This window comes from Vombatus ursinus, unplaced genomic scaffold (assembly GCF_900497805.2).
Source record: "Vombatus ursinus unplaced genomic scaffold, bare-nosed wombat genome assembly UNPS02014837.1, whole genome shotgun sequence".
NCBI classification, from domain to species: Eukaryota; Metazoa; Chordata; class Mammalia; order Diprotodontia; family Vombatidae; genus Vombatus; species Vombatus ursinus.
The window spans coordinates 8179339-8323517 of NW_020954615.1; the positions used below are offsets into that span (position 1 = coordinate 8179339).

Sequence of the window (144179 nt, forward strand, 5' to 3'; positions counted from 1 at the left end):
TCAGAGGATTAAAAGTCTTTGGAAACAAAAGACATTTGTGTTATTGAGATGAAAGCTATAATATAAAAAAAAGATGTTCTTTTCCAGTTGCTACTCCACACACTACCACTTAGTGGGCTTTCTCAACATAAAAAATCTCAAGAGAGACATCTTAAAGGATATTTCTACAGAGGTGAAAGACTAGGCATTTGTCTCATAAGTCAACAAGCTTCTTTCTAGCCATAAGTCTTATATTCATGTCATATTCAGAGTTGAGGATCACAAATAACATAAAGTTAGAGAAGACCAAAAATCACCCTCTAAAATGAAAAGCTAAAACTGAGTATACAATGGTCATTTACATAAATGAAGGAATTTGAACTCTATGCCTTTATCTCTGTCTCTCTCTCTCCACACACAAGCTCATGAGTGTTTGCCCATGCAAGCATGTGAGTACACACACACACACACACACACACACACACACACATACACAGAGCTGCTTTCCTAACCTGTGAGACTTTGCTTTCTCAGTTATATTTCCATTTCTCTCTTTCTGCCTTTGCAACGATGACAACCAACACCACATCTCATATCCTCTTGCCAGTGACCTGACAGATTAGGGGCTCATAAAGGAAATGGCTTGGCCAGACTTCTTCCTGGAAGGATTAAAAACAGAAAGTATACTTCCTTCTATTTCCCTCCATATTTGAAATCATTTGCACATTATTATGGTAAGCAAAACCTTGAAGGATAATAGTGCTTCAGGCTGGGTAGCTCTATTCCCAAATACAGGGAAGGTTTTGGAATCTATTCTCAGATAGGAATCTTTGACAATGCCAACTCTTGAAGCCAACTCTTTTGGGTAGCCACCACTCTGGGATGAATCTGGGCAGAACTATGTACTGAGTCTCTCTGAACCCCACACTAGTCATTGGAACTTCCACCAATGTTTTCTACTCTCTTTTATTGGATCATATAACTACTCAAGTATCAACCACTTATTAAGTGCCTTCTTTATTCAAAGTACTGGGCTAAGTGTTTGGGATACAAAGAAAAGCAAAAGACAATCCCTGTTCCCAAGGAGTTCATATTTGAATGGAGAGCAGGGATCTCTCAGTGTGCAAGGGACCATGGAATCTATCTTGCTCAACTCCCTTTTTATACAGATGCGGGGTAGTTAATGATTTGCCCAACATCATATACATCATAATAGATTGTCAAACCAGGTTCTCTGACTCCAGAGCCAGTGTTCTGTGCTAAATTTCTCCCAAATCCACAGAGATATCTATTGGACTCCCCCTTGGGATCTCTAATCTATTTTGGAGATATAGATTTAGATAAACTCTCAGAAGCAGTCCATATCAGAGATGGGATTTGAATACAGGTCTTCTGGCTCCAGAACCAGTCTTCTTCCCATGATACCATCTTGGCTTACCAGTCACAGAAACAATGAAATCTGTCTCTATTGTGGATCACTGTCAAGGCCACTCACCCCAGAAGAAATGCATGTCTTTCTAACAAAGCAGAAAAGGGAAGTCCACAAATCCATTTAGACAGAATCAGAGGTCCTTGACACAACACATCCATGAAGAGCACCCTAATGCAGTATTATCTCATCCAAAGATAACACTTCAAAAATCACTCCTCAGGGAAGAGGGAATGTGGCCAAGGAGAGCAATGAGCATGGGAACATTTCTCATGCTGGCTTTTATAAGTGCCACAGTACAATCTGGAAGTGCAGAAGTGTCCAGATTGGTGGTGGAGTTCCCCTGAGGCATAGTTGCAGCTGGGAGGGAGGTACACATATTTAGCCATTCTGAAACTGCAGAGCTTTGCCTGGGGCATACTAGTCAGGAGAGAGAGTTAAGTAGAGAGCAGCAGAGAAAGTGGCATGGTGGCAATTGGCGTCACTGTCAGCCTGTAACTCTGTCTTTCTTTCGATTCTCCCACTCAGATCTCATCCCGCTTGTTCTCTGTAGATTTATCTGACATTAATAGACATTGAATTTCTGAATTATATGAATTGTAAAATGGGAACTTATCTCAGTGCCACTCACAGAATGATGCTAATCTCTGGGCATTGCTTTCTGTTGCCAGGATTCTAGAAATGACAGACATTAAGTTGCTGGTAGTCAGTTCCTACCAGCTTCTAAGTCAAAGTGGTATACTCAGGCCATTTCAGTAATTACGAATTTATATTTTCACATTGCTAAATGATAAACACTTGTGAAACACCCATCAACCAGAGGGCACTTTGTATGCAGTTGGCTGTATTTAACATTAAAGTTCCAACGATTCACTGACAACATGCCCTAGGTTCCACAGTCTCCTTTTCCCTGGTTGCCTAGCCCTGGCCATACTCCAGATAATTGCTGATTCTGTTGCTGCCAGCAGACAGCCCTGTGCCTGGGACACAGCGTTCCTGTTAAATAATATGATGGCTCCTGTTGATGATTGATTAGAACATGATTGAAATTTCTCTTTGAAGTAACAAAAACAACAACAACAACAAGAGAACAACTCCTCTCTAAGTATCAGTGATGTGGCTGGTGGGGGCAGGGAATGGAACAATGACATGACCTTAGCCACTGAGATGTATAACAAGGACTTTTGTGTGCTCTGAGATCAAAATGATAGCTCTGAAGGCCTGGCAGCAACCTTAAAACCTTGTGGCAAGGCTACCTGTCAGGCTAGTTTCCCAGACAGCATGCTGCCCTATTTATCAAAGATATAGAATAGCAGTCTAGCCCCATTTGACACTATCATGATGATCACTTTGGTACAGGACCTTTCTGTACATCGTACCATAAGAAGGTAGGATTTGTTAGGAAAAAATCAGAAATACCAATACCCACTTACTAGAAATGCTTCAGTGCAGATAGCACCTACCTCTTAATGCAAACAGTGCATAAGTTTCCATAAAATGGGCTGAGTGTATGAGTGCTTTCATTACATGCCAAATGCATATCATAACCAAATTGAAAACATCTTATTGGTCAAGGGTTTCATGATGTTTTTCTGTCAGCAGTCTACTCTGCTCCAAAGAACCCAAAATATATATGTCACAGATTAAAGATAGGCTATTATATTAAGTCACTTAATTTGTAACCAAGTTTAAAATAAGAGCTAGAATGAAGGAATTTACAAATTTGAAGAAGAAATGTGGAAAAACTTGAAGGAGGCAAAATCTGCAATTAATACAGAACTCCAAACATGTTACCTACTAATGAAATAGATGGCAAAAGGAATACACATCTCACAAATTACTTTGCAGAGGAGATGGGCATACTTGTATTGGAATTTTGGAAATTTTCTTTTGGGTTTGAGGACATGAATCCAAATAATAATTTAACTAACTCAAATGAGTAAATTTTTCAAAGCATGTTTCTGCAACACCCATCATAAATGAATTAATTCTTCGGCAATACTTGCTTTGAGCATAAAAAAATCCAGGAATTACATACAACATAAGTTGCAGCCCTTCTCATTACAAGGATTATAAGCAGAAAGGAGGAGTTAAGTATAAATGCTCCTAAGATAGAAATGAATAACCACCAAAGTAGGAACAACTGCAGAAAATTATTGAAACCCAGTGGAAATACAATGGAAAATTGTATTAATATTTAGCCAGAAATTCACTGAAAAATGTAAATATTCTGTAACCTAGTAAAAAAAAATGAAAAGAAATATTTAAAAAGGAATCCAAAAAACAAAATCATATCAGAATTTATGTATAACTTTAAGCAACAGTGGAAATTGAGAGAGAAATACTGAAGGCAATACAAAGAGTCACAGAAATTTAAAACAATTTGACATCAATCAAAAGCTTTCTTATGTTAAGGCAGGGGGGCAAAAATTCTGATCTTTTATACGGCTCAATGAAGTTTAAAACAACAAAAAGGCAAATTGGATGAATCAGGAAAGCTGACATACCATGAACGGTAGAATAGATGTGTCAAAGAAATGACTAATGCTAGCTTCTTCTCCAAACTGTAAAAGGCAGGAACTTGTAATATCTATACTTATTGGATTGAGTATTTCAGTCTTCTACTTCCCTCTGCAGAACATAAGACAGGATTTGCCTTACTCATAAATGCATTACATGGATGCCCATGGGTTGTGATATGAAGGGTATCATTTCAGATAAGACCCATAGATTTAATGCTGATAACTGGAATTTCACCATTCAAATTGTTTATTCTCCCTTTCAATAGCTGTATGGTGTGTTGAGTTCCAGGTGCCATATTTTTGGAAGAACATTGATTAGCTAGAGATTGTCTAGAGGAGGGAAAGAAGCTGGTGTAATATCTAAAGTAAATGTCATATGAGCATTAGTATAGGGAATGGGGGATATTTAGCCTGGAGAAGAGAAAGATTAAGTCAAGATAATCATTTTTCCAGTATTTGAAGAATTGTCGTGTAGAAGACTCTCATCTTGACTTTTTCCCTAAAAGACATAACTGAAAAAGTAGAAATGGCAAAAAGCAGAACACTGACTTATGTGGAGGAAAACTTTCTAAAAGTTAGGTCTGTCCCAACACAAAATGAGTTACCTTGGAGAATGGTTTCTACCTCACTGGAGGTATTCCGGTAAATTCTAAATAATCACTAGTTGTGCATGTTATAGAGGGGATGTATTTCATGTATGAATAGAATTAGATGGCTTCTGAGATACTTCTGGCTCTAAAATTGTGTGATTCTGTTATTTTGGGACCATTGTAGAAATCTATCTTCATCTGTAAGTGCAAACGCGTAATAGGTCAAAGTGCTAAAACAAAGAAATCTGGTCCTGCCAGGAAATTCAGATGTGATGGGCAATGAAGAAATAGGAGCCCAGGCAGCCCTACAGCAACATGGAAAAAACAGGATTTTTTTTTTGAAGATGGCATCATTCATTCCATTTTATTCTACACACAATTAGAAAGGGACTATTGTGAACAGGAAGTTTTTCTGGACATTAGAGAATTGCAAAGTTTCAATAAAATGGGGTCTTTGTCACCATTGAGTTTAATAATAATAGGAGATGTGATGAGCTAACATATGCACATTTACATGATATTGGGTAAAATATAGAGTGTCCTTTGAGTCTGGAAGGAGGTTTATCTGGAACTTCTTGGTGGAGATGGCATTTGTTGGTCTTTGAATGATTAGTAGGGATCCTAGTGACAAAGAAGGGCAAGGAAGCCTTTCTAAGATTGGAATCTTTAAGAAGAAATTCCTGGATACAGGAATGTACTGGGTACCTTTGGGGGTAGAGTCATATAATTAGCTGGAACTTATTTTTAAGGGGAGGGGAGATTTTCATGGAATGATTATGAAAAGTAGGATAGATCAACTTATGGAGTGACATTTATCAGTTAAAGGAATTTGGACTTCTTTCTATAGTAGGTATTTTAATATTTGTCTCCCTCCCTCAACTTACCATTGTTACATCATGAGTTCCTTTATAGTAAGGAGAGACTTTTGCCTCTTTTTGCCTCTTTCCTAGTGCTTAGCATGGGATCTGGCATGTAGTAAATGCTCAATATATGCTTATTGACTGACTGAGAGGAAGACCAGATTTTAAGTGCTGCCTCTGACACAGTCTGTGTGATCTTAAACAAGTCATTTAGCCTGTCAGTGCCCCAGAGAACTCTCTAAGACTATAAGTCAAACACAGGATACCAATCTAAATTGTAGGATGGAATACCTTACCAGAAGCTCTCCACATTGATGATGTCACAGGTCCAATAAAACAAAAGGAAATACCAAAAAACCCAATAAAAACCATTGGTTTTTGAGCAAGGAAGTGTCTTTGAACATGCATAAGGATAATTGGTCTAGGAACAGTGTGAGAAAGGAGGAAGGAGGAGTGGAGGAAAGAAAACATAAAAGAAATGAGACTGGGTATGAGGTCAGTGCAATAGTCCAGGTGATAAGGTAGCCCAGTTATTCCAAAAATAATTACGTTGGACATAATTTCTGAACCAGAAAAACAGAAGGCAACACTGAATCTATCTGAATGATAACTCTGCTACCACTTTTGTTCTTAGGTATCCTGACAAATGTCATTGGTACCTAGGTGGCATCATGGATAAAGTGCTGAATATCGAGTTAGAAAAACCTGAATTCACCTTCAGATATTGAAATCCAGCTTCAGATATATACTAGTGGTGTGAACCTAAGAAAGTTGCTTCATCTCTGTTTCACTCTGTTTCCTCATCTGAAAAATGGGGATGTTTATATTAACATTTATTTCCTAGGATTGTAAGAATATATTATTTTACATACATACAAACAAATATGCATATATGCATACCTATCTACACATACATCATGATATATACATAATACATATATACATAATACATACATGACCTTAAATTCCTGATTTGAAGTTAGAGACCAAGGCTCCATATTTGATAAGAAGTAATCACAGTTTGGATGGTGATCTTACTGCCTTCCCACACTAAGCACAGAAGGATATGTTTCTTCCCTGTACCATCCTCCATCTTTCTTCCAAACCTGTCAAGATGGAGTCCAGCTAGCAGGAGTTAGTAGAGAGTGACAGATGATAACCATCAGTCCCCACAACTGGACTAAAACCAACTAATTTCACACTACAGTGGCTAGCAATCAAGTGGTGTTTTATGCCTTATTAATTTGTAATCAGCCCTTTCTACCCATAGGTCACTTTAAAAAAAATCTCTGATTTTGCTACACTGGGGACTAATCTTTCTCAAAGTAACTGACACCAGCATTTTATTTTTTTTTTTTGAGTTTTAAGCAAAACATCTTGGGGCTTTTCTCATAAATATTTAACATTGCACTTTAAAATTTATATATTCAATGATTTTTCATTTCTCATTTGAAAAAGACCTTTTAATTGCAGTATAATGGTGGGGGCTGTCATCATAAATATCCACAGGTCAATAGTATATTAAGGCACCTATCACACTGCTCTGTCTCTCAGCAGCAGCAGCTGTGTCTGTAAGAAATGTGAACACCTGGAATGAATTCTGGCTTGAGAGCTGATGTCAGCATGTCACTGACAGCCAGGGAAGAATGATAGTCATCACTTGGCTTGCTGAAGTAACATGAATTTCTTTTAAAAGTCCATACATTTGAAATCAACCACCCCATGATTTATGCATCACTAGAATATGTCAGCTGGTGAGAGCCTACATGGGAAAGAATATGGGATTACATCTGTTGGGTGGGAAGAAAATGGGATGGAGAACCCAAAAGCCTTTTATGGGATATTACTCATTTTTATTAATGCCTTGCTTCTACAGCAAATCTTCCTTTAAAGAATTAAAATCTCCTCAAAGATTCAGTGATGCTACCTGGTTGCTAAGTGGAATTGGTTGAGTTCTACAGAAAGGTACACTGAGGCACAATGGACATATTTCCCATTACTTTAACAGGATAATGTAGCTCCTCAGAAAAGCTGTGCTATATTTGATCCACTTAGTAGTACAGTATCCTAAAGGAAGACCTCAACATCTCCCTTCATGTGTTTACTTTTCCTAGCCTAGCAGCAGACATCTATTTAAAGCAAAATAGCTTTAATCAAACAATGTCGTAAATGGTGTCAGAGGATAAGCGGCACACATGCAAATGCACAGCACAGTCTTCTGCAGGTTTCCATACCACTACTAGGAAAGGAGGTAATTGTAGAGTTCTTGTAACATTAGGGAACATGCATAGAATTGACTCATGTAAAAAAGATGTTATGATAGATCCTTAGAAAAGTGACTAAGTGGTTTAGTGGATTAAACTATAATTGGTCACTAATCAAGGATGATACAGGAAATAAAATCAGTTATCATGTAAAAAGAAAAAAAACACAAGAGAAACATATTTATGGGGCTAAGAGCAATAGCAGCAAAAAAGAGTACAAAAAGAGAAGAGCCGTTAAGGGATATCTTTCTAAGGGCATATAAGGAGATAAAAGTAAAAGAAGAAATAAAAGAATCAATTATGGAGGAATAGGCTTACATATAAACCTCATGACACTCCCACCTCCAGGTGGGGATTTGGTGGTGAGTTTTGGTGGGGGCAATAGAATGGGAGGGCACAAGAAAGGGAAGACAGGAAAGGAATTTGTGATGTATGATAATCAAGTCAATAGTCAATAACAAAGGGAAAATAGTTCCTGCTGTCTCTCAGGACGAAGAGGAACTGCAGGAGGATAGTGAAGTAACAAAAGATGAAATTGGAACAGGGAAAAGGGAAAGGAAATTTTGATGGAGTCTTTGGAAGAACCACTATTCAGGAAAGCTACATCAGAGAGAATGAGAGATTCTGTAATGAGAGACAGGCACATTACAACGTACATAATCTTTAGTGATTTGTGGCTTAGGGAGTCCATTACCTATGAACAGCATCCTAGTTCAGCAGAAAGGGAATCAGAGGTACTGAAAGAAAATGACAATATGAGAGTAGAGACCATGGACCCTGAAGGATTTCCATTTCATGGAAAATGACAATAATGTTAATCTTAGATAGAACAAGGAGTAGTATTGAATTGCATAATAAGAGCAGAGGAAAATTCTTACCATGGAGTAACACATACATCCTCCTCATATACTTCAGGGTTTGGACTCATCTCTATGAATTCAAATCTGGCCTCAAATACTTACTAGCTATGTGACCCTAGACAACTCACCTAATCCTGTTTGCCTAGGTTTCCTCATCTGCAAAATGAGCTGGAGAAGGAAAAGACAAACCACTCTAGTATCTTTGCCAAGCAAACCCCAAATGGGGTAAGTCAGGCATGATTAACAACAAAATTTTGAAGAAGGAACTCAAAATAGTTACTTTGGAAACTTTGATTATGTGAGGAATAAAGGCATTAAAAATGAATAAATAAATATAGTGCCTATGAATCAAATTATAAGAACCTTGAAGATACAGAAAAGGAGGAGAAATAATGGTAAGAATGAGGGAAAGAAATCCTTTTATAAACAAAACTGAATAGATAATGAAGTAAACGGCATTGGTCACTCTTCTCACTATAATTTGATAGAGTTCTTGAAATACTATCAATTGAAAATAAAATATACATTAACATTGGTAAAGGATAAATAAAATTACTTTTATTTGCTGATGACATGACAGTCTACTTAGAAAATCCTAGGGAACCAGCAAACATGTTATTTGAGACAATTGACAGTTTCAGCAATGTTGTAGGCTACAAAATAAACCATTAAAATCAACTATACATGTGTGTGTGTGTGTGTATAACAATAACTAATTCTAAGAAGCAACAGTAGAAAAGAGAATGCCTTTCCAAAAGGCTACAAAAAAGCATATTCGGGAATTAGTCAACGAAAGTATTTAGAATCCCTGGAGAGATTCAAATACAGAGTACAGCTTTAAAAAAAAATGTAACTAGTTGAAGGAATATACAGTACCCATTGCTGGGCCAGGCAAATATAATAAAATGACAATATTGCTAATATAAATTGATAGCTTTAGTTATCTACCAATTAAATAATGAAAGAAATGCTTTACAGAGCTCAATAAAATTAAAAAAAACATTTATTTGGAAAAAAGTAAGAAATGGTTTGAAAATAAAGGGAAATAATAAAAAGAGGTAGGAACAAAGAAAAGAGAACTTCCTAATCTCAAATGATATTATATAGCAATAGTCATCAAAACTATATGGTAGGGGGCAAAGCCAAGATGGCAAGGTGAAAGCAGTCACTTGCTTGAGCTCTCTCTCAAAGTCCTCCAAATAACCGTAAAAATGGCTCTAAACAAATTCTACAGCAACAGAACCCACAAAAAGACAGAATGAAACAAATTTCCAGCCCAAGACAGCCTGACTGGTTGATTGGAAAAGTCTATTGCACCAAGCTGAAAGAGGAACGCAGTTCAGCATGGGCATTTTGGAACTCAAAATCTTGTGGAAGTGAATTTTGAAAACTAAAAATTAATAAATTAGTAAGTAAAAAAAAAAACTATGTGATATTAGTTAAAAATAGAGAGGTAGATAAATGGGACATGATAGAAGAGAGAAATTCAGAAACAATAAAATATATTTACCCAATGTCCAAAAAAACCAGAATGCACAAATTATTTTGGAAAGACTGCCTTAATTTCTAAAAAAAAAAAATAAGGAAAATTGATAAGTAGCCTGGAAAAATTAGGCTTAGATTTATACCCTATACAATAATCCACAATCAGTTCTAAATGGATTTATATTCTTAATATTAAAAACCATACCACTTAAAAATTAGAAGAGAAACAAATCATTTATCTATCACAGCAATGGATAAGGAGTATTTTAGCAAATAAACAAGAACTAGACACAAGTTCAAAAGATAAAAAATAAGTTTGATTATATAAAACTGAAAAGCTTTTCTCTGACAAAATTGAGGCACCTAGGATTTCAAATGTCACACACACATCCACACCCACACACACACATACAGATAAATGTCGATAGGTATATGGCCAAATTAATGAATGGTTTGCAAAAGAATAATTTAAGTTGTTAACCACTATATAAGAGAATTATCAAAATCATTAAGAATAAGAGAAATGAAAATCAAAGCAAACCTGAGAATTCATCTCACACCCTGAAAATTGGCAAAGATGGAAAAAAATGGAAAAAGCCAACATTGGAGTGGTTGTGTGGTGAAAATCATATGAGTGAAATGTTGGTAAAGCTCTGGACCAGTACAGCTATTTAAGAAAGTAATTTGTAAAAAGGCAATAAAAGTGGCTGAAATGTTCATACCCATTGACAGAGTTTCTGTTCCCTGTGCATATACCACAAGTAGGCTTTTAATACAAAAAAAATTCCTATGTACAGAATAGATAGATAGAAGATAGATAGATAGATAGATAGATAGATAGATAGATAGATAGATAGATAGATAGATAGGTAGGTAGGTAGGTAGGTAGATAGATAGATTTATAGGTAGATAGATAGATAGATAGATAGATAGATAGATAGATAGATAGATAGATAGATAGATAGATAGATAGATAGATAGATAGATAAGCATTTTTATGATAGTGAAGAATTGGGGGAAAAAAGATTGGATGACCATCAATTGAACCATAGGTAAACAACTGTCATATATGTGAATTTTACATATTACAACTGTTCTATAAGATGATGAAAATGTTGAATAGAGAGAAACATAGAAAGAATTACTTGAACTGATTTGAAGTAAACAGAACCAAAAAAAAAACTGCTCTCTGGTTCCATATCTTTTCTTTTTTCATCCTGATTATGATTATTTGTTGCTCTCTGCTATTATCTGCAAAGTTCTACTCATTAATAACCCTTCCTTAATTAACAAAAGGGGGCTAAAACTCATATATTGTATTGCAAAGGCTATGAAGCACCACATGATACACATTTTCTCAATTTAGTTATAACTATTTTATTAACCTTTTTTTCCCCTCTTGATCTGGACTTGAGTTAAGTAATCACTTTTAATTCCTGTTGATTTCTGTATTGACCTTCTGTTTCTCCAAATTATATTTTCAGAGACTGCCCCAATATTTTTCTTTTCCCATAATTGTCTTTGGATTCAGGCAATTATGTACTCTCCATTCCCTGAATACTATACAAAATGACCAAGGTGGGTGTGGGGAGAAAAAACACAGGTGAATATGGCAAGGTCAACATCTTCCACCTCTCTTTCACACTCTTATCTTTATTAAGCATGTATGACAATTACAAAATTTTTGACTTCTGGGCAAAATTCTCCGAATTACAAACACAGTGATCTTTCCAAAATGATAACAGCTTTTATTTTCAAGCATTTCATGGCTTATAAAATATTATCTTCACAATACAGAGAGATATTGCGGAAGTATTATTATGCCATTAAACTGATAAAAAAAAGTTCAGAAATTTATTTATAGTCACAAAGCTAACATGAGCAAAGGATGGGACTAGAAACTAGGATCTCCAACATTTGAGTCGAGCCACATTTCCATTTTGTTTCTACATCTCCTATATAGTAAGTGAAAAGTTAATTATATTGCTTCTTTCCTCAGCACCATATGACACATTTATAAAAAATAGGCAATGTATTAGGGCACAGAGAAATGGGGAAAATACTTCCTTACAGACCATAACATAATAAAAATAATTATTCAGGGAGAGCAAAGGACATGGTGATTTGATAATGAAATCGTAAATAGCAAGTGAATCAAAGAACAAATCACGTGAAAATAATAATTATGTGAGGTAATTATTACATGACAAATTATACAAATATAAATCATTCATCAAAAGCAGATCTAAAAGAAAAAATATATTCTGAAAATATGGAACTTGGTTGCCAAACAACATGGTTACACATGCATGAATGAACAGCTGGAAAAGGAGAATTTTAATGAAAAGGACATGCATCAAAACATTAGAAAGTCAACAAATAATCCAAAAATGTGTATAAAAGAGGAAATCTTGGAAACTATTGAATTCTGTTAAATCTGTTTAGTTAGCATATCATTTTTGCCTAGCAGATTTTGATAAATATTTCTTATTCCAGATTTGTTGTGATTTTTTCTCTTTCACATTTTTCTTTTTAAATTTGTTTTTCCTCCATCTTATGTTTATAATATCTCCTAAAGATGTTCTTGTTTGTATTTTTAATTCTGTTAGTCTTTTCAAAGCTTTGAATTTTTTATCAGTATTCTGGACTTTTAATTATAACAATGATTTTATTATTAAATAATATACTTATATACAATGTGTAATTAAATAATAATAATTAAAATTCATAAAAGTTATGGATAAAACACAGGATCAGGAGTCAGCAAGATCTGAATTCAAATATGGCCTCATGCACTTGCTATCTGTGTGATGCTGGGCAAAACGCTTATCCTTTGTTTGGCTCAGTTTCCTCATCTGTAAAATGGGTATAATAATACCTCCTAGCATCATTGTGAGGATCAAATGAAATAATATTTATAAACCATTTAGCTCAGTGCTGCCATACTGTATTCATTATACAAATATCATCATCATCATATAATGATGATGATGATGTAATAATTTGTAATTATGGCCAATAATTAAATAATTGGTCACCATCAATAAGAGTTCTTAAATAATCTAATCTCACAAGATGATATTGAATTAGCTATAAATGAACTTCCAAAAGTGGAAGATGGGAGAGAAAGTAATCTATAATATACTGTATAAACAATTGTTAAAAAAAAATAAGAAAGAAAATACTTCACACACAATTTTAGTGGGAGAAATGAAATCTTAATACCTAAACTTGGAAGGATAAAACAAAGAATGGGGATTATAGAAAAATGTTATTGATGAATATTGATTCAAAAATTTTAAGTGAAAAGCAGCAAAATCATTATGTAATTAATTAAAAATAATCAACTTACAGTTATACCAGAAATACAAAGATAATTTGACTTCAGAGAACAAATTAAGATAATTAATCATATTTGAACAAAAATGTGTGAAGCAATATATAAAAATGACAAGTCTTTGATAGTGTACTATGTATATTTATATTAGAAACTCTACAAAGCATAACCATAAAAGAATTTTTTAAAATATTAAGATAAAATAATCTACCTAAAAATAAGAGCTAGCATTATATTCAGGGTAAAATCACTACAAACTTTTCCAGTAAACAAAGATGTAAAGCAAGATTATTCATTTTTCCATGCTATATTTGACAAGGTTTTCAAAATATTAGCAGTAAGACATAAGTAAAAAGTAAAGACATAATGATACATAAAGAGGAGATAAAAGTTGCACATTTGCTGATGACATAATGGCTTGTTTATAAAGTAAGAGAATTAGGAAAGAAACTAATTGTGATAATTATTAGCTACACAAAAGTTGCAGAGTACAAAATAAAGCCACATAATTCAAGAGATTTTCCATAAGCAATGCCAAAATTCATGAGTCAAGAATAGAAGGTAAATGTTCCATTCAAAATAACTACAAAATTCATGAACTACCTGGAGGAATCTAGCAAAGCACAACTAACTTTTATATTAAAAAAGTAAAATAATTGTTAAAGAAATACAGAACTTCAATAACTGGAGGAATAATCAGTGTTCATGGCTGTGTTATTTGCCAATGTAATACAAAAGAAAATATTCTTAAAGTGAGTTTATGTACTTAGAGCTATTACCAGTGAAATTACTAAAGATGTACTGAAAAAAATAATAGAATTTATTTGGAGGAACAAAAAAATCTTACACTACTGTTGTTTGGTGGCGTTGCCAATACATCCATTTCTGGGTCACAGTTTCCTTATCTATTATTCTTTATAGAGAATATCTATTATTCTTTATAAGGAATCTATGTAGTCCATAAGAGCAGAGAGTTTGGGCTAGATGTGGTAAAGGCAGCATGGTAGAGTAGAAAGGATGCTGAATTAGGAGTCAGATGATGAGAGATTAAAATTCTTTTGTGTATGTGTGTGTGCGAGGCAATTGGGGTTAAGTGACTTGCCCAGGGTCACACAGCTAGTAAGTATCAAGTGTCTGAGGCTGGATTTGAACTCAGTTCCTCTTGAACTGGGGGTGGGGGGAGGAATGAGGAAGGTACAGCCTTCAGACCTCCAATTATATTGGAGCAGTAATCATAAAAAAAAAACATTTAATGCTGGTTCAAAATAGGGGGAAATAGTAGGTTAATGGAATAGACCAAAGTAGAATAACAAAGAATTGAACTCATTAACTTAATAATCAATAAACTCTAAAATATGTATTACTAGGAAAGAACTATTTGAGAAAAAAACTAGAAAAATAAAAAGTATATGGCAGAAATTTGATTTAACCAAATAGTGTTATACCATATCTGACAATATTTTAAAAATGGATACATTATCTAGATCCTAAATAAAATAAAGAAATTAGAGGATACCTAATGACTTTCAAAGGTATGATTATAAGGTGAATTCTGAGCCACACAGTTGGAAGAGATAATTACAAAGATTAAATATGTAATTTTGATTATATGTAATTGAAAAGCTTTGGCACAAACAATATTAATAGAAATAGATTAAGAAGATAAGTGGTAAGGTAAGAAAAAATAATCTTGGTATAAAATAACTGATCAGAATCTGCTATTGAAGTTATATAGAAAGCTAACGGCATTATATAAGACCAAGAACCATTTTGCAACACACAAATAAGCACAATATGTGAAAAAATTGTACTCAATAAAGACTTGTAAACTATTAACAACTCAATGGTAATTGTTCCAAATTACACATAATAAGATAAGTGTAAATTGAAATAACCATGAAATTTTACCTTACACCCAGAAAATTGGGGAAAATGGCAAAAAGGAAATAGTTATCTTGGAGGTGTTGTAAAATTATGAGAACACTAATACACCATTGGTGGGGGTGTAAATTAGCCTCAACATTCTGGAAAATAGTTTGGAAACATGGGAAGAAAATTATGAAAATATCCATGACCATTGACCTTAAGAATCCTCTGCTGAAAATGTCCTCTAATTGGGTAATTAGGGGGAGAAAAGAAAGGAAAGAAAGTCCTATATACCACAAAATACAGTCAAAATATCATGGAGTCTAATAAATGGAAATAAAGTTGATGGCTAAAGAATTAAGAAACTATCACATACATACTATTGAATCATAATATGTAATAAGAAATGGTGAATGTGATGGACAAAAAAAAATGGAAAAATATATGAACTGATGCAAAGTGTATAATTTGAGAGAGGAAAACAATACACACAACTACAAAATGTAATAGAATAGTAACAATAACACACTTTCAATTAAATACAGCAAAATTATCATGACCAAGTGTAGCCTCCAAAAGAGAAGAATAATAACAATTATGATATGGATGAGGATAGTAATTCTATTCCCTTCATTAGAGAAGTGGGGCATAGTGAATGTAAAACTGCATATGAGAGGTGCTTTCTATACATTGGTTAGTTTTTCTTCCTTTTTTTTCCTTTTTATTATTTATTCATTTTAAGGAATCACTGTCTGAGACATGGTAGGCTCTTAGAAACAATAACAAATGTGATTCTGGGCAAGTAGCTTTAACTTTCTGGGCTTCAGTTTCTTAATCTTGAAAATGTTAAGGTCCTACTAGATGGTTTCCATAAGGACTTCCATCTTTAAAGGCACAATCGAAAGAACCTAACAGAGAAGCAGGAATGCACACAAACACACACACACACACACACGCATTCATACATACCTATGCACATACATGACTATATCTGGCCACTGAACCCAGATGGCTCTGGAGGAGAAAGTGAGGCTGGTGACTTTGCACAGCTCTCCCTCAATCAAATACAATTAAATTGTAAGGCATGTCATCATCTCCCTGATGTCATGGTCTTCTTCAAGACTGAATATAACACACACACACACACACACTCACACGCATGCACACACATATACACATGTATATATGTATATTCATATATATGCATATGTGTATATGTATATATGCCCCATATATGTGTATATATAACATATTATATATTACACTACATGTACTATATATATATAAGCACACTATGCAATCTACATTATAAACACACACTATGCAATCTATATTATATACATACATATGTTTAAAATAATACTCATTCTTTTTTATTATTATTAACTCTTTACCGCCACTAAGGTCTCACTCTATTTCCTCACTATGGCTATGTTTGAGATTGTATGTAGCTATCAAGAGTTTCAGTCCCCTATAGTATAGGGGACTGTATAGGATGGAAATTTTTTTCCTACCCTTTTCCTCATAAAAATTCTGGGAAGTAGTGTAAACACTATCCCTTCCATTTTACAGATGATGACACAGGGGTTCAGAGTATTCAAAGTACTTGTTCAAATCTTATTGTTGGTATCTGAGGCAGTATTCAAACCTGTCTTTCTTCCGATTCCATGTGCAGAATTCTTGCCATTGCAAAATTCTGCCTCCAGAAAAGTAAAGTCCATACAGACCAGCTTTTAATCATTAAAAGATCTGATGACTAGGTATTTAGGTATTATCACCTTAACATGATAATATGGCTACCTCTCTGGAAATTAGTGATGGTTTGGATCTAAAGCTATCATGTCAAATTCCCAAGTTGTTTTGAGATCTTCAGTGAAGGCATCTTCATTTTATTTATCAGTGTCTTTTGTCTGTTCAGAATTGAAAAAAAAAATCTTTCATATTTCTGTTATTACAGCACCATGTGTCACAGCTCATTCCCTGTCACTTTAAACTCACTCTCTCATTTTAATTTGATGACTTTTGTTGATTTAGAAAAGCCTTGTATCCCTTACCAGTTCAAGAACTTGTAATGATATATTTAAAAATAAAGTTAAAACATTCATAGAAAGATACCTTGGCAAATGTCACGATCTTTTCAGAATTTATTTCCACACAGCATTCCAAGCACAAATAGTATTTAAAACAGTGTGTTTTACATTACAGAAAGCCCTTCATGATAGATGAACCTTTCAAGAAATGCATCTGTTATAACATTTCATATTCTGAACAAGACCATGGTTCATGGATTAATTCAGTGAGGTAACGATGACAAAGAAAGGATGGCATTGGAGTATGTTGAGAAGCATACAATATTTGAAGATAGGGGATATAGGCTTTGACCCTGGCTCTACCACTTTCTATGGGCAAGTTATTTTCCCTCTTTCAGAATCAATTTCCACTTCTTTGAAATAATAATAAGACTAGATGTCCTCTGAGGTCCCTTCCAGGTTTAGGCTTATGATTATATAAACCCCTGACATCCCATTCATTTTTGGCTGGTAACTTTGAGTACAGTGGTGTTTCAAGATGACGTTTATTCCATCAGCATAGTGAAAGATTTGGGGGAAGAAATGATCAATTGGTCAGCTGTGAAAGATAATGAAATAACAATGTTTTTTGCAACTGGAGAAACTGAGGAATTTCTAGAGTCTTGGGAAAGCAGAAAAGACGTTATTTAAATGACATTTATTTTTTTAAATTTATTTATTTTAGTTTTCAACATTCACTTCCACAAGATTTTGAGTTTCAAATTTTCTCCCCATCTTGTCCCTCCCTCACCCCAAGATGGCATGCATTCTGAATATCCCTTCCCCTAATCCACCCTCCCTTCTAACTCTCCCCCCCTTCTTTTATCCCCTTCTCCTTCTATTTTCTTGTAAGGCAGGATAGATTTCTATACCCCATTTCCTGTATTTCTTATTTCCCAGTTGCATGTGAAAACAATTTTTAACATTTGTTTGTAAAACCTTGGGTTGCAAATTTTCTTCCTTCTTCCCTCCCCACCCACCCCCATTGAAAAGTCAAGCAAAGCAATACTTTACACATGTGTAATTATGCAAAACACTTCCATAGTCCTGTTGTGAAAAACTAACTATATGTCTCTTAATCGTATCCCGCCCCTCATTTATTTTATTCTCTCTTTTGACCCTGTCCCTCCTAAGATGTGTTAGCTTTTGAATACACCCTCCCCCAATTTACCTTCCCCTCTATCATCCCCCTGCTCTCTTGTCCCCTTCCCCCCTATTTTCCTGTAGGGTAAGATAGATTTCCATACCAATCAAGTTTGTGTTATTCCCTCCTTAAGCCAAATCCTATGAGAATAAGATTCACTCATTCCCTCTCACCTTCCCCCATTTCCCTTCCTCTGTAAAAGTCTTTTTTGTCTGTTTTATGTGAGATAATTTACCTCATTCTACCTCTCCCTTTCTCCTTCTCCCAGTATACTCGTCTCTCACCCCTTAATTTTATTCTCTAGATATCACCCCTTCTTATTCAACTCACTCTGTGCCCTCTATCAATATATATATATACATATACATATATATATACACATACACACATATATAGTATACATATATATTGTATACATGTATATATTTTGTATACATACACACACACACACATATATATATATATGCATACATAATTTTTTCCCTCCAACTACCGTAATACTGACAAAGGTATCATGAGTTACAAATATCACCTTTCCATGTAGGAATGTAAACAGTTCAATCTTAATAAATCTCTCATGATTTCTCTTTCCTGTTTCCCTCTTCATGTTGCACTTGGGTCTTGTATTTGAAAATCAAATTTTCTATTCAGCTCTGGTCTTTTCATCAAGAATGCTTAAAAGTCCTCTATTTCACTGAATATCAATTTTTCCCCCGAAGGATTATGCCCAGTTTTGCTGGATAGGTGATTCTTGGTTGTAATCCTATCTCCTTTGCCCTCCAGAATATTATATTCCATGCACTGTGGTCCCTTAATGTAGAAGGTGCTAAATCTTCTGCTATCCTGATTGTGTTTCCACAATACTTTAATTGTTTCTTTCTGGTTGCTTGCAATATTTTCTCCTTGACCTGGGAACTCTGGAATTTGGCTACAATAGTCTTAGGAATTTTCCTTTGGGGATCTCTTTCAGTAGGTGATTGGTGGATTCTTTCAATTTCTGTTTTGCCCTCTGGTTCCAAAATATCAGGGCAGTTTTCCTTGATAATTTCTTAAAAGATGATGTCTAGGCTCTTTTTTTGATCTTGGCTTTCAGATAATCCAATAAGTTTTAAATTCTCTCTCCTGGATTTATTTTCCAGGTCAGTTGTTTTTCCAATGAGATATTTCACATTGTTTTTGATTTTTTTCATTCTTTTGAATTTGTTTTACAGTGCCTTGATTATCCATAATGTCACTAGCTTCCAATTGTTCTATTCTAATTTTTAAGGAATTGTTTTCTTCAGTGAGTTTTTGGCCTTCCTTTTCCATTTGGACAATTTTGCTTTTTAAGGCATTCTTCTCCTCATTGGCTTTTTGGACCTCTCTTCCCATTTGGGTTAGGCTATTTTTTAAGGCATTATTTTCTTCAGCATGTTTTTGGGTCACCTTTAGCAAGCTGGTGACTTGTTTTTCATGATTTTCTTGCGTCATTCTCATTTATCTTCCCAGTTTTTCCTCTAATTCTCTGACTTGTTTCTCAAACTCATTTTTGAGCTCTTTCATGGTTTGGGACTGATTCATATTTTCTTGGAGGCTTTGAATATAGGAGTTTTGACTTTGTTGTCTTCTTCTGGTTGTATGTTTGATCTTCCTTGTTACCAAAGAAGGATTCTATGGTCTGACTTTTTTGTGCCTTTGTTTGTTCATAATCCCAGCCAATTACTTGAGTTTTAAAGGCTTTGTTAAGGTAGGGGTCTGCTTCCAGTGTGGAGAATGTATTGTCCCAAGCTTTGGGGGTTTTGTGTAGCTGTTTTCAGAGATCCTTCTAGGGACTTGTAAATTTTCAATTCTTCCAAGGTGGTATAATAAGGGTTGAGGTGTTTACTCCTTTCCTGGCCTGTGTTCTGGTCTATAAGTGACCACAAGCACTCTTTCCTTCCTTGAAACTGTGAGGAGGATTTCCTCTCCACCACCACAACAAGCTCCACTATAAGCTCCACCATGCTCACACTCCTGTTCACCCCAGTATCCCTACCCAGAACTGTGATCCAGATCCAAGCACGGGCAAAGCAAGAAATTCCTGCCTCAGCACTGGCAAATAGATCCCTGCAATCCCTCTCTAATCATCCACTTGACTCCCTCTCAGTCTGTGTGTGAGAAGCTCTGGAAGCAGCTGCCACTCTGGAGTCAAGCTCGAGGAGTGGGACTGGGACCTTGCTTCTTTCTCACCACAGTCACAGACTTTTCCCACTGATATAAGTTGTCTTTGCTGTTCCTGGGGTTAAGAAGTCTGGAAACCACCACAACTGCCTGGGATTCATTTCTTTGAGGCCTGCTCTAGATTTGCTGAGACCTGTTTTTCCTGTGTGCCCATACCAAACTGCACTCCTCTCCCTGCCCAGCACAACAGAACTTTCTAATCAACCATCCAAGTTGTCTTGGGCTGGAAATTTGTTTCACTCTGTCTTTCTGTGGGTTCTGCTGCTTTAGGATTTGTTTAGAGCCATTTTTAAAGGTATTTGGAGGGATTCGAGGGGGAGCTCAAGCAAGTTGCTGCTTTCATGCCACCATCTTGGCTCTGTCCTCAGCAGTTTAAGTAGTTGACATTTATTAAAAACAATCAGAATTCCAATTTAGCTGATGCAAGTACTATTCCATTTTACAGATGAGGGAACTTAATCTCAAAGTTATTTGGTAATTTGACCATAATAATAGTAATAGTTAATAATTATATAAGGGCAACTAGGTGGCACAATGGATGGAGTGCCAAGCCTGGAGTCAGGAACACTCATTTTGTTGTGTTGGACATTTCTTAGCTGTGGGACCCTGGGCAAATCACTTAACCCTGTTTGCCTCAACTTCCTCATCTGTAAAATGAGTTGAAGAAGGAAATGCAAAGCACTCTAGTATCTTTGCCAAGAAAACCCCAAGTTGGGTCACAGAAAGTCTACAACTACTAAATAATGAAAACAAAGTCAAGAATATATATCGCTTTACTATTCCTAAAACATGTTTCATATAGCATTTCATTTGATCTTCACAATAGCCCTGTGAGGTTAGTGTTACTATTACCTATATCTTTTGCATGAGGAATTTGAGGCTGACAAAGGTTTAGTAAGTTGCTCAGAGTCATGGAATTAGATAGTGTTTGAAGCAGTAGTTGAACTTACATCTTCTTATATCCAGGTGCAGCACTCTATCCATCACATCACCATCTCTAAATGTGGGTCTTCACACACTAGATCCAAAGCTTTTCCCACTAACCTACAAAATATCAATTCCACTTCTTGGTTTTTGTATGATCTCTGGAAAACATTTGTCCTGAATACTTTTGATGTTTCTTTTAGTTAACCTCATTATTAGTCAAGGTAAAAGTACAAATGTTTATAGTAAAATACAGACACCTATAAACACACATATGTGTATATATACATACGCATATATGTGTATGTGTATATGTGTGTATGTGAATATATGTATGTATATACATACATACATACACACACATATATGATATTTCCAGTTAAAAAAATGTTACTAATGTGGCTTTTTCTTTATTGGGAAAATAAGGATCATAGGTCTAGAACTGGAAAGCCCCTTAAAGGTTATCCAGTATAAACTCCTCATTTATTAGATGAGTCACAGAGAAGTTAAGTGCTTTCCTTATAGTCATATAATTAGTATGTATGTATGTCTGTGTGTATGGTTGGATTTGATTCCAGATCATACTGATTCCAAATCTAGTGACATAGCTACTAAACCATACTGCCTCTGCATTACAAGTGACACAAAATAAAAGTGGAGTTGGCTGGGTCAGAGCCAAAAAAAATGAAAAAAAAATTTTACCAATCAGGAGCCCACCATTCACTGTGTGATCAAATGTCTATGTGCATGTGTTTGAGAGAGAGAGAGAGAGAGAGAGAGAGAGGGAGGGGGGGGGGGGGGGGGGGGGGGGGGGGGAGGGAGAGAGAGGGGATGAGAGTAGAGAGATGAAGATGATGACTGGAAATCAGGACTCCATTGAAGTACCAATTAATTTTGTAAACCTTATAGTACACTCCTAGGCCACACAAAAAATTTTTATAGATAAGGCAAAGAAGAGAAATAGTCATGTCTTTTCTTTAGTGAGTGGGGGGAGGAGGATGGAAAATCTTTCTTTGTTTCATGATTTTCCCTGTACAGTAAGAATGCATCCTTGAAGACAGACATTAATTACTTTTTGTCTTTGTAATCACAGTGTCTAAGACAGTATTTGAAGTATCAAAGACAATGAATCAATGAGGATTAAATTACATCAAATAGCTTTTTCCCAAATAATTCATCCCCATGTGGCCAGGCTGCTGCTGGTGTGCCTATCTGTGCAGAATTTGGTCCATCCTCAGAGTGAAAGCATAGTCTTTAATCAGGAACACATTTTAAGAACATATTTCTAGCTACTTCTGACTTTCAAGAGCCCCTCTGGTATTGCTTGCGAGAACACTGGTTCCATTCTTTGCTACTAGGAGGCATCAGAACAGAAACTTTTGGAATTAAAGAAATCATTGCTATGATTATCACATTATTTTCAGATTCTTGTACTTAAAAACTGGAAGATCTTTTTTTTTTTCTTTTTGGTGAGGTAATTGGGGTTAAGTGACTTGCCCAGAGTCACACAGTTAATAAGTGTTATGTGTCTGAGGCCAGATTTCAACTCAGGTCCTCCTGACTCCAGGTCCAGTGCTCTATCCACTGCACCACCTAGCTGCCCTGGAAGTTCTTAAATGACAGGAAGTTATCACTGAAAACTGCACCAACAGGGAATCAGTAAGAATTTACTCAGGAGCTACTCAATGCCAGACACTGGGTGGAATGCTGGCACTATGAAGACACAAATGACATAAGCTCTGCCTTCAAGCAACTTTCATATGAGTAGAAGAATTATCTTGCACTTACCAAAGACTATTCTCAATATATTAAATAAACAAAACAGTGGTTTTGTGGGGGCAAAAGGCCAATAGAATCTGGGAGGATGAGTAAAACCCCCCGTTGGAGGCCAATCATGAACTGAGCCTTGAAGGGGACTAGATGTCCTGAGAGGTGCCAGTGAGAAAGCAAGACATTCCAGGCATGGGGGTGGTGGTGGCAGGATAGATTGTGCAAAGACATGGAGACTGCAGATAAGAGTGTCATGTGTGAGGAAGAGAAAGACAACCAGTTGGACTGGATGGTTGGATGTCCAAAGGGGTAATTGATAACAAGTCAATTAAGTTGGTTGGAATCAGATTCTGAAAGCCTTTAAATGCCAAACAAAGGCAGTCTTGGCTTGTCCTAAAGGGAACAGGTGATGCCTATTGATTTCCAAACATCTTTTCTGTACCTACTATCAAACAATCAGCAAACAGTTATCGAGTCATCTCTTTGTACCAGGCACAGTGCAAAGTGCTGGTGATTAAAAAAAAAAAAAAAGTGAAAGTAAAGATCTGTCCTGCCTTCAAGGAGATTACAGTCTCATGGGGAGACATACAATACATATGACTTAGTAGATGGAAGGCAACAAGAAAGTGAAAGCACTCAAAGCTGATATGAGTAGTGAAGTCCTCCTGTAGAAGTTAGCATTTGAGCAGTCTTGAAGGAATTAAATATTTTAAGAGATGGAAGTGTTGAGGAAAAATATGGGGTCACAGGCAACACAGTGACACAGAGATAGGAGTTGGCACGTCTCATGCAAGGGACAGCAGTTAGTCTGTGTAGAGCCTAGACTCCAATATGCTGCCTTTCCTTGGAACTCATGTGAATCACTTTCCAATATTCCCCTAACTCTGCAATTCATCAGTATTTCATTTTCCCTCATTAAATGATAGGTTTGAAATATCTTAATGAATATTCACTGTTAAGAATGTGTTTGGATTAGTCATTGAAGCAGGTTAAACAAGAGCTGTTAACGAAGGCTTTAAACATATGTTTCCAACTAAAACGTGCTCGAGTGTTAGTGATGTCTGAAACTAGCCAGTTTCCTTCAACTAATTTTCTTTAAGGAAAAATAAGCCACAGACATTGATGTCTTATTTAGACATTTCCTTTTTTCTCCTAGGAAAAAATTCTTATATCATTTAAGAAAGAGAAACAAGTGAAAGCAAGGATTCCAATCAGTCTATCAATCAAAAAGCATTTATTAAGTGCCTATTTTATGCCAAGAACTATGCTAAACCCTGGGGAGAGAAGAAAGGAAAAGGAGTGTCCCTGTTATGCAGGAGTTTTGAATCTAATGAGAGAGATAAAATACAAACAAATACCAACAATCTATCTACAGAATAAATCAGAAATATCCAGCAGATAGAAATCTCTGTAATTAAGATAGATCAGGAAAGACTTCGTGTGGAAGGTAAGGTTTTAGCTACAACCTGAGGACCCATTGAAACCTTGTCACCTTGTTCAAATGTCCTTGTTCTCCCATTTTTTAGACAGTGACAGAGAGTCTAAATGAATTGGCCTAACTCACAAAGGCAGTAAGTGGAAGAGTTAAAATTTGAAGTCAGATCCCATAACTCCAGATCCAGACCTCTTTCTGAAAATCATGGAGCCAATACAGTAATCTTATTTTTAGACAACTGAGTTTATTTGGTCCTGGTATCTAGAAGTGTTAGTCACACTACCTTAGATAAGTCATTTCTTAGTATCTAGAATAAATCTGAGAGTTCATCTAGTCCAAACTCCTAATTTTGCAGTTGAGGAAAATGAACTCCAGAGGATGGAATTCAATTGCCCAAGGTCATACAAGTAATAAGTAGTGAAGTCAAAATTTGAACCCAGGTTTTATGACTACAAAGTCAGGACTTACATGTTTCCTTATATGTTTCTTCATGTCAAAATTTTCAAGCATTTTTTTCAAGCATCATCCTAGTGAAATAGAATACTACATTGAATGTCATTGTGCATCAAACCACTACCTGAATCATGAATATATCCTAAAGCATTCTTGACAACTATGGGGCCAACTCTGACTCCTTGATCTTCCTTTCTTCTCTTTATTAACAAGGTTTAAGACCAATGAATTCAGAACCAGGGTGAATGAAATGAATGAATGAATGAATGAATGGTGAAAGTGATAATCCCAGCCCTGCCTACAAGTCTCCCAAACTACTCTAATGCTCTCTGTGACTTCTCAATTGCTTGGCCATTATTCTTCTCCTTCCCTATGATCTCAGAAGAAGGGACTCTTTGTTAGAGCTCTCCTGTGTGCTTGACCCTTGTTTTACTTCCTTCTCACCCACTTGAGGGCCTTGATCCCTCAAATACTCTGCTTCTCATGAATCTTCCAAAAATCCCCTTTTCCTGGGTCCTTCCTCTCAAACAACAAGCATACTTCTGGCTGCCTATTCTAAATACAACAATGAATGCATGACCATCAATAGTTATAATAGCACCAGAAACCCCCTACCCTCTCACCTTTATTCTGCCACACTTGTGAACCATAGTCCAATATTTCACCTGGTTGTCACTGTGACCCATCAACAGTCACTACTCCCCACAGACTCTCATGTCTTACTTCGTTCTCTCTACTCAATTCCTTTCCATTTGGCTTACATCCCCACCACTCTCCTTAGAAGAATTCTCTGCAGTCACCAAAGAACTGTCATTTTCAGCTAAGCACTAGATGCAGGGCTGGCAAACTATGGCATGTAGGCCAAATCAGCCACCTGTGTTTGTGTAGCCTGTGAGCTAACCACTATTTACAACATTATTTCCATGGATTTGTTTTTAAGTGGCTTACAACCTTTGGTTAACCAACCTGGATCTAACTGGGGACTATCATTAACTCACAGCAAGGTCTTTACAGACACTTACTAATGTGTTCTATTTCCCAGACTTGTGTACATGTCTGGTCATGCTAGAGGCTTACACCACTTAATAATCTCACCACCCTTTTTTCTTGTCCTTACCAACCCAAGACAGCATGAGATTTGCAGCATATAATTATGACCATCAGACTAATTACCAAGGCTGCAAAAAGTGAGAGGGATCAAAGGCCACTCAGAGTTATTTGTTTTGGAGTAAATTAGTGGGCATTTAGAACGGTTACTATGTTATCAAATCCCTAGTGACCATTCTCCTCAATAGAAAGTTTGTTGCTCCCAATAGCAACAAAATACCCAGTAGCCTGAGAAATAAAACCTTTGGAAGAAAAGGCCCCAAGTTGCAGTTTCAAATGTCAACCAGGTTACAAAAAATACTGTGCCAAGGTCCAGGAACTGGTGTGTGAGTGTGTGTGTGTGTGTGTGTGTGTGTGTGTGCATGTGTATTTCTCTAACACGTGCAGATAGAAATCAGGGATATAGAGCCATAGATTTAGAAATAAAAGGATTCTTAGGTGAAGAACTTTAAGACAGGTAAATCATCTCAAGCCTTCCCAGGAGGCTGGAATCTTGGAGGGTTATGAGAATGTTTTCAGTTCTGCAACAGCACAGAAAAATGGGATTTTAGCATAGATGTAAATAATAAAAGAGAAATTCCTGATGACTGCCCCATAGAAAATGTTGGTTTGTATGTTTTAGATACCATGCTTTATACTAGTGATGTCAAACTCAGAGAGAAATGGAGGCCTAAGCACTCATAATGACCCAGGAAACCACAAATTAACATTATCTATGTTGTAAGGAATTTTTTTTAATTCCTAATTATGTTTTGATCTGATTTGGGTCAGACTCTGGTCTGAGCTTGACATTTCTGCTTTAAGCCACACGGGAGGATGCAAAACTTCCTAGTCATAACTCTACCTTTAAGTCCTCAGCCCTCATTTGGCAGATGAAGATATTGAAGATCAGTAGAGATCATGGGACCAATTCTAGTTCACAATATCAATCAGCAAGCATGCCTTTAGTGTCTATAATAGGTAAGGTACACAAATGGTAATTGAGATTGGAAACAATTTATTCATCATAGATCAAAAGCTGGAAAGAACTTCAAAAATATCACATTCATTCCCCTCATTTTATAGATGAGAAAATGAGGCCCATGGAGATAATTATTTCCCCAGGTTCTCATAGGTAATAAGTATCAGAGGTAGTATTTGAACTTGGGCCTTTGACCCCAGAGCCAATATACTCTTTTGGTTTTGCCCCATTTCTCACTGCCTCTTCTCTATGCCCATTTGTATAGTTTTGAAGTAGCCAAATCATCATTCAAAACTAGGTCTTCAAATTTCAAGAATGATATTGTTTCCACATTGGCTACACAGATCACTTTACCTTTTATAGAATAAAGTAACATGGAATAGATTGATTGCTAGATTTGCAATAAGAGATTGGTCTGTGGACTGGATTTTGGATTTCCTTGACAAAGAAACTCACAGCTAGGGAAACTCTCTTTACTAACTTAACTTAACTTAACTTAACTTAACCTCTGTTTGTCCTAATCCATTGGAGAAGGAAATGTCAAACCACTCCAGTAACTTTGCCCAGAAAACTCTTTGGAGTATGGCCCATGGGGTCCTGAAGTGTCAGCCATGACTGAAAAACAACTGTACCTACTTGGTAGCTTATAGACTTTGCTATCTTGGTGCATTAAGATATTAAATGACTTGTCCAGGGTTTGATAGAGATGTCTCAGAAACAGAAGTTGGATTTAACTCTTTCTGACCTCAGGAGACAGATCTCTATTAGCTATGCCAGATTGAACCTGACTTCAAATCCTGCCTTGGCCACTTATTATTATGTGACATTGGAAAAATCACTTAAACTCCATTTTTTTTTTCTTTTAAAAAGTGAGCCAGTTAGATTCAATGATCTCTATGGTTCCTGCTTTCTCTAAGTTTCTGATCACGGCATCTTATAATTCTACAGCATACCTACTTGATCCTAGCAGCCAACTTGTCTTTCACACGAGTGACCAAAGTCTATATTATCTGTATCCTCATATCCACAGAAGACACTGCATCCAGTGAGGATTAAATATATTTTTGTTATGGGAGAGAGTCAATACGTCTTAGGAAAACTGAATGATAATATTAGGGCAAATTCACCCTATAGGTGTCATCCCCAGCTCCTCACTCTTACCTTCCTCTCCATTCTGTTGCCAAGGCCTGCCAATATCACCTCTTTTAATATCTTTCATATAGGCTTCCTTCTCTCATCTCTCATTCCCACCAGCCTCATACAGTCCTTCAAACCTCAGGTCTGGATTATTACAATAGTTGGCTGGTTGGTCTGTCTTCCATAAGTCTTTCCTCATTCCCATTTATCATCCACTCTGCTGTCAAAGTGATCTTCCTAAAGTGCAAGTCTGACCATGTTACCCCCCTCACTTAAAAAAAACACAAACTCCAGTGACTCTCTATAAATTCAAGAATAAAAAATAAAATCTTCTAGCATTCAAAGTCATTCACAACCTGGCAACATCCTAAATTTTCAGTCTTCTCATACTTTAATCCCATTACCCATTGACACTGGCCTCCTTGCTATTCTTTGTACAAGATATTCCATCCAAATGCTAGACATTTTATGTTTTCATTTGTTTTAATCCTTTCCTTCATGTCATCTTCCTTTTTGATTCCAAACATTTTCACTGGTTGTTCCTCATTCCTGGAATGTTTTCCCTCCTCATCTCTGTCTCCTAGCTTCTCTAACATCTTTCAAGTCCTAGCTAAAACTCACCTTCTGCAAGAAACCTTCCCTCCCATTTCCAATGCCTACCCTTTGTTCATTATTTTCAAGTTTCCCTGTATATAGCTTGTCTGTATGTATTTATTTGCACATTGTCTCCCCCATGAGACTCTGAGCTCTTTGAGAGTGAGTCTTCTGCTATTCTTTATATCTCCTCGTCTTTAACATAGTGCCTGTCGTGCAGAAGGTGCTTAATAATATTTATTGATGGACTGAGTTGCTAATATTAATAATCATCATCACATGTTTTAGGATAATGCTATCTTCTAGCTGCTCAGTAGAGGTGGCTTAGATTAGTGTATAGGGAGTTTGCCTCTGGAGCCAAGAAGACTTAGGTTTAAGTCTTGATTTTGACACATGCTGATTGTGTGATCATGAGTAGGTCACCTAATCTTTCAATACCTCCAATAACTTCCTAAGCCTATAAGTAACAGGGAAGTTGATGATCTATATGGATAAGAGACGCCTCACTGGAAATTCCCTATACCAATGAAAGCACATATTCAACCAAAACAAAGGACTAAAATTAATTTAAAAATATCATTAAAAAGCACTTTCAAAGACTTCATCATACTTGCTTTCTCCTCACAACAATTACAGGAGGTACATGTTGAAAAGACTATTACCATCCCCATTTTACAGTGCTCAAAACTGATACTATGAAAGTTCAAGTGTATAAGAGTTTAAGTGACTTTCTATAGCTGTAAAATCTACTTTGTGGTGGAGTAAGGACTTAAACCTGGGTAGGAGGCAGCTAGGTGACTCAGTGGATACAGAGCTGGGCCTGGAGTCAGGAAGACCTGAGTTTAAATCTGACCTCAGTCACTTACTAGCTGTGTGACCCTCGACAAATCACTTAACCTCTGTTTGCCCTAATCCATTGGAGAAGGAAATGGCAAACCACTCCAGTAACTTTGCCAAGAAAACTCTTTGGATTATGGGCCATGTGGTCATGAAGAGTCAGTCATGACTGCAAAACAACTGACTCTTGAACCCTGGAACAGTTCTTGTGTCTTCCCATCACAGATGTGCCTCTGTTACAATCATCAGAAAAATCAAGCCACCTACATTTTTGATAATAATAATGGTTTTGTCATATACAACTTCAATCTAAAGACTGTGAATCAGAGTATTTCACTTTGGAGAAAGCAAACAGTATATTAGGGACAGAGAGGGAATTAACACAAACATGCATGATCAAGTGATTAAGAGGCATTTGCCAATAAATATGAGGCCAAAGGTTGAGAAAGCTTTCAAACAAATAAATGTAAACCATTAACCAGCATTTGAAAAGCTGTTCACATTTTCTACTAATAGACATGAAAACTAAAATAATTCTGAGCTTTCACCCTCAAACACATGAGATTGTTAAAGGTAAAAAAGGGAAGAGCAGTTAGGTTGTATAGTGGATAGAGCACTAACCCCAGAGTCAGGAGGACTAAGTTGCAATCCAACTTCACACACTTACTAGCTATGTGCCTGTAGGCAAGTTATGTAGCCCTGACTGTCTTTCAAAAAGATTCTCAAAGGTGATAAAAAGGCAGAAATAATAGACATATGCGTGTGCAGAACTGTGGAGTGCTGGGATTATCTTGGTCTCTAATATACTAACTTTTAGTTGAACTGGTCCAATGATTCCAGAATCCATTTTGATACTATGAATGATAAATGCTTAAAATGATTATACTGTTTAACTCGCCCTTACTAGTACTGGGCTTCCACCCAAGGATTTCAAAGAAAGAGATATCGCACAAAGATATTCCACATATAAAATGCCAAAATATTCAAAGCATCACTTTTTCATGATGAGGAAAGCAGAATCCAAGGGAGTACCCAAGGAATGACTGAAATTTTTGTGATATATGAATATATGGAATATCAAGTCAACAATAGTTCCTTTGTAATCTTCATAGAATTAAAAAATAGCCCATTTCATATTTTAAATTCTCCATACCTGGGCCCAACCTCCTTTTCCAGCCTTTTTGCATAATACTCCCCTTCATGCACACTGTGGTCTAGCCAAACTGGTCATCTTTCTGGTCTTCTAATACAGCACTCCATCCCATTCTTGCATGCCTTTGTACTTACTGGACCCTATGTAGGGCTTTGTATTGACTTTTTCTCATTGGCATTCCCCAAGAGGGATTCCTCAGAGTCCACACTATGCTTCAAGGTTCAATATAAAAGAGCCACATTCTGCATGAGGCCTTTCAAGATCTCTCTTTCCCCAAATGACACTCCAAATGACATTACTTTCCCTGTCCCCCAAAAGGCTGTCTTAAATCTAATTTTTATTTGGTATACATTTATATGTCTGCATATTATATCTCCCTTTATAATGTAGCCTTCTCTAGGTAAGAGTCTGTGATCACCCTTATCTTTGTTCTCACACGAATCTGGCACATAGTAGATACTTACTAAATACTTGCTGATTAATTGACTCATTGACTGGTTTTGTTTGGGTATTTTTGTTTGTTACAACAAAGGGTTCCACTAGGGGTGGTGAAATGAAAAATAACCAAGACGGTTAAAAATTCTCTCTCTCTCTGTGTCTCTGTGTCTCTGTGTCTCTCTGTCTCTGTCTCTCTCTCTCTGTGTCTCTATCTCAACTGTTTAGCTGTCTCTTAAATAAAACAGTTTTCACAAAAATTGTCATCAGACAGTGGATATTCCGGGTAAAGCATAGGTGCAGGGAAGGAATATGATCATATTCAAGCAACTAGTTGATGCCTGAAAATTCTTTACTTATCACAATGCTCACCAAGATCACAAAAGCTGATTGTTACAGATAGGAAAGTGAAAGGCACAGCTATTTAAATGAAGAGGCATTTTGCCTTGAGGATACTCATCTCATGCTAAAAGGGAATTCATTTTCCACAAATTAGCTGGCTTTTCACAAATGTGCCCCACTTCAAATAGCACTGAGTAGTTGGAAACTTCCTTTATTTAATGAATTTCTAGCCAGTGTTAACCACTACATTTACTTCCATCTTCCTGCCAGGTCATTTTCTTCATCACTTTAATGCTCTTTCCCTAGCAAAGAAAGGATTAAAATGAAGAGTTCGCTCCTTAGAGCTGTCAGGTTCTCTCAATGTTTCCATTACTACTATATCTCATAATGCATTTCTCTCTGTTTCTGAGTACCAAATGGAGAGCAGGGACCTCAGCCAACAACAAAACTAACTTTGGAAAGATTTGGCCCTGATAGTTGCCTGGAAGGGATGCTATTCATTTTGTTGCCTGACTGGAGCAGACTCCTTCAATCCAAAGTTTTCCCAAGCCCCTTCCCAATATTCAGGTTTCAGCAATATTCAGCAGTTTCAACTTTGGCAACCTACCAAGAATATGAAACCATAGCAGAAAAATTCCCAATTCACCAGCAGCATCAACCCTGCCTTCAGCCAAAGGAGTAGAGTTCCATCCAAGAGTTATCATCAATTCTGTTCTACAAGATGTACATTTATACAGGAGGAAATCAATGTTTTATTTGTGTTCTGAATGATTTCCCTCAGAAATAGAACATTATTTCTTCCTTCCAATCCCCAAATGTTTTAAAACAAATCTACTCACTTTTCTCATTTTCTTTTTCCAAGAATGTTAGAATTACCAAAGGTTGGTACTTTTCAAGATCGACTTTCAGCCTAAGCTAGTAGGTTCAGCAGAAAATGATAAAGAAAGATGCTTATCTTGAGGTTATTATAGTTTTTTTGCTTGAAAGTGATGCATCTTCAGCCCACATACCAATACTCATTACATTTTCAGGCCTTCCTGCTTAAATCGACTCCCTTCATAAACTATAAATTCCTTGAGGATATTGTGTTAAGGAATGTTTCATTATTGTGTTTTTATTCCCTGTGCTTGGCAAATAGTAGACATTTAACAAATATTATTTGCTTGTTTGATAATGGTCAAAATTATTTTGCTGCAACCACTCATGTCCTCTAAAGATACCTTGTACCTACTTTGTCCATTTCTTAAATATAACTATATGTATATGCTGTCTCTACATGGGAATGTGAGATCCTTGTTTTTACTTTGTTTTTGTATTCTTAAACTTCAATCTTAGCACAGTTCCTGGAGCTTAGTGAGTAATTATTAGTTGATTGATTGGGCTTTCAAAAAGGTATATTTTTAACTGAAGAGCTCAATAAAATAGGCTTACCAAATACTAATCTCACAATCATATCCAGAATCTAAGAGGTGGATGAGATTCCAGAGGTCTTCATTTAAGCCATTACTAAAAAAAAAAAAAATTCCCCTTCAACAAAGTCAACAAGTAGTCACTGAAACATTGCATGGCTTTCTGTGTCTGCATCTGGCCACCCACCCACTCACCAACAACTCCAAAGCTCATGGTTTCTCTGCTCACCATGCTGCTGCTGCACAATGCCACTTGCTCTCTGGAACCAACCCTTTCCACCGGAGCCTCGGTGCTGTTACTGCCAGAGCAAGTTCCTGGTGGACTGATTCTATCTTAAGTATTAAGAGGGAAACTACTAGCAAGAAGATGAATCTGGAACTTGAGACCTATTAGGATGATAGTGGGAAGCCTTATGTTCTTCTGAATGTTTGTAAAAGAGAAGTTCAAATATCAGGGAAGAATATAGGTGGAATACCTACACAGTGCAGGACTAGCTGAATTTTGTGAGCCATTAGCATAGTTGGCACTAAGTGAAAATAACAAGATGCTGAAAAAGTTACTGCTATGTCTATGTAGAGACCATTTCTGGAATATTTCTGGAGAGTGGGAGCCAAATTTCTACAATGGTTCTTTAAGTTCAGCTGGTATGTTGCTCTTCCCATTCCATCCTGGGAAAATCACACTCCCATCTTCAGGGATACTGGTGTATAGTTGAATGTTTGTTACTACTCTGACCCCATTACTTGTGAGTTTGATTTCACCACAGCCATGGGAGAAATTTTGAAAATCTCAAAGCAGACTATCATTCTCCTGTATGCCTATGCTAATAAACCTCTGCAAGTCTGAGTAGTGGAAAGAAATTGTGTCCTTAATAAAGGAAAAGACACTCTTTATCTTTTTTCACGTCATACCAGAGCTTTTCCAATGGAGTTGACAATAAGGATGCCTGGGCTACGTGCCTCTTTACTGAGCAGGGTATTAGTGTTTCTCTCTGCCAGTCCTAGGCCAATAAAGTGGGCCTATATAGTGAAAGTGTGTAAAGCTTCACCATGGTTTGTAAAAATGTGGATGAAGTCAAAAGGATGGAATCCCAGTTGAAAATTATTATTCATTCCATGAATTCCAATCTCGATCTTGGTGAGGCTTAAATTGCCTCCATTTTCCTGAATGGTAGTCATCTGAGGAGCCAATGCTTACAAGAAGAAAAAGTCATAACAAATAATATCATTAGCATGCAGATCCAGATGGTTTCCAAACTCAAGAAACAGGGCTCCAACCACAAGCCTCAGTGAATAATTTATCAAATTGGTATGTTTTGTTTCACAGAGCTGAAATTTGAGTAGGTGGAGTGGCTGATCTATGCATTCTCCATCTGTATGACAAAAGATGGTTATACTTCCATGGTAATAGTCACATCAGACAATGTATGATACCCTACCTATGTCATTCACCAAGTAACCAAATAACTCTCCTTAGTGAGTTGGAACACAGACAGCATCATTACATTCACTCTACTATTTGCGGTTCAAAGAGATGTTCGAGCTGGGAAGACTGTGGGAAGAGGAGAGTTTCATGTACATTGCTTAATGATCAGTCATTGAAAGTATCTCAAGGAAAAAAAAAGTAAACAACAAAGATATGTGGGTATTAAAAAGGAATCTGAAACTATTGTTTAGAGCCTTGTGGCTCTAATTCAAACTCTCCAACCCCATTCTCTACAACTTTGCTGAAACATTTTAAATTTATAGCAACTCAACCAAAAATCCTATCCTAAAACCAGAATTTCTCTCTCTCTCTCTCTCTCTCTCTCTCTCTCTCTCTCTCTCTCTCTCTCTCTCTCTCTCTCTCTCTCTCTCTCTCTCTCTCTCTCTCTCTCTCTCCTCTCTTTCCTCCCAGTCTTTGAATCTCTTGGCATTACAATGTTCAAGAACTTTAAGCAAGGCAACAAATATCATTCAGCCCATGCAACAGAAATCTCTGTGGTGCTAAGAGCTTCCACAGAAAGTCACCTCTTATTTGACTGCCATGACTGATGGATCATATAGTCCATTTTTAAGGACACTGCTGTTGTATAGCAAGGAGAGAGAGGCTTCCCCCCCCCCATTTTTCTTGTATTCAAGGAAAAATAGAAAAAGTAGAAAAAAGAGAAGTAGCTCCCTCCTATTGGAAGCTTCTTTTCAACTTTCTCCTCCTCCCCCATTTTAATAGTTTACCTTTTTGTTCCAAAGATCCAAATGCCCTAATTTCTCTCCCTTTACATGTATTCACCTTCAAACCTTTGATATCAAGATTTGAGAATTAAGTAAATACATTTTAAAATATAAGCATGTTCTCTCCTCACATTTCTCATCAAAAGTTAGGGGAGTTGGCAAACGACTGCATTTTAATATCAGCATCATTCCAAAGTTTTTAATCATCTCATTTTCTGCCACTGTCCAATTAAATCTCCTCAGTGTGGTTGTTCAATAAATAGCCTGTCTCATGACAAGTTTGTTTAGGGAAGTCTGTCCTTAGGAGATGAGTATTTTGAGTTGTCGGCATAAGTTTCTCTGTTTTGCTAGCCAAATTCATACTTCACCTTTGAAAAGATAAACCTCCAATGTAATCATGCAGGCCTTTATGCAGCCTAATTTTTTTGTTGCAACAAAATTATTGTAGATTGGGAAAAAAAATCATGAAGGGGTTATGCAGCTGGAGTAGGGATAGGGGAATGAGAGAAAGCATGTGAGTCTTGCTCATTGCACATACTCCACAGAAAGATTTAGTGGAGGCACAGACTGAATTCTGAATAGAATTTAGAGCCAATATGATTGAAAATAACCTGGATAAGAAGCTTGAAGAGCTAAAAGTAGGAAGGCAGTGAACCCCTTGGATAACCCATTGGGAGTGTGGAAAGTTTGTAGGCTCCCAGCTAGAGCTGTTCAAGAAGTAGAAGGACATAAATGGGCAGAAGCTAACACCAGACATCCACTTCCAGAAATGTACACAACCTAGCACTAATACAAAGTTAAATGACAAAAAAGAATATTGGAAGAATTTGTAAATAAAAAAAAGGAACCTGACTATAGAGAACTATTATGATGACAGGGAAGCTTAAGATACAGAGGTAAAAGAAGACAATGAATCAGAATAAAATCTTATAAGCAAAGCTTTCAAGATAAATGCAGCTTTGACACAAGTCCAACAAGAAGTTTTAGAAAAGGAAAAACAATTTAATTAAGGAGCTAAATGTTAAAAAAAAAACACACATGAGGGCAACAAAGGAAAGAATGGGAAATGAGGCAAGAGTTAAGGAAGACATGAGAAGATTTTAATTAACAACTTGCAAAAATTGGTAAAACAGCTTATTAAAGAAAATAACTCCTTGAAAATTAGAATTTGCCAAATGAAAGCTAATAAATCTATGAGACATCAAGAAATAATAAAATAAAGTGAGGAGACTAGAAAAAGAGAAGAAAATGTAAGCTATCTAAGAGAGTAAATAAGTGACTTAGAAAATAGACTGAGCAGAGAAAATTTTGGAATCATTGGACTAACTGAAATCCATGAACAAAATAGGAGCCTAGACATTTTTTTTCAAAATATCATAAAAAAATTATCCAGATATCTCAGAACAATAAAAGAAAATAGAAACTAAAAGAATCTAATTGTCACCTCTTTAAAAAAAAATCCTGGCAGGAATTTTATAGCCAAAATCAAGAACTCCCAGGTTAAAGAGGAAAAAAAAATACTGCTAGCAGCCAGAAATAAAGAATTCATGTAGTAAGAAGGCACAATCAAGTTAACCTATGATTTAATAGACATCTGTATTGAGGAACAGAGAAGAGTAAAGGAGCTTGGAATATGATGTTCCAGAAGGCAAAAGATCAAGACCTACAACCAAGGATGACCCACCCAGAAAAATGTGTGTTACTCATAAACAACATATAGTTTGAAACAGAACTATATGCACAAAGCTAAAATAAAGGGGTAGAGAAGAATCTATTATGCTTTAGATGAAAGAAGACAGGAAGGGTTAGTAATCATGATCTCAGACAAAGAAAAAGTAGAAATAAATCCAATAAAAAGATTATCAAGGAAGGTATAATTTTTCTAAAGCTATTAAAGGTGATGAATTAATAGAAATACTACACATATATTCACTAACTGGAATAGCATCCCAATTGTTATAAGAAAGTTAAATGAATTACAGTAGGAAATAGACAGTAAAACTAAAGTATAGGGAATCTTGATTCACCACTCTTAAATAAAGATTAACTTAACCATAAAACAAACAGGAAAGAAGTCAAGGAGATGAATAGAATCTTAGAAATATGCATATGGTAGATCTCTGGAGAAAATTGAATGGAATAGAAAGGAGTATACCTTTTTCTCAGCTGTACGTGGCACCTTCACAAAAATTGACCACATATTAGGGCATTAAAAACCCCACATACAAATAAAGAAAAGTAAAAAAACAAACAAACAAAATCTTTTACCAATAATAATATAAATAAATACTCAATAAAGATTTTTGAAGCAAAAACTATTAATTAATTAAAAATTAAATAACAATTCTAAAAATCGGTGTGTCAGAAACAATAATTTCATTAAAGATAATGACAAAGGAATAACAAACCAAAATCTGTGAAACACAGCCAAAGCAGTAATTAAAGGAAGCTTTTGTTTAATCTCTAAACTATTTCTTAATTAAACAGAAGAAAGAGCAAATGAATGAATTGTATATGTAGCTAAAAATATAAACAGATAAACTAGAAAACCAACAAAAGTAACCACTACCCATTTAAACATCACAATAGAAAGCTGGGGGGAAAATCAAAGAATAGATTAATACAATTGAAAGTTTAAAAAGAGTCAATAAATAAAACTCAGAGCTTTAGTGAAAAAAAAATAACCCATTGCCTAAATTTGACTAAGGAAAAGAAGAAATACTCTTATTCACTATTGATTGAAGAAATGCAAATTAAAACAATTCTGAGGTACTACCTCCTACCTCTTAGATTGGCTAATAGGACAGAAAAGCTAAATGATAAATGTTGGAAGGAATGTGAGAAAAATGAGACATTAAAGCTTTTTTGGTGGAGTTGTGAACTAATTCAATCATTCTATAGAGCAATTTGGAACTATGCCCAAAAGGCTATAAAACCATGCATACCATTTGACTTAGCAATACCACTACTAGGTCTATATCCCAAAAGAGATTAAAAAAAGGAAAAGGACCTATGTGAATGAAAATATTTATAGCATCTCATTTCTGCTGGCAAAGAATTAGAAATTGAGGAGATGCCCATCAATTGGGGAATGGCTGAAAAAGTTGTTGTATGTGATTATGATGGAATACTATAGTACTCTAAAAAAATGATAAGCAGGATGTCTCAGAAAAAACCTAGAAAGACTTTCATGGGCTGATGCAAAGTGAAATGTGCTGTGTACAAAGTAACAGCAATATTGCAAGATGATCACCTGTGAACAACTTAGTTATTCTCAATAATACAATGATCCAAGACAACTTTGAAAGGTTTATGATGAAAAATGCTATCCATCCCCAAAGAAATAACTGATGATATCTGAATGCAGATTGAAGCATACATTTTAAACTTTATTTTTCTTTAGTTTTTTTTTGTTTTGTTTTGTTTCTCTATGTTTTCTTTCACAACATGACTATTGTGGGCATGACTACACATATATATCTTATATCTAACTGCTTGCCTTCTCAATGGGGTGGGAGTGGGGAGGGAGCAAGGGAAAGAATTTGGAACTTATATTTATTTATAAAATTTGGAACTGAAAGTTATATAAATAAATATTAAAGAATTGCTTTTGCATATAACTGGGGAAAATAAATTGATTTAAAATAAGAGAAAGAAGAAAACCAAATTCTCAGTATAAAATGAAAAATAATGAATTGACAAACAATGAAGAACAAATACAAGCAATTTTTTGGAGATATTTTATCCAATTATATGTCAATAAACACATAATCTAAACGAAACTGATGAAGATTTGTAAATATATAAATTACCTAGATTACAGAACAGGAAGATAAAATGCTTATATTAGGAAATGCCAAAGAGGAATAAGAAAATGAACAGGCCGTAAAATAACTCCAAAAGAGAAAACAACCAGGAACTTATGGAATTACAGAAAAACTCTATCAAAAATTTAAAGAATAATCAATCCCAATAATATCTAAACTGTGTGAAAAAATAAGTTAAGAAAGGTTCCTTACAAATTCCTTCTATGACACAAATATGGTTTTGATACCTAATCCAGGGCAAGTCATTACAAAGAAATTTAACTGTTGACCAATGTCTTAATGAATATTAATACAAAAATTTAAAATAAATTATTAGGAAGGAGACTATAGCAACGAATCATAAAGATCATAAATTAGGACCAAGTTTGATTTATACTAGGACTATAAGAGAAATTCAATATTTGTAAAATTATAATTACGATTAACAATAGTTATAAGAAACCAAACAAAAGTAGCATAATTATGTCAATATATTAATTTCTGTTAAAAACACAAGAGAGCAGAGGAATAAAAAAAGATTTCCTTAAAATGTTAAGCAAGAACTATGTCAAACCAGGATCAAACATTGTCTATATTGTAATAAGTAGAAGCCTTTCCAATTAGATCAGGGGTGAAACAAGAATGCCCAATGCCCATTATTACAATCATTATTCAATATCATAATAGAAATAGTAACTATAGGAATAAAAAAAGAAAGAGAAATTGAAGGAATGAGAATAGGTAATGAAGAAGTAAAACGATCAATTTTTTTTGCTGTGATAATGTGCTTTGAGAACACTAGAGAATTAAAAAAAAAGCTAAGAGAAACAACTTCAGCAAATTTGCAAGATATAAAACAGACCCACAGAAATCACATTTCTGCATATTACTCACAAAAAATATAGCAGGAAAGAGACAAAAAAAGAAATAAGAAAGAGATAAAAAAAGAAATTCTATTTAAAATAATTGTAGACAGTATGAAATACTTGGGAGTCTAACCAGTCAAGACACACAAAGGAACAATTTGAGTACAATTGTGATAGTTTTTGCACAAATAAAGACAGTTCTACATAATTGGAGAAATATTTATTGCTTATGGGTAGGCTGATCCAACATAATTACAATGACAATACTACCTATTATCAAAGATTACTTTATAGAGGGAGGAAAAAAATAATCACTTAATTCATCTAGAATAACAAAAGTTCAAAAATATCAAGGGAATCAATTTAAAAAAGAATAAAGTAGGAAGGATAGTGTCCTAGAGGTTCCAGAACTCTATGTCACAAAAATGTAATCACCAAAACAATTTAATACTGGGTAAGAAATAGAGAAGATGACTGTGGAACAGATTATGTATACTATTAGATATACATCAGATTATGTATATGGAACTAATGAGCAAAGTGACCTAGTGTTTGACAGCCCAAAGTCCTGAACTACTGGGGACAAGAACCCACTGCTTAACAACCAAAAATGATTGGGGAAACTGGAAGTTAATCTGGCAAAAGCTAAACACAGATGAATATATCATATCATATACCAAGATAAGCTCAAAATGGGCACATGATTTAGACATGGGCACATGACATTTAGACAAATGATGTCATAAGCAAAGTGGTCAAACATAGTAGATATTACCTATAAGATCTAGGAATAAGGAAAGAATTCATGACCAAACATTATGAGGTAGCAAGATTATTAGGAGATAAAATGGATAATTTTGATCCATAAATTATTTGCACACATAAAACCCATGCAGCTAAAATTAGAAGAAAAACAGGAAACTAAAAAAAACTTTGTAGTAAGTTTCTCTGATAAATATTTCATTTCTAAAATCTATAGGGGAATTAGGCAAATTTCCAATAAAAAAGGCATTCCACAATCAACAAATTATAAATAATATGGATAATACTCAGATGAAGAAATTCAATGTATCAATATTCACCTGAAGCACACACACACAGAGACGTGCACACACACATGCATGCACCCACACACCCGCATGCACACACACACATAATTAGAGAAATAAAAATTAAGCTCTATGGTATCACCGCATTCTTATTAGATTGACTAAGATGCAAAATTATAAGTATTGGAGCGACTGTGGCAAAAATGTTATACTAATGAACTATCGGCAGAGTTCTTAAGTAGACCAACCATTCTGGAAAGGAATTTTGAACTCTGTCCCAAAAGGTATTAAAGTGTGAATATTGTTTGCCAGAACAATAATTCTTTAAATTGTATAATCAAAAATATGAAAGAAAGAGAGAAAGGACCTATATATACAAAAATATATATAGCAGCTGTTTTTATGTTGACAAAGAATTAGAGACTGAAAGTATGTAAATCAAGTGGGGAAGGGCTGAAAAAAGTTATTGTACATAAACTTGATGAAATGTTATTGTGCTGCCAAAAATAATGGAGGGGATGGATTCAGAAAAAAAAAAACTGAACACACTCATATGAATTGATGCAAAGTGAAGTGAGCAGATGCAGAACACTTCATACAATAACAACAATATTGTAAAGATAATCAACTTTGAAAGACTTAGTAACTGATAAACACAATGACCAATCAAAATTTCAAAGAGCTTATAGTGAAACATGCTATCCACTTCCATACAGAGATCTGATGGAGTAAGCGTACAAATTGAAGCATATTTTTATTTTATGTTCTTTTTATTTTCTTTCTTTCTTTCTTTCTTTCTTTCTTTCTTTCTTTCTTTCTTTCTTTCTTTCTTTCTTTCTTTCTTTCTTTTTTTCTTTCTTTCTGGACATGGTTAATGCAGGCATTATCTTGGATGATATTATATATATACATATATATACATACATATATATACATACATATATATATATATGTATATATGTGTGTGTGTGACTTTTGTTTTTCTTGCCCTCTCAATGGATTGGGTAGGAAGAGGGGGTAATTTTGAAACTGAAAATAGAATTAAATTAAATTTAAAATTGAATTAATGGTTTTAAAAAATGACTTTGCATAAAAATCTTAGGAAATCCGCTACTTGATACTACACCTGGTTCCTCTTTCAGACATATCTGTTCTTAAAATATATTTCCTTACATCAAGCCCAAATGCATCTCTTTGCTATGTTCACCCTCTCTTGTTTGCTCTTTTTTCTGGGGACAAATAGAACCAAAACAAATTGTTCCACACAATGGTCCTTCAAATACTTGAAGATAGTCTTCACACCCAGCCCTACTCATCAGCCTTCTTTTTTCAGAATAAATATCTCCATTGCCTTCAGATGATCCCCATATTGCTGGAAACTGAGTTCCTCTACCCTTCCTTGTCCTCAACATCATCTCCAGCTTATTGATTGCTATTCTAAATGTGGCTCCCAGCATAGCCAAGATGACTTAGTAAAAGCAATAACTTGATTGAACTCTCCCTCAAACTCCTCCAAATACTTGTAAAACATGACTCTAAACAAATTCTAGAGCAGCAGAATGCACAAAAAGACAGTGTGAAACAAATTTCCAGCCCAAGACCACCTGGATGGTTGATTAGAAAGGTCTATTGTACTGGGATGGGATAGTGCAGTTCAGTGTGGACATACAGGCAAAGACAGGGCCTCAATTAATCTAGAGCAGGCCTCAGGGAATGAAATCACAGGCAATTGTAGCAGTTTCCAGACTTCTCAACCCACAAATGCCAAAGACAACTTAGAAGATCAGCAGGGAAGGTCTGTGACTGCATTGAGAGAGAAGCTCTGTCCCAATCACAGTCACAATGTGGCCACAGTGCAAGGGCTGCTTCTGGAACTTCCAGCCCACAGACAGAGGGGGAATTGAGTGGCTGATCAGAGGGGGATTACTCTTTGCTGGTGCTGAGGCAGGAATCTCTTGCTTTGCCCATACTTGGATCTGGGTCATAGTTCTGGGTGGAGGTCCTGGGGTGAGAAGGAGCACTGGCATGATAGAAATTGTGGTAGGGGTGTAGAAGGAATCCTCCTCACAGTTCCAAGGCAAAAAAGAGTGCTTATGGTCACTCATAGATCAGAGCACAAGCCAGGAAAGGAGTAAACACCTCATCCTTGATCTTACCACCTTAGAAGAACTGAAAATGTACAGGTCCCTAGAAATATTTGAAAACAACTGCACAAAATCCCTGAAGCTTGGGACAGTACATTCTCCACATGGGAATCAGATGCCTGCCTTAAAAAAGAGTTTAAAACTCAAGTAATTGGCTGGGAACATGAGTAAATGGCACACAAAAAAGGTAGACTATAGAATCTTTCTTTGGTTGGAAAGAAGATCAAAACATACAACTGGAAGAAGACAACAAAGTCAAAACTCCTATATCCAAAGCCTCCAAGAAGAATATGAATTGGTCCCAGGCCATGGAAGAGCTCAAAAAGGATTTTGAGAAACAAGTAAGAGAACTGGAGGAAAAACTGAGAGTGACGCTAGAAAATCATGAAAAACAAGTCAACAGCTTGCTAAAGGAACCCCCCCCCCAAAATGGGGAAAAAACACCTTAAAAAGTAGCATAACCCAAATGGCAAAAGAGGTCCAAAAAGCCAATGAGGAGAAGAATGCCTTAAAAATCAAAATTGGCCAAATGGAAAAGGAAATCCAAAAACTCTCTGAAGAAAATAATTCCTTAAAAATTAGAATGGAGCTAGTGACTTTATGAGAAATCAAGATATTTTAAAACAAAACCAAAAGAATGAAAAAAAAGAAGAAAATATGAAATATTTCATTGGAAAAACAATCGACCTAGAAAATATATCCAGGAGAGACAATTTAAACATTATTGAACCATCTGAAAGTTATGTCAAAAAAAAGAGCTTAGGCATCATCTTTCAAGAAATTGTCAAGGAAAACTGCCCTGATATTCTAGAACCAGAGGTTAAAATAGAAATGGAAAAAATCTACCAATCACCTCCTGAAAGAGATCCCCAAAGGAAAACTCCTAGGGATATTGTAGCCAAATTCCAGAGTTCCCAGGTCAAGGAGAAAATATTGCAAGCAGCCAGAGAGAAACAATTCAAGTATTGTGGAAACCCAATCAGGATAGCACGAAATTAAGCAGCTTCTACATTAAGGGACCACCGGGCTTGGAATATAACATTCTTAAGGTCAAAGGACATAGGATTAAAGCCAAGAATCACTTACTCAGCAATATTGAATATAATCCTTCAGGGGAAAAATGGACATTCAGTGAAATAGAGGGCTTTCAAGTATTCTTGATGAAAAGACCAAAGCTGAATACAAAATTCAACTTTCAAATATAAGACTCAAGAGAACCACGAAGAGGTAAACAAAAAAAAAGAAATCATAAGGGACTTACTAAGGTTGAACTGTTTACATTCCTACATGGAAAGATGATATTTGTAACTCATGAGACCTTTTTCAGTATCAGGGTAGCTGGAGGGGAAAAATTATATAGATAGATAGGTAGATAGATAGATAGATAGATAGATAGATAGATAGATAGATAGATAGATAGATAGATGGTATAGAGTGAGTTGAAGATAAAAGGGTGATATCTGGAGAATAAAATTAAGGGGTGAGAGACAATTATACTGGGAGAAGGAGAAAGGGAGAGGTAGAGTGGGGTAAATTATCTCACATAAAACAAACAAAAAAGGCTTTTACAGTGGAGGAGAAGTAGGGGAATGTAAGAGGTAATGAGTGAATCTTATTCTCATTGAATTTGGCTTAAGGAGGGAATACATTACACACTCAATTGGGTATGGAAATCTATCTTAGGGAGAAGGGCATAAGAGAGTGGGGGAATGATAGAGGGGAGGGTAGATTGGAGGAGGGAGTAATCAGAAGCAAACACTTCTGAGGAATGACAGGGTCAAAAGAGAGAATAGAATAAATGGGGGGCAGGATAGGATGAAGGAAAATATAATTAGTTTTTCATAACATGACTACTATGGAAGTGTTTTGCATGACTACACATATATAACCTGTATTGCATTGCTTGCCTTCTCAATAAGTGGGTGAGGAGGGAGGAAGAGAGGAAATTCGGAACCCAAAGTTTTAAAAAACAAATGGTCAAAATTGTTTTCACATTCAACTGGGAAATAAGATATACAGGCAATGCCCTACAGGAAAATAGAAAGGGAAGGGGATGAGAGAAGAGGGGGAGATAGAAGGAAGGGCAGATTAGGGGAAGGGGTATTCAGAATGCACACTGTCTTGGGGTGGGAGGAGGGATGAGCTGGGAAAAAAATTTGGAACTCAAAATCTTGTGGAAGTGAATGTTGAAAACTAAAAATAAATAATTTAATAAACATAAATGTGGCTTCCAGAACTGGAATCAATGCTCCTAATGGTTTTTCACCCTAGGTGAAGGGCAACAGATGGTCCCAGAAACAATTCTATAGCATGTAATTATTTTTAAATTATTGAACCTCTCATTAAACACATATATTTCTCTGTGTTTCATTTCATCTGAATATTTAATAAGCATTCTATCCACAGCTTTAACTAAGTCATCCATGGGAAAAAAAAAGTTACCAAGTTCAGGGTCAAACACAGTTTTCAAACATGTTATCTAAGTAAATCACATTCCATAAACATTTAAAGATTACTTAAAATAATATTGCATGTAGAGAAGATAAACAGATGAAAATGATGAATTTGTTGGCCAAGAACTTTCACTCTATTCTACAGTAGAAATTATGTGTGTGGGAGATAGAACATATATATTTGGAAGTTATATAAAGCAATTAAAACAAAAATAAGAGAGCGCCCTAACAAGTCAGGGGCTCAAGAAAGGTTCTCGTGAAGATGGTGGTGCCTTTCTTGTACTTGAAAGAAATTAGAAAATATAAAAAGTGGAGGTAGAGAGCTAATTCATTCCAGGCATGTGGGGCAGCCTGTTCTAATTCATGGAAACCTGAGGTTGTCAGTAGGGAAGAGCCAGGAAACTATCTTGACTGGAGAGTGTAGGAAGGAGAGTGATAGGGAATGGAGAGTGAACTTATTTATTTATTCAACAATTCTCCATTTACTTGAGCCAACACAAATATTAAATTCAGAGAAGGAAGTAAAACAGTGATACAAGAAAAAAGGCAAATATAATAGTTGTCAATATTCCATCATCAGAATGATAAGCCAAATTAAGAGATTAACAGTAAATATTTGATCTCAACTTAATTAAAAACATTGGAATTACAAGTTATATGTGAAGAACTAGGCAGGACAAGTAGAGAATCAGCATCATTTTTTCAAATATGCGTACTCACAAAAATTAATTTCAGACTATCTTGTAAAATCCAACAAATTCTAAAAGACAGAAATACCATGTGCTCTATTATTAAACTACAATAATTCAAAATTGTAAAAGAAAACTAAAACTACTAAATAAAACCAGTCCAAATAGCTATTTTCTAATAAATCAAACAATATGAAGGAAGTAGATAATTACCTACGATAATATCAATTACCAAAACTGAAAAAAGGAATTTTTTTCAATATTGAAACATTTTTATCTAATCATGTATGTGATCTTAATCCTCCTCCTCATTTATCCACTGCTTTGTTTGGCTGCCAATCTCATCTCTTTTTTGAGCAGTGGTGAGATGGATGCTTTTTTTTTTTTTCTGGAGCAGGGGGAGAATAAAGAAATACAAGACTTGTTACCCTTTCCAATATAAAAAAAGTGTTTGAAAGTCTAGTGGCAAAGCTATTGCCATTGGTATCCTTCACAAGGATGACATCAAAAGAACTTGGATCCTTCTCCATATTGGTGATCATATTTGATCCAAGTTAGCACCTCTGGTCATGATCCACAGGTTGCTGGTATTTAATTTGAAATCAGTGACCTTAGCCGTCTTTAAATCAATATAGATGGTGTCATTCACTTTGATTAGAGGATCTGGATAGCCAATCATATGGACATCATGGATCACCAGATAATGGCTATCATTTCTAGTCACAAAGATCTTTCTCACTTTGCATAATTTATATTTTATCTCTTCAGCCATGATATGATGAGCAGCAAAATGTCTCTTGGTGTCATATACCATATGGAAATGTTCTCTTGTCTTCACAATGCTTAGGACATTCTTAAAGCCAACAGGATAAGTCATGTCAGTATGGACTTTGTCATCAGTCTTGATGAACCACTGCGTGCAGATCTTCCCTATCTCATCTTCTGTCATGGCATACTTAGCTCTCTTTCTAAAGAAGATGATGGGGGAGGCACTCTCACAGATTATGGGAGCTTGGAAAGGGTCTGGGAGCAAAAATACCTTTCAAATTATCAAACATTCAATGCTTTTGGGATGCCACATGCTTAAGACCAGAAGTAATAGCTGTACTGGGCCTAGAATCAAAGGCACCAGAAGGATGAGTCTCTGGTCACATGAAAAGTTCTAATCATGCCAGGAGTATGCATTTATTAAACACCTACTATGTGCCAGGCAAAATGTTAAGCTAAGTACTTTTACAGCTATTACCTCATTTGGCAAAACTTTCTGAGGTAGGTGTTGTTATAATCAATATATTAAAGTTGAGGAAACTGAGACAGACACAGGTTAAATGATTTGTCAGGGGTCACATAGATGTGAAGTTTCTGAGGCCAAATGTGAACTCAAATCTTTCTGACTCCAAACTCAGCACTCTATCTATCTCTTCAGCTAGCAAAATGAGAAACACAAAATGTGAGATTTGGGGAGAGAGAGATAACTTTTCAGAGGAGAAAACAGGGAAATCATCCTGGAACAAGTGGGACATTGGCTGTGTCCACAACAAAGAAAATACAAGTTTCAACAGATGGAGATGAATAAGTACTGCATCCCAGCCATAGGGAAACATTTAAGCAGACATGAAGAAATGACACATGGCAAGACAAAAGCCAGAAACAGCGAGTTGCCCAATTTGACTTCATTCTTGAGTGATTTAAGACAATAACAAAAAATAAGTTTTCTCAAGCAGTTGTTGCCAGATTGTAAAAATCTTGAAACACCAAGGCCAAAAGATTGTTTGTTATCCAAGAGGCAACAGGGAGCCATTGAAGGTTTTTGAACAGAACAGTAAGATTATCAGACTTTATGAATTTGGAAAATTATTTGGCCAACTGTGTGAATTATGGCTTGGAAAAGAAAGGGACTTTAGGCAGCAGAGCAATAAGGTGATTGTAACAAACATACAGATGAGGGCATGAGCAAAGTAGTGGCCTTGTGGGTGTGAAGAAAAGGTAGCTGCTATGAAGATTATTGTGGAGATAGACACCGCAGCACTAAATAATGGATTGAATATGGTAGGAGAAGGGAAGAAAGGGTTTAACAAGGATTCAGAGGTTTCCAGTCTGGATGATTAGACCAATGATGGAATTCTTAATAGAAATATTTATTTGGAGGAAGGATGGTGAATATGTATGTATGTATATATACATATATACATATGTGTGTATATGTGTGTGTGTATATGTGGGTGTATGCATATGTATACATATATATTTGTGTGTGTGTGTACAATAATAAATCCAGTTTTAGGACTTGAGTTTCAGCTCTTTGCAGAATATTCAGGTGGAGATGTCCTGTAGATTGACACAGATGGGCCTTCTGAAAGGGTGCCTTTGCATTCCAAACCCGATCATTCTTCATCAGTGTGGTTGAGTGGAAAGGATTTGGATTTTGATTCTGAGGCACTAAACTCGAATCTGAGCTCTGCCCCCTGCTACCTATGTGACTTTACAGAAATCCCCTTCCAATACCAGGCCTCAGTTTCCTCATTTGTAAATTAGGAAGTTGGTCTAAATGACTTTTAAGCTTCCTTCCAGCAGTAAAGGTCTGATCCTATAAAGGGGATGAACTGTTATATCCTGATGGGGGGACTCTCAAAGAGAAGAGTTTATTTAAAAGCAAAGTGAGAACTTAACTTGAGTTTCCATGTGAGAAGGGAAAGGAGATGTTGAGCATAAGGGCCTGACTGCCTTTGTAATTCAGCAAGGAGCTCAGCCCCACCACTGTGCTGATTGTTCTCCTATGGAACTGAGGAGCTTCCAGTCAGCCTGTGCAGATGCATAATTAGTACTTGTCTTTGGTTTTATGTGAGTTTCATTTAAATGACTTCTATTCCTGGATAGAAAGATTGCTAAGCAGGTGAGCTGGCTCAACATGTGAATGAGAGAACTTTCTTAAAAATTTCCAAATCACGTCAGAAATCCCCCAGCACTTTGCCATATATCTCAACCTTTGACAGGTAGTGTATTAAACTGAAAATGTGTTACATCTCCCAGAACTATATTAACATAAGTTCCTAATACAGGTGAGGAAAGGACATGGCTTTTAGAATCTATATGTGTATATGCAAGCATGTGTGTGTGTGCATGTTCAGAAAAAGCATGACCCTGGTCTAATGGAGACAAAGCCAGCCTGAATTTCAAGATTTTAAAGGAAATATATATGCAGTGATTTCATCTCTAAACAGTCAAACAAACCAGTAGCAATCAGTCTTCCCAGGAAGATTTCCTCCCAGATATACTCAAAGGGATAAATGCTTGTTGACTTGACTAGCAAAACAAAGTTCAACAAATGCATAAATCACTTTTCTTTTTTTTTAAACGGTAATTTTTATTTATTTATTTTTTCAACATTCACTTCCACAAGATTTTGAGTTCTAAATTTTCACCCCATCTCACCCCTCCCCCCACCGCAAGATGGCATGCATTCTAAATACCCCTTCCCCTAGTCTGCCTTCCCTTCTATTTCTACCCCCCTTTCTCTTATCCCCTTCCCCTTCAATTTTCCTGTAGGGCAGGATGGATTTCTGTACCCTATTTCCTGTATTTCTTATTTCCCAGTTGCATGTGAAAACTTGTTTTTAAACATGTGTTTTTAAAACTTTGGGTGCCAAATTTTCTCCCTTCCTCCCTCCCCACCCACCCTCATTGAGAAGGCAAGCAGCTCAATATAGGTTATATATGTGCAGTTATGCAAAACACTTCCATAGTAGACATGCTGTGAAAAACTAACTCTATTTCCCTTAATCCTATCCCATCCACTAATTTATTCTATTCTTTCTTTTGACCCTGTCCCTCCTCAGAAGTTTTTGCTTCTGATTACTCCCTTTTCCAATCTGCCCTCCTCTCTATCATTCCCCTCCTCTCTCATTTTCCTGTAGGGTAAGACAGATTTCCACACCCAATTGAGTGTGTATGTTATTCCCTTCTTAAGTCAAATCCTATGAGAATAAGATTTACCCATTCCTTCTCACCTTCCCCCATTTCCCCTCCACTGTAAGAGCCTTTTCTTTTCTGTTTTTTTTTGTGGGATAATTTACCCCATTCTACCTCTCCCTTTCTCCTTCTCTTAGTATATTCCTCTCTCACCCCTTAATTTTATTCTCCAGATATGACCCCTTCATTTTCACACTCTATTTATCTATATCTATATATACATATATATAATTTTTTTCCCCTCCAACTACCCTAATACTGACAAAGGTCTCATGAGTTACAAATATCATCTTTCCATGCAGGAATGTAAACAGTTCAACCTTAATAAGTCTCTTATGATTTCTCTTTCCTGTTTACCTCTTCATGTTCCACTCGAGTCTTGTATTTGAAAATCAAATTTTTTATTCAACTCTGGTCTTTTCATCAAGAATGTTTGAAAGTCCTCTATTTCACTGAATGATCATTTTGCCCCCTGCAGGATTATACCCAGTTTTGCTGGGTAGGTGATTCTTGGTTGTAATCCTGTCTCCTTTGCTCTCTGAAATATTATATTCCATGCCCTGCGATCCCTTAATGTAGAAGAAGCTAAATCTTGTGTTATCCTGATTGTGTTTCCAAAATACTTGAATTGTTTCTTTCTGGTTTCTTGTAATATTTTCTCTTTGACCTGGGAACTCTGGAATTTGGCTACAATATTCCTAGGAGTTTTCCTTTGGGGATCTCTTTCAGGAGGAGATCAGTGGATTCTTTCAATTTCTATTTTGCCCTCTGGTTCTAAAATATCAGGGCAGTTTTCCTTGATGATGTCTTGAAAGATGATGTCAAGGCTCTTTTTTTTGATCATGGCTTTCAGATAGTCCAATAATTGTTAAATTCCCCCTCCTGGATCTATTTTCCAGGTCAGTTGTTTTTCCAATGAGATATTTCACATTGTTTTCTAATTTTTCATTCTTTTGGATTTGTTTTACAGTGTCTTGATTTCTCATAAAGTCACTAGCTTCCAATTGCTCTATTCTAAATTTTAAGGAAGTATTTTCTTCAGTAATCTTTTGTACTTCCTTTTCCATTTGTCCAATTTTGCTTTTTAGGGCATTCTTCTCCTCATTGGCTTTTTGGACCTCTTTTGCCATTTGGTATAGGTTATTTTTTAAGGTGTTATGTTCTTCAGAATTTTTTGGGTCTCCTTTAGCAAGCTGTTGACTTGTTTTTCATGATTTTCTTTCATCACTCTCAGTTTTTCCTCTACTTCTCTTACTTGCTTCTCAAAATCCCTTTTGAGCTCTTCCAAGGCCTGGGACTGATTCATATTTTTCTTGGAGGCTTTGGATGTAGGAGCTTTGACTTTGTTGTCTTTTTCTGGTTGCATGTTTTGATCTTCTTTGTCACCAAAGTAAGATAATATAGTCTGACTCTTTTTGCGCTGCTTACTCATGATCCTGGCCAATTACTTGAGTTTTAAACACTTTGTTAAGGTAAAAGTCTGCTTCCAATGTGAAGAGTGTACTGTCCCAAGCTTTAGGGGTTTGTGCAGCTATTTTCAGAGCTACTTCTAGGGACCTGTAAATTTTCAGTTTTTCCAAAGTGCTATGATAAGGGGCGAGGTTTTTTCTCTCCACCACCACAACAAGCTCCACCACACCAGTGTTTCTCCTAGCCCCAGGACCACCCCTCAGAACTGTGACCCAGATCCAAGCACCAGTAAAGCAAGAGATTCCTGCCTCAGCACTGGCAAAGAGATCCCTGCAATCCCACTCTGATCAGCCATTAGGTTCCCCCTCAGTCTGTGGGCTGGAAGCTCAGAAAGCAGTCACAGCCCAGGCTGGGCTAGAGACTTGTGGCTGAGACCTAGCTTCTCTCTCACCACAGATACAGACTTTTCCCACTGACCTTCTAAGTTGTCTTTGGTGTTCCAGGGTTGAGAAGTCTGGAAATCACTACAACTGCCCGAGATTCAGTCCCCTGAGGCCTGCTCCAGGTTCACTGAGGCCTCCGCCCCATACCACACTGCGGTCCTCTCCCCACCTGAAGCTATATACCTTTCTGATCAACTATCCAGGCTGTCTTTGGCTGGAAATTTGTTTCACTCTGTCTTTTTCTGGGTTCTGCTGCTTTAGAATTTGTTTAGAGCCATTTTTTCAGGTATTTGGAGGGCTTTGGGAAAGAGCTGAAGACAGTCACTGCTTTCCCTCAGCCATCTTGGCTCCAACCCCCCCCCATAAATCACTTTTCTTTGAATATTTGTCTCAGAACCAGAGTTCCAAGGTTCCATCAACTGTTCAGTTGTGGGCTCCCACCCCTGAAACCTCTTCTACTAGCCTCTCTTCTCTAATCCACCCTTCTCACTTCTTAATACTCAATACAATATCTAAAGGATAGCAAAAGATGCCTAAAGGCTCAGTGTAAATTCCTGCTTAGAGGTCCTAACCATGATGAACACTTAAGTTCTACTCCTGTGCCCTATATATACTAAATTATAGAGAATAAGAGATCCAGATGCTAAAATGGATATAGAGGCTAAGGGGAAAGAAGTGATTCACTCAAAGCCAAATGGAAAGTAATTACTTTAGACAGAGAATTTGAATGCAAATCATCAGAATATAGTCAGTACTCCCTCTGTACCACACTTCCTCCCTATTATCTTTGAGGTCACAACTATCTTTCCAAACACACAGGATCAAATTCAGATTGAGTCCCCACTTTCTCTCTCTCTCTCTCTCTCTCTCGCTCTCTTCCCCCCCTCTCCCTCCCCTCCCATATGCAATCTATTGTCAAAGTTTTTTTTTGATTTTATCATTACAACTGTGTGTGTGTGTGTGTGTGTGTGTGTGTGTGTGTGTATCTCCACTAATTTCATCCTATTGCCATCACCATCACATTCCTTCAGGTCCTCATCACATCTAGCCTAGAATATAACAATAACTTCCTAATTGGTCTCTCTGCTTCCTTTCTTTCCCTTTTCTAATTCATTTTCCACAGAACTACTAACCTGATACTCTTAAAACATACATCAGATATTATTACTCTCCTGATAAAGAAGTGTCAATGTCTTCTCATTGCTTCTAGGCTAAAAACCAAACAGCAGTATTTGGCTCGTAATATTCCTCATAATCTGAATCCACTCTCCTTTTTTATTCTATAACTGATGTGGAATTTTCCCCTTTGCATATATTATATTTTCACCAAATTGGTTTTTTCACTCTTTGTGTGCACTACATTCCATCTTTGCTTTCTATGACCTTGAATAGGATATCCCCTGTGCCTGAAATTATTTTACTTTCCATTTCTGTATCTTGGAATTGCTGGTTCCTTGCAAGGCTCAGTCCAGGATTCAATGTTTGAGTACTTCTTGCTCCTCTGAATTGTTAGGGTTCTCTTCTTACCCTGAAACTTTTCTATTTTTTGTCATATATTTTGTATTTATATCATATGTTTAATGTGTTATCTCCCCTGATAGGATGCAAACTACTTGACAACAGATATTGATTCCTCCTTGTGTCTGTGTACCCAGAGTTTGTGACATAGTCACCTTCATAGATAAATGCTTAATGATGTAATTTCTCTTCTTCATGAAAAAAAACATATTTTTCCTACCTTTGAATCTCTTTTACTCCTAGTTATCTAATTTGAGTTGCTCTCCATTTCCCAGAGACTGCAACTCCCTCTGCCTTATCAATTTGGGTCCTTTCAATCAAGTCAACAAGTACTTATTGTGTACCTACAATATTCCAGGCAACTTATTAAGCACTGGTGATATGAAGAAAGGCAAAAAAAGGTACTAATCTCTTAGAGCTCATAGTCCAAAGGGAGAGGTAACATGAAACAAATATGTACAAACATAAGACATACAAGCTTAATTGAGGATAATCAACAAAGGGAAAGCAAAAGCATAACTAGGAAAGATTTCTTGCAGATGGCAAGACTTTTGCTGAGCCTTAAAGGAACCCAATTCAACCAGAAAGCAGAGATAAGGCTATTTTCAGGCATGTGGGATAGCCAGTGAAGTACTTGGAGTTGGGAGATGGAATGCCATTTGCTAGTAAGATCAAGAAGGCCAATGTCACTGGGTTCTAGAGTATATGGGGAGGGGAAATGATACATAAGAAGACTGGAAATGTAAAAAGGGCTAGGGGCATCTAAGTGGTGCAGTGGATAGAGCTCCAGCCTTGGAGTCAGGAGGACCTGCGTTCAAATCTAGCCTCAGACACTTGACACTTACTAGCTGTGTGACCCTGGGCAAAACACTTAACCCTGATTACCTCACCAGAAAAAAAGGCAAAAAGGTCCAGACTGTGAAAGACTTTAAAAGCCAAATAGAAAGGTTAGATTTTATCCTAGAAGCAATAGGATGTTATTGGAGTTGAATGAATGGGTGGGTGACATGGTCAGATCTGAAGTTTAAGAAGATCAATTTGACATCTGAGTTGAGGATGGAGTAAAGTAGAAAGGGACATGTGTCAGGAACGCCAACCAGCATGCTTATGCAAAAATACAAGTATTTGGTGATGAGTTTGGACTGCCATGGATATAAAGTCATAGAAGAGAAGAGGGGTAAATAAGAGAGATGCTATGAAGTCAAAAACTTTAAGAAATGCTTGAGAAAACTGAAAAATTTCTCCAGTCAACTCAACATCAACTGTCATGACACTTCCGCTTTAATGAACCCAACACTCTTCACCAATATATGACAGAATCTTTTTTTTTTTCCCTTCAAGGCTTAGCTTAGAGAATAGCACATCTCCTGAAATACCTTCCCTGATTCCCATAATTGTCTCTCTTCTTCATTTTCCTTGTTTTTATTTCTCTGCATAAAACATCTCAGTAGAATAAATGCTCTTTGAGGAAAAAAATGCTCTTTTTCTTCATTTGTTTCTGTATCTTCAGAGTCTAGCATAGTGCCTGGCACATAATAGATACTTAAGAAATGTATATTTAAGTGAATTGTATCTTCTTTGCTAATTATGTGTAACAAACTTGGTTTTCTTATATAGGCTGTCTTTCCTTTCTTTAAATCAAAAATATCCAATGCTTTATCAATTTTATTACTTTACTCTTAAAATAAGCTCCTAGTTTTATTTAGTAGTTCAAAGGTTTTCTTACTTTCAATTTTATTAATCTCTCCTTTGATTTTTAGAATTTCTAACTTGACCCAATTGTAGATTTTTAATTTGTTCTTTTTCAAGTTCTGTTGTAGTTCTATGTTCAATTCATTGATCTTCTCTTTATTTTATTTGAGTAAGCATTTAGAGACGTAAATTATCCCTGAAGTATTAATTTGGCTGTATCCCATAAATTCTGGCATGCTGTCACATTGTTGTCATTATTGATTGTTTCTATGATTTATTCTTTGACCCACTCATTCTTTAGGATTAGAGTATTTAGTTTCCAATTAATTTTTAATTTATCTTGTGTCCTTTTATTAAATGTAACTTTATTTCATTATGATACAAAAAGTATGCATTTAATATTTCTGTATTTGACTGTGAGGTTTTAATTTTTATGTAAGTGCTTTAAACTACAGAGAAAAAAAAAAGGATATTCCTTTCTATTTCCATCCAATTTCCTCCACATGTCTACCATATCTAACTTTTGTAAATTTCTATTCACCTCCTTAGCTTCTTTCTTGTTTATGGTATGGCTAGATTTATCTAGTTCTTAGAGGGAAAGTTGAGGTCCCCTATTAGTATATTTTTACTGTATGTTTCCTCCGGTAACTCATTTAATTTCTTTAAAAATTTGGATGCTATGCCATTTGGTATATGCAAGTTTAGTATTGATGTTACTTCATTGTGTATAGTACCTTTTAGAAAAAGATTGTTTCCTTCCTTATTTCTTTTAATTAGGTCTATTTTTGCTTTTGTTTTGTCTGACATCATGATTGTTAACCCTGCTTTTTTTGTTACTTTAGCTGAGCATAATTGATTATACTCCAGCCCCATTACCTTTCCTCTGTGTGTCTCTTTCTGCCTCAGATATTTTTCCTATAAATAACATATTGTAGGATTCTGGTTTTTAATCCATTCTGCTATCTGCTTCAATTTTATGGGTGAGTTCATACCATTCATATTCACAGTTTTAATTACTGTGTATTTTCCCCCATCCTATTTTCCCTTGTTTATCCTTCTCTCTCTCCCCCTCTCTCCCTCTCTCTCCTTTCACCCTGTCATTCTGACCATCACCTCTCCCAATTCAACATCCCTTCTATTAGTCCCCCCTTCCCTTTTCTGATCCCTGTCTCTTCTTACTTCCTGTAGGGTAAGATAGATTTCTATTCCCAACTGAGTGTGCATGTTATTTCCTCTTTAAGCCAATTCTAATGAAAGTAAATTTCAAGTGTTGCAATCCAAACACTCATATTTCCCTCCAGTGTAATAGATCTTTCCTTAATTTTCATGTGAGATAAATTACACCATTCTACCTCTCCCTTCCCTCTTCTTCTAGTGCAATCCTCTTTCCCAACTTTTAATTTTTTATATTATTCCATCATAATCAACTCATACCAGTGCTCTCTGTCTATGTGTATTTCTTCTAACTGCTTTTACAGTGAAAAAGTTCTTAAGAGTTATAAGTATCACCTTCCCAAGTAGAATTGAAATAGTTGAACCTTATTGAATATCCTATATTTTATCTTTCCTGTTTACATTTTTATGCTTCTCTTGATTCTTTGATTTGGAAATCAAATTTTCTGTTCATTTCTGGTCTTTTCATCAGGGATGCTTGAAAATTATCTATTTCATTGAATATCAATTTTTCCTTAAAAGATTATATTCAGTTTTTCTGGAGAAGTGATTCTTGGTTATAATCCTAGTTCCCTTGCCTTCTTTTATATCATAATCTAAGGCCTCTAATCCTTTAATGTAGAAGCTGCTAAAATCCCTTGTAATCCTAATCATTGAACAACAAGATTTGAATAGTTTCATAAAGATTGCTTGCAGTATTTTCACCTTGACCTTTGGAGCACTGGAATTTGGATATAATATTCCTGGAACTTTTTCCTTTTGGGATCACTTTTTGTATATGGTTGGTGAATTCGTTCAACTTCTATTTTACCCTCTGGATCAGATATCAGGGGAGTTTTTCTTGATAATTCATTAAATATGATTTCTAGCTTATTTCTTTGAATTCTTAAATTATCTCTCCTGGATCTATTTCCCAGGTCAATTGTTTTTCCAATGAGATATTTCACATTTTCTTTTATTTTTTCATTCTTTTTATTGTGTGTGTCTGTGTATGTGTGGGTAGCTTCTGCTTGCTCAATTCTACATTTTAAGGAGTTGTTTTATTCAGTGAATTTCTGTGCTTTTTTTTCTATTTGGCCAAATCTACTTTCTTAAGGAGTTGCTTTTGTCAGTGAATTTTTGTACATCTCTTCCCACTTTATGTACCTCCTTTACCAAGCTGCTGAGTCTTTTTTTCATGATTATCTTTCATTACTCTCATTTCTTTTTTTCATTTTTTTTCTTCTGCCTGTCTTATTTGACTTTTAAATTATTTTTGAACTGTTCTAGGAGTTCTTTTTGGACTTGAGACCAATTTATATTTTTCCTTGATGCTTCTCATGTAGCCATTTAGACATTACTATCCTCTTCTGAGTTTACATTTTGATCTTCCCTTTCACACTAGTAACTTTCTATGGTTAGGTTCTTTTGTTTTTTGCTCATTTTCAAGCCTATTTCTTGACTTTTAACTCTATTTTAAAATTGGGCTCTGCTTTTGGGATTAAATGAGCACTGTCACAAGCTTCTTGATCTACACTATGGGGCCTTGCTGCTGGCTTGCTGGGGTGTGGCCTGTTTCTGGATTGCCTGGATGCCATCTATGATGGACTGTGCTCCCCTTTTACCCAGTGAGATGGACTTTTCCTGCAGCACATCTAAGTTGTCTGAAGCTAGACAATTGTTGACGTCATTCTTTTATTGGTTCTTCCAATATATAATTAATTTTGAGGCATTCTTTTATGGTTGTTTAGAGATGAATTTGAGAGTTCAGATTAGTTCCTGCCTTACTTTCCCTTCTTGGCTTTATGTTCTATCTTTCCTATAGTGTTGCCAACACTATCCCACACTTAGCAAACTCTTTCCTTCCCACCACAACAATCAAAATCATTTGGTATAGCACAACCCCTGTGTGATTTGTCACTCATTATAAGTTAATGGTATCAAACTCAGTGAAGTTGTACTCTAATCATAGTTACGCTCCTTTACAAAGTGTGTAAAATCAACATAGATATTTCTCTTTTTGCATAATACTAAATACATACAAGCTTGTGACCTGAAATTCTGGCCTTACTCTATTAAAAAAAAGAATAAACTGCAAAGGAATTTGGGAAATGATGATATATGCACTTGGAGCTGAGTTAGGCCTTCCAAGCTAAGTAACAGAGGGGATAAATGTGAGGAGGGGAAAGAAAACTTCTCTTTCTACACATGGCCCTTATTGCAAGTTCCAGTAAGTCTGCTCTTTAGATTCCCCCAGAGCACATTTAACATTGAAGCATTGAAGATCATCTGTAGGAGCTGCTAATCTGTGCTTTGATGAACTGGAAAATAAGGCAAAGTACTGCCAGGAGCAACAACATTTTCTTAGCATGGTTAGAATTGGCTAAACTTCTGGAACATGTCCAATATCATTTACCCCTGGATTTTAAGAATAAGATATTTTCCTTTCATTTTTTATTCATAAAACTCATCACTTCTAATCTTATCAACATACTGCTAACTCAACCCTGCACTGACACCACTTCCCTCAGTCTCCTCTCCAATCTGACTGGAAGGCTTGAGGGCAGAGTATCAAAATGTTTCCAATGCCTTCATTTATAGAGGTCAGAAACTAGACTTTTCAACTCACTGCTTTCTGCATCTGCTGTTATGCCTAGTGAACTCCATGGGACAAGATACTCCTATTCTGGGAACCCCCTAGTCTCTCCCTTCAAAATGCCACCACTTTCTGCCTCCTCTTGCTTGATCTTTCCCTCCAATTTAATTGGAATCTCCTTTAGCACAGAAACTATCTTTCTTTTTATTAATTGTGGCTTCAACCTTTCATGCAGTGCCTGATAGTAGGCTCCAACACTATTTAATTGTTAATTAGTAGAAGCAGCAGCAGCAGCAACAGCAGCAGTGGTAATTATTGTTTTTGTTGTATTTATGTAAGTGTATTAATAGGATTATGTGTGTCTTGCTCTTATTTCCCTGGTGAGATTGCAGGGATGGCACTCCCAAAGGCAGGCACCATGTCCTATTGTTCCAGTGCCTAAGACATTGGCTTTTTTGTGGTAGCAGCTATTGGATCATAGATTCAGAGTCATAAAGATCCTCAAAGGCTATTGAGCAGCTTCAGATCAAACACAACACTTAACTAGCTGTGTGACCTCAGGCAAGTCACTTAACCCCAATTGCCTAAACAAAAAAAAAAAAAGAAAAAAGAAAAAAACTATTGAGTCCAATTTCCTCATTTTACACAGGAAAAAGTGGGACCTAGGGAGACAAAGGAATTTACCCAAGGTCACGTGTCAGAAGCATGATTTGAACTCAGTTCCTTTGATTTCAAATCTAATTTTCATTACATTCTACTATACTGTCTCTCCCTTAAGAATGATGAAGGAGGTCATTTATCCCATCTGGTCACTCAACAGACAGTTATTAAGCACCTACCACCTGCCAAAGACTGAGCTAAGTGCTGGGGATAAAAAAAGAAAGGCATAAGATGATTCTTACTCTCATCGACCTCAGAGTCTAATGGAAGAGACATGGAAATCACTATGTACAAATGAGACATGATGAAAGTAGAAATAATAAATAGATGAAAGGAACTAAAATGAATTAAGAATGGGCAGGCTTAATTGCAGAACATGGATTTAGTTGTAACTTAGTACTGCAAATTCAGATAGAGAATAATGCTTAGTTTTTATTGAAAGAGGTAACTTCTGAATGAGGAAATTCTGCCTTGTAGTGTGTGTGTGTGTGTGTGTGTGTGTTTTGCATTGTTGTAAGAAGCTCCCAAGCAAATGAGGTCACATATCTATTTGACAATAAACACTAATAATAATAGGATCTTTGGAAAGGTTTACCATGGAAACTATGGACATTTCTAAATAGTTTTTAAATGTTGCCAATATTTAGAGTCTATGAATTAACAAAAATATATGATTATTTATGTGGATTTACATTCCAAACATTCACTCTTTTTCATAATTATTCAATTAGTTCCCCAACTATAAACACAATCCACAGAATAACCATAAAATTTCAATAAAGTATATCAGAAGTAAAGAACCATTGCAGTTACCCAAAAACATGTGAAAAGATTCACACACACACATATATATTATACACGCATAAACAGATACATGTACATGCGTGTCTGTGTGTATTTGTGTGCATATGTATATGCTAATGTATATGTATATCTGCATTGTGTGTATATATGTGTGCATATACATGTGTGTGCATGTGTGTTTGTATATATGTATATATGTGTGTGTATATAACATGTATTTAAGCTAAATGTTTCTAATAGATGTTGTACAATAAATGATTCTATTTTCTCATTCTTTGCAAAATTTGCAGAATGTATTTATTCTGTATTTTTGATTTATTATTTTCAACATTCTTTTCTTATTAAATTTTGAGTTTCAAATTCTCTCTCTCCCTCACATTTTTGCCCCTATTCCATGATATTTGAATTATTTCTTTCTGGATGCTTGAAGTACTTTGATGTGGGGGCTCTGGTATTTGGTTATAATGTTCCTGGGAATTTTCATTTTGGAATCTCTTTCAGGAGGTGATTCAGTGATTCTTTCAATTTCCATTTTACCCTTCAGATCTAAGGTATCAGAGCAGTTTTCCTTGATAATTCCTTGACATTTGATATCTAGACTCTTTCTTTGATCAACGGTTTCAGATAGTCCAATAATTCTTAAATTATATCTCCTTGATCTGTTTTCTAGGTCAGTTGTTTTTGAGATGAGATACTTCACATTTTCTTGTATTTTTCATTATAGTGACTTTTAAAAAATTGTTTCTTGATGTTTCATAAACTCATTATCTCTCACTTGCCCAATTCTAAATTTTAGGGAATCATTTTCTTCAGTAAGTTTTTTTTAATGTCTTTTCCCATCTGGCCAATTCAGCTTTTTAAGGAGTTATTTTTTCATTGAATTTTTGTGCCTCTTTTACCATTAGGCCAATTCTGTTTTTTTTTTTTATTATCTTCTGGTAGCCTTTTTTTTTCCTTTGCTAAGATCCTGGTTTCTGCTCAGGTGTTCTGAAACACTGAGCTAGAAGGCTCAGTGGAGTGTAAAACATGAGGTTAGGAAGAACTGAGTTCAAATTCAGTCCCAGACATGTACTAGTTATGTGACCCTGAGCTAGTCACTTCACCTCAGTTTGCTTCAGTATCTGTGTCTATAAACACATTAATAATAATAGCACTTACCTCCCAGGGTTATTGTGAGGATCCTACAAGGTAATAATTGTAAATAATTGTAAAGTGCTTAATACTCCATTCTGTATAAGAGGCTCTGACCAGTTTTAACTCCATGGGAGAAGATGTCCCTCCCAAGTTAATGGGGCAGCTAGGTGGCACAGTGAAGAGAGTGTCAGACCTGGAGTTAGGGAGACTTATTTTCCTGAGATCAAATATGGTCCCAGACACATATTAAGTCTTTGATCCTGGACAAGCCACTTAAACCCATTTGCCTCAGTTTCCTCATCTGTAAAATGAGCTGGAAAAGGAAGTGGTAAACCACTCCAGTATTTCTTCAGTATTTTTTATGCCTCTTTCATCAAGCTGTTAATTCTCTTTTCATAATTTTCTTCCATTACTCTCATTTCTTTCCCCAATTTTTCTTTTCTCACTGAATTTTTTTAACTGTTCCAGAATTCTTATTGGACTTGGGCCCAATTAACATTGTTGGAGGCTTTTTTGTATCTGTTGTTACATTGTTTTCTTCTGAATTTATGTCTTGGTTTTATCTGCCACCATTGTAGCTTCTTATGGTCAAATTCTTTTGTTCTTGTTTGCTCATTTTTTCAACCTATTTCTTAACGTTGAACTTTAAGTTAAAGTTGGGCTCTGCTTATCAGGTGATAGCAAGTCACTGTCCCAAACTTCAGACTTTTTGGCACTATTGTGTTTAATGCTAGTATAGGGGATCTGCAAGTTTTTGGTGCTTCCAAGGCGGTGTGATATGGAGAGAAGTGTGGTCATCAGTCTCTTACTCTGTGCTTTGAAGGACCCCTGGTCCTTTGCCACTGCAAGGGCTAGTGGGCCTCTTTGCTGTGTAACTGTGACTAGGATTCCTCTTCCTTTGTAACTGATCACCAATGTTCCTTTCTACCCTGGAACCACAAGTGCATATGGAACCACAACTGCATGTGAGAAATATAATTGCTAATCAGCACAAATTGTACCCATTGTTAGGGGGAAAAAAAGGTCCTCTGTAATCTCTTTCCTGCCAGTTGTCCAACCCCCTTTCCACATATCCACCCCAGTGTCATAGACTTCTGCTGCTGATCACTTAAGTTTTCTAAGGCTGAAAAAAATATTGTACCCCAAACTTTTATTGGCTCTGCCACTCAAAAATTTGATTTCAGGCACCATTTTAAAATTGTTTGGAAGGGAACATTGGAAGGGTTCAGCTGGGTGGTTGTTGCTAATCCACTATCTTGGTTCCTCCCCTATTCATTCTTTATTCAATTTTAAGAGAAATATTTTAGAAAAACAAAGACATAACAGAAGTCAAAAATATGTAGGAATAAAATGAAGTGTATATAGCATCCCCTTCATAATTATATCATATTAGAATTATCCTTAAGATCCTATCATTGAGCCTAGAGAAAATTAGCTTACATGTATTTTATTCAATTGCCAAAAAAAAGAGGTTGTTTTATGCACTTGCATAGTGATCCAGGAAATACTGGCCTATTTTTGTCTAATAACAATATAGATAGCTATATTTTGGGATTAGGGCCAAGTACCAGTATACTTGCGAGATATTACAGGTTTGGTTTCAGACCAACATAATAAAGTGAATATAACAATAAAGCAACTTCCACATTACTGGTTTTTTTTTTTTATTTTCCTGTGTATACATATGTCCCATTAACCCTATGCTCCATTTAATCTTTTTTTTTTTTGGTGAGGCAATTGGGGTTAAGTTACTTGTCCAGGGTCACACAGCTAATAAGTGTCAAGTGTGTAATCAGAGGCTGGATTTGAACTCAGGTCCTCCTGACTCCAGGTCCTCCTGACTCCAGGTCCACTGTTATATCCACTGTGCTACCTAGCTGCCCTCTAGTTTAAAAATACTTTATTGCTAATAAATGCTAACCATCATCTGAATCTTCAGCGAGTCATGATCTTTTTGCTGGTGAAGGATCTTGCCTTCATATTGATAGCTGCTGAAAATTGGGATTGCTGTGGCAATTTCTTAAAATAAAACAAAAATGAAGCTTGCCAAAGTGATTGACTATTTCTTTCACTTGAAGACTTAGAGGCAATTGTAGGGCTGTTAATTGGTCTAATTTTATATTTTTGTGTCTCAGGTAATAGGGAGGCCCAAGGAAAGTGAGAGAGATGGGGAAAAGCTGATTGGTGGAGCAGTGACCATATACACACATTAATTGATTAAGTTCACCATTGTATATGTGCATGGTTAATGTGCCCTCAAACAATTACAAAAGTAACATCAAAGATAACTGATCATAGATTACCACAAAAGATATAATAATAATGAAAAAGTTTAAAATATTGTGATAATTACCAAAATGTGACACAGAGACATAATGTGAGCAAATTCTGTTGGAAAATGGCACTGATAAACTTGCTGGACACAGGGTTGTTACCAACCTTCAATTAAAAAAACAAACAAACAAAGAAATAAAAAACCCACAACATTTGCCAAGTTCAGTAAATCAAAGCACAATGAAACAAGGTATGCCTTTAGACAAACATCAGCATGGAATAAATACTCCAATCAGAAAGAAATGCTCAGTAGAACAGGATTGTACATATCCCCTGCCCTGAGCTATCCATGGTCCTGCCCTTGCCTGGGAACTCTTCTGATGATTTCAGCCTTTGGTTTCTCCTTTGTGTTCTTTCCTTGGATTCTAGCCGTCCTAAACCCAATCCACTCATACCATTCTCTCCGTATTACATGCCTTCTCTTAGTCCTAAGGCTATTTTTCTCAAGTAGAAGGAATAGTTCATATGGCTGTTATCCATCTAGGACTCATTTAGTTTCATTTTTCAGTTAGTTGCTGCTATTGTTGTTGCTATTTGTTGCTTTGTAATGTGCAGGAGAGAGACATTTGTTACCTCTTAACTGATGGTATTTCAAGCTTCTGCGTGTGTATGTGTTATCACTTATATGTTAGTGGTGTGCAGTTTTTCAGTATGGCACTTTAAATGACCACTGGACTTGGAATCAGGTGAACTTGGGTTTGAGTCTAAGCTTCAGCACTTTCCCAGCTATGGGATCATGACAAATCATTTTATTACTATGAGCTTCAGCTGGACTATCCACCTCACAATGTTATTAGGAAAAAAGCAATTTGTAATCCCTTAAGCAATATAGAAATGGGAAACTGATCATTTGATAATTCTCCTTATAAATATGCTTGTCTCTTTGAATCTTACTGTTTGACTTCTGTATAATCATGTAAAGAAAATACAGTTCCCTAAGTGTGTGAAGAGGCTACTGTGGAATTTTATTTTAAAGTTGTTCTGTTTGGGCCAAATTGTACCTTTAAATGATGTTTAATTAAAATAAATCAACAAAGCAAAAGCAAATCTACTTAAGTGAAAGCAAACAGGTTGGGCTCAGAAGGTTGGTAATCTGCAGTCTGTGGTAAATAAGTAATTCAATACAACTTAGTTACTGATTATTATTAAAGAAAGGAGGAATTAAATAGTTGGGTTTCTATTATCTCTTTTGCCTCATTGAATTGAGTGTTTTCTAGAATTACAGAGTTAAAAGGAGTTTTAGTGGTCATACAGTCCAAATTATATCTGAAAAAGCCTCTCCACAACATATCTGAGAAGGAGACATTAAGTCTTTGTTTGAAGACATCCAGGGATTGGGAGGCTGTTATCTCCAGAGGTAGTCTGTTTCAGTATTGAATAGCTCTCATTGAAAATACAGAAGCACCTTTATATAAACACTAAACACAGTTCTTTAACTCCCAGCCATACCGCCTAACTCTGCTCATGTCCTCACTTCTGTGTTTTGGAGTCAGACAAAAACTGGAGGGGAATGTTATTTTATTGATTTGGTGGATATTCTATTTATGATTTGGAAATTGACAAAATTAGAAGCATAAAAGGAGTATTTTGAAGATTTTACTGAAATTATTAAGATTAAGCACTTTTAGCAGAGGTTTCAAGTAATTTATCTAGATAGTGAGAACTAAATTAATGAACCACCTCATTTGTGAGGAAGCAGAAGGTCCATTCAGTACTCTTAAAACTCAACATATAAGAGACTTGATGGGGAGCTGGAGAGAGGATGGAAGATAAGGTCATTTCAATTTCTTGAATCACTATAGGTTACATAAAATTAAAAAAAATCTTAGAGTAAAAAGGAAAACTCTTGTTAAGATTAAAAAGAGTGGTTTATAATTTTGATTTTTGTGAGATAAGTTACTTAACTTGTACATAATTATTTCTATACCTTAAGCTTTTCTTCTGTATGGTAATACAAAGTAGGTTTGACAAATAAGATAATAATTAGAAAGGGTAAATGACTGGCTATTTGAAAAAAATGAAGTGTTGCCTTTTCATAGAAAGAGCAGGATTGGATGGATTTTATGGTCTTCTGATTCTTTCAATTATCCATGCCTGAAGTGAACCCATCCACTCAGCCTAAGCATCCATCAACAGACACCAAGTGACAGCTAACAAAATTGCAAGCAGAGTGCCTATGAGGAATTCATCAACATCTATAGATGGTTTTGAATTTTTATACTAAGTCTGTGACATAAAACATCACAATAAAAAAATCATTTTTATTTCAATCCACAAATTCCTTCTCAGGTTATTCTGCTCTTGATTTTCTGACTGTGTTTATTGAACACATCACAGTGAACTGAATCTCTGGAAGGAGTACTGACTCAGGAGTCAGATGTTATTGTTGTTCAGTCATTTCAATCACATCTGACTTTTGGTAACCCCATTTGGGGTTTACTTGGCAAAGATATTTTCGGCTCATTTTGCAGATGAGAAAACTGAGGCAACCAGGGTTAAATGACTTGTCCAGTTTCACACAGTTAGTACATGTCTGAGGCCATATTTGAACTCAAGAATATGAGTCTTCCGGACTTCATCCCTGACATTCTATCCACTGCACCAATTAGATTATCCTGAGAGTCAAAGATCCTGAGTTAAAATCCTTCCTCTCTGAAGTATTGCACATTTTTCTCAAACCCCACCTTATTAAAAAAGACCTTTTTTGCATAATGCCCCCAACTGCTAGTGATTTTCTTTATGAGTATCTACTGTGTACATATGTTGTATATACTGAGAAAATATATTATTTCTCTCTTATATTAATAGCCAATCATTAAATTAGGATTATGATTTTCCATTTCGATTTCCACATTCAAAGCCTAGTCTCTCCAGGTCATTTCTGACCTTTCTAAAATTTTTGCCCCACCCAGACCATCTTATCTAGGTGGAATTCTTACCCCACCATCTTTCATTGTTTATTGGCTGGGTGCAGAATGGATCCTTTTGTATAGATTTGGCAGAGGTAGAAATAGGTTGGCCTTAAATGAGAAGAATCTCTCTTTCTCCATGAATAGTCACATCTCCAGGATGTCATTAGAATAAACCCAACTATCATAATAATATTCATTCTCTCATTCATTGTTAACCAATCAGAGTTGATTTTTGCCTGTCAGGAACACTCACTCTTCCAAGAATATATAAGAGCTGATCAACTTCCATGATTCATCTTTGGTTTATGAGAGAAAACCAAATGACCAACCTTTTATTAAATATTTGCTAGCCATATTTAATAAAATGATTATTAATTACCAGAAATTATGTCTCTCAAACATTTCATATGTCTCAATGCATACTTATTAATGTATCATTTCTCCAATTAGAATGTCAGCCACTCAGGGAACTTTTTTTTTTACGTTTCTTTATATCCACAGTGCTTAGCACAATGTGTGGCACATATTATGTACTCTATAAATATATTCTTATTAGTTTATTTTTAAGTAACTTACCTAAGGACACATAACTACTAAGTGGTTGTTATTGCATTCAAACTTAGATCATCTGACTCCTCATTCCTGATACCAATTTTCTGAAAAGTAGGATTTATATTGGAGAAAAGCTACAGGTGAAGTTGGGAATGAGTACCAACAGCCAAAGAGGGTAGTAGTAGCCATTAGTGAGTGTACATTCAAGCTAATACCTTATTGCAAGAAAACAGTGTATTTTTTGAGCATGTTTTTTGTGGTAGATTTAGAGCCTCAAAGTTTGAGGAATAAGAATAAGTTAATGACTTAACAGTCATTGTTTTTTTGGGGGGTAGGGGATGGGAGTAATTGTGTTCTTTGAAATTTTACTTTAAGAAAATGAAATGAATTCTATTAGTGTACTCAAAAGAACAGTATGTAGTGTAAAGAAGGGAAAAACTAATTGAAAGAGAACTTGGAGATTGCTGATCTCCACATTTCTTAGTGCCCCCACCTCAAGTACTTTCACCATATTTTCAGATATTTTGGGTCCAGGCAGGAGATTTCATTGGTGAGGAAGGCAGGTGATGAAGTGCCTCTATGGTTATTATCAGCAGCTGTTTTTTTCATTTATGATCTTGGAAAGTTGAGATTTTTTTTAACTGTTTTGGAAGAGGAGAAATTTTTCAAAAATCCTTAATCCATGCAATGGAGCAATTTGGAGATTTGGGATTTGAGGGAATGAAATGTTAGAGATGGTTGATTTTTTTCACAGATTTTATTCTAAATATAATGTAGCTGCAACGAGATTTAAACAGGATTGGTGAAGATTGAAATGCAAACTGATACCTTTCAAGAACATTAGAGCATTTTGGATCTCCCCTTTGGGGACATGGAAGGTAAAGTGATTTGCCAAGGGTCACATTGGCAGTATGGGCTGAAAGGTGACTTGAACCCAGGTCTTTCTAATTGAGGCCTGTCACATTCTGCTGCTGGCCAATGCCTGCTTACTGCATTTCCTTTGTAAAATAGTGTTTCCTCCAGAGTAGAATGTGAACTTCCTGAGGTCAAAGATTGTTTCCTTTTCAGAATTCACATTATGTAGCATGGTGCCCAGGGCTTAGTAGGTGCATAATAAATGCTTATGCCATGGTGTCCAGTACACAGTAGGCACATAATAAATGCTTATTCCATGGTGCCCAGCACATAGTAGGTATGTAATAAATGCTTATCCTGTGGTGCCCAGTAATTAGTAGGTGCATAATAGATGGTTATCAAATTGAATTGACATGTACTGAACAGAGCCATGGGTTTGATTCCTGCCACTGATAACCTACAAGCCTTGGTGGGGTAACACTTATCTTTCCTCTGAGCCCCAATTTCCTCATTCTCACAACAAGAAACCAATTTCACATGGTTGTTATAAGAACTGGAAGAGAAAATATGTGTTTAACAATGCTGTGTAAACCTTTAAATCCTCCATAAATGGAGATATGAGTATGCCCTTGCTAGAGATACCAATCTGACCAGGGTAGGGCTGGTAAACAGAATCTATAGAAAATCAAGGGCAGTTGAGGCTAAGACCACATGCTAGGTGTCAGAGGAACAATGGAGAGTTTGGCCCACATTGAAGTAAGCTGGAATCAAAGTGGCCCTAGCACTGTATGAATTGAAGGGCTTATATCCTAGGAAAAAACTCCTTACCTGAAGCATCACTCTTATTTCCAAATCCATTTGTCTTTCCAAACAATTCTTAAAGTTGCCTGCAGTTGTGATGACCCAGAGAGAAGGTTTTAATCTAAGCACATCTCTTTTTTGGATTTTTTTTAAATCTTAAACACCTCTCTTCTGTTGACTTGATTCATAGAAGCTGAAATGTTGCTGTCTATGGACCAAATGCCTCTTTGAGTGTTTGCAAATGATGCTTGGGCACATGATTCTATGTTACTTGTTGGGTCCTAATGAGTTTGATCTCCATAATGAAACAAAGAAAACATATAACTCATCCTTGAATGCTACATGAAATTATATATGAAAATAAAAATAAATGAAGGATTTATAATCTGTTCAGAGAAGAAATTCATTTCTCACATGAAATTGCAACCTGTCCACTAAAATATAAGTTATTCAAAAGTAGGTAGTGATTTATCTTTATGTATCTTATCACATATGAATCACATGATACATACTTGTTGATTGATTTAATGACTTTGTAGATAAGTTCTGGAGAGTACTTATAAACTCATAGAGACTGTGGATCATAAATGTAGTATTAAAAAAATCTCTGTGGTCATCTAGTCTAGGGCTTCTTGAACTTTTTCCACTCACTATCCCTTTTCACTCAAAGAATTTTTACACAAACCTGGGTATATAGGTACATAAAATAGATAAATAAATCAAAAATTTACTGGTAATAAATCATAAATCAATTTATTTTAAAATAGTTCTTTGTAAACATATAATTTTACCATTTATTAAAGACAAAAGCAAATTTGCATACTAATGAGATGGATGTGCTTGTTTATTTTTACATAAAGAATTAAATCTTGGTGGAATATTCAATACTGTAGGATAGAGCATCTTCAACATTTTTCACAGTTGATCAATATTTTGGTTTTATAATCCTCAATGCTGAGAATGTCACTTCACATAAATACATAGTACAAAATGGCAAAAGTATGTTTAGGGCCATTTCAGAAATTGTTGGAAATTCTGTCCTAATCACAAGCCAAAATTCATTTAATGATTTTTGCAAGTACAGCAAAAACACTTCACTTCAAACCTTAAAGTAGTCTTGAATCTGAGCCAAGGTGTTTCTGGCAGCTTCCGTTGGCATTGTGTGACATGATGTCATGCACAGTACAAAGTGTGCATATTGTGTTCAGAACCAAGGCTGCAGTGAAGTTGTGCAATACAACACTAACAAGCACTGTCAAAAACACCTTGGATTCATTACGCATTTGATTTTGAATTAATTTTTGTTTGTTGCACATTCAGAAACCTTTTACTGTTGCCAAATTTTTCATGACCCAAATTCAGTTATGTGACTCCATATGGGGTCACCACCCACAGTTTAAGAAGTGCTGATCTAGTCAACTTCATTATTTTACAGATGAAAGCCTGATCGAAACAACTGAGCAAATTAAAACATCTCTGAAGTACCACATGGCAAACACGACAAAACAGGAAAATGATAAATGTTGGAGAACATGTGGGAAAATTGGAACACTAATGCATTGTTGGTGGAGTTGTGAAATAATCCAAACATTTTGGAGAGCAACTTGGAACTATGCCCAAAGGACCATAAAAATGTGCATACCCTTTGACCCAGCAATAGTACTTCTAGAGCTGTATCCCAAAGAGATCATACAAATGGGAAAAGGACCCACGTGTACAAAAATATTTATAGCAGCTCTTTTTCTGGTGGCAAAGAATTGGAAATTAAGGGGATGCCCACCAATTGAGGAATGGCTGAACAAGTTGTGGTGTAGGAATGTAATGGAATACTGTTGTAATATAAGAAATGATGAGCAGGTGGACTTAAGAAAAACCTTGAAAGACTTGTATGGACTGATGTTGAGGGAAGAGAGCAGAACCAGAAGAATGTTGTACACAGTAACAGCTGCATTGTGTGATGACTAACTTCGATAGACTTAGCTCTTCTCATCAATGCAAGGATCTAAAACATCTCCAAAAGTCTCATAATGGAAAATGCTATCCACATCCAAAGAAAGAACTATGCGGTTTGAATGCAGATAGAAGTATACTATTTGCTCTTTTTTCCTTCTGTTTTGTTTCTTCTTTTTTGTAGTTCCTCCTATTGGTTCTAATTCTTCTTTGCAACATGAGTAATGTGAAAATATGTTTAATAGGAATGTATGCATAGAACCTATATCAGATTGTGCTCTGTCTTGGGGACTGAGGTGAGGAGGGAAGGGGAGAAAATTTAAAACTCAAAAGCTTATGGAAAGGGGCACCTAGGTTGTGCAGTGGACAGAGTACCAGCTCTGAAGTCAGGAGGACCTGAGTTCAAATCTGAACTCATACCAAACACTTGACACTTACTAGCTGTGTGACCCTGGGCAAGTCACTTAACCCCAATTGCCTAAAAAAGAAAAAAAAATAAGCTTATGGAAGTGATTGTTGATAACTCAAAATAAATGAATAAAAGTAAATTAATTAAAAAAGGAGACTGAAGAGAAGGGAGACTCAGTGTTTTTCCAAGTCACAGAGGCATCAGAGGCAGGGTTTGAACCCAGGTTTTGTGCTTCCAGCACTAATGCCTTTCCAGATGAAGATTCTTTTCTATGGATATGCAGATAGGCTGCTTTAAAAGAAAAAAAAATCAAATCCATTTTCGAAGAACTGTGAGAACTGGAAGGGATCTTAGAGGCCATCAAGTTCACTCACCCATTTTACATATGGAGAAACTGAGGCACATATAGATGAAATAACGGATCCATGGTCACATAGCTAGTGAATGTCAGAGGTAGAATTTGAAGTTAGTTGTCCTTGACTACTAGTTTAACTCTCTATCCAATATGTTGCTCTTCCTCAGCAGTATGAAACTCCAAGTAAGGGCTGGAAAACTGGCAGCTTATAGGACATTTGGGAGGGGGGACTCTTGATCAACTGCACGTTTGTCTGCATGTCCACTCTCATCCCTTTCTGCTTTGATATTCTGCTGTTCTGACAATTCATGTGGTTCAAAACAAAGTCCATTGTAGTAGAAAGAATACTAGACATAGAGACAAGAGATCTGGATGTGCATTTCTGCCGTTACTAGCTACATTAACTTTGATAAGTCACTTCACCACTATGTGCCCAGTTTTCCCCATCTATAATGTACAGGGAGAACCCTGTACATTATAGATGATCTTTAAGGGAGTTCCATTAAAAATATTGAGATTTACATTAGGAAAAAATTGGGATCAGAAAATTGTGCCAATATTCCCCTTTTAATATTTCTTTAATACTTGACTAGAAATTTTTGATCAGGTGAAATCGACTGCTTTTGTTACTGTCACAAGTCTTCCCTTTACATGAGGAGAGCTGAACACTATGGGGAAAAGTTGTGGGAGTAGAACCAGCATCTCTTCTTTACCATCTTTTTTATTATAGACTCTTCTTAGGCTTTAAATGTTATTGTAAACTTTGGTCAAACTTTAAAAGAGAACTTTCTCTTTTGATTAATAGGAGGGAAAACTAACAAATGAGATGAAATTAAAGCCCTAACACTTTTATCTGTATTTTAAAGCTCAAACCCAATGTCTTCCTCTGCCCTGTCAGCCAACTCCCTCCACTCAACATCCCATTTTTATGGTGTAGGGAGCGGTGTAACACAGTGCAGTGATTTTTATCACTACTAGCCCTAGCTATGATAAATCTTTAGTCATCACATTGGCTCTTGAAAATCTTTCCAGACAAGTGTTACCTGAATGTGAAGGACAGGGGTGTTCTTTGTCACTGCCTATACTCTCCAGCACTATATTCTCTAGCCTGAACAATGTCTTCTCAGTATTTTGAGGTGAGATTTTTCACTTACTGAAGTCACCAGTCCCCTTTGGCTTAGCAGGATTTAATCATATAGGGAATGTGTTATTTTGCCTCTTCTCTTATATCACTGGGGTTGCAAGCCTTTGTGACCTTTTGTGACTTATGTTGCCATCATAGTTAGGTATCTGTGATCACTTAAGATGAGTATCTGTTACAAGTAAGAATAGGCATCATGATACTTGACATTCGGATTTCTATAAGCATGGTTACATTCTTCAGGTTAGCTCCATTGATACAAATACTTTGGAGGCAGATGTGTCATACTTTTATCCATCCATTTATGCTATCATTTATAAATTCCTCCCTCCCTACCTCTTGTCTTCCTTCCTTCTTTCCTTCCTTCCTTCCTTTCTTTCCTTCCTTCCTTCCTTCTTTCCTTTCTTCTTTCCTTCTTTCTTTCTTTCTTTCTTTCTTTCTTTCTTTCTTTCTTTCTTTCTTTCTTTCTTTCTTTCTTTCTTTTCTTTCTTTCTCTCTTTCTTTCTTTCTTTCTTTCTTTCTTTCTTTCTTCTCTGAAATGAAATATGTCTTAAATATTTATGATAAACACAATACAAATTGAAGGAAATATATATTTCCATAATCTTTAGCATTGATTAGACCACATCTAAGGATCACAAAACATAGGTTTTTAAAATTAGAAGTGACCATAGAGAATTTATATTTCAATGTAGAAGCAAAATTAATCTAGGATATGGTTTTCAATTCTAGCTGCCACATTTTAAGGGTTTTGATAAATAAGAGAGTATTGAGAGAAAACTGGTCAAAATGGTGAAAGGTCTTAAATCTCTGTCGTGTGTGGATTGATTAAAGAATATGGATATATTTTAAATGATGAAGTTAACCCTAAGAGCATAATCGACAACTTTGTTTAAATATTTGAATGGGTTTTATGTGGTGGTAAAGCTTGTGTTTGGGGCAGGTTGTTAAACTTATACTACTTTTGAAAAGAGAACTAAATCAAAAGTAACAGGTAGATGTCAAAAGATTAGGTTTCAACTTGATATAAGGAGAAAAAGACACCCCTTCCTAATAAATAGTATACAAAAAAGAAATGGACTATTATTAGGTAGTGAAACTCTTGTCACCGGAATTCTTTAGGGAAAAAAAAAGCTAAATGACCAATGTTTAGATGTATTTAAAGAGATTCTCAGTGAAGTATCAAACAGAATAGATAAATGACTTCTCCAGCTCTTCCTAACTTTGTGTCTGAAATTATAAAATTCTATGACCAATGAAAGAAAAATTCCTTTTCTACGATTCATAACTGCATAGACTTTAGGGATTGTAACTACCTGATGACGCAAAAAAAAAATAATCAAGTAAGTTAAGCAATTGATTAAGTTAGGTTGAGAATGTACTAATATAAGAAACTAGTTGCATTACTAAATATGCTGGTCATATTAACATCTACAAAATAGGCAATCTGAGGCCAAGACCCAATTTAATTCAATTCATCAAGCATTTGTTAACATGCTAAGAACTGGGGACAAAAATGTCTCACTTTTCCTCCAGGAGATTATATTCAAAGAAAACTTCTCCAGGATATTTATATGAAATATATACATTTGACATATTAATGTGGTAAGTGCTTGGCATGTAGTATTCATTGGCCAATAGGCACTATTATATAAATTATAATTCAATCTAAGTGTTTGAATTAACTCTAAGTACAATATCTGAGATAGGCACCAGATGACATTGTACCTAATCTGCTGTTCTGTCCCTCCTTTCCCCTATAAGTTTCCTTTCAATATTCCTACTGGTCAAAACAATGGAGATCAAATCTACAAATTTCTGGCCTCCTCTCTCTCATCTGTCTCTATCTCTCCAATTAAATCAGTATACTCCATTTATATACTAATACACTGTTTGAACCTTTTGAATGGTGACTCACAAGTGGTCCTTGTATTCATGTGTCTAGTCTAAAAACTAGTATATTGTTAAATTATTAAAATATGGATTTTACGATGTTTGTGATTGGCCCTGCCAGATTAGTTCACTCTCTGAGTTTTCTTTTATGTACACCTGTCTTGATTCAGACACACTGTATATGATTGAGAGTCAAGTTTGTGCACTGGTAACTGTATCAGATTTAGAGAGGCAAAGGATAAAAGTTTACATTCTCTCTCTTTCATTTGCTATCTGTATGACCACAGGCAAATCATTTAACCTCTTTTGGCCTCAGTGTGTGTGTGTGTGTGTGTGTGTGTATGTGTAATTATGCATATGTGTATATGGTGTATGTGGTTGGTTAAGGCACCATTTACTTTTCCTGAGGGCAAAGAGAGGAGGAAGGGGATCATGAAAGGTATTGCCTACAGTATTTCTATATAACTTTTTAGCCAAACATATGTTCCGGGGACTGATGAAATCAAAACCATTTCATCTACAAGTGGGAGCATTTGGACTTTTCCATTTATCCAATCTATAAGGAATCTTTAAGTCATTTGGGTTTTTCATTGGCTATCATCCATTTTAATGAATGAGGGGCTATATGTTGTTTCAAAATTTGTGAAGCACATAATGTGCATGATATTTGAGCCTCACAACAACCCAATGAAGAATGGATTTGTGATGCTATTACAGTAGTGCAAACTGAACCTCTGAGATTTTAAGTGATATATCTCTGGCCATACTATTAGTGAGAGCCTAAAGCAGGATTCACAGCCAAGGACACCCCGATTTCTAATTTAACTCTCTTGCTCCTATGCACTGTCATTCTGTGATAATGGAAATGACTTTTGGACATTGGGCTGTCCATGCATTTTGCTGTTTTCTGCTTTCCTTTATATTATAATCACAAAGTCATACAATAAAAGCATCTCTACTATTTCATTCTTCAAGGAATCTTGTCTGATTTTGACACATGCATAGAGGAATCTTTGTTAGAAAATAACTTTAAAGAAATATTTTCCTTTAATGAATACAAATCATTATTTATTTATTTATTTTATGAGTCAACAAATGGTAAGCACTATGGAATCTTGTATTTTCTTTATTGTTCATTCAATTGTCACACTATAAATATTTCATCTACTGTAGAATATAAATGATTAAATCTTATATGTTCCCTTAGCATGCCTTAATCAATGATAAGATATGTAATCTATGAGCACATTTTTCTCCAAAATATTATTTTTAAAGAAATAGATAGACATATGGCTGGGTATTTATGGGTATTTTCATTCTCAACTTTTCCAGTAATAATGATAGAAAATCTGCTATCTTTTTACTCTTTGATGTCTTCCTCTGTTTTCCATTTGTACCTGTGATTTTACAATCACTTGTTTAATTTAATAGAATAAATACTATCAAGTCCTTTTGGAATAAACACAATTGATGCTGGGGAAGAGCTTTTGTAAGCTAAACATGATACTTAAGCTTTGGTTATGTTTTGTGTGATATGATTTGTCCAGTGGTATAACCAAGTACCATTATAATAGGTCTTTGTTCTAGATAGGCAGTGGGATAGAGTAAAATATCCACTGGATTTGACTTCAAGAGATGGGTTCAAATCCAACTCCTGACATCTGTTGACTATTTGACCAGGTATAAGTCTTTGAACATGAGGTTCCCCATCTGTGTGTAAAATGGGGATAGTTATAGTGATCAAAAAGCAAATTGCTGTATTAAAGTGTGAGCTATTTGTGAATGTGCCAAAATGGTATACTAGAAAATATACTAGACTTGCTGGTAGGAAAGGCTGGATTTAATTGCCACATCTAAAACTTTCTATAGTAGCTTTGTTGCCCTAGGCATGTCTCAATTCCCTAAATCTCTGGCAACTGGTAATATACCTAATGCACTTCTAGATGGCTTGTGACTTGCCTTTTCATAAAGATCCTTGATTTAGACAAAAATCACAGGTGCTTATATTAGCCAATACAAGCCAATCCAGGGTTACCAAAAGGAAATGATTCTTTATCTCACTTTATTGGGTTCATCTAACATGGAAGACAAGGTGCCAAGTGTGGTCATGCTTGTATAGACTCTTTTGCAGATGTCCACTGAATCGCTCCCCCAGCAAGGGACAGATAATCTTGGCTGGGTCATATATGTTAGAGCAAAGATATAAACCTTTGACTGACAAGGACAGCAAATGGTGAACAGCATGAGGTTAATCTTAAAGGATGATTTTTAATGGTGTTTTATCCAGCAGGTCCCCTGAATCCTGCCTGCCTTCTTTTCCCAGATCTTTATTTAAAAGGAAAAAAAAAAGGTCATCCCAAGCAGTACTGAATTGTTATATCCCAATATGCAATATAATCATAACTATTTTTTCTGTAGCTCCATTACTGGAATGAGCCAGTCTACACATATCATTTTTCTAGATAACTGGAATAAATGATTTTATCTTGAAAATTTCCAACCTTTTCATTATAGACATTTTGATGACCATCTTAGAAAAATATGCTAAGTCCTCCTCTCCCTTCTTAAATGTGGAATGCAGAGTTCCATTTTCTTGTTGAATTGTCATCATCACTATTATCTTCCAGGATAACCCAATATTTTGTGCTATTTGACCAATTAATCCTCTTTACAATTAGCTCCAACACATTTTTTCAGAATGATGCTATGTTATCCCCTCCATACACTCTTGCTTCTAGCAAATTGACTTACTGGTTTCCCTTCTATGTGAAATTCCATCTCCTGTTTCAAACCTTTTCCTTATGTTGTTGCCAATGCCTGGAATATTCTCCCTCATAAGCTCCATATTTAGGAACTCTTAGTTCTATTCAAGCCTCAGCCTGAGTGACAGTGACAGACTTTTTTTTTCTGATTATGTTCCAGGTGTTTGGAGGAATCTTAACATTCCTCCAAACCTTGAAATGACTCTGTAGTTACTTGGTGTTTTTTTTTAAGCTTCCTATCTCCCAATTCCTGGCACATAGAGATGAATAAAGCTATGGTCATCACCTGGTCCCATGATTGAAATAAGGTTACTGTGTGTCAAAGTACATATTTATGTGATATAGATGATCTTATCTAATTTTTAGTAGAATTTCCCTATATTTTTACAATCTACAACAGACTGTTGCTACAGATGCTGTAATTCCTACTATTGTGCTTTTCTCACAAATGTCTATTGTGAGTGCCATAATGTAAGATGACCAAATGTCCTATGAGATTGCTCTTCTTGGTGTCTTCGGTTGCTTGCTGACTAACTCTGGAGATGCTTTTATTTATCTTTTCGAAAAGAATCTATGACCTCTTATTCCATTGACTACAACTTCTTTCTGTCTTCTAAGTTCTTTTTTAATTAGAGTATAAAAACAATCATTTCCTCTGGAAGCATTTACAAATATGGATCATTGCTTATGGTCTTATCTTTGTTAGGATCAAGGGCTAAATGACTGTTTATACATGTTCTGAAAAACAGCATCTTAGTACTAGATTCTGCCTCCTTTTCCATTAATCTGGCATCATTACTGCAAAAATGGAGGGATTGGGAAATGTGGGAATCCCAGAAATGTGGGACTGAGACTATTCCTCAAGTCATGTGTTACCATGGTCCACAGATTCATCACCAAGGAGCAAGTGTCTCCTCACTAGACTAGTTCAATTCTTCAAAAATAGAGTCAATGGTTATGGCCACACTCATTAAGTTTATACTATGTTGTAATGGTTTTGAGAACTCAAGGTCACTGTCACATATTGAGCCTTAATCAATCAATCAATCAATTGATAAGAGTTGATTAAATATTTACAATTAACCAGGAACTGTGCCAAATGCCCTAGTGTTCAAAGAAAGGCAAAACTAGTCCCTGAACTCAAGGAGTTTATGTTCCAATGGATAAGACCATATGTAAATGAATAAGGGTATCATAGAGGATAAATCCAGAGAACATAGAATGCAACATTAGAACAGAACTCTATTGCCTTACACATAGTAGTGAATGTTTCCTGAATCCAATTGGATTACAGATGTGTTTTGCATAATTAAGATGGTCAAATGCTTTACCTCTGGATAGGCAAATCATTAGATATTCATTGTGGCAGTAAATATTTTCATACAGGATCAAGTCTTTTAATGAATTTGACCAAAACAAATGGTATTTGAACTGCTAAGATGTAGGTGAACCTTATCAAATCCTTACCAACTACTTCCTCTTGTTCCTTCAGACAAAAAGAAAGTAGAGCCCCTAGGGCTCTGTGGTTATAATATTGTATTTACTTGATTATCTGCTGAGCAAAAATGATGTTGCCTTGGGTAGAAGGAGGTAGGAGGTTCACAACAGGGGGGCAGATAGCTTTTCAGAATTCATTTTCAGGGCTGAACTCTTCAATTGCTTATCACTATTGTTTATCCTTGGATAAACTCCCAAATGCTAACTGAAATTAATGGTATAATGTATATGTAATACATGCACATATACATACACATGTAAAACATATACATGTATATATGTAAACCTATGTGTTCATCTGTGTGTATTGTGTGTATATATCTATATGTGCGTATATAGATACATACAAACATATATTTATGTGTATATCTCTATACATTAAAGACACCAACATGAACTGAGAAGCTATTTTTCCCCTAGTTTAAAAATAAATGAGCAACGGACTCCAGAGATGGTGACTAAGAGCTCACTTTACCAGCACTATCCTAACCTTTCCTTTTCTAACAGCCTTTAAGCTGTGAGAGGGAAAAAATGAAGAAATACCAAGAATGCCATTCCCAGTGCTTGTTTTTTTTTTTTTTTTTGAGATGTGACCTTTAAGTTAAATCCAATGAGGTCCTGGTATCTCTCTACTCAGTGATGTTTATTCACGTTTGTGGATGACAACTTGGGAGAGAGTTGTCGGGAAGAATAGACCAAAAAACAACAACAACAACAACAACAACAACAACATTGCAGGAGTGCAGACGAGTGAGGGCTCAGGGCAGCTCCCTGGAAAGATTTTCTCATTCTTGTTTGCCCAGACTAACCTTCACATAAGAGGAATTGAAGTCTCATCTCCCTCAGGATGGGGGTTAAGCTAATAAGGTCTTATCCGTATAAAAGTGCACTGAAACAGGCTATTCTTATGGAGGAGATAGAAATCTGGGAAGCTAGGTAATGCTAAGGTGATATGCACTTGGAACTGGTTGAATAGCCAGATCTAATAAGAACACATTAATGTGTCAATATCCACTTGGAGGAAGTTATAGACTTGCATGCCCTATAATGGATCTGTGGCATCCCTACATAGGTCAGTGTCTTTATCAATGACTTCAAGAAAGACAAAAATGACACTTATCAACAAGAAAATGTCTTGAAATTTGCTAATATTTTAGTTTGCAGGATCTTCAGTTTAGTACTAGAAAGGACCATAGAGATCCTTTAGCACAACTTGCTAATTATACGTATGAATAAAGTGAGGAACAACAGTCTTAGTGACTTTTTCTAATATGACACAAGTAGTATCTGATGTGGGATGTGAACATTTGTCTTTCTGACTCCAAAATTCTTTCTCCATTTTACAATATTACCCCTTCATAATTCAAGAAACTTTTTAATAGAAAACAACAGACTAAGACTACATCTAATAAGGTAGAATTTAATAGGAAAAATGGAAATTTTTAAACTGAGATTAAAAAAAATCAATTTCACAAGTACAGAGGAGGGAAAGCCTTGCTAGACAACATTTCTAATACATATATTCATACATATACATACATATATGTATATATTCAAATGAAATATTTTTATAATATTTCCAAAGTGATATTAGGGCATCAAAGCAGCATATACACTGTAACATTGTGGTCCATTAAGATTTCTGGCTTTGGAATCAGAAACCCTGGGTTTAAATCTCCAGTCTATAATTTGCTGCCTGTGTAACCTATGATAGCTAACTTAAGGGCCTCAATCCCCTATTCTCTAAAATTAAGGGAGCAGACTATTTAACCTCTATTGTCCCTTTCAGTCAAAGGATCTTATATCAGCAGCTATTATTTTCATTATCATTACTGTTTTTCCTTCATTTGCAAAATGGTAGAAATGCCATATTCATTGTGATTTTCCTTATTGAAAATAGGATTACAGAAGGGCAGGAAATCAATATACAATTCACTTTCAATGACACTGACTGAAGGCCACAGAAGAATGGATAATCTCAAATGGCTAGTAATTCAAAAATCATATATATATATATATATATATATACATACATATAAATTTCTGTTTTTAGAATTTTTTATACCCTCTCTTGAATGTCAGAGGGTCTTATCTTTGTGGGTTCACACTCTTTTAAAACCAGCAAAGAAGACCCAATATGTGAACCTAGGTCAGGAGGCTTACTTTGGGAAACTCTTTAATGGTATTTAATTGGAAGATTATTGGGTATAGCATTAGAAAATGAGGTTTCAAATCCCAGCTCTAAAGTTCCTACCTGAATGGTTATAGGCAGATGCACCTCATCTACCTGCACCTTGGTTTACTTACACGTAAAATGAAGCAGTTGGATGAGCTGAGCTACAAGGTTATTTCTAGCACTAAGTAATCCCTCTTCAGGTAGCTAGGTCATGTAGAGGGTAGAGTATTGAATTTGGAGTCAAGAAGACATGAGATCAAATCCTGTCACAGACACTTGAATGGTGTATGATGCTGGTCAAGTCACTTTAACTTCTCCCAGTCTCAGTTTCCCTGTCTTTTTTTTTTTAATATTTGTTTAATATTTTATTTTTCCCCAATTAAATGCAAAAACAATTTTTAACATTCATTTTCTTTTAAATTTTGAATCCAAATTCTCTTCCTTCCTACTTCCCCTCCCCCCTCATTGAGAAGGCAAGCAATTTAATATAGATTATACATGTTATTCCACTCTTAATGTAATAGAAGACTGTCTTTTGCTATTATATCACCCTGCTGCCTCATGTTGAGCACCCATATCATTAAAACTTTCAGCCCCTTTACCAGTGAAATCAAGACTAATCACAGGGGTTTTAATAATGTGGAGTGGCAAGTGCCAACCCTATTCTTTGGTAGCAGAGGAAGCACATGAATTCAACCATGTGTGGAGCAGCTCTGAATGTCAAAGAAGGTAGGCACTAAACAGGATGGAACAGTGCCAAAGCTGACTTCTCCAATGTGTTCTTTTTTTCCTGTTTTTAAAATAAATTTATTTATTTTTAGTTTTCAACATTTACTTCCACAAGATTTAGAGTTCCAAATATTCAGCCCATCTCACCCCTCTCCCCACCCCAAGATGGCATTCATTCTGAATAACCCTTCCCCTAGTCTGCCTTCCCTTCTATTCCCCCCTTCTCTTATCCACTTCCCCTTCTATTTTTCTGTAGAGCAGGATAGATTTCTGTACCCCATTTCTTGTATTTCTTATTTCCCAATTGCATGTGAAAACTTTTTTTAAACATGTGTTTTCAAAACTTTGGGTTCCAAATTTTCTCCATTCCTCCCTCCCCACCCATCCACCCCCATTGAAAAGGCAAGCAACTCAATATAGGTTAAACATGTGCAGTTATGAAAAACACTTCCATTGTAGATATGCTGTGAAAAACCAACTCTATTTCCTTTCATCCTATCCCGCCCCACTCATTTATTCTATTCTTTCTTTTGACCCTGTCCCTCCTCAGAAGTATTTACATCTGATTACCCCCTTTCCCAATCTGCCCTCCTCTCTATCATCCCCCTACTCTTTTGTCCCCTCCCCCCCAATTTCCTGTAGGGTAAGACAGATTTCCATACCCAATTGAGTGTGTATGTTATTCCTTCCTTAAGTTAAATCCTATGAGAATAAGATTCACTCATTCCCTCTCACCTTCCCCCATTTCCCCTCCACTGTAAGAGCCTTTTCTTTTCTGTTTTTTTTTGTGAGATAATTCATCCCGTTCTACCTCTCCCTTTCTCCTTCTCCTAGTATAATCCTCTCTCATCACTTAATTTTATTCTCCAGATATGACCCCTTCATCTTCAACTCACCCTATGCCCTCTATCTATCTATCTATCTATCTATCTATCTATCTATCTATCTATCTATCTATCTATCTATACATACATACATATATTTTTCCCTCCAACTACTCTAATACTGACAAAGGTCTCATGAGTTACAAATATCATCTTTCCATGCAGGAATGTAAACAGTTCAACCTTAATAAGTCTCTTATGATTTTCTCTTTCCTGTTTACCTCTTCATATTCCATTTGAGTGTTGTATTAGAAAGTCAAATTTTCTATTCAGCTCTGGTCTTTTCATCAAGAATGCTTGAAAATCTTCTATTTCACTGAATGACCATTTTTTCCCCTGAAGGATTATACTTAGTTTTAGTGGGTAGGTGATTCTTGGTTGTAATCCTATCTCCTTTGCCCTCTGGAATATTATATTCCATGCCCTATTGTCCCTTAATGTAGAAGCAGCTAAATCTTATGTTATCCTGATTGTGTTTCCACAATACTTGAATTCTTTCTTTCTGGCTGCTTGTAATATTTTCTCCTTGACCTGGAAACTCTGGAATTTGGCTACAATATTCCTAGGAGTTTTTCTTTGGGGATCTCTTTCAGGAGGAGATTGGTGGATTCTTTCAATTTCTATTTTGCCCTGTGGTTCTAAAATATTAGGGCAATTTTCTTTGATCATTTCTTGAAAGATGATGTCTAGGCTCTTTTTTTGATCGTGGCTTTCAGATAGTCTAATAATTTTTAAATTCTCTCTCCTGGATTTTTCCAGGTCAGTTGTTTTTCCAATGAGATATATCACATTGTTTTCTAATTTTTCATTCTTTTCATTCTTTATGATTTCTCATAAAGTCACTAGCTTCCAATTGTTCTCTTCTAATTTTTAAGGAAGTATTTTCTTCAGTAATCTTTTGGACTTCCTTTTCCATTTGGCTTTTTAGGGCATTCTTCTCCTCATTGGCTTTTTGGACCTCTTTTGCCATTTGGGTTAAGCTATTTTTAAGGTGTTATTTTCTTCAGTATTTTTTGGGTCTCCTTTAGCAAGCTGTTGAATTGTTATTCATGATTTTCTTGCATCATTCTCATTTCTCTTCCCAGTTTTTCCTCTACTTCTCTTACTTGCTTCTCAAAATCCCTTTTGAGCTCTTCTAAGGCCTGAGACTGATTCATGTTTTTCTTGGAGGTTTTGGATGTAGGAGCTTTGACTTTGTTGTCTTCTTCTGGTTTTATGTTTTGATCTTCTTTGTTACCAAAGTAAGATAATATAGTTTGACTTTTTGTGAGGGTTGCTCATGATCCCAGCCAATTACTTGGTTTTTTAAACTCTTTGTTAAGGTAAGAGTCTGCTTCCAATGTGGAGAATGTGCTGTCCCAAGCTTCGGGGTTTTGTACAGCTGTTTTCAGAGATACTTCTAGGCACCTGTAAATTTTCAGTTCTTCCAAGGTGCTACGATAAGGGGTGAGGTGTTCCCTCTCCACTGTCACAACAAGCTCCACCACACCAGTGATTTTCCTCACCCCAGGACTGCCTCTCAGATCTGTGACCCAGATCCAAGCACAGGCAAAGCAAGAGATTTGTGCCTCAGTACTGGCAAAGAGATCCCTGCAATCCCCATCTGACCAGCCACTCAATTCTGTCTGTGGGCCAAAAGCTCAGGAAACAGCCGCATCACCAGGCCCTGCTCGAGACTTGTGGTTGAGACCTCACTCCTCTCTCATTGCAATCACAGACTTTTCCCACTGACCTTCTAAGTTGTCTTTAGCGTTGCTGGGTTGAGAAGTCTGGAAACCTCCCCAGCTGCCTGTGATACAGTCCTCTGAGGCCTGTCCAGGTTCACTGTGGCCTGCATGCTCATGCTGTACTGTGCTCCTCTCCCTGTCCGGCATGGTATGCTTTTCCAATCAACCATCCAGGTTATCTTGGGCTAGAAATTTGTTTCACTCTGTCTTTTTGTGGGTTCTGCTGCTTTAGAATTTGTTTAGAGCCATTTTTTATAGATGTTTGGAGGAATTTGGGGGAGAGCTCTAGCAAGTCACTGCTTTCCCTCTATCATCTTGGCTCTGCCGCCTCAGTTTCCCTGTCTTTAAATAATAACAGAAGCTCCTTTACAAGGTTGTTGGGAAGATCAAGTGGAGAAAATGCACTTAAAACACTTGAAAATTTCAAAACATTATTTAAATGCTAACCATTTTTAACTCCCATGATTTAATCTCTAATATCCAGTGAATAATAGATTGACATTTGTATAATACATTGTAATTTTCAAAGTGCTTTATAACTGTTATTTCATTTTAGTTTCACAACCACCAACTGAAATACTGTTGCTTTTCTTCAGTTGTTTCAGTCATGTCTGACTCTTGGTGACCCCATTTGGGGTTTTCTTGACAAAGATAGTGGAGTGGCTTGCCATTTCCTTCTCCAGCTCATTTTACATATGAAGGATCTGTGGCAAACAGGGTTAAGTGACTTGCCCAGGATCATAGAGCTAGTAAGTGTCTAAGGCAAAATTTTAAGTTGGGAAGATGAGTCTTCCTAACTCTAGGTTCAATAATCTCTCCACTGTGCCACCTAGCTGCCCTTATCCACTTAAATAGTTTACATTTTTTAATTATACTGCCATTTAGGAAGACAGAATGATGCAATGGGTAAAGAGCTAGTCTTGAAGACAAGTAGCTCTAGAATCAAGTGTGGATTCTTTTTTTTTTTAAATAGGTTGCTAGTTTATTTTTAACATTCATTTTGAAATTGTTGAGTTACAAATACTATTTCTCCCACCAACCCCTTGTCCACATATTGAGAAGGAAATCTATATGATATTGATTATGCATGTAAAGTCATGTAAAACATATTTACGTATTATCCATATTGCAAAAAAGCAAGAAAAATAAAGTTAAAAATGCTTCAATCCGCACTCAGAGTTCTCTCTCTGGAGGGGAATATAATTTTTCATCCTTGTTCCTTTGGCATTGTCTTGGATCATTATTTTGATCAGAGTAGCTAAGTCTTTTGCAGTTGATCATTGTCACAATATTGCTATTATTGTGTGCAAAGTGCTTCTGGTTCTGCTCACTTCACTTTGTATCAGTTCACATAAGTCTTCCCAGGTTTTTCTGCAGCCATTCCCCTCATCATTTCTTATACCACAATGGTATTCCATCAAAAGCATATACCCCAACTTGTTCAGTCATTTATTGATGAGTATCCCCTCAATTTCAAGTTCTTTGCCACTACAAAAAAGAACTGTTACATTTTCTACATACATATTAATTTTTCCTTTTCTTTGACACCTTTGGGATATAGACTTAACAATGACCTTGCTTGGTCAAAGGGTTGAACTGTTTTATAAGCATTTAGGTATAGTTCTAAAATGTTTTCCAAAATGGTTGGACCAGTTCACAACTACACCAACAATACTTTATTGTACCTGTTTTTCCACATCCCCTCCAGCATTTATCATTTTTCTTTTCTTTCATGTTAGCTACTTTGATGGGTATGAGATGATACTTCTGAATTGTTTTAATTTGCATTTCTCTAATTGATAGTGATTTAGAGCATTTTTCTTGTGATTATTGATAGCTTTTGTTTCTTTTTTGAAAACTACCTGTTCATATCCTTTGACCATTTCTCAATTTGGGTCAGGTGCTAACTCAACTGGACTAATTTGTAAACTTCAGTGGGAGTCAGGTAGTCTCTCAGTGCTCTCTAAGCAACTCTTTAAGATAAATTGCAGAGACAATAATAAAATATAATGGTGGAAGGAGTTCTATCACCCAGGACTTCAATGCATAAATGAAATCACAGATTCAATCTTTAACCTCAGTCAAAATTTTAAAGATCAAGAAACTTAGGCTCAGACAGTTTAAGTAATATCCCCATAATCACACAGTTACTATACTTCATAATTATGGGTTGATCTCAGGTATTTCTGACTCCAAGTCTAGCTAGCATTCTTTCTACCATACAACCTTCATAATATAATTTAGTCTTTTCATGTTCCTACCTATTTAGAATGCATCCCAAAGAAAGGGAAGTTTCTTGGCAGTAAGGACACATTATTACTTTTTTTGTCTTTCTATATCCAGTACCTCATACCAAGCCTGACACATAAATACTTGTTGAATCATAGGTTGAATACCTCTCATATGGCTGCAAAGGATCAAACTATAAAGAGTTGTCCCCTCTCTCAACGTTTGACATATTTTGACTTCCATCTTCTCTGGACAAAGAACAAATTCTTAAACATTAGAGTTGAAAAGAGAAATCACCAAACTTTCTTATGAGATTCTTCTGGGGCACAGTCCCAAAAGAGAAACTGTGACAAGGTTCATGACAAAATTGCATAATGTGAGAAGGTATTTGTGCCCCAAAGCATTGGTCCGTGAAGGATTTACATAAGTAGAGGTAGCTGTGTAAACCAAAAACATAATTGTCCAGGAATGAATCACAATGTTCATACATAATTTATTCAGATCTGACTCAGGGCTAAATCCAGAAGGATAAAATAATTCAATACTTTGAAATATCTGTTGGGATGGCTCTCCATCCATGGATATAAGCAACAATTTCTCGATACTCATTTGCCACCTTGGGAGATAAATTTACAACCTGTGGGACAATCTTCTTCTAATGTGGAGCCACTGTAGCTTGTCCTCAGATATCAGAAACAAAATCAAATATTCTTTTGAGCACTTAAATTAAGAATTCTCCAGTTGTTTAAACATGAATTCAAAAAGTTATATTTCAAAAAATACTTCTAAGACACAAGATTGGTGGGGGCACAAGAATAGAATGTTTTTTTCCTTTAAAATGGGGTTTTAGTGGCCCTGAAGCTACATATAATCAATCACATACTGTGGAATCCAAGGAAAGAGAGGCAAATATGATCTTGAACTACACTGAGAAAGACACATCTGATAAGGATAAGAAGGTCATAGTTCTACTGCATTCTGTCCTGATCAGACCACATCTGGAATGTTTTTAATTCAATAAACATTATTTAAAAAGTCTTCCATGTTCCAGGCACTATGCCAAGGTCTGGCAATTCATAAGGAGACAAAAGACAGTCTTTGCTTTCAAGGAGTTCACATTCAAATAGGGGAGACATAATAAAAACAGGCATATGAAAACAAGCTCTATAGAGGATAGATGAAATAGAATTAGCTAAAGGAAGGCACCAGAATCAAGAGGGATTGGAAAATACTTCCGATAAAAATAAAATTTTAGTCAGGACCAAAAAGAAACCAAGAAAACCAGTGGAGAAGGAAGAGGGAGAGAATTCCCGGTGTGTAGGACAGACAGAAAAAAATACCTAGAGCCAAGAGATGGAGTTTCTTATTCATGGAACAACAAGGAGGCAATGTCACTGGATTGAAGGGTAAGTGATAGGGAGTAGTGTAAGAAAAATTGAAAAGTAGGAGTAAGCTAGGTTATGAAGGGAATGTTGAATATCAAACAGATGATTTTATATTTGTTCTTGGGTGCAATAGGGAGTTACTGAAGTTTATTGAGCAGGGAGGGGGTGATATGAGGACCTGAGTTGCAGGAAAATCACTTTAGTGGCTGAATGGAGGATGGAGTAGAGGGGGAAGATTTGAGGTAAACTATTACAAGAGTCCAGGAATGAAGTGATGAAAGCATGCACCAGAATGGTAGCAGTATCAAAGGAGAGAGATGAACCTATGTGAGAGTTTAGCAAACAAGAAATTGGCAGGCCTTGGTAAGAGCTTGGATAAGGGGGAATGACAGATACTAAAAAGTTCAGGATAATTTTAAGGTTGTAAGCCTGAAGGACTAGAAGGATGATGCTGACTTCTATAATAATAGAAAAAGTCAGGACACGGGGAAAGTTTATGGGGAAAGATAGTAAATTTGGTTTAGGTCATACTGAGTTTAATATGACTCTTGAACATCCAGTCCAAGACATCTGAAAGACATTTGGAGATCTGAGATTGCAAGTCAGCAGAGGAGAAAATGGGAAACAATTTGTATAGCCAGTGTCTCTGATAAAGGCCTCATTTCTAAAATATATAGAGAACTGAGTCAAATGTATAAAAATACAAGTCATTCCCCAATTGATAAATGGCCAAAAGATATGAATAGGTGGTTTTCAGATGAAGAGATTAATGCTATCTATAGTCATATAAAAATGCTTTAAATCACTATTTATTAGAAAAATTCAAATTAAAACAATTCTGAGATACCACATCAGACCTATCAAATTAGCTAACATGACAAAACAGAAATATGATAAATGTTGGAGAAGATGTGTGAAAATTGGAACACCAGCGCATTGTTGGTGGAGTTATGAACTGATCCAATCATTCTGTTTTGTTTTTTTTGTTGTTGTTTTTTTTTGGTTAGGCAATGGGGTTAAGTGACTTGCCCAGGGTCACACAGCTACTAAGTGTTATGTGTCTGAGGCCAGATTTGAACTCAGGTCCTCCTGACTCCAGGGCCAGTGCTGTATTCACTGTGCCACCTAGCTGTCCCTGATCCAATCATTCTGGAGAGCAATTTGAAACTTTGCCCAAAAGGGTGATAAACTTGTGCATACCCTTTGATCCAGCAATACCACTACTAGGTCTATATCCCAAAGAGATTATAAAAATTAGAAAGTGACACATATGCACAAAAACATTTCTAGCAGCTCTTTTTGTGGTGGCAAAGAATTGGAAATTGAAGGATTGCCCATCAATTGGGGAATGGTTGAGCAAGCTGTTGTATATGAATGTAATGGAATACTACTATTCCATGAGAAATGATGAGCAGGTGGATTTCAGAAAAACCTGGAAAAGAGCCACCATGGACCAATGCTGAATGAAGTGAGCAGAACTAGGAGAACATTGTACACAGTAACAGCAATTTTTCATGATGACCGGCTTTCATAGACTTAGCTCTTTTCAACAATGCTATGATCTGAGACAATTCCTGAAGAACCATGATGGAAATTGCTATCCATGTCCAGAGAATGAATTATGGCATCTGAACACAGATTGAAGTATACTATTTTTTCTCCCTTTCTCTTTTTTTTCTTTCTTGTGATTTTTCCCTTTTGTTCTGATTCTTCATTCACAACATTGCTAGTGTGGAAATATGTTTAATATGATTGTACATGTATAACCTATATCAGATTGTATACCACCTTGAGCAAGGGAAAGGGGAGGTAAATGTGAAAATTGTAGAACTCAAAGTCTCATAAAAGTAAATGTTGAAAACTAAAAATAAATAAATTTAATTAAAAAAGCCAGCAGAGAGATTGAGGAAATAAAGGTAGATTTGAGAATCTTTAACATGTAAATGGTCTTTAAATGCATGGAAAGTGGTGATATCACCAAGTGAATTAGTACAGAGGGAAAAAAAAAGAAGAAAGCATAGGACAGAAACTTTTAAGGATACTTATGGTTAGATGGCACGATCTGGAAAAGGATCCAGGAAAGGAAGCTGAGAAGGAATGGCCATGTAGATTGGAAGAGAACTAGGAGAGAATAATATTCAGAAAACCTAGAGAAAATAGAATATCAAGAAAAAGAGGGTGAACAACAGTGTCAAGGGCTGCAGAGATGTCAAGGAAAATAAGGATTGAGAAAAGGCCATTGTGGTTGGCAACTGAGAGATCATTGGTAACTTTTGGGAGAGTAGTTTTAGTGGCATTATAAGGTAGCAAGATAGGCTGTAAGGGCTTAAGAGGAGAATGGGAATAGAGAACATGGAAGCAGAGAAAGTGGTGGCAACCATTGTAGATTTACTTTCAAAGGAATTTGGCTACAAATGGCAGAAGACATATAAGATAGTAGTTAGCAAGGACAGAAGGATCAAGTGAGGGTTTTTTTTGGGGGGGGTATTGGGGAGACAAGGGCATATTTGAAATCAATAGGGAATGAGCCAGAAGACAGGTTGAAAATAAATGATATAGTGAATTTTACAGATGGGCAATCTGTTGGAAGAGATGGGATGGAATGAGATCACTTCAAGTGGAGAAATTATCTTTGATAAAAAGTAAATCCATCCCCATCTTGTGAGATAGGAGTGAAGAAGGAAATAGTGGAAGAAGGTAAATGAGTGATAGCCGATGAGGAAGAGAGAGTTCAAAGAAAAGTGGAATATGAGTCATGATTTTGAGCTGAAAGAGTTGGGAGAAGAGGAGCCATAGGAGATATGAGGAGGGATGAAAAGATTTGAAAGAGCCACCATGGAGATTAGGATGGTGATTTGATGAGGCAGGTATAGAAGAAGTGCCTAGCAGCAGTGAGGGTCCAGGTGAGGTTGTGGAACATAAATTTGTAATAGAGCCAGTCAAAATGTTTGCATGGTTTTCTCCACTTTCATTCAGCAGTACATGTGAAGAAGTGAAGCCAGTGATCCTGCAAGACAAGCTCGGCAGAGATAAATCAATAAAATGATAAGTGGGCTATTGATTCAAGAGAAGAACACAGTAAAACTTGAAATGGTGCAACACAATGTACGGATGGGGAAAAGAGGAGAGACTGCTAGTTCAGGGGGGATGGTCTGAGAGAGAATTAAAGGGTGAAATAAGTGAAAGTCATGGTGTGCAAGAATAGTAGGGTTTTGCGAGGAAAGACAAAGGGAGAGGTGAAAAGCCAATATATTACGACTAGAGACAGAGATTTTGGAATTCTTGACCATGGAGGTGGCATATTTTTATTTGATGCTAAGAATAAGAGTTTGAACTTTATTTGTGACTGAAGTTGGGTGACAGAGTAAGCCATAGAAAGTAAGTAGATTGAGAAACTGAGTTGTTTGTTTGAGGAAGAGTCAGTATGCATGTTGAGGTCCCCTGATAGTAGACATGAGTTGGGAAGGAGACTAGTTCTAAGCAATATATTATGTGCAGGTTATTAACAAGTCCTATATCTTCTAGAGTAGGATGACCAGGATGGTTAAGGCCCTCAAGATCATGTCATAGGAGAACTGATTAAAGATTCCAAGTAAGTTTAATTTAGTTGAAGAAGAGATTCAAGGAATCCATATCCGATGTCTTCCAGAATTTGAAGGGATTTCACATGGAATGATTAGAATTGTTCTACTTGGCATCATAAGAAAGAACTAGGATCTAGAAGTGGATGTTAGAGAGAGGTAGAATTGGACTTATTCCAGGGCAAAAACAAACAACTTCTTAACAACTAGAGCAGTCCAAAAATCTTAAAGGATGCTTTGGGAGGTAGTGAATTCCTTATCTCTGAAGGGCTTTAATTTGATATGGGATCATCTCTCTAAAGAGACATTACAAAGGACATTGGTGATAAAACATGGACTAGATATCATGGGCACAGTAGGTCTTTCCATACGTGAGATACAATTCTAGGTAGATCTACTTCAGTTTTTGCTATGGAAGCATTTTCTTTGATACACTGGAATAAAAGTTTACTAGAGGAAAGTTCTTACTTGTTTCCTCTGAAATAATATGTTTTCTTGTGATTGCCAGGACTCATTCATGTCATCTTAGAATCTCCTGCTCTTGACATATTGTAGGTATTCAATAAATGCTTGTTGTGTATTGGATTGTGTGCTTCTTGTGAGAAGGGACTATTTCATTCATGTCTTTGTATACCCAGCACACAGCACAGTACCTGGCAAAAAGAATTAAATTAATAAATGGTGTCTGTTGATTCAATTGATTAGATTGTAAGCCCTTATAGGACTGATAGACCTAGCACAACATTTAGTACATAGCCAATGCTTATTAAATACTCCTTGATTAATTTATTATGACAAAAAAATCCCAACAGCAGATACATTTCTTAAATCTCTTGAGGAAATATATCCAAAGGCTCAATCATTAAGGGAGAAAAATGACCCATGTTCCTGTGATTGTCTGCTTTTATCTCATTTAAATTTCCTGCTAAAATTTCTAACTTATCTGCTTGAAGTAAAACTTAAGTTGTCAGTTCTGATTGGGCATCTGCTATTTGCTCTCTGTGTTATGTGAAGTCTCTTATTTTGTGAAGGCTTCACCATCTCCATCCTGTGCTCTTCTTTCTACTGTTACTATTACTGATACTGCCACGGCCCGCAGATCCTCAGGTCAGTGGGTGATTGATTCTCTATCATTTGTTAACTGCATGATATGTGCAGTAGGAATGTTCATGGTTCCATCCAAATTACTGATGGGTCCTGAATACAGTTAAAGTACTTGGACAATCAGTCAGTAAACATTTATTAAGCACTCCTATGTACTAGGCATTGTACTAGGTGCTGTAGATACAGAGGCAAAAGATAGACCTTTCTTTCAAGGAGCTCACAATCTAATGGGGTGAGATCACACATGAAAAGAAACTGAAAAGTGAGGGGTTGAGGGAAAAGAGGAATGATACTTGTGGTGGGGGTATGATAAAGACTTACAGACAGGGTGGAGGTGACGAAGTGACTGCACAGGGTCTCTGTCAAATGGAGTATCTAGGAGGAGCTCTTGATATCTACCATCTTCAATAAGAAGGAGGAAGGTATGAATATTAGATTTGGTTAGTTGTGATTTAATCAATTTTAATTCAGTCTTGTAGGATGTTGAATTACTGGGGAAAATGATGAGTTATAATAGATCAGCTGTGTAGGAGATGATGAGGTGGCAGATTCCCACCACCTCACCCCTCCCTTTGTCCTTGATTTCTTAAACATGCAGTGAAATATAGATAGTAGAGTTGATTTGTTTATTGATTTATTCATTCAACAACCAAGATTTTCCTTTGTGTCATATACCTAAACATGCACGTGTTATTACTCCCATTAGAATAGAGGCTCCTGGAGGGTAGGGACAATTTGCTGGTTTGTCGTTTTATCCATAGTGCTTAATCATCCACCTGGGAGCCAGTGTGGTTTCAGAAAGCGCTGAGTAATGGTCAATATGGTGTTTGCTACCTGACAACTCTATGAGAAATGCCAGGAGCAGAACAGAGGTCTCTATATATTTGTAGACTTGACCAAAGGCTTTGATACTGTCAGTCACAAGGGCTTATGAAAAAGTATGCCAAAATGTGGTTGCATGGAGAAGTTTATCAGTATTGTACATCAGTTTCATGGCAGAATGCTTACCCAGGTTCTGGATTATGAATAATGCTCTTGTACTTTCTCAGTCACCAATGGAGTGAAACAAGGTTGTGTGCTTGTTTCCGTGTTTTTTGACATGATGTTTTCAGCCATGTTGTTAAATGCCTTCAATGAGGACAAACATGGCATCGAGGTCAGCTACCACACTGATGGTAAATTCTTCACTTTGAAAAGGCTACCAGCCAAGGACAAAGTGAAGGGAGTGTTGATACATGGTTTTCTGTTCACAGATGATTGCACACTCAATGCTGCTCCTGAAGCTGAGATGCAACAAAGCATGGATCTATTCCCTGTTGCTTATGCTAATTTTGTCCTAACAATTAACACCAAGAAAACACAGTTACTCCATCAGCCATCACCACACCATCCATACATGGAACCATCAGTTACAGCAAATGGAGAAGTTTTGAATGTTGTGGATAAGTTCACTTACCTTGGTAATGTACTTTCCAGGGATGTACACATTGATAATGAGGTTGACATACACATTGCCAGAGTTAGCTCAGTATTTGGGAAGCTCCAAAGGAAAGCATGGGAGAGAAGAGATTTTAGACTGACTACCAAACTGAAGGTCTACAGAGCTGTTGTGCTGACCTCATTGTTGTATGCCTGTGAAACCTGGACAGTATACCAGTGCCATGCCAGGAAACTGAATCACTTCCATTTGAATTATCTTGGGAAGATTCTGAAGATCATCTGGCAAGATAAGATACCAGACACTGAGGTCCTTTCTTGAAATAAACTGTCAAATATTCAAACTCTACTGCAAAGAGTGCAACTCCAATGGGTTGGACACATTGTTCATGTGCCAAATGTATACTTGCCTAAAAGACTATTTCATGGAGAACTCACACAAAGCAAGCACTCTGATGGTGGTCAGAAGAAGTGATACAAGGACACTCTGAAAGTCCCTCTTTAGAACTTTGGAATTAATTGTGCAGCATGGGAGACACTGACACAGGGCTGCCCAACTTGGCATGCCTCATCAGAAAAGGTGCTGTATTCTATGAGCAAAGCAGAATTGAAGTAGCTCAAGGAAAATTTGATATGCACAAATTCAGAGAATCCACCCAAAATGTTCACATGGACTATTTGTGCCCGACATGTGGTAGAGCATTCTAAGCTGACATTGGCCTAATCAGCCACAGATGGACATATTGTAACTTGACTCTATCATAGTGATGTTATTTTGTTTTTCTTCAAGAATAAAGGACAATAACCAACCAAAGCACAGTGTGTGGCACAGACCAAATGCCTAATTATCGTTTGTTGCCTATTGAATGATTGATTATTTGGGTACTTTCATAGACACCAGTGATATACAGATACAACAAAACAATCTATATCCTCAACGGTCTTCCATTTTTTTTCTTGCAAAGAAACCTAATTATACAAATCAATAGCAAAACAAAAATCAGAGAAAATATACCTAGGAAACTATATAAGGATACATAACATACAATGCAGTGTGAAGGTGGTGTCCCATTGGGAACAAAGTAACTCAGCTCAACCAAGGGAGAGACTTCTAACTCTCACCCAAATGGAAATTTCCTTCAGTTTCTGATGTAGCAAGCTTGGGATAAGGACATGAAAGAAACCATCCACTCCTCTCATATTGGCTTCTTCTCAAAGTCTTATTCTCCCTTCAGTGGCCTGAAATGGTAGCATCCATCTACTCTCTCAAAGCTGGAAGCCAGAAACACCTGAAGTGACTGTGAAGGGTATTCCATTTTATAAAAAGTGAGGGCAACATGCAAACAGATAAATTTATATAAAATATAAATTGACATCAATATAAAAATAAATGCATTTACTTGATAATTTTGTTGTGTATTTGAAAGGAATACCAAGTTGTGCATTGTAGATTTGCAGTTTCATGTATAATCATCTTTTTTATCATACTATTATAGAAATGCTTGTTTTATTCCATAAATTAAAAAAATAAATTAAATTAAAAATTAAAAAACAAAGTACTTTCTAGGAGGAGGTCACTAAGCATTGGAACATCAATGTAGGTAGAAACACTTGAGCTAGGCTTTGGAGGAAGTGAGACATTCTAAGAGGTAAAAGAGAGGAACAAGAACCTTATAGACATAGGGACTAGCATGAGAAAACTACAGAGACGGGAGGGGGATATTCCGTGCACAGGGAGGGGAGAGTATGTAGGCCCATTAAATCAAGCCAAGACAGAAGTAGGGGGGAAAGGCAAGGGCAGGGGATGGGAGGTAATGTGAAATAAAACTGGAAAGATAAAATGGAAGGGCATGAATGTGAAAGTAAAGAATTTGTATTTTATCTGAGGAGCAATAGTCATTGAAGTTTTTTGAGTAGGAATAATATGGTCAAATTTGTACTTTAAAAATAACAATTTTATAGTAGTATAATTGTTTTTAAAATTAAGGATGCAGAGAAAATCCTAGGCCTTGTCTCCCCATCTCACTTCATATTCCAGGACATGATCCTCATGAGCTAAGCTTATGTTCCCTAGGAAAACAGGAGGCTGAATTTTCCTTTTCAGATCATCTCTGATAATAATGCCATTCATGTCTGTTGCACTTTACGGTTTAGAAAGCACTTTCCTTAAAATAGGCACATAAGGTGGTTAGTAGAAATGCAAAAATGCTTTGAGCTTGTATCATGTAGGGATCTTTTTTGTTAGCATGAGGGTTTAAATAATTCTCTAATGAACTAGAATTCCATGGATGTATAAATGCAGTCATAGCCCCTGGGTCTTTCCTTCCTGATGGCCTTGAGGCATAAGGACAGGCCTTTGAGCTCCAGAGGACCAGTGGAGTGATACCCTTGGCCCTTATGGGTGGGCATGCTCTCCTGAGCCTGTGATGGGGCCACTTACTATCCTTCAGAGAAGAGATTTACAAGACCTCAAAGGTTGCTAGCTTCTTCCCCCTTCTTGAACACCTGAGCAGTGAAGTATTGTCTACCAGAGCAGTTGTGTCAACATCTTAAAAACACTTGTTATATGTCAGGCACTGTGTCATGTTGAGTATATAAATACAAATATCTATCAAGTAGTTTAAGTTGAATGGAGGAAGCTAACTTTATGGGGGCAAAGTCCAAAGTATTAGAAGAGGAATGAAGGATGACTACTATCCTGGCCCCATCTTAAAAATGGGGGTTCTCTAGAAGGAACTCACAAATGAGAGAAAGTGCCTCAGGGGTACTGGGAAGTCCATCTCCTTTGTTGAGGACCCAAGCACCTCCAAAACAGTGAACATGAGGAAAGTCTTGAGGGCAGCTAAAAGACAAGGGTTGATGATTGGTGAATATGTCCTATTCCTCTGGCCTCATCCTAGAATTGCCCAGCTAGTCACTAGCAAAGGTAGACATAATGATTTCTGTTTTACTGATGAGGGAATTAATCCTCAAGGAAATGACCTGATTTTTTTCCACAGCAGACAACTAGTAAGCATCAGAGCCACCATTTGAATCCAAGTGTTTTCACATTCCAAGCCTAGTGGCATTTTTTCTTCTTTACACACATTCTTTCTAATGAGTCCACACATTTGCTAACTGCAAACTTGAGTTTTACAACTAAAAGGGGACTTATAAGTCAGACAGTTTAACACCTTCCTATTACACATGAAGAAATTGAGTCTGATGAAAGAAAGGTGACTTTTCCATAGTCACCCAGATAGTATCAGAGCCAGAATTCAAAATGAGGTCTTCAGAAGCCATATCTCTTTCTTTTTAATTCATTAATCTCATTTTACTAATTAAGAACAAAAAAGAGATTAAAAAAAAACTTAACTGAAATGATTAAGTGAGCATTTCTGGCAGGTCTTGGGCTTCTCCCCAGTTCTTCTGATTCCTGGGCCGTGTTCCTTTCACTATGTCTACATCTGCATCTTTCACCTGACTCCAGGCAAGTAATTTCACCTTTCTAGGATTTAGTTTCCCCATATGGAAGATGAAAAGTTTGGATTTCATGACCACCAAGGTCCTTTCTAACTTCGCAAATGTGATTCTATGATTCCAATTAGTTTGCTGAAAGTGGCGAATCATGAATATTCATTGTTCTGATGAAAGTGATGGAGCAGAGCTCCATAACTGCCAGAAATATCCACAAATATTTTGATCACAAAGCACTAGATAAGCTGTCAGTCATCAAAAATGACCTTTGTTTCTACTTTAGTTTGGGATCTTAGATAAATGTTTGGACTTTGCTTTGTCCTAGTTTAGTTCCTATACTCAAAACAATGACAGCATTATCTACTTTATTATCATACAATGAGGATTTATAGGATAAGGCAGACCCCAATTTCCAAAAAAAAAATGGCACTAAATTAGTTATATCTTCCATTTCCATCCTTTGCAAAAGGGTTTGCTTCTATTTGAAATCCACATCCTCCTTGTTTCCACTATACAAAATACATAGCTTTCTTTCAAACACAGCTGATGAATCATCACCCACCATGTCTTTCCTTATCCCCTGAGTTGGCGGGTCTCTCTAGTTGAATGCCCATGTCTCCCACATTCTGAAAAACAAATGAACAAAGAAACAAAAACTAAAGCAAAGAAAACAAAAGAAAAACACATGATCCTTCCATCCCTGATACAAATCAGTGGATATCTCATCTGCCATTTGTAGTTAAACTACTCAAAGGCTGTATACAATAGGAAGACTCCTCCACTTTCTCCCCTCTCACTCTCTTCTTATCCCCTTACAAAATCACTTCTGACTTTATCATTTCAACAAAACTGTTTCCTCCAAAGTTGCCAAATCCAAAAGCCTTACCTCAGTCTTCATTTTCTTTAACTTCTCTGGAGCTTTTAATCACTCTCTCTTTCTTGAAACTCTCTTCTTTGGGTTTTCTCCTGATTCTCATCCTACTTGGCTGACCTTCAATCTTCTTTGCTCTGTCTTCTTCTAGATTATGCCCTTTTACTGCAGATAGCCTCAGGGTTCAGTCCAGAACCTTCCCCTGATTTTCCTCCTCTATTCTGCCTACTGACCTTCTTGTCTTCCTTTAAGTCTCAAACAAAATAGCATCTTTTATTGGAAGCCTTTTCCAAACCCTCTTCATTCTAGCGCCTTCCTTTTGTTAATTATTTCTTATTTTTCTTGTATATAGTTTAGTTTGTATAAATTTGTTTTCATATTGTCTCCTCCATTAGATTGTTAGTTCCTTGAGACAGGGGCTGTGTTTGCCTCTTTTTGTATCCCTGGTGCTTAGCACAATGGCTAGGATAGGGTGGACACTTTATAAATCTTTATTCATTGATTGCATTGATTTTGTATTGCTTTGCATAAACTTTGCATTTGCTTGTTGTAATATTGGTATACACACACACACACACACACACCTTATCAAATATGTAACATTCCTTGTCTATATTCTATTTCCCCTATTACACTGTGAACCGCTTGAGGGCATGGACTGATTTTGACTTTCTTTGTGTCCCCCGTGCTCAAAAGAGTGCCTGTACCTAGTAGATTCTTGATAAATGTACACTGATGCTGGTTGACATGTCCCCACAGCAGAATATAATCACCTTAATGGCAAAAACTTCTTTTTTTTTCTTTTCTTTTTTTTCCCCTGTTGTGCTTTGATTCAGTAGGCATTTGAAAAGTATCTTTTTAGTTGAATCCTGAACTTTTGAGACAGTCTCCTTTGTGAAATTATTCTGGACTTGGAAATACAATAATTCAGGCTTAGGGTTAGAATACATTGAGACATTTGTGGATTATGTAATACAGTAAAAACATTTGTGATTTGATTTAAAAAGGATATAGTTGCTTAATTAAGTTCAAATATAGTGTTAGTCCCTTCTCCCTCCTTGTTCACCATAGCCATTGACAGAACTCATTGAGGAAAACATTTTTACAGGGCAAGAGATAGTCTCACTAAGATCTCCAAAGCCATGACTCCCTTGAGATCTGATTTTTAATGTTGCTATTCCTCCACATCAACTAAGTCCCAAGATTGTCTTCCTTGTTTCCTTAAAAGAAACTCATCTGAGTCTTTATAAAACAGGTACCACTCTTTTGGCAGAAATGAAAGTATTCATAATGGTTCTTAGGTTCCTAGGCAATCAATCCCACAAAAGACATGATGCTACTAATGTGACCCATGACCAAGCAGAAGGAGGGCTGGATGTCGAATCAGAAGACCTGATTTTGAGTCCCATGCCTGCTATTTGTGAAATCTTGGGTAAGTCACAGAACTGGCAGCTGGAAGTAAAATGAATGGATCTGGGTCAGAAATGCAGCTCTGCAATTAACTCTATAACCTATGTGACCATGGTCCATCCCACAGCCTCTCTGACCCTGTTTCCTCTTCCCTAAAATGTCCAGCTTGAATTACATTGGTGGTTCTTAACCTGGGGTCCATGAGTTCCCGAGTGTAGATAGATTACATATAAATAGATTTCCAAAAGAATATATATATATATATATATATATATACACACACACACATATATACACACACCTATATACACATATATGTGTGTATAAGTTATATACACGTGTAAATTATATATGTACATATAGATAGATATAATTTCTTTTGTAAATCTATATAATTTATTTTACGAATTTAAAAATATTGTTCTTAAAAAGGGTCTATGCACAGTCTTTGCCGTATACTACCTAAGGCTCTATCACCCACATACACACACACATATACAACATTAATAAGCCCTGGTCTAGATGGTTTCCAAATTCTAACTAATTCTAACTTCCAATTCTAACATAGGATCATAGATCCTATAATGGGAAGGGACCTCAAAGGTTACCTCATCAAATCGCATCATTTAACAAAAAGAAGAGAAGTTAAGTGACTTCTTCAAGGTAGCAAGAGGCAAAGATGAAATTTGAACCCAGATCCTCCAACTCCTGAGCCTTTGCTTTTTCCACTGGACAACACTGCCTCACAATTCTGTACATTTTGAAAGACTCAGAAATATAATTGACTTCACACTGGTTATATCTACATACATGTACTATATATACACATGCATACATATATGTATATATGTATGTATACACAGACACTGTTCATATATGTTTGGTTCGTGCTTTTGCAGTGTGATCCATTGTGACATCCCATTGTTATCCAGATGCTAAGAACTCCCAGAGCTTGTCAAATAGTAAAGCTGAAGAAAGAAATGGAGGGAAAGAAAGAAAAAAAAAACCTCGTTGGCCTAATCCCTTGAGAAACTTCACTTTTTCACTATATACAAAGAAAGCCCTTTTCTTTATCTAACAGAAGACATGCACAAAGGCCTTCTATGTCTAAATGTATTCAATAACTGTTTGAAAAAGTCTGAACTGACAGCTAGATATGCTTATGACTCTCTCTTTTTTTTTTTTCTTTCTCCTCTATTGATACAGCCAAGCTCAGTTCTCTGGCTGGCTGCCTCTAGATATTCTAGTTTCACTATGTCTTTATAGATTCCTGTTCCCTTAAAAGAATAAGCAGGAGGCAGTGTGCTATGGTGGGAGAAGGGTTTAGAGAGGAGGCAGAAGGCCTTGACTGCAGTCTCAAGAGTTCCAAATTTGAGCTATGGGACCTTGAGAAAATGACCTAAGGATGCTCTGGACCTTAGTTTCCTCATCTGTAAAAATTAGATAGTTGGATTCTATAACTTCCACTGTATTTGCCAATTTGAATATTATATAATACTAGGACTTTGGCTTCAGCCTGTCCTTACTATCATTTATTATAAATGATAAAAAGAGAGAAAAAAAGACTGGAAGTGGGGATATCAATTGTCAAAAATGACCCAAAATCATTTTTTTTAAATTTAGTTCTAAAATATAGAGTCAAAGAATGTTATAGCAGAAAAGACCTCATCAATCATCTAGTACAAACTTTCAAATTTACAGATAAAAAATTGAGACCCAGAAAGGACTAAAAGATTGGATAGAATGGAATGTTTATGGGAAATAGCCAGGAGGGCAGTTTGGCTAGAAGAGAGAAGATCTGAAGGCACAAGATATGAAAATAAGCCTAGAGAGTTTCTGCAAGGAAGATTTCAAATGTCAGGTTGAGGGTGGGGTTTTTAGTTTTTTTTGTTTTGTTTTGTTTTTTACCCTGGAGGCAATACGTAATTAATGGAGACTTCTGAATAAGAGAGATATCAGTGGTTACCAAAGAAAGCTTTGATTGTCTATAAGAAAAAGCTTTTATCTCCATCTTTGCCAAGTAACATGGAATCCATGCATAGAAAATATTTTTTAGAAAGAACAGAAATTCAACATACAAGACATATCAATCACTATGTCTAATTTCCAGAAAACAAATCATGGCACTTGGTAGGGGAGGGGGGTTGAGGGTGAGACAACAATGACACAGCACCTAAGTGTCATATATAAAAGAGAATAATAATTAGTAGATCATATGACAAATGCATTAATTGATGGATAAGATTTTCAATTCTGGGAGTTAACTTCACTGTTCATCTCAATTTATTTAAATAAATTCAAATGCCTCAAAAAATATTTTAATTAGTTTTTTTTGAATAGTATTTTATACCTAAGAACCCTTCCTATGTTTAATATAAGCCCCAGCTTGAAAAGGACTTGTTCTTAGAGAACAGAAAATTCTTTTCTGTTTCCTCATAGTAGTCTGAAATCAGTGTATCTTCTGTCAAAAATGAAAGAGTTTTTATGTTAGGGGATGATCTGAGCAAGCCTGGCTCAGTCGAAATGTGTTTACTCAATGCACAGTGCAATTCAATTCAGAAACCATTTATAAGGCAATTACTACACATCAATCAGAATATGAAAAATAAATTTAGAGCATATAGAAGTTAACCTTCAAGAAGGTGACATGAAAAGCTGTGGAACCAAGAAAGAACTCACAGAGGAGGTGGTGATTGACTGGAATTTTAAAACAAGTCAGGGACTCCAATAGGAGGATGTTGGGGCAGGGAGAGCTTTCATTCTTGGAAATTTGTTAGGACAAAAGTGTGGATGTGTGAGATGAAGGACCGTGGTCAAGACACAGTAAGTAGGCCCATGTAACTGGATAGTATGTTATGTGCAGGGGAGTAGAATATAAGACAGGAAAGGTTGGAAAGACCAGGTTTAAATTCCAAACAGAGCTTTAAATTCCAAACAAATGTGTGTTTTTTTTTTCTATTTTAACTTGAAGGAAATACTGAATTTTATTGAGTAAGGGAATGAAATGGTCAAAGTTCTACCTTTGGAATATCACTTTAGCAGCTCTATAGAACATATGTTGAATTGATTAAAGACTTCAGGCCATGGGCCCAATTAGGAAGCTATTACAATAGTGGAAGGGAATAAAGTCTCAACTAGTGTCATAGTTGTGTGAGTAGAGAAGAGGGGGAATATGCTAAAGATGCAGCATAGAAATAAATTGTGCGTTTTGACCACAAATCAGATGTATGGGGTGGGTAAGAGGGAAGAATTGATAATGACATTGAGGTGACAAACCTGAATGACTAGAAGAATGGTAGTACCCTTCAAAGTGATAGGGAAACTAAGAAGGAGGGGGCATTTAAAAAAAAAGATAATGAGTTCTGTTTTAAATTTGTTGTAGAAAGGAAGGAAGGAAAAAAAAGAAGAAAAGAAGCAAACAAGGAAGGAAGGAGTTAGAAAGAAGAAAAAAAAGAGAACATAATCAGAAAATGAAGACAAAAGAGGAAAGTGCTCAACCACAAAGAGTTATGGAATTAGGAGAGGAGTGGAGAATGAAGGTCAACTCCAAACATAAGAACAATGGAGTAGAGAGAGAGAATTGGGTGAAATGAATAGTTATTTTGTTTTCATTGTTCTTGAATCTTGTTTGGCAGGAAAAAAAAATCTCACAAAACTTCACCCTATTAGCCTGCTGAGGACTCACTTGGGTTTCTAGCCAGCTCATGTCTCTTGTGTGAAGGGCTGTTAACTCCACTCCATATATACCATGCATATTTGTCAGGATGAGGCAAGGCAGCTTTTCTGTTTATAAATAAAGTAAGTTAATGTAATGTGTCAAATATTAAATTAGATACCGTTTTAGTTGAATAGTAACATTATGGAGCTGGATCTTTTTGGTAACACCAAAATAAATGACAGTAAAAAATTAAGGACAGAAAAAAATGCCATCTAAGCTTTCAGGACAGCATTTGGGAACCCCTGCTATAGGAGGACTTCTATTGCAGCACTGCATTTTCTATAGGAGTTGAACCCCAAGTTCTTGCAAGTTATGCCTAGTACTTAGAGCTTGAAAAACCATTGAGTAACCCACTCAGTCCACAAATATGGAAAGTGAGGGGAAGTGAAGGTTATATACCTGGGAAGAAAGATGATGATGATAATGATAGTGGTGGTGGTGCTGGTAGTAGTAGTAGCGGGAATAAGGATAAACAACATAATCATACTTGACACTTATATAGATATTTAAGTAACATCATGGCATAATAAATAGAAGGAGGACATTGGAGTCAGAAGACAACCTTACCACAAGACCTTCTTCTGACATGAAGCAGCTATGAGGTACTGGCTAAGTGTCCCATGCAATGATCTAAGCCTAAGAGTAACAGATGAATTAAAAATCTGCATCAATGGAGAGAGTTTCTAAAATGAATATTTAATAGCTACATCTTTATCACATAGATAGATATAATATGTGCACATGTGTATATAAAAGTATAGCATGTGCATGTTCATACATACACACATGGATACATATATACACACATATGTATGTATGTATGTTAAAGTTTGTAGATTCAGTGGACTGAGTGCTGGATTTGAAGTCAGGAAGACCTGGGTTCAAATGCTGCTTCAAATATCCAAGAGCTGCGTGGCTACGGGTATGTCATTAACTTATCCAAATCTCAGTTTTATCATCTGCAAAACTTGGATAAGAATAGCATTTATATCATAGGGTTATGAGGATTAAATAAGCTGGCCTATATTTTGCATACTTTAGAACATTATATAAATGCTAGTTAATATTGTCTACATGTGTCTAAGTCTATATATATTTAATCTAAACCTCATATCAGCTAGTATCCTTCCCAGTAACAATCAGCAGTAGGAACATTCAGCTGAAGACTAAGGTAAAGACTCATGGGGATGATCAAAAATACCTTGGAAAACAGAAATCAGCATTAATAGGCATGTAGACTTCTCAAAAGTTCCATTATGGATACGATACATAATTTCTTCAATAATGGTAGTAGTCATAATAATAACTAACATTTCTATATCACTTTGATGATTATAAAACACTTCAAATACATTATCTCTTTCAAAAAATAACTATCCTGTAAGATAGGTAATATTATCTCCTCTTTCTAGTTGAGGAAACTGAGGCCAGGATAATTATGTGACTTGCCTAAGGTCTCACTATCAGTGTCCAAATCAATACTCAAACTCATACCATCTTGACTTGAAGTCCAATGCCAAAACTACTATGCAAAATAATTGCTGATAAGAAAAGATCTGAACATGGCTGGAAAGAGCTAGCACCAAATGACATTGATCCTTTAAGAATCAGAAAATGACTAACTTTAGAATTAGAGTCAGTGACAAAATACCTAGCGGTACAAAGAACAAAGGCCCAAGTCAACACCAAATTAGAAGAGAAGATAAAATGAGAAGTTAATCTTACATTGTCTCTGTCCCTTCCAATCAATGAGTAATCTTTAGCTTGAAATTTTGAGACATTTTAGCCGCTGAGGAACTTTAGAGAAAAACACCCACATTCAGACACACGTTTCCCCCTACCACAACTCCAAATTCTGCGACTATTGTTTAGAAATCAAAGGAATTGAGGTTTCTGGCCACTAGAGGGCACAACTACACAGACTCCTATTATCAGATAGCAATGGCCAGAAAACCATAGGCAAACAGGGTTAATCACTCTCTTTTTTTAATAGTATTTTTTTTCCCAATTACATGTCAAGAAAATTTTTAGCATTTATTTTTGCAAGATTTTGAATTCCAAATTTTTCTCCCTTTCTCCAGCCCTTCCCCTCTCCTGAAAATGGTAGGCAACTTGACATAGGTTATACATGAGCTATCATGTAAAACCTATTTCCATATTAGAGTGTGAAAGAAGAAACAGATCAAAAAAAATCATGAAAAAGAACAAAGTAAGTGAAAAAATATGCTTTGATCTGCATTCAGAGTCCATCAGTTCTTTATCAGGATGTGGATAGGATATTCCTTTGTCCTTTGTACTTCTCATGGAATGGTTAATCACTCTTATGGATATCTAGTGCTGCCAGATTATTGCAGGTGGTCAGTAAATCCAAAGAAACCATTTCTGGCCCTCGACTTTGGTAATGTTGGCAGAGGAGAAAAGTGCATCCAGTTATTATCTCTCCATTCTTCTTTTTTCTCTTCCAATGATCATTTCTACCATTTCCCATTTTTTCAGTGTGTAAAGGTTAGTGAAAGGTTCTAGGCTGACAGCAACAAAAGTTTTATTTTTCCCAGGCATTCAATAAACAACAATTGATCAAGTTTCCCCTTGTTGGTTTTCTAGTAGCCTTTCTCAACCTCATTTAGAAATGATTGACCATAAAATGTGCGTGTAGGGGGAATGTGTTCCAACCTCTTAGAACTCAGAGTTCTGTTCTCCCCTCACCAAGCACAAGAGGGCCCCAGTGGCTAAGAATCTGAGAGAAGAGCTGACCCTTCACTGGCTTCAATCCATGCATCCATGTGTGTTGGGAGAAAGGAAGAAGCATGCAGACTAGACTCTCAATCAGAGGAGAAATTCACTACGTGGGTAATTAGGGGAAGATATCTGGAAATGGGTTACTTATGATATGGACCTAGCATAATCCTATATAAATTTTATAAAGAAAACAAAGTTTGCCTATGAATGAACTTGGGCTTCTCCCACATTCTCCCTAAGGCAGTTAAATACCCATCCATAAGTTTCCCTACTATAATCTGTAATCAAGAAATGATGTCACACTCAATCACACTTAATATGTGACTGAAAACAACTTGGTTTGTAAACTTTTGAAGTGTAAAGGACTTCTTGTGGCATGTAGTTTCTCTTCATTGAAAGTATTCTGAGAAAGGTAGAGAGACCATTTATTAAGTATGGTTTAATGGGGATACTATATGTCTACAGAAGTCTTTTTCATCTCTGAGATTCAGTTATACTGTGGTCTGGTGGTAGAATTTGGGGCATCAAAGAAAAGATGAGAGAGAGAGAGAGAGAGAGAGAGAGAGAGAGAGAGGTCTTAATGCACAGAACTTTACTTATAACTGATCTTCTTAGAATCAGTTAAGTGCCATGGGGGATTGAGAGCTGGGCCTGGAGTCAGGAATGCCTGGATTCAGATGTGGCCTCATACACTTAATAGTTAACATGCTAGCTATGTGATCCTGGGTAAGTCACTTATTGTCTATTGGCTTCAGTTTCCTTAACTGTAAAATGGAACTAATGATAGCACCTGCTTCCCAGGGTTATTGTGAAGGTGAAATAAGATAGTGCTTTTAAATACCTGGCACATCGAAGACACATATTCTCCTTCCTTTCTTAGTTCCTATGTTACTTTTCTTCTTCCTCCCTTTTCCTTCATCCTTTCCCTTCCCTGCCTTCCATCTTCCTCTCCCCCCTTCCCTCCTTTCCTTCCTTCCTTCCATCCTCTTTAATCTAGGTACTAAATGTTTCTGTGAGTCATGAGCCACTTTTGGCAATCAGGCAAAAGATACAGATGGATTCTTGCTCCAAATAATGTTTTGAATTGCATTAAATACATAGGATCACAAAATAATTGAATTACATTCAAATAATTAGCAACTTTTTTAAAGTTCACAGTCCACAGGATGAGTCCTGTTATAAAGTTAAGTCATTTTTAGAGGAAAAAGACACCTACTACTTCAGATGTTCATTGTCAACCTGTATTATATCACCTAGGCCAGTCATTTGCACTTAAGGAATGCTTGAGGATTTTGATTCTTATTTGATTTAGGAGTGTGATTTTTTTTTTCTCTAAGAAGATTAGCTTTCCTTCTCCCCATGCCCCTGTCCTATCCTCACATCCCCACTGAAATATTATATCAGACATAATGAAGTTTGATGTTCCTGGAAGGTGTGCCAAATCACAAGTTAAAATAAGAGGATGTAGCACACCTAGAGGAGGATGTATGATTGGATATGAGTCATCATCCCACTCTCTAAGCCACCAACTGAACAGGTTCCAGTGTTAGTGTGCGTGGTCCAAGTATAAATGCAGTTTGTCTGTAGGAGTGAGGAGGAGACAAAAAAGGTTTGTCTCAGAGGAGCTAGGAGCAGGAAAAGCTCAGATGCATAAATCATGGAATCTCAGTTTGGGAAAGGACCTCAGTTACCATCCAGTGTCTAAGGCATACATGAAATAGTCATTCCTGAGATGTGTCATCTAGCCAGAAGGGGAGAACTCATTATATCCAGGGTAATCCATCCCAACTTTTGAATATGCATAAGGGTGTTTATTTTAATTCAATTTTATTTTTTGTTGTTGATTGATAAAAAATTATGCTCTTTGAAGATGGAGAATTATTTCCTTTTTATATTTTTTATCAGTCTCGGCACTTATAGAAACTGTTATATAGTACCTTGGTAGCCACTTCAATTATGCCTATTAATTACTTGATTTATAAGGAGAAAAGTGAGCATCCCTGAGATGAAATGAATTGCTCAGGTTCACACAGCTAATATGTGTAGACAACACGTATTAAACTTTCTCTATCTTTGTCTCTCTTTGTCTCTGTCTCTGTGTTTCTATCTCTCTGTCTGTCTTTCCTTTTACTATTCTCTGTATCTTTGTGCTTTATCAATGGAAATAGATAATAATGGAAAGCATGCTAGACTTGGAAAATGTATCATTGGGTTGGTGGAAAAGATACTGGACTTGGCTAGGCATTCCAGTCTGATACCCTTTAGCTATGTGAGCTTTGAGCCTTCACCACCTTGCTAGGGAACTGTTTCCTTCATCTATATAGTAGAAGTACTGAATTAAATATGTATCTAAGGCCCCATCCAATGTCAACTTTCTAGAATTATGACTACCAGGCATGATTGGTTACTTTGTGTTTTACAAAATGTTTCCCTCATGACAAATAGCCTTAGGAAGACAGTAGAAGTTTTATTCCTATTTTATAAATCAGGGAACAAATGTTTAAAGAGTTTGAGTGACTTACTGGAAATAATAAAGCTCAGAGCTGGGATTCAACATATGTCTTCTTTCTCCAAGTACAGGCGTATGTCTATTCCATCATTCTGATTCTCTATTAAAAAAAAAAAAAGTTTGTTGGACCATAAGTTGGTGCTGCTTATTAGATGGAAAGCCAGCCCTGCTTCTTTGCCAGCAGTTTTCACTGTAATTAGCCAAAGTCAATAGCCTCCCCTGAAGTCTTATGTAAACTCCTAGAAGTACTATGGAATCACAGAGCAGTGTTGACAGTATTGAAATCAGTGAAATTTATTGAATTTCACTTTGCTCTGTATCTCTTCCTAGCCATCCCTAGTCCTTTTTTTCTTCCCCAATCTGTAGGACCCAACAATTCACAGCAAGGAATTTGGAATATGAGGAGTTGTAATCTTAACTCAGTCTTTTACTATTTGGGTGACCTTGGAAGAGTCAATTGCTGACTCTGAGATTCAATTTCCTCATCTGTAAAACGAGGCAATTGGACCAAATGACCCATAAGGGCAACTTCTAGTTCAAAGTCCCTCTTGGCTCTCCACACTCATACTGCCCCCTCCCAACACCACCACATATACAAGCTCCAATTTTCTCCTTGTGTGGTCAACAGCCAGCAGTAACTTCATATGGACGGGAACTTTTATTTGGGAGAAGTAGAAGATGGATACCATGAGATAGAGCAAGAAGACAGTACAAGAATGATATGCATTCAATGTGACCTTGGAAATTTGCCATTATCTCAGTATCTCAGGATGGGCAATCTTCCTGGTTGAAGTACTAACAATTGTCCTAAGAATTACTTTAGGAAAAGCTACCATTATCTTAGAATAGAAGCTGTAGGGAACCAGAGGGGGTTTCCTTTACCTCTCCTCTCCTCTCCTTCCCACTCCTCCACTCTCCTCCCTTCCCCTTCACTCCCCTCCCCTCCCCCCCTTTCTCTCTCTCTGGCAAATATTTAAAAGAGAAAGAAAAACAAACCTTAAAACTTAATGGCATTCACACTATGTTGTTACAAATAGCTATGGTCCATGTTTTGGAATATCTATCCACTTCTGTGGGCTTCTGACTTTGGAATATTCCTACACCATAGTAAAACATTTCTTTAATTGAAGAGTTCCTTTTCGGTCCTTCATTCTGTGGAGGAGTGCAAGCAGACCAAGCTCCATCCTCCTCCTGACCCTGATTTTTGGCTTTCTCTTCTGGGTTGACTTCTGCTGTTACAATGTGTACTCCTTGAGGTCAGGGACTATTTTTCTTTTCCTTTTTTCTTCTTTCGCAACCCCAGCACTTAGCACAGAGCATATAGTAAGTGTTTAATAAATGTTTCCTCTCCTCTTTTAGTCCCTTTCTTCCATGATTCCTTCTTCCTTCCTTCTATCTAATAAAATTGTGATCTCTTAACGGGAAAAGGCATATGAACTGGGCCCATGGCTTCACTTGTTCTGAGGCAGCGGTCTAGTACAGTGGATAGATTGCTACACTTTGAATCAGGAAAGACTTGATCTCTAATCATGCCTTAAACTGCTACTAGCTATGTGGCCCAAGGGAAGGACTGAGCTTTCAATCTTTCCAGTCATCAGTTTTATAACTTCTAATACCAGTACTAGAATAGCACTTAACCTCACAAGGTCATTGTTAAGATCACATGGTAGGTCACATTAGGGAACTTCTGGATGAGAAATATCTCTGTACCAATGCAAACAGACCCATCTTCAGTGTCCTATAGCCTTAAACACTCAGAACACTGAGATGTAAGTTACATGTCCAGGATCACACAGCCAGAATGTGTCAGTCAGAATTGGAATTTAGGCTCCCCTGTAGTCAAGTCCTCCTCTCCATGCTTTACTCCAACATTGACTTTTTAACTCTTAATCTGTAAGCAAAAAAGGATTACAGTGCATCATGCCCAATATAAATGTTTCTTCTAGTTGAGAAAGGAGTGTCCCCAGTGGGGATAAGCATAATGACAATGCCAGTATATAATGAGAGGTCCTCTGAATGGTACAGTCACTAGAATGCCAAGCCCGGAGTCAGGAAGACCCGAGTTCAAATCTGGCCTCAGACACTTACTAGCTGTGTGACCCTGGATAAGTCACCTATTCCTGTTTGCCTCAGTTTCCTCCTCTATAAAATGAGATGGAAAAGGAAATAGCAAGCCACTCGATATCTTTGCCAAGAAAGCCGCAAAAGAAGTCACGGAGAATCAGACATGACTAAAAATGACTAAACAACAATAAATATAATAAGAATTCTCCCTGCTCCTCCTCTGGATACTACCACAATCACCAAGACTAATAGCTATATGCATCTTTTAGTTTTGCTCTCTCAAGATGAAATACACAAAGCAGTAGCAGCTCTAAATGTACAGTACATCACAGAAGTAAAAGTAAACCTTGACCATCGATGAGCCCCTCTCCAGGGTGTCACTACATCTATGTTTCCAATTTTAAATTCTATGACTATATTTATTTGTATAAATGTTTCATGCCTTGCCTCCCAGATAACAACCCTGTGAGAACATGAGCTTTGTCCAAATTATCTTTGTATGCCCCCAACATCTAGCACAGTGCCTTGTACATTCCAGGAGTTTGTTACAGTTGTATTTGTTAGCAATGGCCAGTGTCCTGTGTCTTTTTGGAAGTGCGTTGTTGTCAAAACTGAATAATTCATTTTTTTCCCAACAGTAGTATATACTTGACCTTCAGATCTCCATTCTTAGCCATAAAAGCCTAATAGGTTAAGGGTTAATTAAAGACATGATCAATCGTGAATACTTTTTGTGCAGGTGAATATGAATGAAAGGTATACCAGTGACTGCAAAAATATGTTCCATTCCATTTTGGTGTATGGAAAACTCATTCCTCATCACATCAGATTGGCCAGTAGGGGCAGGGTTCCATTTTTATGATGACTTCCAGGCATGAGGAACAATATTCATTTTTTCTAAACTACTACAAATGATTCCTATGTTTTGAAGAAGTCTTAGGCAGTAGAAAATGTTGGATTTGGAGGAAAAGATTAGAGTTCAAATCATGCCTCTGCTACTTTACAACCTACCTCACAGATAGCATGTCATGACATAGGATCAAGTATTAAGAGGTGGAGTAGATCTCACAATCTATGAGGCACAACCCTCAATTTTTACAGATGAAGAAACTGAGGCCCAGAATAATAAAGTCTACTTCCCCCATGCCTAGAGACAACTGAATACCATAATGGATAGAGCACTAGGATTGCAATCAGGAAGATCTAAGATCATATCCATCCTTAGACACTTCCTAGCTGTGTGACCCTGGGCCAGTCACAACCTCCTGTTTCCCCAACTATTAAATACAGATAATAATAGAACCTACATCATGCACTTGCTGTGAAGATCAAATTGGCTATTTGTATAGCACTTAGCATCGTGCCTGGCACATAGCATTTAATAAATATTTACAGACACGACTTGACAATTGCCAAGATCCAAGAGGGAGAAATTGATGTCAAAGACACCAAATGGGCAGCTAGGAAGGGAGCAGACAGAAAGGCCGTTCCATTTTAATACTCTGTCCACTGCACCAAGTGCAGCCCATTTTTGTCTGTTCAGGTATAGAATGCTTTCTGTCAGTGTATGCTTGTAGGATCACATGGCTTCGACTGGAAGGGATATAGAGAAACAATGTAGTCAAACCTTCTCTTTTTTGTAAATGAGAAAAGAGGAGCCCAGAGAGGCTGAGTGATTTGGCCAGTCTCATACAGATAATAACTCACAGAGTCATGATTTGAACCCACAAAATGAGCATCAGGATTTGTCTTCCGTCTCCAAATCCAGAACTCTTTCCAATCCACCTCAACTGCTTTAGCTTACAGTCCCTTAATGTCCTGATACAGAAAGTTAGGGAGTTAAGGCCTTCTGAGGAGTTACTTAATAGCTTTAAACCTAGGATCCTCTAGTAACAGGACATTGGGTGGCAGCGCTTTAGTGATACCTAAGGGAAGCAAAGGACTCTTAGAACAAAGAGATGGTGAGCTCAGGCATTTGGCTTCTTCTCTATTGGAGTAGTAGATGGCAACTGCCAGCAGCTCAAGCTTTAGTTGTCTATGGAGTGAATGTTTAGAGAGGTAACAAGGCATATGTCACCAGGAACCTTCTGTTCATTCATTCGTTCTTCTCACTCAGTCTCTTTCTCTGTCTCTGTCTGTCTGTTTCAGTCTCAATCCAATCCAATAAACATTTATTAAGAGCATAGTAAGTGTGCCAGGTACTGGCCACACCTAAATACCATCTCTCAGTGTCCTTCTGTCTCTGTCTGTCTCAATATCTGTCTCTCTTTGTGTCTCTGTTTCTCTGTCACTGTCTCTGTTTCTTTCTGTCTCTCTCCCAGTCTCTATCTCTCTGTCTTTGTCTTTGTTTCTCTGTCTCTGTCTGTCTCTGTCTCTCTGTCTCTCTATATGTTTTCTGTGTCTAGTTTGTCTGTCTCTGTCTCTTTGTGTGTATCAGTTTGTGTGTCTGTGTGTGTGTCTTTGTCTCTGTGTCTTTTTGTCTCTTTCTCTGTCTCTCTATGTCTCTTTCTCTGTTTCTTTCTCTATCTCTCTCTTTGTTTCAGTCTCTCTGTCTCTGTTTCTTTTTCCTGCCTGTCTTTGTCTGTGAGTGCCTCTCTGTGTGTCTCTCTGTGTGTGTCTCTGTCTCTCTATCTGTCTCTGTCTCTCTGTCTCTCTCTGTCTCTCTGTCTCTATGTCTCTCTGTCTCTCTCTCACTCTCTCTCTCTCTCTCTCTCTCTCTCTCTCTCTCTCTCTCTCTCTCTTTCCCCCTTCTTCATCCCACCCTCTAGTTGAGATATGAATTTAGCTGCCTCAAGAAGAGGTGTTTATTAGGGTTACTGTAGAGGGCATTCCTGCCTTAAGAAGGAGTTGGGGATGAAATGAGTTCTAAAGTTTCTGGATATGGTAGTTTCCAATTATGTTTTCACTTATGGTGGGGAGCAGCTGAGGTCCTTTGTGGCAATAGGAAAGGAAAAGAAGTCTGTTCTGCCTTCAGGGAGATAGAGAAAGGGAAATGATTTCAGACACCAAATGACCACACAGGGAGAGTACCTAGTTTGGAAAGGACCTTTATTAAGTAAGGTGGAGTAGTGAGTGGGGTATTCTGTCTGTATGTCTGTCTGTTTCTCTGTATCTTTCTGCATGTCCATGTGTAAAACGTCTCATACTCAAGGATGAATCTAATTTTCTGTTAGCAACCATTGTCAGCACTCCATTTTTCCTTTGGAAATCATGCCCTGTGTAAATTCATTCCCAGTGAACATTCACTCCTTACCTTCAGGCAGAGACCATACGCTGGCAGGAGAAAACCTTTGAAAATACCTATCAACAGTCTAGCAGGAACAAAGAAATGTAAAATGTCCTAGCAGTAATGAATGGGAATTGATGTTTTGCTTTTATTTACATCTCCAAGATTTAGCCCATAGTAGTACTTATTGACTGACTTCCTGGCTAACTGAATCAGATTTTTGTCAAAACTAAAACCAGAGATTTTGATTCTTGGCAAAGAACACAAAGCTTGTCCTTAGTTGAAAGTGGGTGGTGGTAGGAAGAAATGAAGGGACAGGACAGGGCAGAAGGAGATCACAACTCAAACCAGCCAGTCAGATTGTAGTTTCATATTTTAACTAATTATTCTTGCTAAGGAGCTGCTGATCCTTGTTTTTTTTTTTCCTCTGAGGTGAAACTATAGGCATTATTATTGTCAATGCTCTTTAAACTAACTACTTTGGCTCACCGCTCCAATAATTCCACCTTCTTATACTTCTGATTTCAATATGTGAAGGATCTGTGATTCCTCAATGTGATGGTTTCATCACCTGTGCATGTCAGATACATCGAGAAGTGAGTATAGCGTTATCAGTGGTTAGTTTTGATGTTCATGTATTGCCTCCTGTTGTCCTTTTTAGATCAGGTGTAGCATGGAAGAGATCTTGCTTTTTAGAGGTAGATAATTCATACTATGTGGGCCAGTTAAAACTATGGGAATCAGACTTGTTAATTATTCAACTTATAAAATACCCCATCTCCCATGTCTGCCTTTACATGGAATGCACTTGCTGCTCAATTTAGCATTTGAAAATCCTAGGATTTTTTGAAGATATTGAAATAGAAATTGCTATGATATGAATTAGACAAATGGGAAAGAGATGTATACACAACTTTCCTGAGAGAAATTTGAGGATATGGGAGACATCATTTCAAAGCAAGAAGATCAGGCAAAGCTTCATGGAGGATATGGCACGTGGGATTGATTAATAATGCTGCTACTGCTGCTGCTGCTGCTGCTGCTGATGATGACAACTAGCATTTTAAGGTTTACAAAACACTTTATACATTTTATATTTTTTGACCTTCTCAATGACAGGGAGGTAGTCACTATTATTATCCCTATTTGTGAGACAAGGGAACTGGGACTGAAAGAGGTGAAGTGGCTTGTCTAATTATTACACAGGTAATAGATGTCTGAGAAATGATATTAACTGAGTTTTCCTGATTCTCAATCCAGTGCCTTCTCAAGTGTTTACCCTAGCTGTTTCTAAAACAGAGATGGAGAAAGTAAAGACGTTGAACAAAGAAAGGGAAATGGCAGAGGGGAGGATAAAACTGGATGACCATCTTAGACTAGTATGGCTCTAATACAAAATGCATTATGACTTGTAAAATCAGCTTGGAAAAGTAGTTGGATGTCATATTATGAAGAAGCTTGCATTATAAGATGGGGTTTGAGCTATCTTCAAAAGAGGAAATAGAACCACAAGATGTAAAGATGTAAACTTTTCAATGGCAACGAGAATTATTCTTTCTGTGTTTCTTTTCCCAGTGCTCAGCACAGCTCCTTGCATGTAGTAGGTGCTTAATAAATGTTCATGGACTAACGTATTGAATTGTAGTAGAAATGACCAGAAAATAAGAATGAGTGGGCTGCTCTTATCCCTGCTCATAGTTATACTGAAGTCTCTTTCTCAGCCTCTCTGTAATACCACTGGAAAGTGGCTTTCCTTCCCAAGCTCTGGTGGAAAGAAAAAAAATCCCTTGGGAGTCTGCTGGTGAACTGACAATGTTTGCCACAGATTCAGCCTAGTGCTGATTATCTGATCTCTGGCCAGTGAGTTCAATGTCCTGTCCGTGGTAAGGGTCATCCAGTTCTGGCCATCATCAAGTGACACAAACTTGACACACTGAATTCTCAAGATTTTGCTTTAGTCATAGCTATTTTCTCATTGTTTGACATTCAACTTTATCTCACAATCTATCTTGTCCCACATTTGACTTTCTAGCGTACTGTGATCTTGAATGCTTTAGTAACCAGTCCCCCTAAAAAGCAGGACTCAAGTCTAACCTCCAGACTGTTTCCCAAGAGCCCACTCAAGGAAAAGTCCAATTACTCTCCATCTTTGCTATGACAGTCTCTTTCTCTGTACAATGATTCCCCAGAGCCCCATTTGGAGAAATTTCTGGTTAGCTACACTTTTTTTTTTGCTCCCCTACAGGATATTTTCTCCAGGATTTCCCATACAGCAAACTACATGTCTAAGACCTGGGAAATTCTATTGCACTATGGAAAATCTCAAATGCGATTTTTTTTTCAAATTTACCTAAAATAATACCTTGCTCAATTCAACTCAGATATATAACAATAATGAACAACTGGATATATCAATAAAAAAAATTAAACGCATATATGCAAAGAAGTGTTAAATGCCAGGGATATAAGCAGAAAAAATAGACTTTTTTACAAATAGATCATATTCTAATGGGCGATATAAGACATATGGCAATTTTCAGCTATAAATCAAATGAAAAGTTCCTATTATTCTTAGGGTACAACAGCAAATCAGATTTTAACATACCTTCAATGTCATTTCTACCAATAAAACCATCTTTTTTTTTGATATTGAACAATTTGACAGTTCCAAGGACATTGGTACTGAGAACTGTCTCTTAGTTCTTTGGGAGCTGTGACTGACACATCTACAGAAAATTCCCAGGTAATATCTTCACAGTGATTGCTCTTGTCAGTGAGGCCTATGGAGACTGGGGGGAAGCAGGGCTGGTAGGCTGGTAGGTCACTGGAATTCTCAGGGCTCTTGGGTTAAGGGTCTTCGACTATCTCCATCAAGTTCCAAGGGGTTGTGGCTGTCGAGTGATGGGGGAAGATTAATAAGGCTGGCAGATACTACTTCTTGAGTTTTTCTCCAGATGCCATGATGGTTCCCCAAGTCTGGCCTACCTAGCTCATATGTGACATATAGGTTCAGAATGGGGTGGGGATGGATTACCCTTAAATACACAGTTTTCTTTGCCGGATGATAGTTGCCCAATCTGAGCTGGAAACAAATCCATTGGTCTGGAGGGGGGAAGGAGAGGTACAGCACCACACTGCCATTACTAGGACCCTTGGATTATATCCTTATTGGTGGTAGTTGACCACGTTATTTCTGAGGATGATTAGGATAGTGGACTCTTTCTCCACCAGTTTTATTCCTCTCAGTGATAACGGTGGGAGAAGAACTGGAAGCAGTTTTGGTGATCTGGGAAGAACTCTTCCACACTGGTTTATGGTATAGGCTGCCTACATCTGGTTCTGAGTAGAAGTGCTGGTCAACTTTGTGACCATGGTTTGAACTGCCTGGAACATGTTACCTTCTTTCTTTCTCTCAGGGTGCCTTGATAGTATTTATACCATATTTTAAAAATCTGTAAGACACTGTAATACGTCATTTCATTTGTGTCTTTCAACAACCCTATCAGGTAGGTATGAGCATCATTAGCATCATCATCATTGATTATTTCTGTTTTCCAAAAAAAAAGTCAGAAAGACTGTGTGCTGAGTCAAGAGGTAATAAGCAAGGAGGATTTGAATCTTTTTTTTTTCCTGACTCCCAGTCTGGCACTCTATTTGCTGCATCATGTTGCCTTTTCAAGACATATGTTTTGTCCATCTTAATATAGTACTTGATTTGACTAGATTTCATATATTGACATTCAATCAAAAATTATAAAGAAAACATAAAATGATACATAGATTTGTCATACCAAAGTGCAAGTCCTTTAGCCTTGAGTCTCACATGACTGGAAGTGGACCCTAAAGCACTTTGGCAGGTTTTCATGTTTGTATTAAGTCAGCAATATACAATGGTCAGCTTCATGAACCATTTCTTCCAATAAATAGGCCACAGGGGACAAGAAAGTCCTTTGAAACCTAGGCTGAAAATTGAAACAAATATCATCCTTTCTGGGATGTTTTCCAACTAAAGTAAAACATTAAACCAGAATATTTTACCCTGCAAGGCAAACAGAAACAAGTTGCCCTAGATGAATTAATTCATGTTGGGTGACAAGAAGGAAAGTTGACAACACTTTCATCTTCCATCATCACAGCCTATAATAATGTTCAAAACTCAAAGTCATTATCCTCATTTACATCATCTTAATTGCAGTTGCTTCCCAAATTGATTTCTTAAAATGTAATATTAATTTACTGCAATATTAATTAAAACTAACAATGTCTGGTGTCTTTTAATTAACCGGTCATTACTAATCATCTTCATTTTATGAAACTAGCCTTTGCACTGAGGCTTCCCATTTTAATCTGCCAGTGATCATCACCAATGAGAAATAACTTCTCTCTAATGTACATCTAAATAATCTTGAAGTGTCTGAGTTTGAAGTTCAACTTGAACATTTTTAGGGTTTCTGTTTAAGTACCCTTATACAAAACCCCTTACTCAGGTCACAGATGTTGTGACGGGGTATAAAAAAGAGCCACAAAGGGTTTATTAAAAAGGCATCAAAGAAATCCAGAAACCAGAGAACTCTTTCAAGACACATAGTTTGAAGCATAAAAGACAATAAAGGAAAGCAGTAGGGGAAATAGGTTAAAAGCCTTAGAAATATATGAGAAAGTAGACAGTTACAGAAAACAGGGATATTTTCAAGCACTTCTAATATCAGTGGAATTTAACTTTGTCCCCTATGGCAATATAATCTGTTGAAATAAACAAATGACTGTGAATTTCCCTTGTTTATTTTCCATTTCAATAAGCCTATCTATTAGCTACATCAGTGGGAATCCCATATAGCAATGGTATGACAATCCTTTGAAATCATGCATTCTTACAATGTGTTCAGGCTTATCCTATTTTTACAATCTTGCTGAATTACGAGATTTGTGGCTTACTGGAGACAAGGGAAGTCATCAAGCTCTCTTGTGCCTTTTCCCTACCATGTAGCAACAAACACTTTCTAAATAGATTGTTTTTGTGGTAAGTCACTAACTACCATAGAATGATGAATGAGAGTCCTCACCAAAACATGTATATTGAAAGACAAATTTATTGGAATGAAAATTTTCTTTTTTTATGGTAATTTTTATTGTTTTTTTGTTTTCAACATCTTCTTCCGCAAGATTTTGAGTTCTAAATTTTCACCCCATCTTGCCACTCCCCCACCCCAAGATGGCAAGCATTCTAAATACCCCTTCCCCTAGTCTGCCTTTCCTTCTATCTCTCCCCCCCCTTCTCTTATCCCCTTCCCCTTCAATTTTCCTGTAGGGCAGAATGGATTTCTGTTCCCAATTTCCTGTATTTCTTATTTCCCAGTTACATGTGAAAACATTTTTTTTAAACATGTGTTTTTAAAACTTTGGGTTCCAAATTTTCTCCCTTCCTCCCTCCCCACCCACCCTCATTGATAAGGCAAGCAACTCAATATAGGTTAAATATGTGCAGTTATGAAAAACACTTCCATAGTAGACATGCTGTGAAGAACTAACTCTATTTCCCTTCATCCTATCCCACCCCCCAATTTATTCTATTCTTTCTTTTGACCCTGTCCCTCCTCAGAGGTATTTGCTTCTGATTACTCCCTTTCCCAATCTACCCTCCTCTCTATCATTCCCCTACTCTCTTGTCCCCTTCCCCCCGCCAATTTCCTGTAGGGTAAGACAGATTTCCACACCCAATTGAGTGTGTATGTTATTCCCTCTTTAAGTCAAATCCTATGAGAATAAGATTCATTCATTCCCTCTCACCTTCCCCATTTCCCCTCCACTGTAAGAGACTTTTCTTTTCTGTTTTTTAATTGCGGGATAATTTATCCCATTCTACCTCTCCCTTTCTCCTTCTCCTAGTAGATTCCTCTATCATCCCTTAATTTTATCCTCCAGATATGACCCCTTCATTTGCAACTCACCCTGTGCCCTCTATCTATCTATATCTATACATGTGTACATATAATTTTTTCCCCTCCAGCTATCCTACTACTGACAAAGGTCTCATGAGTTACAAATATCATCTTTCCATGCAGGAATGTAAATAGTTCAACCTTAATAAGTCTCTTATGATTTTCTCTTTCCTGTTTACCTCTTCATGTTCCACTCAAGTCTTGTATTTGAAAATTAAATTTTCTATTCAGCTCTGGTCTTTTCATCAAGAATGCTTGAAAGTCCTCTATTTCACTGAATGACCATTTTTTCCCTGAAGGATTATACTCAGTTTTGCTGGGTAGGTGATTCTTGGTTGTAATCCTATCTCCTTGGCCCTCTGGAATATAATATTCCATGACCTGTGGTCCCTTAATGTAGAAGCAGCTAAATCTTGTGCTATCCTGATTATGTTTCCACAATACTTGAATTGTTTCTTTCTGGCTGCTTGTAATATTTTCTCCTTGACCTGGGAATTCTGGAATTTGGCTACAATATTCCTAGGAGTTTTCCTTTGGGGATCTCTTTCAGGAGGAGATCAGTGGATTCTTTTGATTTCTATTTTGCCCTCTGATTCTAAAATAGCAGGACAGTTTTCCTTGATAATTTCTTGAAAAATGATGTCTAGGCTCTTTTTTTGATCATGGCTTTCAGATAGTCCAATAATTTTTAAATTCTCTCTCCTGGATCTATTTTCCAGGTTAGTTGTTTTTCCAATGAGATATTTCACATTATTTTCTAATTTTTCTTTCTTTTGGATTTGTTTTACAGTGTCTTGATTTCTCATAAAGTCACTAGCTTCCAATTGCTCTATTCTAATTTTTAAGAAAGTATTTTCTTCAGTAATCTTTTGGACTTCCTTTTCCATTTGTCCAATTTTGCTTTTTAGGGCATTCTTCTCCTCATTGGCTTTTTGGACCTCTTTTGCCATTTGGGTTAGGCTATTTTTTAAGGTGTTATTTTCTTCAGTATTTTTTTGGGTCTCCTTTAGCAAACTGTTGACTTGTTTTTCATGATTTTCTTTCATCACTCTCAGTTTTTCCTCTACTTCTCTTACTTGCTTCTCAAAATCCCTTTTGAGCTCTTCCAAGGCCTGGGACTGATTCATATTTGTCTTGGAGGCTTTGGATGTAGGAACTTTGGCTCTGTTGTCTTCTGGTTGTATGTTTTGATCTTCTTTGTCACCAAAGTAAGATAATATAGTCTGACTCTTTGCACTACTTACTCATGATCCTGGCCAATTACTTGAGTTTTAAACTCTTTGTTAAGGTAAAGGTCTGCTTCCAATGTGAAGAGTGTATTGTCCCAAGCTTTAGGGCTTTGTACAGCTGTTTTCAGAGGTACTTCTAAGGACCTGTAAATTTTCAGTTCTTCCAAGGTGCTATGATAAGGGGCAAGGTGTTTTCTCTCCATCACCACAACAAGCTCCACCACACCAGTGCTCCTCCTCACCCCAGGACCGCCCCTCAGAACTGTGACCCAGATCCAAGCACCATTAAAGCAAGAGATTCCTGCCTCAGCCCCAGCAAAGAGATCCCTGCAATCCCCCTCTGATTAGTCACTAGGTTCCCCCTCAGTCTGTGGGCTGGAAGCTCAGGAAAATGCCACAGCCCCGGGCCATGCTCAAGACTTGTGACTGAGACCTAGCTCCTCTCTCACCTCAGTCACAGATTTTTCCCACTGACCTTCTAAGTTGTCTTTGGCCTTTAGGGGTTGAGAAGTCTGGAAACCACCACAGCTGTGGTGATTCAGTCCTTTGAGGCCTGCTTCAGGGTCGCTATGCCCTGTGCACCCACACCGAACTGAGCTCCTCGCCCTGCCTGGTGCAAAATACCTTTCCGATCAACCATCCAAGCTGTCTTGGGCTGGAAATTTGTTTCACTCTGTTTTTTTCCGGGATTCTGCTGCTTTAGAATTTGTTTAGAGCCATTTTTTTAGGTATTTGGAGGACTTTGGGAGAGAGCTCAGGACAGTCAACTGCTTTCCCTCAGCCATCTTGGCTCTGCCCCCCTGGAATTAAAATTTTTAATGCAGTTGATTGGTAACAAACTTTATCTGGCAGCAACACATATCATCTTTTGTTGCTGATTGGATTCTTAGATCTCCCAGTTTAAGATTTTTTTTTCCTTCATGTGTGGGGTTTCTGCATTTAAAGCCTCTTATGATTTCACATGCATAAATGTCAACATCTGGGATTCAGGCCATTGAAGGCAATAGCACCAAAATGTAGAAATCTGGGGTGCTTTCTTAGATTCTGGGAAAACCTTATGCCCTCCCCATCATGAGTTGTCTTATTCCTATCAGCTTTCCCTGTTGAATGAAAGCTAACTCATGGGACAATTCTCAGAATGGCAATTTCTGGCTCTAGTCAACCACATTGGAACGTGGAGATTTCATTCCAGCCATATATGATTCAAGGCTAAAGGAACTGAACTTTGCAATGATCATGAATTCTCTTGTTTGCTATGGTGGCATGTGTTGATTCAGTGGAAGTTTAAAAGGGAGAAATTCTAATACTAAATTCTAATTTGCTTCCTTTATTCTTTCAGTGAAATGTGTTAAGAGTTTTTCAAGAGGCTTCTTTAAGAGGAGGTAAGGGAAGTGCCAGTCTACCTTATTGCCATCTTAGTCTCCATACAACCATGAGTATATTGCATCTTAAGTACATGTCCTGCAAAGGCAAATATGAACCTGAGTTTGGACTTTCTCTGTCTCTGTGTCTCTGTCCCTGTCTCTCTCTCCCACTCTTTCTTGTTTATACTTTCCTTCTGATTTATTTATTTTGATTTATCAACCATCACTCCCATAAGCTTTTGAGTTTTAAATTTTTCTCCTCCTCCCTCCCTACCTCCCTCCCCAAGATGGTGCACAGTCTGATACAGGCTATACATATACATTCCTATTAAACATATTTTCACATTAGTGATGCTGTAAGTAAGAATTAGAATGAATAGGGAGAACCACAAGAAAGAGGAAACAAAGCACAACAGAAGGAAAAAAGAACAGAGTATTCTTTGATCTGCATTCACACTCCATAGTTCTTTCTTCGGATGTAGATAGCATTTTCCATCAGGAGGCCTTTGGAGATGTCTTAGATTCTTGTATTCCTGAGAATGGTTAAGTCTATCAATATTAGTTTTTGCACAACGTGGCTGTTACTATGTACAACATTCTCCTGGTTCTGCTCACTTCACTCAACATCAGACCATACAAATCTTTCCAGGTTTTTCTGAAGTCTGCCTGTTCATCATTTCTTATAGCACAATAGTATTTCATTACATTCATATACCACAACTTGTTCAGCCATTCCCCAATTGATGGGCATCCTCTCAATTTCCAATTCTTTGCCACCACAAAAAGAGCTGCTATAAATATTTTTGTACATGTGGGTCCTTTTCCCATTTGTATGATCTCCCTGGGATACAGCCCTAGAAGTGCTATTGCTGGGTATGCACATTTTTATAGCCCTTTGGGCATAGTTCCAAATTCCTCTCCAAAATGATTAGATCATTTCACAACTCCACCAACAATGCATTAGTGTTCCAATTTTCCCACATCTTTTCTAACATGTGTCATTTTCCTGTTTTGTCATATTGGCCAATCTAATAGGTGTGATGTGGTACCTCGGAGTTGTTTTGATGAGCATTTCTCTAATCAATAGTGATTTAGAGCACTTTTTCATAGGACTATAGATGGCTTTAATTTCTTCATCTGAGAACTGCTTGTTCATATCCTTTGACCATTTATCAATTGGGGATACACTTTCCTTCTGTTAAGTGAATGAGTCTCTAACCTGAAATGGATAATATGTAAGGTTTTGGAAATGATTCTGTGATTTCAGATAATCTAGATGTTCTGGGTCTCATTAGATTAGAGCTGAATGATAGAAGGGGAAAAGTCTCCAAGTACTGGAGTTTATAAAGAGAATGGGAGGATGGCCACAGACAAGAGGATTGCTTCAAGCATGGTTCTTGTATCAGCAGATGTACCAGGATTTCTTTGGACAGTGCATAGCAATGCTCCAATGTGAAAATGCTTTGTTAGCAATCATTCAAATTACTTTGTTATGATGAGGGTTAAGCAACTGCTGACCAATAAATTGTAACAATAAATGTATGTTGTTATTAAATTCTGTTGTGTTTTTTTTTGGTCAAATGTGGGCTTGGGATTGCTCTGTGTTCATCGTTCCTTCTGTGTGGAAGAAATAAATACCTGCCTCATACCTGATTCCCATTGTATTATGAATACTTTTTAACTTTCCAATTTAGGGAAAATATAAGGTATTAATCAAGCTATAAATAACTCCCATTACCTTATCTGTGCCAGTGCAGGGGTTTAATTATTCAAAAAATTTGTGAAAAGGGAATTGACTTTTTCTTTAGAGACCATAATTCCCAGGCATGAATCCCTGACTACATTCAGTGACTCTGTTGCCTTCATGTATAATGCCATCCCATAATCTCACCAACTATCTGAATTCTAATAGCCACTTATCTCTAAGAGCCCTCCCTCTCATTGGAAGTTGGAAATCTCCTCTGAGAACCTCTATTTAAGGAGGGTGCTCAGGCCAGTCATCTCTTCATTTCTAACCAATTTATATTTCTCTGAACTTCTCCATCATCCTGTCAAACCATATACCTTCTCTTCTACCCACCCACTCAGCCTTTTTTTTTTTATATTCCCCACTAGAATGTAAAATCCTTAAGGGCTCGGGTTGTCTTTCTTTTTTCTTTATATTCCCAGTCCTTAGCAAAGTGCCTGGCACATAGTAAGTCTGTGTTGGTTGTTGACTGACTTCATAAAATTCTTCCTGTTCTTTCTGTTCCTTTATCTCCTTCTTTCTAGTATCATAGAAGGTTAGAGTTGGTGGGAATACTGGAGATCCCTGAGTTCAATCTTGTCATTTAATACACAAAGAATCAGCTGTGTGCTCTAGATGATGCAGCTAGTTAATACAAATTCTAGCACTGACACTCCATAGGACCTTATAGTCTCTTGGGATAACACAGCATGACCAAAATGATGTGAAGGAACAGTACATTCCAAGCTTACTTGAGAGAATATTTCCTTTGTCCTCCTTTTAACTCTGCTCCTACTCTCCCTGTTCCTTGAAGGCAAGGTTACATGTTATTTTGATTTGGGCCTATACCATTTCTGGCACCATGCCTTGAACATACTTTAAATTGATATTCACAAAGCATTTTACATTTTCAAAGAACTTTTAAGATTATTGGGGGCAGCCAAGTGTTTCTGTGGTTAAGAGTACTTGAATCGGAGTCAGAAAGACCTAAACTCAGACATTGCCTCAGAAACTTTCTAGCTGTTGTGACCCTGCACAAGGCAGTTAATGTCTCAGCCTCAGTTTCCTCAATTGCTAAATGGGAATAATAACAGAATCTACCTCCAGAAGCTGTTGTGAGGATCCATTGAAATAAGATGTCTATAGTCCTTTCCAAACCTTGAAGCACTATGCAAATGCTAGCTACTATTATGTCATTTCATCCTCACAACATGCCTATAAGATAGATATCATAGACAATTTATCTCCATTTTACAGACAGGAAGAGTGAGTTTCTGAAAGTAAAATAACTTGTCCGTGACCACGTAGATTTATAGAAGTGGCATTTGAGTGCATCTGTGCTCCGACTCTATTTGGCTTTCTGCCCTTGCTATTCCTTGTCTAAACTTCCAAAACTTTGTGTTGTTGTTTAGTCATGTCTGACTCTTCATGACCCAGTTTGGGGTTTTCTTGGAAAAGATAATGGACTGGTTTACCATTTCCTTCTCCAGCTCATTTGACAGATGAAGAAACTGAGGCACACAGCATGAAGTGACTTGCCCAGGGTCACACAGCATTCAGGCCAGATTTGAATTTAGGTCTTCCTGATGCCAGGCCCAGCATTCTACACATCATGCCACTGAGTTGCCCCTCCAAAACATGCATCCTTCACTATTTCATCTTTTGATGGTTAAAAAAGTAATCAAAGTGCTCATCATACCTATCATTTCTATTAGTAGAGTACTAATCCATTATTTATGTTCATGCCTCTGTAGTTTGATTATATGCTCCTTGAGAACCAAGTATTACTTTCTTTTCTATTTCCCCTCTAGCACTTTGAGCCAAAATGGAAACATTGGTGTCAGTAGTTTTTGGAGGAGGATTAGTTAAAGTATTTGAGATATAAATGTGGAAGGCAACTTAGAGGTCACTTAGCACAGCCTCCTCATTTTACAGAGGAGAAGGTGAGGCCCAGGGATGTTAAATATCACACTCTACCCATCATTTAACTACCTTTTTCTTGAAAATAAGAAAACAGCACCTCCTTCCCTCTTTGTCCCCTTGAAAATCCAATGAATCCTTGAAGATTCAGGTGGAAAGAAACAAAAAAAGGCAAACTATAAAAGCAGCTAAGTTTATTTACTAACACAGAGAGAGATACACACACTTACATGAACAGAAGAAAGCTGGGCATCTACAGGAAAAAAAAAGCTCTCATTACCAATATTCTTCAAAAAGAAAATCAGGAGCCAGCATAAATATTTACATCAATTTTACCTTTAAATTCTTGCTTATTATTTTTGAAATGGAGTGTAAATTACGCATCGGAGCAGATGTCTTCCAGCCGAGGAACATTTCCTGTAGGCCACAGGCCCAAGCTTGCAATACTTCACTTTAGAATTTGCAAATTGGCTCTGCTCTTTAGCATCAAAGAGGGCTGTCAGAGGTTTCACCATTCTATTGCCAAAAAACTACTCTGCAAGATTGTTTTTATGATTGAATCTGCCTTCTCTAAAGTCTCATTTGAATGCTGTTAACACATATCACAGACATTCATGACACCGAATTACTTAGCTGTGCACACCTATCTTGAGCTTAGAGTCGCTGTTTAAAGAGAAATATTTATTTCAGATATATGTCTTCTCAGTCTGTATAATCCCGGATGTTTAAATAAGGGCATGAAATATCACAAGTCACAGTAGGGATGGACGCATAAGAGATGCCTGTGAAATTTTCCTCATCTGAATTCTTCCTGTTTCATAACACCCAGGCCAGAAGCTCCAGATGCTCTCTGGCCTATCTTTGCCTCTGATGATGTGGCTTTGCCTCTAAACTGTTCCACATGTGACTGTTATATTTCCCAGTTATTTTCTCCCCAACAATTAGTTGATTTCATCATAAAGATCAGTTTACTGATATATAGCATTTATTTCATCCAAATATAGAACCCTATTCTGACACTAATAAATATATTATCTGGACAGCACAGTGGGTAAAGAACAGTACCTAGAGCTAAAAAGACCTGCAATCAAATCCAGTCTCAGGCACATACCAGCTGTGTGACCCTGGCCAAGACACTTAGCTGCTCCATGCCTCAGTTTCCTTCTCTGTAAAATGGGGGTAATTGAGGGTAATAAGAGCACCTACCCCACAAAGTTATTGTGAGGATAAAATGAGTTAACATATATAAAATGTTTGAAAACATTAAAATGCTATATGAATATTGTTTATTATTATCACTATTAATATTATTTCTTTAGACCCTGGCAACTCAGTGATATAATAGAGTTGGACCCAAAGTCAGAAAGACTTGAATTCAAATCTGCCTACAGACACTTATTATTTGTATGTATATCTGTGTGTGTGTATTGTGTGTGTGTGTGTATTGTGTGTGTGTGTATGTGTGTATATGTAGATTATATTGGTATAGGTAGATATAAATGTTATATCATATATATTTATTTATATATTCTTTCAAAAATTGTGGACTTGACAAGTATTAGAAACGCAAGCATCTTGACATAAAAAAAGAATAACAAAGAACTTGCAAAGTGATGCAGAAAGACCTAGATCAACTATATTAAAAAATAACTTCTAACAAATATTCAAAGAACAAATAATAAACCATGCTGTATTTTTGTGGCAAATATAGACACGTAAGACATGTTAATAAATGTTTTGAAACAATACAACCCTAATATCTAAACAAAGAGAAATAAAGAAGAGAAAAAAATTACTATAGATTAATATATTGAATGAATATTTATGGAAAAATATTGAATGAATTGTTATCAAAAATTTTATTGCAGCATATTTATATAATTTAATTATGCATAAGATAAATATATACACATAATATCAATAAATGTAGAAATAGCTTCTGACAATGTAACCCTTCTCTGTGTCAAAAACCCTAGAAAACATAGTAATAAACCAACCTCTTTATAATTAATTATTAATGAAAGAACTAGCATGATCCATAACGGATAAACTCTAGAGCAGATAGGTTACACTAGAGACAGACCGATGATAGTTGGTTGCCATGAGTCATGTGACAAACAGGATAGTATGCGGTGGTAACCCTACATTTTTTTGTGGGCCACCTGAAATCCTTTGGTTGGCCACAAGTGGCCAGCAGGCTGCACATCCTCATATTGTGCATGCCTGCTTTAAAGCAAGGCTCCTTAAACTGAAGTCTGTGAACTGTATTTCTCTTTCCCTCTCTGTCTGTCTCTCTCTCTCTCTCTGTCTCTGTCTCTCTCTCTCTCTCTGCCTCTCTCTTTACCTATATTTACAACTTCTATTTCTATATATTACCACATCTATCACATCAGTCTAAAGATCAGGCCTGCACAGCATGCAGTCTGCCAAATGATTTCAGGTGGCCCCCCCCAAAATATAGGATTGCCACTGTGAACTCTCCTGTTTGTTATGTGACCCACAGCAACTAGCCATCATCAGTCTGTCTCTAGTCTAATCCATCTGTGGCCCAAAGAAGCTTAGCTTATTTTAATTTTGGCCCCTATATACTGACAAGTTGTGCAGGATGGCTATAGATCTGTCAACTATATGCATAGGTGATAGATATATACTTACATTAAATTTAATTGATTTACTTTGTAATCCTATGCATTTTATTTTTTGTATCTAAAAATGTAATGAGTCTAGGCTTCAGTAGACTAAGAAAGTGTTAAAGGATACAAATATAATGTTTAAAAACTTTTGAATTAGAACTCTTTCCTTTAAGATAAATCAAAGAAAGTATGACTGCTCCAATTATTACTTAGAACAATCTATAGCAATGATACAAGAAACACCACCATATACACAATGAGGAGATAATCTGAGAAAAAAAAGAAGAAACAGAATTAGTATAATTTACAGATAATGTAATGGATTTATTACAGAATCAAAACTATTCTACCAAAATCATTGAAGAAATTAATTAGTAAATAAAGGATGATGACATAGTAAAAGTACACAAAAATCACCAGTAGTGTAGTATATGACAAAAATAATCACAGAAGGAGGAGATAGACAGATAAAATATATTTGGAACAAATACCTAGGAGTCCAGTTACAAGGATACATTCAGTAATTCTAAGATGACAAGCATAGCCATATTCCATATTAATATAGTACCATCTCTAAAAAAAAAGGAGAATGCATATTCTCATATTTCTTCTTTGGGGGTCAAGCTTGATCTTTATAATTTCATACCCCTCCATTTTTAATCTTTCTCATGTTTCTCTTCTGTCTTCCACAAAATCCTAGACTCTGACTTATGACCCTGGGATTGTGCCTTATGTTGCCATTTCCAAACTTTCCCCTCACTACCTCTCTCCATAACCTTTTAGTTCCCCTATATGTGGTGTCTATCTGTTAGAATATAATCTGCTTAAGGTCAGATATTTTTTTTTTGCTGGTTTGTGTTTGTCTACACATTCAAATATGCACTTAGTACATGGTTTATTATACACCTATCCTCCGTCTAGTCATCCTTCTTGCAATTTATCATATATTTAGTTAAAGTGTATACTGTTTTATGTTTTCCAGATTCCTTATTTAACTTTGAATCAATTTCTCTGATTTTCTATATTCATCATAATCTTCATTTATTATGGCACAGTGTTTTTCCATTATGTTCACATACTACAAGGTGTTGAACCATTTTACTTTAATAGGCATCCATTTTGTTTTGTTTGCAATTCTTTGAAAGAAAACAAATATTATTGCTATAAAATTATCATGTATATGGAGTAGTTCTATTCATAACTGACCTTTTTTTTAGCTCATTGGAATATCTGGGTCAAAGAGTATAAACATTTTACTCACTTTCTTATAGTACTGCCACTTTTTTTTTTCAGAGCGGGTGGATTAATTCACATCTTCACTACTTGTATATGCCATTCACTACTTAATGTGCCCACTTCCTTTTATCCCCTAATTTAAACTATTTCCATCCTTTGACACCTTGGCTAGTTTTCAGTTGAGATGAAATATCAGAATTTTTTTTATCTTATTAGCTGTTTGGAACACTTTTTCGTATGGTTGTTAATAGTTTGCAACTCTTCTTTTGAGAACCTTTTGTTCATAAACTTTGACCACTTATTTGTTGGAGAACAGCTTCCTCCTTCCATCTTTGTATTAGTTCGCAAGTAATTTTTATATTTTTATTTGGATCTATGTATTCCCTCAGCAGAATATAAACTCCCTTAGTCTAGAACTCCTGAATAATAAACCCCTTGCATAATAAACCCTTTGAGTCTAGAAGATATATATTTATATATGTGTGTGCACAAATACATACATATGTATGTGTGTAGATGAATACATACATATGTATATGTGTGTGTCTACATACACACATGCACATGCATGTGTTTTATACATATACACATGTATGTACATAAACTGACATGTGTATATGTGTGTAATACATCTGGATGATATAAATATCCCTAGTAGAGTGAATTTTACAGAATCTAGTACAATGTCTTGAAGAAAAAAACTATTTTTGTCCTAAACTCTGAACTCAAAGACAGATAACAAGTGATATTGAACAAACAAGGAGCAAAGAAGGCTGAAATGGGCTTCTTCTTCCTCCACTTTCCCCATCTTTCACGTGTCATGAATATTAATATTATAATTCCCCAAGTTGGCATTAATGAACTTCTCCTGAAAGGAATGATCATTTTTCCTTTTGTTTTGATGAATGACATCTTTTACTGGCAATAATTTTAAAACAAATGCAACCAACAGTTTTATGTTTCTGAGTTCAAGCTGTCTACATAATGCTGAAAATATATATGTACCTGATTTCCTCTGAAAAATATTTTCCTGCCTCTTTTAGTTCTCTGGTATAACTCAATGTCTTTCTCAAGTGGAACTGATAAGCAATGGAGAGAGAAAGCAGCAGGATGGAGTGTTTGCTCCTCCAGCTGCTGACTCATTGTGTTTCCTCCTTTTTGCATTAGACCAGAGCAGCCTGAGTATAGATCTTTGTATTGCTTTTGTTATTTTTTTTGTTTCACAAATGATGGGATTTTTAATACCCATGCCATCTGCTGCTAGCACAAAGTAGATTTGGGACCCCAATACTTTTGCCTCCAACATCTTAAGCCCCTCTCAAGCTCTGGCTCAGAATTTCTTAACTTTTTATGAATCATGTACCCTTTTGAACTTCTATTGAAGTCTATAGACCCTTTTTCAGAAAAAAAAAACAATCGTATACACACATCTATACACATATCTATAAATATATGTATATGTATATATGTCTGTATACATATATAAACATATAATTCATTAATTAATATGCATAAAATATAGGAAATATGTTATGCTGAAAAAGAGGTAGCTATATATGTGTATATATATGTGTGTGTGTGTGTGTGTGTGTGTGTGTGTGTGTATGTGTGTATGTATATATATTTAAGTTCATGGACCCTGCAATGTGAACCTTTAGTCTAGTTCTTTGAACCTTTGATATATTAACCCTGGGTTTTATCTATGGCTCTGCCATTTGATAAGTGTGTAACCTGGGGCAAATTCTTTCTACTTCCCAGGTCTAACTTTCCTCATCTGTAAAAAGAGGTATTATATTCCAGATTATCTCTATGAGTTCTTATAGCTCTTAAAGTTTGTGAGTCTCTGATAATTCATATTTACAACTAATCTGGGAAGTAGGTAGTACAAGTGCAATTTTCACCATTTTACAAATTCAAAATAAAGATCCTGAGATTTAGAGAATTTTAATGTCTTGCTCATGGAAATGCCATTACTAAAGGTTGAAGCTTATACTCAAACAATTGTCCTATGATTTTAAAACTAATACTCTTACTATCACACTGCCCAGTCATGTGATGGGAACATTGTATTCACTGGTTGGAGTCAGTCAAGAGGTGGGTTCAAATCTTGCTACTGACAATAGTTGTGTGACCACTGCCAAGTCAATTAATCACTCTAAGCCTCAGTTTCTTCATGTGTAAAATATGGATAACAATGCTTGTATTACCTAATAAGGTTGTTCTAAGGATCCAATCAGATAACAGAATTTTGCAAATCTTAAAAAGGTATAAATGTCAACTGTTTTGTTTGTGGTGGTCATTCATTTGTTGTGTTATTATTAAGTGGTTCATATAGTAGCTGCTCTCACCTTTACCTTTATTATTGTTATAAGTTGGCCAATACCTGTGGGAAGGGTGGGGAACTTCAGGGATGAAACTTTCATTTACTTCTGTTTATCTGTAACTAATATTCTCACTGATTTTTTTCTTGATATACTGAGAAGTGATTTGGCTATGGTTGCAGAATTAATATTTATTAAAAGCATTTCTTGAACTCAAATTTTCCTAACTACAAAGTAAGCTTTCTCTCTGTTTTCATTGCTTCTCTGTTATTATTATGAATGGTGTTATTATGAAAGACAAATGGAATTTTTTTTTTGGTTATTGAAAGAGATGTGGCGGCTTTGTTCCATTTTTTGTTACAGACTGATTTGTTTCCTTTCAGAATAAAGATATCCATGTGATTCTATGTACACTTTCCACACATACACACACACACACAAATAGTAGCAATCTGGAGGCTAGAAATTAGCCTCTAGGCATGTTTAAAATGTGGAATATGGAAGCTTCCTTAAAACAAGATGTGAACCTAATAGAGAATTATTTTCCAATGAAACCCAAAGACATGGCCCCCTATTGTTTTGTTTCTGATCACTGGTTCTGGTTGGGGCCCAGTGCAAACATAAATGGCCTTCCTACATAACTTTTTGCAAGATTTTCCACTTGTATTGGATGTAATCACAGGGACAACATGAAAACAGGAAATAACAGTCAAGTAAAAAGCAGCAGAATATCGTTAAAATTCAATTCATGAGGTTACTTTTTAATGTTGGAAAAAAGAGAGGAAAGGAAAAAAAACAGCCAGCAATAATTCCCAGAATTACATCAGGTTGTAGCCTATTAAATCCCAACCAAAAGATAAGAAAGTTGGTGAGACAGAGCTAGTTACATCCAATGGGACACTGCCAAATCTCTCTTGATCTCTGGCTCTCCCTAATTGTACCTCCTGGGCTTAAAGGCTAAAACAGGCATTTACTGGACCTGGTAGATTTAATCTAGTAAACAGCTTTGGGGAATTGAATGGTTCAATGGAAAGTCTATAAGCAAATTTGAATTAAAAAAAGTGTTAGCAACTAGCCTTCCTGGAAAGAAAAAAAAAAACAACAACAACTGAGATGGGGTCTAAGGTTCATCTCAATAATATCAAACTGGAAGGGACTTCACCAGCCATTCCAGTCTAACCTCCTCATTTTATCAATGAGGAACACGAAGGCTAGGAATGCTAAAGAACTTAGCCAAAATTACAAAGCTTTTCAACCTCTGAGGCAAAATTTGAACTCAGTTCTGTTGAGCCTGGAGGCAGTGATCTTTTCACTATACCACACGACCTCTCTCTTTTCTATCTCCAAGGTCCAGGTAGTACCTCCATTCTGGAGTCTTCACTTGATTACTCCCCTTTCCCCAAAGAGCAGAAAGTGATCTGTTTCTTCAAATTTCTCATAGCATTTTACCTGAACTTCTTATAAGTGTCACACTCCTCTAAATATCAGAGTTATTCTACACTCTCTCATCCCTGTCAGAGTATAAACTTAATGTGAGTAGGATCTCCATCATGTTGTCTTTTTACTGAATTTAAATTCCATCTCCACCATTTATTATAAAAACAAGATTTCCCTGAAAGACAGGAGACAGCACATGATAGGCAAGTCAAACCTCCACCACCATCTTGACCACCATCTCCCCTCCAATCCAGAAGGAGACAGCCCAAACCCTGAATCTAAGAATCTTGAGATCAACAATGCTTCCAGCCCAGTGGCCTCTGCCATCATTCTGAGAAGCAATCTTTGTGAAGGTGCAGCCTGGTAAATTCCTCTGCTGAAGCTAAGGATTCAGAGTTATAATATGAACATACAAAGATAAGAATAAGAGTGCCTGCCTTCAGGCAGCTTATGATTATGCTAAATCTATTGGATCATTATATTAGAGGGATGAGAGAGATCAACAAGGGATCGTGAGCATTCTTACATTCTAGATTTTTATATCATTCCAAAATGAGAATCTGTCTTATTTTAAGTTATTTTCTAACACATTTCTTTTACAGAGTTAGTAGGAAATCATTTGAAATAAGAACAAATATTGTCCTCTAAAAATCTAATGAAGGCATACTCTATGAAAAATTTGGAGAGTTCTAGGAAAAGAATGAGGCATAAAAAGCTTTAATGCTAAGGCTAATTTTCTTCAAGCCTATTCCAAGCATTGCTAAAGAACTGGGAAGTTTAAGTAGGATAAATAAGAGTCCCTCACAGTTAAAAGACTTTTGAAAGAAGGTGTCAATATCATAGAAAGATAATTGAAGAAAACAAGTCAATCAGTCTGGAAAAATTTTAGTGGGGACATGATAGATGTCTTCAAGTATTTGAAGGGCTGTTGGAGAAAGTGGATTAAGCTTCTATTTGGTCCTAAAGGGCATAAGAAAAATAATGGAGGGCAGTTAGTTGGTGCAGTGGATAGATTGCTGAGGCTGGAGTTAGGAAGTTTCATCTCCCTGATTTAAATGTGGCCTCAGACACTAACTGTGTGACCCTCGGCAAGTCGCTTGACCCAGTTTGTGTCACTTCCTTCATCTGTAAAATGAGCTGGAGAAGGAAGTGGCAAACCATTACAGTGTCTGCCAAGAAAACCCCACCTGGGGCATGGAGAGTCAGATATGACTGAAATGACTGAGCAACAAGAAAAAAAGGAATAAGGAGTGCAAATCACAAAGCAACTGCTTGAGGTTTGCTGTGAGGAAACGATTTGTGACATTTCAAACCCTCCCCACATTGAATGAGTAGCCTTTGGAGTGGGGGGGGGTACTCCCTTACAAGAAATATTTCAATATGCTTAGCATAGACACCACCTTGTAGGCCTCCTGGACTTCTTTTTTTTTCCCAAAGTCATTGTGTGGAATGATCTTTGTAAACCAAAAAGAGCCATAGACATCTAAATTGGGGGACTGTCACAAGGAAACATTTTCTGTCTTTTAAAAAAATCCAGAAAAAATGATAGATTGGATATTTGAGGATTCATTCCAAATCCCCCACATAAGCAGGGAGTCTAGGGCAGTCACCCTGTCTTTTCTCAGGCTTTTGATTTTATCAACATAGGAAGCTCTCCACGTGGAAATTTTCTTTACTGGTGAAGATCAGCACTTTATCTGTTAACTGATGGATCTAGAGAGTTACTTGGGACACTGTGATTTTAAGTGAACAGTTCAGGGTCACATATCTAGTATGTGTCATTGAGGGGATTAGATTAGGGAACATGACCTGAAAGGTTTAATTCCTTCATGTCTGAAACTGCTGCCCTGTGTTCATACTCTTGATTGGTGAGTGTCTAACGTGTAGTGTTATATAACCAACTGCCTTTCAATCTTGCTGCCCACCTTCTGATTTTTAGTTCTGGAACCTTAGTTTAATCCAATGTTACTTCAAAAAATTTTCATTATAATCCTCTATGGACCTAATCACCATCCCTATAACTTTTCAAACCCCAAACTCTCAACTGTATATTTTTAATGTTCCATCTATAACAGAATCTCATCATTAGGAAAAACAAACAAACAAACAAACAAAAAACCATTTGCTTTCCTCTATTAGAATGTGAGCTCCTTGAGAGAAAATCTTTTAGATTTTTATCTTTTTTTTTAATGGGTATCCCTACTGCCTCTTAAAGTCATGGAAACATAATAAATACATACTAAATGTTTTTCATTCACTTATTCATCTATCCATTCTTGACTATATGACCACAATTCCAGGCTTCTTTATGCTAAACATAACTGCTACTCTATTCAGATAAATTCTAAGGGAACAAAATGTTCCAATCACACATGTTTAGAAATGAGGTTTGTTTGTAAGATATAATGCAATGATAGTAAAAATAAGGTGATGTGCAGACAAAGAAACAGCAAGACATATAATGCAAAGGCATCAAGTGGTGCTAGAGATCTGAAGAGGTATTTAAACATCAATGAAAATATTAATAGCACAGTGCATAGCACATAGTATGAGCTTAATGAATGTTCTTTGGCTGATGACTAACTAAACCTGATAAGAAACTCAATGAGGCTCTAGAAGGATGCTAGGAAATTTCTTATGGGAAGTGAGGGTGATATAAGATAGATGGATAGATAGATATGGATATTGGTAGATGTACATACACATACACCCTGGTAAACCATTTTGGCATATGTTTGAGGATAACTGAGGAGTCTCAAACCTTTCCATGAATGAGGGGGGTATCTACCCCAAGCATATGAGGACTTACTCTAGTGGAATGGGCAGATGAGAACAATTTGTTCCAGTGACCATGAAGGCCACTGACGCAGGCGCGGTGGAATGTTTAGAGCTTGCTTAGACACTGAAGACACCCAAGTCATCCTCTGCATCACCAGTCATCTAATCTCTGCTACTGGACCATGATGACTCTGGAAAAGAGAAGGAGGCCAACAGCATCATGCATTCTGCCTTATTTAAATCCAATTTATGCATGAATCAAAAGATTTCTCATGCCATTTTACCATTTTTACCTTTCTCAAAGTAGTGTGGTGATAGGCAAGTGATGAAGCAGCAGGACAGATACATGGAGAGCTGTAGTCACAAACCTGCACACAGGTGGCCCAGGCCATAGTGTCATCTTCTCACTGGAAGCAGCAGTGGGATTTAGCAGCCCCCTGGGTGTCTGAGCAGCTTTTGAAGGATCACTCTGCTCACCTCCTGGTGTGAAGAAGGGGTTAGAAAAAGTGTCCTAAAAATTGTCTGCTTGCCTAACCCTGGCCTGTTTATTGAGGCAGGTGGGAATGCCACCCTGTAGTAGAAACACAAAAAACGTACAAGTCAATCTGGCCAAGGCCTTTGATACTGTCAGTCATGAGGCTTATGGAAAATTATGTCAAAATTTGGTTGCCTGGAGAAGGTCATCAGTGTTGTACATCAGTTTCATGATGGCATATTTGCCCTGGTTTGTGGATAATGAATGATGCTCCTGTGCTTTCCAAGTCACATGGAGTGAATCAAGGCTGTGTACTTGCTGCAATGCTTTTAAGCATGATGCTTTCAGTAATGTTGTCAGATGCCTTCAATAAGAATGAACACGACATCAATATCAGCTACTGCACTGATGAGAAATTATTTCCCTTGAAAAGGCTACAAGCCAAGATTAAAGCAGAGGGAGAGTTAGTGCATGATTTTTTTTTTGTTGGCAGATAATTGCACACTCAAGGCAGCCCCTGAAGCTTAGATGCAACGAAGTATAGATTGATTCTCAGCTGCTTGTGCTAATATGGACCTAACAGTTAACACAGAGAAAACACAGGTGCTCCACCAGCCAACACAACTGCCACACATGGAACCATTGGTTACAGCAAATGGAGAAGTTTGGAATACTGTGAATAAGTTCAATTACCTTGACACTATCCTTTCCAGGGATGTACACAATGGCAATGAGGTTAACTCATGCATTGCCAGAGCTAGATCAGCGCTTGGGAGGCTCCAAAGGAAAGTGTGGGAGAGAAGAGGTATTAGACTGACTATTAAACTAAAGGTCTACAGAGCTGTTGTGCTGACCTCATTGTTGTATGCCTGTGATACTAGCATAGTGCCAGGAAACTGTATCACTTCCATTTGAATTGTCTTAGGAAGATTCAGAAGATCACATGGGAGGATAAGGGAGGGGACATTGAGGTCCTTTCTTGAACTAAATTGCCAAGCATTCAAACTCTGTTGCAGAGTGCAACTCCAATAGGTTGTCCACTTTGTTCAAATTCAAATGTATGCTTGCCTAAAAGACTATTTCATGGAGAACTCACACAGGACAAGTGCTCACATGGTATTCAGAAAAAGTGATACAAGGACACTCTCAAGGTCTCTCTTAAAAGTTCTTGAATTGATTGTGTAGCATGGGAGACAATGGCACAGGACCACCCAGCAAGATATGCCCTCATCAAAGAAGGTACTGTGTGCTCTGACCAAAGCAGAACTACAGTAGCTCAAAAGAAACATGAGATGCACAAATTTAAAGAATCCACCCCAAATATTCACATGGACTATTTGTGCCCAAATTGTGGTAGAGCATTCTGAGCTTGTATTGGTCTGATCAGCCACAGTTGGAGATACTGTAACTTGACTGGAACATAGTGATGCCATTTTGGTCCTCTTTGAGAATGAAGGATGACAACAACATGTATTATCCAGCTATCTCTCTATCTTTTGCAAATGAAACTTTCCTAACGTTGAAAGAACTTTCTCAGTAAATTCCTCTTTATTGACCATCTTGTAGCAAAGGCTGGATGACCACTTGTCAGGCATGTGGTTGCATAGAATTGTGTCCAGATGTGGTAGGCTTAGATGACTTTGGAGTTTCTTCCCACCTTGAGATTCTGGGCTAAATAGACCATTGAGAACTTACAGAATAAAGTGTGGAGACCTTTAGCATTAAGGTATGCTTTATTTGGTAATGATCAGGCTTGAGGTAAGAATGTATTTGGCCTCACTTGGATCTGTGACCAGACAAGGATGTAGGGAGTGTGTTTTTCAACCTGGGAAATTCAGAATTTGTACAGTGTTCCAGTTTTCTAAGGAGCCAGAGCCACTGACTAGATCTGGGCCCACGCAAATATCATCCCCTTTGGCAAATATTTCAAAACCATAAATGGGAATGAGCCGCATCCTTTTCACTGTTGTGAAATATCTTCCTCTGTTTCACAATTGCTATAAAATTTGAGTTGGAAATTGCTAGAGTTAGGGAGTGCTTGACTAGGAAGTGAAATTGTGTTGGCCAGCTCTCTAAGTAAAATAATAAAAGTGTCTCTGATAGCCTTTGGCTAAATACAAAGTACAGATTGATTTCTTCCATGCATTAACCTCCATACTTTTCCTAACTATTAAATCTTTAGAGTTCAATAAAGCCCTACCCTGGAGACTCAACATGTCTTGATAGTGACCTTGAATTTGGAAGTCTATGCCAATAATGTCTAAGTTTTGGAGATCATCACTAAGATTAGCAGGTTTCAATTATAGGGCCAATAATAAGCTTTTATATAAATATAAACCTATCTGTGTTCTGAAAAGCTTAACATATAAAGTTGAAACTATTTAGTATAACATTCAGGAGCAGCAATCTGTGTTCTAGGCATCACTCTTTAACACTCTATATTCCCTCTTATTAGTATATTAAAAATTGAGGTGTTGGTCATTAAAATGGAATTTGAATATAAGTAATTCTATGATCCAGTATTCTTAAAGGGCCTCAGTTCTGATCAGAGCATCGAGATGCTAAAGATACACTTTAAATTTATATTCTCACTGAGGACTCAAATTCTTTTATAGTAATTTTCAGAATGAAATATATAAGGAGTATTTTAGGCTGATTACAAGTCATTTAACCTCTCTAAACCAGAGCTTCCTAATCTATAAAATGTGAGGTTGCAGACTTGATGATCACTAACATCCTGACTCACCCTGAACATTCTATGATTTTATGATTCTATGACTTTAAATTGTGAACACTAACCTTTTGGTGCTAGACTCATAGAGCTCTTAAGTTTACACTAAAGAATTTTTTTTCAGTGACAGAAAAATAATCGCTCTTTGAAGACATTGGGGACAAAACACATGACTGAGCACGAGTTGCCAGAGATGACCTCAGAGATGTCTACCATTTCTGAGAGCCTGTGATTTTAAGGGTGCCATCCATTCCCAAAATGGGGCATGGCAAAAGAGTTGGGAGAGAAAAAGACAGGATAAGCATTTGGTGTCTCATGTAGTATGGCTGAAAAGTAAAGCATGTGATAGGATACGTGTGTGATAATGTGATCAGCTAGAGTCAGATTTAGGTCAGCTTTGAACTCCTTGATAAGGAATTTTCAAAATCTCTCATATGAAAGTGCTTGTTATTGTTGCGGGCAGCGCCTGTCACTCAGGCTCCCGACTTTGGCAGCATCCTTAACTATCCATTCTCATTTACACAACCTAAGCAATCATTTGCCAAATCTTGGCACTGCTGTATTCATAACATCTCTGTCATACTACTGCTCTTGTCTACACACAGAGCCTCCATCCTACATCAGGCCTGCATCATACACACACACGCACACACACACACACACACACACACACACACACACACACACACATACAATATTGCATTAACCTCCAAATTATACTATGTTGATCTAATCTTTGTACGACCAAGTCTATGCTCTATGCAGAGGTCCAAATGATTTTTTCTAATTGTACTATTTCAATCCCCTTCCCAACATGCCCCTATGGTTCTCTACTGCTTCTGAGGTCAAATATCAACTCCTTTATTGGGATTGAAAACACTTTTCAACCAGGTTACTTCCTACTTTTTCAACTTTCTTATACATTATTCTCCTGTTTTTGCATTTTATGATTCACATACATTTGTCTACTCAACATTCTGCACACTAGACTATTTTCCTTACCTATACCTTTGCACTTGATGTAACCTCTGACAAGAAAGACCTCCTTGCTCATCTGTGCCTCTCAGAATTTCTGGTTTTCTTCACAATTCATCACATGTAACATCTCCAACATGAAGTCATTTCTGATTGCCTCAGTTGCTAGTGGCCTGTGTCCACATAACCACGTTATATTCATTGTGTATATAAACACACAGATGTTTATACACATGTAGATAGACATATATGTGTGTGCATATGTGTGTATACATGTGTAAATGTATATATGTAAATGTTTTATATATCTCTCTATTTTGAGGGAGAAGATACTAGGTATAGATGCCACATATCCAGATATTTTTATTATTCAGTCACAGCAGTTGTGTCTAACTCTTTGTGACCCCATTTGGGGTTTTCTTGGCAAAGATACTGCAGTGCTTTGTCATTTCCTTCTCCAGCTCATTTTACATATCAGGAAATGGAGGTAAACAGGGTTAGGTGACTTGCCCAAGTTCACACAGCCAGTAAGTGTCTGAGATTAGATTTGAACTCAGGTCTTTCTGACTCCAGGCCCTATATTCTATCCACTGCATCACCTAGCTGCCGTGTGTATCTAGATATAGGTATTGACATTGTCTCCCAAATAGATGTAAGTTCCTTGATGGGAAGGAACTTTCATTTTTGATTTTTTATCTACCACATTCAGCACAATGTCTGTCATACTGTGGATGGTTAATAAATGTTTATTGATTGATTGGGTAATGAGGAGTTAAAGGCTAGGTTCATGTTGGGAAGCAAGACCATCAGAGTTACATAGGGAAAATTTTGAATCCAGTAATGACTTTTCTTAGTTTCTGCCAAGAATGTCATCTTTAGTTATTGGAAAAGTCCCAAACCAACTTTAAGTGGTTATCTTACCTTTTGGGATACACATATTTCTAAAAACTTCATTTTTTACTACTTATTGCCAATGGAAGTCTAAAGGTCTGGGCTGCTTGACCAGAAACTGCCCATTGCTTTTTATTTCACCTTCCATTGAACTTTCTTCCTGGAATATCACTGATGTCAAAATATTCCATCCAGAATGCTCAGGTATATGCAAAAGGAAGGTGATTTATTTTAAAACTCATCCCACATTAAGCAACTATTTGCCCTCTCTTTCATGTGAAACTGGAATCAGGGCTTCTTTTGCTTCTCATATAATAACATTAGTTAAATGCAATTTAAAAATAGTTCAAATATAATTTTCAACCTAGTGTACCTATTTTCCAAAAACAAAGATATTAATTGAATTTCTTCTGTTTATTTCATCTGCCTGCTGAGAGATATGCTTATTTTACTATTATATTAATAACCAATTATTAATTTGGGATCCAAACTTTCCTTCTGTTTTGATCTCAGCTCTGGTTAAAAAAAAATCTATCTCTGAAGGATGTGACTGATTGATGAGATTGTTTTAGCCTTCAAGGATGTACTTTAGGTGGGACCCACCAACTAGAAAACTTTACTTCTGTTTAGAGTGTAAATAGAATCCATTCTGTACTAGCTCTTACCTGAAAGAAATGAGTCCCTCTCCATGTACCTGTTCCTTAGAGTTTAGATTACCCCAGCTCATGAAGGAGAAACCAATAAGAGTGATCAGGATGGAGATGGATTTCCTTGCCCAGATTTCTGGAGGCAAGTGAGTCTTATAATAAGCCACATTGTCAGCAGGAAGATCTGAAGACTTCTATCCCACATTCTCATTAAATATCCACCAATCAGGGTTGATTTTCAGTTGTCAAGGAAATTCCCTTTCAAGGATTATTTAAAGTTTTCAGACTATCCATGTCTTTTATCTTTAGTTGCCAAGATAAACCACTGGCCACCAATTTATTGATTATTAACTAGCCTGATTAATAAAATTGAATATTACTTACCTAGAGACTCTCTCAGGTTTTGTTTTATTCATCACACTGACCTTGTATGTATCACCACTTTATCTAGTTCCCAGTTAGTCATTTTTTTCTGTTTAAATTTCTCAAACTTTATAGCATAACTATATAGTAACAACAATTACTACCAGATTCTTAAGCAATATAAATAACTCAAGATTAAAAATATTACTTGGACTGTTCTACTCCTTGGCTCAAGCAACTTCCCCAAAGGTAAGTATAGGATGAAGTTCAAATCCCTAAACCCAACATTTGAGGTTAATATTTGAACCCAATCTCTCTATTTAACCAATGTTACAAAATCACAGAAATGGAGAATTTTCATTTTGGACGTCTGTCACCAGCTATTGGGCCTAATCCATAGCTGTGCAGATATCTTCTCCAATAACCCTCTTAAATATTCCCTTTACTGAGCTTAAAGAACCCCTATTGGCAGGAAATCATTTTCTCCTAAGACACCCCACTCCCCTTTTGGATAATTCTGTTAGGGAATTCTTCCAGATATGGATTCTAAATGAGCTTTTTGACCTTTTACTCACTAGTTTTCATTGCCAAAGCAGGCTGAATCCCTCCTCCAAGAGACAGCCCTTTAAATACATGTAGAAAGAATATTGTCAATCAATCAGCAAACATTTACTAAAAACTTATTCTGTGCCAGTTAATGTTCTAAGCACTGGGGCAGGGAGAGAGGACAGCCCTTGCTCTTAAGTTCTCCCGAATCATTTCATCCCCTGACTAAACACCATTAATTCCTTCACATGATGCTCCTATAGATCTACCTCAAGACCTTTCATCATCATGGTAACTTTCCTTTAACCCAGTCTATGAATGTTTTGTCTAAACTATGTTGTCCTGACCTGAACACAGTATTATTGGATCTTGCCCCTCCCTGGCTCAAACACCTTTCTAATTTAAACTATATTTCTTATAAAAGTATAAAATCAAAATTCTTGAAAATGGCATTCAAAGCTTTCTAAAATCTATTCTCAGTAGTGCTTTTTTAGATTTTTATTCT

The 144179-nt window shown here is 36.6% G+C and overlaps 2 pseudogenes; one reads left to right on the forward strand and one right to left on the reverse strand.

Moving 5' to 3' along the window:
* The first annotated feature begins 33225 nt into the window (after positions 1-33225).
* LOC114026299 lies at positions 33226-34592 on the forward strand (annotated as a pseudogene).
* Positions 34593-46691: 12099 nt separating this feature from the next.
* On the reverse strand, positions 46692-84881 carry LOC114026300 (annotated as a pseudogene).
* Between the last annotated feature and the right edge of the window lie 59298 nt (positions 84882-144179).